The sequence below is a fragment of the Hyperoodon ampullatus genome, assembly GCF_949752795.1.
Source record: "Hyperoodon ampullatus genome assembly, chromosome: 18".
NCBI lineage: Eukaryota > Metazoa > Chordata > Mammalia > Artiodactyla > Ziphiidae > Hyperoodon > Hyperoodon ampullatus.
The window spans coordinates 40233493-40377671 of NC_136931.1; the positions used below are offsets into that span (position 1 = coordinate 40233493).

Below are 144179 nucleotides of genomic sequence, written 5' to 3' on the forward strand. Positions count from 1 at the left end.
TTGGGGCAGGAGCCACTGGTGTAGACTGATTGGCTTAATTTGCCTCCTGGGTTGGTGTGCAGGGTGGGGCGGGTGGGTAAGTCCTGTGGAGCATCCCCCCAGTGTCCTGGGAAGATGCGCCCACCTCTTCTCTCTCTCCGTGTCTGTCTCTGAGACGTTCTCTATGGCATCAGCCCCATCAGCACCTCTGCTCAGTTCTCCCTTCTCTGAGCAGCTTTCTGTGGTGGGGCCCAATTTCACCCCTCCCCCACCTGTGACCTTTCACCTCCTCTCCCATCTGCCCCTGACAGGTTCCCTCTGGGCCCCTGGGCCTTGCTGTCATCCCAGTGGCCGGTCCCCCATTGTGAGCCCTGCCCGATGGTTCCCTGGTCAGCCTGTGATGTGCCCCCCTGCCCACCACGCCCACCCCCAAACCTGGTCACACACCTACTCTGTTCAGAATCAGCTGTGACCACGGAGAAGGGTCCCCCTCTGTCATTCAGTCCATGTTGACACAGAGGGAACAAAAGAGACCGAAACCTGGGCTCACCCGCTCCTCCTTGCAGAGCCAGGCAATAGATAAGAGAAATCAGAGTCACACGTGAGCTAGTAATGGGAGCTTTGAAGTAAAGCAAAGCAGGAGAGGAAGGTGGAAGTGCTGGGTGAGGGGGTGGGGATCACGACTGCCAACAGAGTCAGGTTGAGCCTCACCGATCTGGTGCCAAGGTCCTGAGGCAGGTGTGTGCCTGGTGCATTGGAGGAATGTGGAGCAGCCTGGTGTGGGTGGAGGGGAGTGAAGGAGGGAGAGAGGGTGAGAGGTGAGGGCAGAGGTGGGATGGGGGCGGATGGTCACAGTAAGAACTTGGACTTTGATTCAGAGTGAGGCAGGACCCATGGGAGAGCTCCGAGCAGAGGAGGGCCGTGTGAGCGGACTTGCATTCTAACATGATCCCTTTGGTCACCATGTGGGGATGAGATTGTAGGAGAACCAGGGCAGAATCCGGGGCACAGAGGGGACAGAACCTGGTTGATGTTTGTCACAGCGAAAAACCAACATCACTATGAACCCAACTCCAGAATTGATTCAGATTTCCTTAGTTTCCCCCTAATGTCCTTTTTCTGTTCCAGGACTCCACCCAGCACACCACATTACATTGCGTCGTCATGTCTCCTTAGACCTCTCTTGGCTGTGACAGTTTCTCAGACTTTCCTTACTGCTGATGACCTCGACATTTTGGGGCACAGCTGGCCAGGGATTTTGGAGAATGTGCCTCTCTCGGGATTAGTCTGATGTCTTTCTCGTGATTAGATAAGGGGTTAGGGGTTTGGGAGGAAGACCATAGAGATAAAGTGCCCTTCCCATCTTATCACATCAAAGGTACATACTATGCACTTGACTTATCATGGCTGATGTTGACCTTGATCGCCTGGCGGAGGGCACAATACTTGTGATTCTACACTCGTGGCAGTAAAAATGGTAAGCGTGTGCCTAATGCATATCTATTTACATGCATCCATTCGTTTTAATCCTCACAACCCTCTGAGGTGGGCACTACTTTTAATCCCATTTTATAGAGAAAGAATCTATAGGGAAAGGGAGACTGAAGTGACTCGCCTGAGGTCACACATCAATTAAGTGGCATTTGAACCCAGAAGGTCTGGTTCCAAAGTCCAGGCCTTAACCGTCACCTGTTTTTTATAAACTGTATAGTACATGACTCCACTTTGGTACATTATAAAAAAAACACATAAAAAGTAGATTAAAAACAGGTGAGGAAGATTTTTAAAAATCAAACATTTTACATAGCATTATATTTATCAATAGTCATTACTAATGATAAAACCTAAAGGCTCTATTTTGAATGATGTTCTTGATAATTAAAGTTTCAGTCAGCTTTTTGCCAGTTCTGCTGAAAACATCACTGATTTTACTTTTTTTTTTCTTTTTTCTTTATTTTTGGCTGTGTTGGGTCTTTGTTGCTGCGCAGGCTTTCTCTAGTTGCGGCGAGCGGGGGCTACTCTTCCTTGCAGTGCGCGGGCTTCTCATTGAAGTGGCTTCTCTTGCTGCAGAGCTCGGGCTCTAGGCACACGGGCTTCAGTGGTTGTGGCACGTGGGCTCAGTAGTTGCGGCTCGCAGGCTCTAGAGCGCAGGCTCAGTAGTTGTGGCACACAGGCTTAGTTGCTCCGTGGCATGTGGGATCTTCCCAGACCAGGGCTCAAACCCGAGTCCCCTGCATTGGCAGGCGGATTCTTAACGACTGCGCCACCAGGGAAGTCCCTGACTTTACTTTTTAATGTGGCTTAAAAAGAGCTTACAACAGGAACAGCTTACAATAGGAATGGGACCATCGTCTTTATTTTCTGCTTACGTTAACTGTGTTTTCTTTTTTTGAGATAACATTCACATAGCATAAAAATTAACCATTTTGAGGGGGAAGGGATAAATTAGGAGTTTGGGATTAAGAGATACACACTACTATATATAAAAGAGATAAACAACAAGGACCTACTTTGTAGCACAGGGAACTATACTCAATATTTTGTAATAACCTATAAGGGAAAAAGCAACTGAAAAATTATATGTATATATATATATATCTGAATCACTTTGCTGTACACCTGAAACTAACACAACATTGTAAATCAACTATACTTCAATTTTAAAAAGTTAACCATTTTAAAGTGCACAGTTCAGTGGCTTTTAGTATGCTAATAATGTTATGCAACCATCACCTCTATCTAGTTTCCTGCCAACCCACCTATCTAGGATAATTTCGTTTGCCCAAAAGGAAACCCTATACCCATTAAGCAGTTTCTCTTTGTTTCTCCTCCCCCCAGCCCCTGGCAACCACTAATTTGCTTTCTGTCTCTATGGATTTACCTTTTCTGGACATTTCTTAGAAATGGCATCATACGATATGTGACCTTTTGTGTCTGTAGATTATGATTTGTAACCTTTTGGTTTCTTTGTGAGTACTTTCTTATGCCTTCTGTCTCTTCTTGTGAAGATAGTTTTATTAAAAGTTGATAACGTGATATATAAGTCATGTTACTCGAGAATGTACTGTCAAGCAAAGGGACATCACGGTCTCTGCTTTGGGGACCTTGTACCCTTCTGAGGCACCTTGCTGCCTGGACTATCCATCACCTTCTGCCCAGCATCAATCCATATATTGATTACCCATCCAGCTGAATATGTTTTATCTCCGAGATTAGGGAATAAATAGAAATTGACATTTTACCAATGGAAAAGAACAGAGAGCCCAGGATGAGAGCCAGGCAAGATATGGACATGTGGCCTGAGGCCAAAGTGGCCAGTGGTCACATTGATGGGGAAGGGAGAGACTTACTAAACCAAGCTGGGGACCAAAAACCAGTCATTCATTTGGAAAGAGATGAAATGGGATCCCTACCTTACACCATATAGCCCCAGATGGTTTAAGGATTCAAAGTCAGATGTAAACTGCCAATCTCAGTTTAGACTTTGGGGAAAGGCCAGATTCTGAAACAAGACACACAAAGAGCTGCTGGGTGGGCCTCCCTGGTGGCGCAGTGGTTGAGAGTCCGCCTGCCGATGCAGGGGATACGGGTTCGTGCCCCGGTCTGGGAGGATCCCATATGCCGCGGAGCGGCTGGGCCCGTGAGCCATGGCTGCTGAGCCTGCGCGTCCGGAGCCTGTGCTCCGCAACGGGAGAGGCCACAACAGTGAGAGGCCCGCGTACCACAAAAAAAAAAAAAAAAAAAAAAAAAAAAAAAAAAAAAAAAAAAAGAGCTGCTGGGTGAGGAAGATTTGAAGGCCTTGCATATCTCAGCTATTTTTCTCTGTCTCTGAGGCTCTGAGCAGCAGCCCTCCCTGCTTTGTCCTGGGTGGGAGGCCAACCCCTCTCCTAATAACATAATTAGTAGCTTTGGGACCATCAGAATACCTTAGCAAGAAATGGCCTTAGCTGGAGCAGCTGCTTGATCAACCAGGAGAGCTGGTGTAAGGGTGCGTGTGCACTTCACATCCTGCCTGGCTGCCCACTTTTAGCTGCTCTGCCCTGCTGTCCGGCTCAAATTCCAGCGGGCCCTTGACTCTGCTCTTTCCCCTACACCTCCTACCTCCTGGTCAATCCGTCTGCAGACCCTATTGCTTTGCCATCAAATCCAGACTCCAACCACTTTTCGCCTCTTCCCCTGCCACCATTGCCACCTCTCTGGGCTCCCTGCTCCCATCCTTGCCTCCTGCAATTCTTTCTCCACTCAGCAGCCGGAGGGATCCTGTGAAAACCCAAGTCAGGTCACGTCCCTGGACTCACCCAGAATAAAAGCCCGAGTCCTCACCGCGGCCCACCAGGCCCTCTGTGGCTGACCCTGATCGTCTCCTCAACCCTGCTTCACCTCCTTGCTGTTGCTCAAGCAACCCCAGCATGTTTCTGCCACAGGACCTTTGCATCTGCTGTTCCTTCTTCCTGGACCACCCTTCCCTGGGTGTCTGAATCACTCCTTCCCTTACCTCCTGCACATCAACTCAGACTCCCCTTTCTCTATGAGGCCGCCCCAACCACTTTCACTAAAAATGCACCCGCAGCCCTCCCTGCCCCCTCCCCACAGCACCTTTCTCCCGCCTTGTTGCTTTCCTCCTCTCAGCACCATGTCTTTGTTCTCTGTTTGTCATCGGACTCCTGCCCTAGAATGTCACCAGGAAGAGTAGGGATGTCTGTTGTCCTTGCCGCTGTCTCCCCAGCACTGTTTTGTTGAGTGGGGCAGTGGAGAGTCCTGGGAAGGGGAAACCACGTGACCTCAAATCAAATGGACCTCTTTGGCCCGAGTGGGGAGCTGAGTTTAGAAGGGACCCGAGAGGAAGCTGGAGGCCGGTTAGCCACTCCCCTGCAGCCCTCCAGACGGTGAGCACAGACAGGGTTAGACGGACGTTGCTGCTTGTAAGTAAGCCCTGGAGGAGGGTGGGGGGCATTTGTTAAGAAACAGGATGAAGTGTGACATCTTGAAACCAGGACCACAAACCCATGGCTGGCTCAGGACCTGCCCACCCAGCTCCCTGGCCCTCGTTGGGTAGACCTCAGGCTCCCACTTCTCAGGACTCCCCAGTGGTTCTGCCTCAAGCATCATGTGAGAGAAATCGGGCGATGATTAGGGAAGGCTCCTGACAAGTTCAGGAAGAAAAGAATTTCTGCCGGGGAAGGATAGAGGGAAGGGAGGTCATGCCAGCAGATGCCCAGTTTCCCAGCATTTTCATGGACACTGGAGTTGAGGCAGTGGGGAGTCCTGGAAGGCTGTCCAAGGATTTGGTGTCCCGAAGTCTGGGATCAAATCCCAGTTCTTCCTTTTACCACTGAATAGCTTTTTAGTTTGTGTGCATTCAGCTGCAAGTAACAGTTTACGCTGATGAGTGATGGTGGAAACTGTCCTCTTATTTTTTTTAACACATTTTTTAAAATGTACTTTTTGGGGAATTCCCTGGTGGTCCAGTGGTTAGGACTTGGAGCCTTCACTGCTGTGGCCCGTGTTCAGTCCCTGGTCAGGGAACAAAGATCCCACAAGCCTCGGGGCATGGCCAAAAAAAACCCCAAAACCAAAAAACAAATTATAAAAAACCAAAAGCTATTTTTGAGACATTTGCAACGGAGTGTCTCCGTCCCATCTTTGTCCCATCTGCTGGGTCCCCCTCCTAGTTCATAAGTGGGTTTAGTGCTGTAGAGATCCTTCTGGAAGTTCTTTAGACCTAGAAAGGCATTTAGGATATATAGTCTTTTTTTTTTAAGTAGATGTATAGTTGATTTACTAGAATATATATTCTTGTATCTCCTCCCTACTGTCTTTAAGCAGATGGTAACGTTTTATACACTGTTCTGCATTTTACTTTCGCACAGAACAATAGTCGTGGAGAACTTTCTCTGTCAGTATATGGAGAACATCCTTGTTCCTTTTTAAAAAATAGCATCTTTATTAACATATAATTCACATACCATGAAATTCACCCATCTAAAGTGTACAATTCAGCACTTTCTAGTAGATTCACAGGTTATATATTCAAGATTATATAATGTGCAACCATCACCACTATCTAGTTTCAGAACATTTTTATCACCACCCCCCCAAAAAATTTTGTGCCCAAGAACAGCCACTTCAAATTCCTCCCTCTCCACAGCCTCTGGCAACCACTAATCTTTCTGTCTCTGTGGATTTGTCTATTCTGGACAGTTCATAAAATGGGATCATACAATATATGGTCCTTTGTGTCTGGCTTCTTTCACTCAGCATGATGCTTTCAAGGATCATCCATGTTGTACTGTGGTATATCAGTACCTCATTCCTTTCGATGTCTGAGTAATATCCCACCAAATTGAGAGACCACGTTTTGTGGATCCATGCATCCGTTGGTGGACATTTGGGTTATTTCAACCTTTTGGCTATTATGAATAATGCTGCTATGGACATTTGTATACAGGTTTTTGTGTGAATGCATGTATTCATTTCTCTTGGGTATATATGTAGGAGTGATATTGCTGGGTCACATGGTAACAGTGTTTAACTGTTTGGGGAGTTTCCCAGACTACTTTCCACTGAGGCCCCGCCACTTTCCATTCCCACCAGCAGTGTATGAGTGTTCTGATTTCTACACATCCTCACCAGCACTGATTATTGTCTGTCTTTTTGATTGTAGCCATCCTAGTGGGTGAAGCAGTCTCCACTTGTGGGTTTTTTTTTTTTTTCTTTTTTTTGCGGTACACGGGCCTCTCACTGTTGTGACCTCTCCCATTGCGGACGCACAGTCATGGCGGCCATGGCTCACAGGCCCATCCGCTCCGCGACATGTGGGGTCTTCCCAGACCGGGGCACGAACCCGTGTCCCCTGCATCAGAAGGCGGACTCTCAACCACTGCGCCACCAGGGAAGCCCATCCACTTGTGGTTTTGATTTGCATTTCCCTGGTGGCTAATGATGTTGAGCATCTCTTCATGGGCTTGTTGGCCATTTGTATTCTTTAAAAAAAATTTTGTTTTAAATTTTAAGTTGGAGTATAGTTGATTTACAATGTTGTGTTAATTTCAGGTATACAGCAAAGTGATTCAGTTATATATGTACATATATGTATTGTTTTTCAGATTCTTTTCCCATATAGGTGGCCATTTGTATTCTTCATTCTTTTTTACAGCTGCATAGTATTCCCATTTAGATGGACCCAGTTTATTTAACCTGTTTTCCAGTGATGGCCAGTGGATGACTTCCAATATCTCGCTGGTAGACACACACCTTGCCCTAAAAACCTCCTAAATGTATAATTTTGGATATATCAGGTTGTACCTGTAGGATCAGACCATGAGTGAAATCTCCAGGTAAAGGGTAAATAAATGTGCTATAATCTTGACCAATATTTCCCTGTACAGTTGGTTCTCATTCCCACATGCCATATTTGTGAATTCATCTACCTGCTAAAATTTCTTTGTAACCCGCAGATCAGCACACCGGGTGCTTTCCCAGTCATTTACAGACATGTGCAGAGCAAGTGAAAAATTTGAGTTGTCCTGTGTGCCTGTTCCCAGCTGAGATCAACCGGGGCGACCCTCTGTCTTCTTGTTTCAGCTCTTACTGTAGCCAAGTGGCTTTTTCTTGGTCTGTTTAGTGCCACGTTTTTCACATTTTGGGGCTTTTGGTTGCTGGTTTAGCTGTTTAAAATGCCCCACAAACATTGTGCTGAAGTGTTGGCTAGTGTTCCTAAGTTCCAGAAGGCTGTGATGTGTCTCAGATGAGCTTCGTTCAGGTGTGAGCTTCGTTGCAGCGCCGTTGGTTATGGGTTTACTGCGAATGAATCAGCCGTATATATTAAATCAGGCGTCTTTAAACAGAAACACACGTAAAAACAAGGTTATGTATTGATCAGTTGATGAAAATGTTGGGACCAGAGGCTCATAAGAACCTGTATTTCCCCCAGGAGCAATAGTTCCTTATTCTCTAATTCAGTGTTTGTGGCAACTTTGTCGAACATAACTACCACGAATAGCAAGAATCGATTGTGTAGGGTTTTTTTGTTTTTTGTTTTTTTAAGCTGTGCTTTACTGGGATACAAATGAAGTATAATAAAAGGCACAAACCTTAAGTGCACTGCTTGATGAATTTTGGCAAATATTACCTATGTAACCATCACCCAGATCTAGCTACAGACCGTTTCCATCATCCCAGAAGGTTTCCTCGTGGACCTTCCTAGTCAGTACTTAGCCCTCTCCCCCTCCTGCTGCTCGCTTAAGGCCATCACACCTCCGATGTTTTTCCCCATCACTTTCACCAGAACTTTACTTCAAGGGGATCGCACAGTGAATGGTCTTTTGTGTCTGGCTTCCTTTCCTCAGCATGGTGGATTTGAGATTCATCCATGAGCTTGCGTGTATCAGTAGTTTATTCCCTTTCATTATCAAGCTGTATTCAAGTGCGTGGATATAACATAGTTTGTTTCTCCATCTACCAGTCGATGGACACTGTGCTGTTTCCAATTTGGGGCTTTTGTGAATAATGCTGCTATGAAAATTTCTGTACAAATGTTTTCGTAGACATACTTTTCACATCCATTAAGTCAATTCCTTGAAGTGGAATTTCTGGGTCATAGAGTAGGTGTATGTTGAACCTTAGTTAATTCAGGCTTTTAGTTCTCTTCTGGAACAACACATCTAGTTGAAGGCCATTCCAGGAATATTTGGCAGCTCAGTATTGCCAGGATGCTGGGTCTGTCTCTGATTCACTGGGCCTTCCCCCTCAGGAGTGCAAAATGGCTGCTGTAGCACTGGCCATTGTCACCATGCTTCACATCATTCTCTCAAGCAGGAAAGAGTAGGGGCAAATAATCTTCCCAATGTAAGGTTCTGTCTTTTTTATCCAAATGTAAAAATCTTCCCATGTCCACACTGGGCTGCAAAGGAGGCTGAGAAAGGAAGTCTCTGGCAAAGGGGCAAAAGGCCTATACTCACTGTGAGTCGTCCTCTTAGGAGGGTACATTGCTGAATGGAACCAAATCCAAGTTCTGTTTAAAAGGATATCAGACTGAGACTGGCTGTTGGACCCTCCTGAGCCTCGGAGAGGACCCTGCGAGGCCACATTGTCAGGGGCCTGGACACTGGCTAGGAACTGGTGGCTTGTGTTCTATACAAGAGCAAGAGCCCCAGAAGGAAAACTAAAGAGACAAAAGCTTCTAGAGCAGTGGTCCTTGGACCAGCAGCATCAGCATCACCTGGGAACTTGTTAGAAATGCAAGTTTTCAGCACCCCCCGCCCCTGCCCCCAACCTGCTGATTCTGAAATCCATTCTTTCATTCTTTATTTTAAAAGCCTTCCAGGTGATTCTGGTGCCTGCCCACATTTAGGAACAAGTGGTCTAAAGCATGTGTGGAATGTTGTAGGGGCTTTTCTTTCCCCTTCGCTTCTCTTAACTCCATTTTTTCCTGAACTTGAAGTGTTCTGTTTTGCTTGATGCCCTGGGCAGCCCTGTGTCTGGTCAGTGTAATCGCTGCTTTTGTTCCCTTCACCCCACCCCGTTACCTGTTTCACTCCTCAGAGTTTCCCCCCTGTTTTTTATACACTAGTATTAAGAAAAAATTCAAAAACCTTTTCAGATGCCTGATTTTTTTGGCAAGTCTGTGGCTTTATAGCTTCAGTTAGAACAGCAGTGAATGGCAAAAAGGGAAAGAGAGAACATAGCAAACATTTCTAGTGTGTGACTACCTGTGTAAACAAGGCTTTTAGGAGCTAGACACCAGTTGCTTTATGAGCAATCCAAGTTTTATAGGGCACGCTTTTCTGTTGTTAAACTAATTCAGTGATTTTAGAACTCTAAAGGTCACTGAACATAAAGGTGGTGTCGATTTTAATTGCTCTCCAAATAGCTCTTTCTTTCTCTCTCCCCAAAAGTCTGGGTGGATGGATAGATGACAAGAGAGATGGTGAGGCCTGGATCTGGGCAGGAATAGTGGTCATGGAGAGGAGGAGATAAAGTGGAGAGATTTGGGAGGTGGAATGGGTAAGACTTGGGTGAGGGACTTCCCTGGTGGCACAGTGGTTAAGAATCCACCTGCCAATGCAGGGAACATGGCTTCAATCCCCGGCCCGGGAAGATCCCACATGCTGCGGAGCAGCTAAACCCGTGCGCCACAACTAATGAGCCTGCGCTCTAGAGCCCGTGAGCCACAACTACTGAGCCTGCATGCCACAACTACTGAAGCCCATGCACCTAGAGCCCGTGCCCCGCAACAAGAGAAGCCACCACAGTGAGAAGCACGTGCACCACAACAAAGAATAGCCCCCGTCGCCACAACTAGAGAATGCCTGCACGCAGCAATGAAGACCCAGTGCAGCCAAAAATAAATGAATTAATTAAAAAAAAAAAGAAAGAGTTGGGTGAGTCCGAGGTGTGAGGTCAAAGTTGGTACTTAGTCTCTAGAGAGGGCTGTATCAGCTAGCTGCTGCCACATAACAAATAACCCCCAACTTTAGAGGCTGTTCTGGTTACTGTCGCTGTTTAACAAATTGCCCCAAAATGTAGCAGCTTAATGGAACAACTGTATTATGCTCACAGGTTTTATGGGCCAAGAATTTGACATGGAATTTGACATAGTGGGTCTCTGCTCCATGATGTCTGCAGTCTTGGCTGGGAAGACTCGCAGGCTGGGGGCTGAGGGCTTGTTCATATGCCATGCATGGCACCTGGGCTGGGATGACTTGAAGATAAGACCATCAACCAGAGCATCTACTCATGGTCTCTCCATGTGTCTAGCTTAGGCTTCCCCATAGCATGGTGGCCTCAGAACGGTAAGAATTCTATTAAGGTGGCTTATTAGGGCTTCCAGGGTAAATGTCCTGGTGGACATGGCAGAAACTGAGTTGACTTTTATGACCTAGCTTCAGAAGTCACATAGTGGCACTTCTGTTGCACTGTCCTGGTTGAAGTAGTCACAAAGTTTCCTCAATTCAAGGGGACTGGCAAGATCCCACCTTGGTAGATCATGCGAGGTTGTAGACATTATTTCAGCCATCTTTGGAAAACACGATGCGCCACAGTGGATTAAAACAAAACTGTGGTTCCACTGGTTAGAATTTGGCCTTGGGTACCTCTGGTTACTTCTGTCTTAACCTGGGTGTGGTCAGCTGTAGGTCAGCTAGGCAGCTCTGCTTCTAGGGCTTGGCTGGCTGTGAGCTGGGATGATAGAGGTGATGGGCATGTGTCTCTTGTCCTCCGAAAGGCTAGCCTGGACTTTGTCACATGGCAGCTGGGCAAAGAGTAGGCTCAGAAACGCACACCATCACTTCCACCACATTCTGTTGGCCAAGGCAAGTCAAAAGGCCAGCCCAAGTTCAAGGGTTGGATAATAAATAGGAGGAGCTGTAAACAGTGGGACTAGGGAGAAGAAGAGTTTTTGGCCCCAGTGGTCTTTTTTCCCAGATCCCCTTACCATCAGCCCTCTCCCATTTTGCTGGGCCTGTCTTCTCAATCAGCGGATTCACAGAGTACAGTCCTTGACCCACGGAAGGCTTTGAGAGTCCTTGTGATGGGCTGCAAAGATGTGTAGAAATGCCAACTCGTTTGTGTCAGGTTGTGTTTGACCGCAAATAACGGAAAACCTAACAGTGGCTTAAACTGTAAGGATTAAGAAGTCTGGAGGCAGGCAACCCATGAGGAGTTGTTAAGAACCTAGTTTTTTTCTCTCCTCTCATCAGTTATCCTCCGTAGGTGGGCTTATCAGCGTCAGATTTATTGCCTCATGATTGCAAAATAGCTGCCACAGCTCCAGTCTTCTCAACTGTATTCAAAGCTGGAAGCAGGAAGCAAAAGACTTTCTCCCTAGAGAAGCTCTGTCTTTATATTCTGGAAGAAAACCTTTCCCAAATTCTGTCTTCCCCAAAAGATTCATTGAGCAGAACCCAACTCTGTACACTTTGGCTTTTACTTATTTGCAAAACTATGGCTAGCCTAGCTGCTAGGAAGCCTGGGAAAGTGAATGGCTGATAAAGGGGAGAGCAGTGCCACTGGCCTCGTCCAATTATTTTAAAGCTATTTTGGCCACAACCCACAGTAGGAAATATGTACACACAGAGACACACAAAATTGAAACGAGTATCACAAACTGATCCTTTTGCTTACCCTGTGTGACGCCTTTTAATATTTCCTATTCTATCCCATTCCATTTGACCCCATACTCTTTAACTTAAAACAAAATTCCTTGTCACAACCTGCTAATTTGATTTCACAACCCTCAAAGGCATGACCCATAGTTTGAAAAAGACTGAGTGACTCAGAACAGCGTTTGTTTACATCTTGGAATTGGCAGGGGTTACCCCGAGCAGCATCAGGCTTCTGTGAGCAAGGCGAGGAGGGGTGGGGAAATGGTGTTTGGAAAAGCAACAGCTAGACTTTGCCACATCCTCTTCACCTATCACTTCCCATGAGCAAATGGTAGTGTTCCGTCGACTTTCATTTTTATGACTTGCAAATAACCTGAGGGTTACTAGCATTAAATTAAATCTAAATTAAAATTAGCCTGTTTCTGGAGCTTTGCGGGGACTTTTAATTCTGTATCCTGCTCAGCAGCCTGGCTTCTGCACAACTCCTGATGACAACGCAAAACTCCGATGGCATTCCAAGTGCCGGAGGAATTCCCAGGATTTTCTGGAAGGACACTTTGTCATTGTTGCATCGTGGCTGTTCTCTTGAGCTGGTTGTGGTTTCGCAAGCCCATCTTTTCGTGCTTTTTATAGCCCAGTGGTGGAGAATGAGGTTCTTCAGAATCACAGGGTCTGAGTTCAAATTCTGGCCTCACAGTGTGGTTTGGGGCAAGTGTCCTGACCCCTGGGAGCCTCAGTTTCCTGCGCTGTGGGAAATGTTCCTCCTGCCTCCCCGGGGACTGGGAGGAATCAATAGGTGTGGGGTTAGCACAGGGCCTGATACCAAGGAAGCACTGGGACAGGGTAGGCTCTTCCTAGATGTATCAGCCAGCTTCGGCTGAGTGATTTGCAGTAATGAGTGAACCCTAGATCTCAGCAGCTGACAGCAGCAAAGGCTCCTCTCTCGCTCGTGTGTCCGAGCTTCGTGCATTGGCTGTGGCTCCGTCCACGTATCCATTGTCATGCCAGGACTCGGCAGAACCGTGCGATGGCTTTTAAAGCTTCTGCTCTGAAGGAGCGCAAGGCGTCCACTCCCCTGTGCGTAATTTGGGGCTGCAGCTTTGCATGCTAATTGTGTGTCCCCCACCTCCCCTGGTCACTTTTTCAAAAGCTTTTTGAGTATGTGTGTGTCGAGGAAGGAGAGGGGCGTCTAATGTCACCCCTGGTTGAGAACCACTAGTCCTGATCTTGCCCAAAGTCAAGGACTGGGTCTGCTTTTGTTCGTTACGGTATCCTCAGCTCTCCCCCATGCTGGACACAGGGCGGGCAATTAGTAAATGCCTTTCTCACCAGGCTGCTCTTTGAACGAATGATTGGGTTTGTTTAACCACATGTGCAAATTCATTTGTTCACCCCACAAATATTTAGTGACCCCCTACCATGTGCCATGCTCTGTGCAGGCTCTGGGTGTCCCACAGGGAACAAAACAGACAAAATCCCTGTCCTTGGTGGGGGTTGACATTTTGGTGGGGGAGATAGACGACAAAAATTCAGAGAGACGTATGATTTTTTGATGTTCAAGTATTTTCAAAATAAAAAATTTTCATTTTGGAAAACTGCAAATGTGCTCAAAGTAGAATAGTAAAACATGGACCCCATCAACCAACTCTTTGCCAATTTTCAGTTTTCCGCCACTCTGACAGACCAGCGCTGTCCAAGAGAGCTTTCTGCCACCATGGGAATATTCTAGATCTGCGGTGTCCTGTGGGGTAGCCAGCAGCCACGTGTGGCTGTCAAGCCCACGAAATGTCGCCACCGTGACCGCGAACTAAATGTTTAATTTCCTTTACACTCTTAAGGTAAATCTTTTTTATTTAAAACTTTCACATTCCTCATTGTCCCCTTTTTTTCGCATTTGTTTATTGCAGTAAAATATACATAACACAACCTACCATCTCATCCATTTCGAAGTGTACGATTCAGCGACAGTAAGTGCGTTTGCATAGTTGTGCAACCTTCACCCCCATCCTTCTCCAGAACTTGTAGCATCTTGCAGAACTGAAACTCTGCACCCACTAAACAATAACTCCCGGTTTCTCCTCCCCTGCCCCCAGTCCCTGGCAGCTGCCATTCTACTTCCTGTCTCTCCGTCATAAGTGGCATCAGATGGTATCTTTGTCTTTTTGTCACTGGCTCACTTCACCTAGCTTAAGGTCATCCATGCTGTTGCGTGTATCAGAATTTCCTCCCTGAATACTATTCCATTGTAAATAGACACCACATTTGGCTTATCCATTCATCTGTTGATGGACACTTGGGTTGTTTCTACCTTTTGGCTCTTGTGAATAGTGTTGCTGTGATCGTGGGTGTATAAATCTGTCTTCAAGACCCTGCTTTCAATTCTTTTGTGTATATATCCAGAAGTGGACTTGCTAGGTCATATGCTAATTCTATTTTTAATTTTTTGAGGAACCGCCAAAGTGTTTTTCACAGCAGCTGCAACATTTTACATTTCCACTAACTAACAGGGCACCAGGGTTCCAGTTTCTCCAGGTCCTCGGCAAGACTTGTTAATGTTTGGTTTTTTGATAGTAGCCCTTCTAATGGGGGTGAGGCGGCATCTGTGGTTTTGATTGCATTTCCCTAATGATTGGTGGTGTGGATCATCTTTTCCTGTGCTTATGGCCATTTGTATATCTTCTTTGGACAAATAACTACTCAAGTCATTTGCCCTAATTTCATTTCATTAGCTTGAACTTAAATGCGCGTAGTCACACATGGCTAGTGGCTTCCGTATTGGACAGCGCAGGTCAGTATGCCCCTGACCTCCCAGAACTGGATTATTTTGCAGTAAATCACAGACATTTGATCATTTCACCCCTATGTATTTTAGGATGTATTACTAAAAGGTAAGAACTCTAAAGGAAAAAAAGCAGAAAAACAAAAACACTATGCCATTGTTATACCTAGAATCTTAATCCCAATTTCTTAGTATCATCAGATATCCAGACAGCATTCAAATTCTGTCTTTCCACTCTCAGTGGGTCCATTTGTGTCTTTCAAGGCTCCCTCTGTCTGCCGGGTTGAGAGCTGCAGGCTCCTGGGTAGCCCTGTGCATGAGTGGGTAGCGGGCACGTATCACTGGTTGTGTGTGGCCCATGGTTTCCCATTCACCACTCTATTTAGCCTCGTTTATCTCACCTGAGAAATGGGGTAACAACAGGGGTTTGGAAGGACCGAAGGAGACCTGGTACCTGGCAGTTTAAGTCGGACCACGTGCATAATCAAATGATATGTCAACCCTTCCATATGGTAACTCCATTTTTAGTTTTTGAAGGAGCCTCCATGCTGTTCTCCATATTGGCTGCACCAATTTCCATTCCCACCAACAGTGCAGGAAGGTTCCCCTTTCTCCACACCGTCTCCAGCATTTATTATTTGTAGACTTTTTGATGATGGCATTCTGACTGGTGTGAGGTGATACCTCATTGTAGTTTTGATTTGCATTTCTCTGATAATTAGCAATGTTGAGCATCTTTTCATGTGCCTGTTGACCATTTGTATGTCTTCTTTGGAGAAATGACTCTTCAGGTGTTCTGCCCACTTTTTGATTGGGTTGTTTGTTTTGTTGTTATTGAGTTGTATGAGCCGTTTGTATATTTTGGAAATTAAGCCCTTGTCAGTCACATCATTTGCAAGTATCTTCTCCCAGGCTATAGGTTGTCTTTTCCTTTTGTTTCTGGTTTCCTTTACTGTGCAAAAGCATATAAGTTTGATTAGGTCCCATTTGTTTATTTTTGCTTTCATTTCTGTTGCCTTGGGTGTAAACCCTTCAAAATGTGCTCAAGGGCCAAACGTGACAAAAGGCACCAGGTGGAAAAGCTGGGGCCTGGGGACTTTTGTCCAACCTGACTGTGCTGTGGCCAGAAAGTTTTGCTATTTGCCCCACTAGGTGAGATTCACAATGGCAGCTAAAATGATTGTGTAACAGTATCTATTGCTTACAAAATACTTTACTACACCAGAGGATTAAAGGCCTAAGAGCCTCTCCACTGCCATACGTGAAAATAAGGACTATGATTGTGCCCATTTTACAGATGAGGGCACTGAAGCCTAGAGCGGTGAAGTCACTTGCCCGACTTCAGCCCATGTGTGGGGAAGTGGAGATTTGAACTGCTGACTCCAACCCCAAACTGTAACCCCATGCTGGGCCTCTTGGCATCAACCTGATAGGCGACATAGATGCCAACCCTGGCACCTGAACGAGGGACGCATCTCAGGGGAACCCCGGACCTGCTGATCATTGACAAATGGTTTTCTTTTTATTATGGAAACTTTCGAGAAGGTGTACATTAACTAGAACGGTGTACTGAGCCCCCAGGTAGCCATCATCCAGCTCTAACAGTTACCAACATTTGCCATGTCTGTTAGCTCTCCTCCCCCACTACAACTCTATGCTGATTATTTATTTTGTACAGTTTTTTTTTTTGTTTGTTTGTTTGTTTTGCGGTACGCGGGCCTCTCACTGTTGTGGCCTCTCCCGTTGCGGAGCACAGGCTCCGGACGTGCAGGCTCAGCGGCCATGGCTCACAGGCCTAGGCGCTCCGCGGTATGTGGGATCTTCCCGGACCGGGGCACGAACCTGCGTCCCGTGCATCGACAGGCGGACTCTCAACCACTGCGCCACCAGGGAAGCCCTGTTTTGTACAGTTTTTTAAAGGTAAAATTAACATGGTTGAATTGACATGTGTTGACATACACAAACCTGAGCTGTGAATTTTTAAACCCCCATGTAACGGACACCGCATCACCATGCAGAACCTTGCCCTCTCCCCGGAAAGTCCCCCTCGTCCATTGCTCTGCTGTTACCATCTGAATGAAAACACATGGATAACAGATTCTCACAGGCTGGAGCCTCCCACTGGACATTCACCCGCAGATCCCCTTTGGAGAGCCCTGTTGAGGAGACACCCACCTCCTGGCTCTACTTCTGGTCCGACGTTTACAGAACTTGGGCCACACCCAAAGCTTGGGGCATGGAGGAGGGGGGAACCCACATGGAGCTGGCGGCGCTCACAAAGCCACCTTGGGCGCTTGTGATCACCCTGGTCCAGGGCAGTGCACCTGGAATCTAGATGGGCCAGGATCCCGTGTTCCAGGGTCTTGTGACAGATGCTTTCTAGATCTTTCCAGGGCCTGGGGCTCTCCATACAAAGGAGAAGCAGCTCCCGTTCCTGCTCTCTTCCATCTGCTCGCTTTATCGCTTTTTTGGATCTGAGCTATCCCAGGCATTCACAAAATGCTAACAAAGGCTGTCACCCAGCTTCGTCTTATCTTGACACTGTGGCGTGTTGGCTTCACATTTAAAAGAGAAACAATATGAGGAGAGGACCGTCTGTGGGATAGTGGTTAAGGGCGGGGACTCTGGAGTCAGCCGACCTTGGCTCAGACCCCAGCCTGACCACTGACCACTGGAGGGATATAGAGCGTATGGCTCGCCGTTCTGAGCCTCGCCTTCCTCATCTGTGGAATGGGGCTGCGAAAAGCACCTGCTTCATAGGGATTCAAAGACGGTGAACAGGCTGATACGTGCAGAGTACTTCAAACCAGCAGCCATCATCATCGTCATCACAGCCACCATCATTACTGTCATCAGGTCAATCCTTGTTAGTCGTGGATTCCATATTTGTGAATCTGCCTATTTGCTAACATTGTTAACCCCCAAATCCGTACTCACGGCGCTTTCCTGGTCACTTGCAGACGTGTGCAGAGCCGTGAGTCTATCTTGAGTCTCCCGATGCACGTGCTACCAGCTGAGGTTGAACGCGGTGACCCTCTGCCTCTCTGTTCAGCTCGAGAGCTATAAACAAGCATCCTCTTTAGTGCCCTGTTGTTTTGCACTTTTGTGCTTTTTGTGGGTGGTTTTGCTGTTAAAGACGGCCCCTCCCGTGTAGGGCTGAAGGGCCGCCCACTGTCCATAAGCACAGGAAGGCTGCGATGTGCTCTGGAGAGATCGTGCGTGTGAGGTGACCTGCCCTCAGGCACGAGTTACAGCGCTGTGGGCCTTGAGCTCGGTGTGAGCGAATCAACCATTTATATTAAACAGGGTGTCTTTATTGTTTTTTTTATTATTTTTAAAATAAATTTATTTATTTATTTATTATTTATGGCTGAGTTGGGTCTTCGTTGCTGTGCGCGGGATTTCTCTAGTTGCGACGAGCAGGGGCTACTCTCGTGGTGCGCGGGCTTCTCATTGCGGTGGCTTCTCCTGTTGCGGAGCACGGGCCCTAGGCGCGCAGGCTTAGTAGTTGTAGCGCACGGGCTCTGTTGCTCCACGGCTTGCGGGATCTTCCCGGACCAGGGCTCAAACCCGTGTCCCCTGCATTGGCAGGCAGACTCTCAACCACTGCGCCACCAGGGAAGTCCCAAACAAGGTGTCTTTAAACAGAAACACACATAAACCAAGGGGATGTATTGATGGGTTGATGAGAATGGGACCAGAGGCTGGCAGGAAGCTAACCCTGTCTTTCCCCAGGGGCTGCAGCTCAGCGGCCATAATCGCAAATTCATGGTGACCTTATAGGACATAAGCACCTCAGATGATGAGACCTGACTGTATTTTGCTAGATTGAAGTGCTGATGGATTATATCATATAATGTTATATACTATTGCATGATGTGTGTGTGTGTGAATATATATATATATGTACACACACTGTATGTAGATATAGTGCAGTGTGTCTGCATATATATGTGATAATGTACAGTGTTGTTTCCTGTGTTTCTTTTTTTTTTGTTGTTGTTGTTGTTTTTTGCGGTATGCGGGCCTCCCACTGTTGTGGCCTCTCCCCTTGCAGAGCACAGGCTCCGGACACGCAGGCTCAGCGGCCATGTCTCACGGGCCCAGCCGTTCCACGGCATGTGGGATCTTTCCAGACCGGGGCACGAACCCACGTCCCCTGCATCAGCAGGCGGACTCTCAACCACTGCACCACCAGGGCAGCCACTTTCCTGTGGTTTTAAACTTGTATTTGACCTCTCGTCTCTCTGGCTACATCTTTCTCCTTTTCACTGACTGTCTCACTCACAGCCTCTCTCTCATTCTCTCTCCACAGCTGGCCCCCAAAAGGACCCTCCCCACATCCCCAGCTGGGGGCCCTGCGTAGAGCTGGAGTGGACGCCCCCTCCTTCCCTTCATGATTCGTTTGTAGCGCAGGTAACCAGCCAAGCATCCCGCTCATTCCCGGAGGGGCTGTGGTCTCCTGTCCACCTCCCCGGAAAGGACGTTCCTTCTTGGAAGAGCCTGGCTCAGCCACATCCTTCAGCCCCGCCCTATCCATCCTGGGCCCCCTGGGTCATTCGGGCCATTCCCCCCCAACCTCCATGCCATCTGCAGGCAGGATCTCCCTCCCCCCTTTCCGTCTTCTCCAGATTCTCTGCAGATCCTGCCTTGTCATTCCCTGGCCAGGCCTTGCCCACCTTAGGCTGGTTGGGAAGGGCAGGGGCTCGTAGGCCACAGAGCTGGTGACATGGGAAGACAGTGGGTGTGGGCGGAGATATGAAGCCAGAGAGAGTGTGTTATCTTGCCTCACGGATGCAGCAAGAGCCTTGGAAGGGCCTCTCTGGGGACAGTCCCCGGGGCCAGCTCTAGAGGCGAGCGTGATGGGTGTGTGAGGCTCCGGGGCCATGTATTTCTGTTCTAGACTGGGCTTGTTAACCCAGGGCCCGTGAAGTGTGTACGTGTGTGCATACGTGTGTGTGTGTGTGTCCCATGACACACTTCCCCCTGGGAAAGAACGTGTAACATTTCTGGCCCACATGCATGCTTCTGGCAAGAGGGTCCTTTGTTTTCATCAGACTCTCCAGGGTACTGTTCAGAGAAGCCCCTGAACTAACCATGTGGGGTCCCTCCCTGAGATTCTTTATGTCACAGAGCCGTCGAGGGTAATAGGGGCTGTAGTGGTGATCAGGAAGTTCAGAGAATGCTATTGGGGGTTAGGGGTGGTGACCCAGCTGGGTGGGGGCACGACAGTCACCATGTCCTCAGTGAGTTCGGGACCATCCCCCTCCCCCTACCAAGAAGAAAAAGAGAGGGTAACAACTCCACGGCCCTGGACTGGGATTGTGTGTGATTTCTCATCGTGTTCTGTCTGCGTGGTTGAGAGGGAAGGATGCGTGGGCTGATGGAAGGATGGGCGGATGGGGACTTCCCTGGCGGTCCAGTGGTTAGGACTCAGTGCTTTCCCTGCCCGGGCCCGGGTTCAGTCCCTGATCGGAGAACTGAGATCCCGCAAGCCTCTCAGTGCGGCCCAAAAAAGTAAAAAGGAGGAGCGGATGGAAGGACGGGTCAGTTTGTGTGTTTGGAAGACAAGAAAGATGGGCGGTTGGGTGGAAGTTTGTAAAGATGGGTGCATGGAAGCTTGGTAGGATATCTGGATCGGTGGTGGTTGGCGCGGGGGTGGATGGGCAAACAGAGAACTTGTTTTCTCACTTGTAAAATGGGGCACACGGCATCCCTTTCCCATGGGGGCTGAACAAGCTAACATTTGTGAAACGCTTGGCACAGTGCCTGGCACATGGTAAGCAGGAGCCAAATGTTAGCCGTCCTCATCCTCATCATTCTGACAGGCTCGGCCCGGCTCTGGCGGTTCCTCTGACTCAGAGCGCCTGCCCTCCTGGCCCCTCTCCCTCTCTGTTCCCCGCCTTGAGAACCACGCTGCATGTGTCTTCCAGGGGGACCCAGAGCCTGGGCCCCTTCATGCCGCCTCCCCTCCCTCCCTCCTTCACCCAGTCACGTGTAGGACAGGAGCACAGGCTTGGGGCCAGACTTGTGGGTTCAGGGCTGGCTCTGCCACCTGCTAGCTGGGAGACAGAGAACCATGGTCTCAGCTCTTCCTTTTACTCGTCTGCAAAGCGGGGGTGGCAGGACCCACCTCGAGGGATACTGTGGGGATTAAATGAGATACATGTGTGTGAAGCACTTAGCACGGGGCCTGCATGTGATCAGGACTCAGTCTGGGTTGATGTCATCACCATCGTCATCAGATGCTGGGGAGAGAGAGGGAGGAGGAAAAGGCAGCTGTCTGTCTCTGATCAGGAGGCTCTGGTACGGAGGGCACCTGCCCCACCCCTACCCATGCCCCTAGACTTAAGGGGACAGAAACCCTGACCCCTCCAGGGGTCTTGGCCCCAGGGAATGGTCCTTGCAGGGAGGGTCCTGGCACGCTGCCGACATCTAACTTGTCTCCCTTGCCCTCTTCCCGCCCCGCCCCATCCAGTGGCGATGGATGATGAGGATGGGAGATGCTTACTAGACGTGATTTGGTGAGTAATGGGCTCCCCACCCCACCCCACCCTCCCCCACCCTCTCCCTCCCCTCCCCTGTCCCTCATCTCCTCAAATGTCTCTCCCCTTCTCTCTTTCAGTGACCCTCAGGCCCTCAATGACTTCTTACATGGATCTGAGAAGGTGAGTGCTGGGGCAGGGAGAAGCATCCCCAGGGCAGGGGCCTGTGGAATTGGGAGCTGAGAGACACTCCCCGCTGATTCAGTAGACATCTGCCCCTTGCCTTCCATGAGCCAGGCCCCAGGGTTATGGCAGAGAGTGAAAGAGATGGCAAATCCCTGCCCTCACTCCATACACATTTCCTTGGTAAAGAAAGCAACCGAGAGCTAATAAAGGTGATGGTGGAAAGCACCATGCAGAGCAGCATAAGAAATAATAATGTCACTTGCACAACAAAAGAGGTTTAAAAGAAAATGAATGGGAGGTGGAAGCAGGGGCTTCTCTAGCTGGTGTGAACCTGAAGGATCAAAGGGAGGTGGCCATGGTGCTCTGGGCAGGGGAAGGACAGGTAGGAAGGTTGGAAAGTTTGAGAAAGAAGGCCAGTGGGGCCGGAATGAAGGGGAAACTAGAAGGTGGTAAGACTGGAGTGGACAAAAATCACCAGGTCATGAAGGGCTTGGAGGACTTGATCGAGGAGTTCAGACTTTATTCTGAACGTGACAGGCAGTTCTGACGGGTTATTAAGCAGGAGAATGCCACATTCCATTTGCCCTCCAGAGAGTGGAACAAAGTGGGGGAGAGTGGATGTCTGTTGAGCCGAGGAGCTGTATCAGTCACCTACAGCTGCATAACAAGTTATCCCATCACTTAGTGACTTAAAACAACATTTGTTAGAGCTCTCAGTTTCTGAGGGTCAGGAACTGGGGAGTGCTTAGCTGGGTGTCTAGCTCAGTGTCTCCCCTGAGTAGCAATCAGGATGTTGCCTGGAGCCACTGTCATCTGAGGGCTTGTCTGGGGCTGGAGGATGTGCCTCCACAATGACTCACTGCCGTGGCAGTTGGCTGGAGGCCTCAGCTCCTCACCATGTGGGCCTCCCCCTAGGATTGCTTGAGTGTCCTCACAGCATGGCAGCTGGTTCCCCCAGAGCAAGTGACCCAAGGGAGAGAGGCAGGAGGAAGCTCAGTGTCTTTTATGACCTAGTCTCCAAAGTCGCACACTGTCACTTCCGTCATACTGCATTTACTAGAAGCGAGTCACTAAGCCCGCCCACACTCACAGGGAGGGAACGGGGCTCTGCTCCTTGAAAGGGGATGTATCAAATAATCTGTGGAGCGGAGGCGAGTGCGGAGCAGAAGTTGGTGGCCTGGGCCCCAGGGCAGGCACGGGAGGAGGTACCAGATGCTGGCTCTGGGATCTGTCTGGGAGGCAGAATCACTAGACTTGCTGGTGGCTTAGACGGTGAGGAAGAAAGAGCATCCAGAATGCCTCCTGGACTTGACCTGAGCAGCTGAGTGGGTGGTGGTACCGTTCTCTGAGACTGGGAGTTCAAGGTGGATGCCAGAAGTCCAAGGGCGGCTATTGGATATACCAGTCGGGGGTTCTGGAAAAAGATCAGCTGGACAGAGAAACTGGGGAGGCTTGGCTGTGGACAGCCATTCATTGGGCGCTTAGGGCCTGTTGTAGACATTGCCTATGTCTGCGGGAACGAGACAGGTCCCTGTGCTCCGAGACACGGGAACAGCACGCACGTTAGGCGCCCGGGTGGCAGGGCGTGCCGGGTGCTTGGGCTGGGCAGTGGAAGGAGTGACTTAGTAGGAAGGGACGGACAGTTGTCGGGAGGAGGTGACAAATGTGACAGGCCCTGCCAGATGTGTTACCAAAGACGCTTGAGCAAAGCCACGGAGGCAGGATTCTAGAGTTCAAGGCAGGCATGTCAGGAGAGGCTCGGACTCAGTGCTGGGGTTGCGTCGCGTTTTAATCTTGCAGCCAAGCCCCTTTCTTTGGGGCGACTTTTCTGGAGGCGGAGTTTCCTGTACCCCTCGAATCTCCCCCCGCAACCCCCCCACCTCGTCTTTGTCTTTTTGTCCCATGTAACCCTCAATTGGTTTTTGTTCTAGAGGTGGGCCGGCCCACTGCCCAGCTGACCTTTGACCTTGGGTGGGGGCGGGTCTTGTTGCAGCTTGACAGTGATGAGCTCCTGGATAATCCCGGGGAGGCCCAAAGTGCCTTCTATGAAGGTCCTGGGGTAAGTGGCCCGGGGGCTCGGGGAAGGCCGTGGGCTCCAGGCATCACCCAAGTCGCCTGTGGTGGCAGCCAGTGGGGGAGGGGAGAAGGGGTCACACTCGTCCCCTGAGGCACTTTGCCGGGAGGGGGGCAGGGGGCAGCCACTGAGGGGCAGTGTGGGGTGGAGGTGAGGCCGGAGCTGCTGGACCCCCAGCTGTGCCCTCCGGCCCCTCAGAGAAGGAGGTGTGGTCCTGAGTCCCTGGCCTTGGAGGGCAGCTGCTACAGAGCTGGAACAGAGGCAGAGGCTGGCTCTGGAGTTCACAGTGGGCAGGGCGGGGGCGCTGGGGGGTCCTGTCCCGGCCCAGCCATGGGTGGGGTGTGTGACCTGGGGGAAGGGGATCGACTGCTGTGGACCTCAGTCTCCACCTGGAAGATGAAGGCAGGGGTGATGAGCAAAGCCCAGAGCGGGGAACACAGTGGACTTTTATTGAGCACCTACTGTGTGCCGGGCCCATTACTCAGTGCCAGTCGTCCCTCCCTCTTCTTCCTCTTCTGTGGCCTCTCCCCACCCCGCTTCGCTCCCCATCCCTCCCCCTCGTTTTTCCTCCTCCCCCCTCTTCTCTCTCCCTCCCACTCCCCCCTCCTCCCTCTTCATTAACATAACAGTTAGCAAATACCTCTCATATGCCAGGCCCTTTACAGTAATTTTCATTTAGTCCTCACAACAACCACAGTAACATTCCAAATAATTTATCTGGCATAATATAAATGACTAAATCCAGAACCCAACAAATACACATTATGTTCATGTTATTACATTTACGGACCAGTAACAATGTGCATTATTCTTAGCCGTGCCATCCTCTTAATGCCCATAACGTCCTGGTCAGGTTCTCAGCACCTCCTGTACGTGACGTCAGTGAACGTCACGACTGTCCTAGGAGGCGGGTTTGGTTATGGCCATTTAGCGGTTAGGAACTCAGAACTGCCTGGTCCTTGGTTGGGGGCTGAGCCGGAGCCCCATCCTGCCAGGCACTGCCCTCCACTCAGCAGCAGGATGACCCCTTTCCCCTGTCTGGGAGGCAAGGAGGGAGCAGTGCCCACCTCACTGAGCTGTTATAAATGACAACATGGACAGTAATAATGACGGTAAGAACGATAGATGATGTTTCTCGCGTGCCAGCCAAGAGCCACGTACTGCTCTGAGCCATCCACAAGGATTAACTCAGAATCTTTCAAACTACAGGTGTTGTTATTTTTTTTTAATTTTATTTATTTTATTTATTTATTTTTGGCTGCGCTGGGTCTTCATTGCTGTGCGTGGGCTTTCTCTAGTTCCAGCGAGTGGGGGCTACTCTTCGTTGCAGTGCGCGGGCTTCTCGTTGCAGTGGCTTCTCTTGTTGCAGAGCATGGGCTCTAGGCGTGCAGGCTTCAGTAGTTGTGGCTTGCGGGCGCTAGAGCGCAGGCTCACTAGTGGCGCATGGGCTTAGTTGCTCCGCGGCATGTGGGATATTCCCGGACCAGGGCTCGAACCCGTGTCCCCTGCATTGGCAGGCAATTCTTAACCACTGTGCCACCAGGGAAGCCCCCAAACTACAGGTTTTGATCCATTGCCTGCTCAAGTATCAGTGGGTTTTCCATGCCCTTGGCATAATTATTATTTGTGGAATATTTGCTCTAAAATGCATGTATAGATTACACACTCGTGTCCTGGATTGCCATCCCGGAAAGCATTTAAGAAACATCAGGTTCGGGACTTCCTTGGTGGTGCAGTGGTTGGGAGTCTGCCTGCCAATGCAGAGCCCTGGTCTGGGAAGATCCCACATGTCGCAGAGCAACTAAGCCCCTGAGCCACAACTACTGAGCCTGCGCGTCTGGAGCTTGTGCTCCGCAACGAGAGGCCGTGACGGTGAGAGGCCCGCGCACCGCGATGAAGAGTGGCCCCCGCTTCCCGCAACTAGAGAAAGCCCTCGCACAGAAACGAAGACCCAACGCAGCAAAACAACAACAACAACAAAAAGTTAAAGGGCATTAAAAACAAACAAACCAGATATATATGGGTAGGCATTTTCCATCCCAGTTACAGAATGAGAAAACTGAGACTCAAACAGGGAAAATGACTTGCCCAAGGTGGCAAAGAAGGAAGAAGAGCCAGGCTGTAGATTCTGGTTCATCTGATGCCAGAGTCCTTTCCCCAACCACAGTGCCCGCACCGCTTCCAACTCAACTTCCTCCTCTGCTCCTCCTCCCTCCCCGTCTTTTCAGATGTACTGAGCTGCAACCTGGCCCTTCTGTGAAGCCTCCTGACACCACCGTTTGCCCTGCTCCCCTAGCCAGTCCCTCCGAAGGCAGCACACAGTTACAGACACAATCACACCTTTAAGCCATCAATCCTCTGAGGTGTCCCTCTTCCTCATCTCAGTTAATAGCATCTACTCAGTTGCTCAAACCCCAACCTGCCCTGCCAACCTCCATCTGTCCTTTTCCTTACCAGCTCTCCCTGTGACGTGAGGCCCATCAGCAAGTCTGAATCTACTTCTAACGTGATCCCTAATGCTTGCGCTTCTGGCCTCTTCACTGCTCCTCCAGCCCAGGCCACCATCTCCGCTGAGAGCCTTCCAGCTACTCTCCAGGATTCCCGTCTTGCCGTCCACGGCCCCCACACAGCAGCTAGAGCTTTGCACAGCCTCCCCTGGTTCCCATGGCAGAGTCTGTGCTTTGCCTCACCGGGGCCTGGAAGTGGGTCTCAGCCTCAGCAGCATCCTCAGTGTGGCTTCCCACCCCCGCGCCATCCACCTGCCAGCGTCTGCCACTCCGTCACTCCCTCGGACTTGGCCCCCTGCTGTACTTTCCTCATGTCACTTTGTGGTGGACACAAGGTCTGACTCCCCAGTGGCCATTTCTGCTTGCTCTTCTTTTCCTGGCAAATGGGATTCCAGTTTGGATCGGGTGACAACAAATTTGAGGGAGCACACGGGTTCTCCCCACTCCTGGAACTGGGGGGAACACAACTTATGCTTTTGTCCTGGAGAGAAATCTTGAGGGTCTGGGATAACGGTGGCCACTTCCCTTTCCACTGCCACGGATCAGTTTAGAAAGAGCACGGGCTACAGTTCTGGCCGAGGAGACGTGAGGGGCGTTCTGTGGGGCGCTGCTACAAGCTTTCCTCACTTTTAAAAAGGGGAACAAGGAAGGGAGGGAGCTGCTCTCTGCCCTGCACCCTCCGAAGGTTTGGGTGCTCCGTGTACAAGAGGGGATGCTTGCTGCAGCTGCTGCAGCCGAGTTGCAGATGCTGGCCACTGCTGGCAGGCCTTGACTTCACCGTGGAGCCACTGGCACCACCACGTGTCCTGAGAGCTTAAACCTACGCTGACTCCTCTGTTATTACGGCCAAAAGCATATGCACTATAGATATCTAAACTCACCTTTTTGCTGCTTTATCACTCCTACCTTCCCACTCCTAAAATGTAAGCTCTGTGAGGGGAGGGGCCTGTCCCTCCATCACTATGTCCCCATCACGTGGACTGGGCATTGTCTGGCACAGCTACAGCAGGTGCTTGATAAATGCTGGCTGCATTAATGTATGAGGCTCCTCCAGGGCAGGGACTCAGTCACTGTGGCTTCTGGGAGCGGCAGGGGCTCAAAAGCCTTCGCTGGATCAACAAGCAGGGAAGCCAGAAGACAGCTGCTTAAAAAACCAATTTAATAATATATAAGGAAAAACGTACAAAAACAAACTAACAAAGGAGACGCAACAGGGCTCGAGGTGCCCATCCCAACTAGCTGCCCACGCAGAGGGCCGATGCCAGCCCCTAGCTCGCCCTCCTCCTCCTACAGTTGGGAGGGCTCCACGGGCCACCTTGCCCTGATGGTGGGATCCACGTGGTCCTGAAGGCGGTGCCACTTCATGTGGGCATTCCGACCCTTGATCTTGCCAAACACCCTGAGGAGGCACCAGAGGACACAGGGGTCAGAGCAGGGGGAGGCGGGTAGCCCTGAGGGGGGCACCCAAGAGGGCTGAGGGCAGGCGGTGTGGGAACGTCCAGGGAAAGGGCGGTACCTCTCACACTCCCGGCAGGGAAAGAAGCCCTGGCCCTTGCTGCTCCCCGGCAGCTCAGGGGTCCGCTTCGAGCTGGTGTTTGGGCTGGAGTTGGGGATGGACTCCCTCCTGTAAGTCTCAGTAGTCCTCTGTAATTCGGGGGTGGGACGGTGGCTGCGTTTCCTCCGAGGGCTACGAGTGACCTGCAGAGGGGGCAGAGGTGATGAAAGGGTGCTGACCGCCCCGCCGCCCTTCTAAGGGAGAAGCAGGTGTCCAGAGCGTCCAGACGTCACGGGGTGCACCCCCCCCACCGCCACCCAGCTTGGATGGGCACCGGGCATCCAGATCCCTGCTGAACTCCTGAAGCCCTACCCCGAGACCCTCTACCTTCGCTTCTGTCCTGTCTGCTTCACCCAGCTCTCTCTTGACCCTCTTTTCTGGCACTGGGGCTCGGCCGCGGTCAGAATCGATCATTATTTTCTGAGTGTAGTAGTACTCAACACACTGGGCTACTGTTTTAGTCTGGACCTAGTGGAGGAAGACAGAAGCCGGCTAAGGACAGTGCCTCAGGAGCAGCAGTGAGGATGGCGTTGACGCCCTAAATCCCCTCCCCATGGGGCCAGCTGCCACTTTTTGAAAGCCCTCCTGAAACGTCTCTCCCCTATGGCTTGGTATGCTCCTCTGCTACGGGGGACAGAGAATCACAAAGTCCTCCTGGGGATGAAGGAGTTCAGAGAGAAGCCACCAGAGTCAACACCATCTAAGCTCTGCATGCTCTGAGCAACAAGGCTGGCCCAGGAAGGCTTCTCTCCAGGAAAACGCACACAAAGGTACACACGAGGACGCTCACTGTGACATCATGTGGAGCCACATGTCTACCGACTGGGACTAATTAAAGCAGAGTGTCCTTACGTGGTGGATACCTCATAGCCTTATGCGACAGCTAGGCAGAGCCCTCCAAAAAACTGAAGAGGAAGGAATACTTCCCAACTCAGTCTGTAAGTTCAACATTTCTCTGATACCAAAGCCAGACAAAGATATTACAAGGAAACAAGGCTACAGACCAATGTCCCTCATGAACATAGATGAAAATTTTTAAACAAAACTTTAACGAACAGAATCCAACAATATATATATGTGTATATATATATATATATATATATATATATATAAAGGACAATATACCATGACTAAGTGGAGCTCATCCCAGAAACGTGAGGTTGGTTTAACAATCTAAAATCAATGTAATTCATCATATTAAACTTAAAAAAGAGAAATCATATGAGCATCTTGATAGGTGCAGAAAAAGCATTTGATACAATCCAATGTCCATTCCTGATGTAAACTCTCAGCACAATAGGCATAGAAGGAACTTCTCTTCAACCTGATAAATGATACCTACAAAATCCCTACAGCTAACGGTGGAGTGGTTTCCCCTCAAATATCATGAACAAGGCAAGGATTTCCACTCTCACCACTTCTACTCAATACTGTACTGGTGGTTCTAGAGTGCAAAAAGGCAAGAAAAAAAGTAAAGGCATCCAGGTTGGAAAGGAAGAAATAAAAGTGTCTTTATTTGCAGATGATATGACTGTCTATGTAGAAAATTCAGTGGAATCCACAAAGAAGTTACCAAAACTAGTAAGTTAGTTTGGCAACATTTCAGAACACAAGATCAATATAAAAATCAATTTTATTTCTATACATACTAGCAACAAACCATTGGAAACTGAAATAAAAAAGAACTCTATAACATCATAAAAATCACAAGTACTGGGCTTCGCTGGTGGCGCAGTGGTTCAGAGTCCGCCTGCCGATGCAAGGACACGAGTTCGTGCCCCGGTCCTGGAGGATGCCACGTGTCATGGAGCGGCGGGGCCCGTGAGCCATGGCTGCTGGGCCTGCGCGTCCGGGGCCTGTGCTCCGCGGCGGAAGAGGCCACAATGGTGAGAGGCCCGCGTACCGCAAAAAAAAAAAAACCCAACAAAAACAGAAAAAAAACCAAGCGCTTAGGAATAAATCCGACAAAAAGTATGCAACAACTGTACACTAAAAACTTCAAAACATTGCTGAAAAATTAAAGATTGAAATAGAGCGATATACCCTGTTCACGAGTCAGAAGACTCAATATTGTTAAGGTAACAACTCTCCCCAGTTGACCTATAGAGTCAAAAACAGTACCAATCAAGTTCCTAGCAGGAATTTTTATTTTGAAATTGACAAGTTATTTCTAAAATTCATAGGGAAATAAAAAGGATCTAGAATACAAAAAATAACTTTGAAAAAGAATAACAAAGTTGAAGGACTAACATTTTCTGATTTCAAGACTTAGAATAAAGCTACAGTAAGAAAGACAGTATGGGAATAGCTTAATAAAAGACAAACAGATCAATGGAACAGAATACAGCGTCCAGAAGTAGATGCATATATATATGGCCAACTGATATTTAACAAAGGTACAAAAGCAACTGAGTGGAGAAAGTATGGTCTTTCCAACAAAAGGCATTGCAACAATAAATATCCATATGCAAAAAATGAACTCACCTTGTACCCCATAAAAAAATAAACTTACAATGGATCATAAATCTAGAAATAAAACCTAAAACTAGAAAACCTCCAGAAGAAAACATAGGGGAAAATCTTTGTGACTTTGGGTTAGGCAAAGATTTCTTAGATACAACACGAAAAGCACAGTCTATAAAAGAGAAACTAGTAAGTTAGGCTTAAGCAAAATTAAAAACTTTTCTTCGAAAGACACTGTTAGGAGACTGACAAATTGCATATTGGGAGAAAATATTTCCAAAGCATATATCTGGATAAAGGACTGGTGTTCAGAACAAAATAAGAATTCCTACAGCTCAATAAAAACACAGACACTCCAATAAAATCAGAGGCAAAAGATATGGACAGCTCACCAGAGAAGGTGCACATATAGCAAAAAAACACAAAGATGCTCAGCATCATTAGTCATTAGGAAAATGGAGTCAGATGCTACTGTACACTCATTAGAATGGCTAACATTAAAGAGACTTAGCATACCAAGTGTCGACGAGGGTGTGGAGCAACTGGACCTTTCATAACCTGCTGGTGGGAATGGGAAGTGGTATAGCCACTTTGGAAAACAGTTTGGCAGTTTCTTAAAAAGTTAAACATACATCTATTGTAAGTTGCCCTCATTCCCCTCCTAGGTATTTATAATCCCACCCCCATCTCTGCAAAAAAAAAAAAGAACCCAGTACATGTCCGTACAAAGACTTGTACGTGAATGTTCAGAGCAGCTTTATCTGTAGTCATCAGTAACTGGAAACTGCCAACAGGTGGATGATTAAATGAATAGTGGTCGGTCCACACTGTGGTATACTCCTCAACAATAAAGGGATGAACTATGGGTACACACGACAACATGGATGAATCTCAAAATCATTAGGTTGAGTGTAAGAAGCCAGACAAAGCAGATCACATGCTGTATGATTATTCCATTTATAGAAACCTCTAGAAAATGCAAACTAATTTAGAGTGACAGAAAGTAGACAAGACTTGACTAGGGACCCGGGTGGCAGGAAGGAAGGGTTGCAAAGGGGCAGGAGGGAACTTTGGGGGGTGACAGATATTTTCATCATCTTGATCATGGTGGTGGTCTTACAAGTGTATAAATATGTCAAAAACATTAAATCTTACACTTTGATTATGTGCAGTTTTGCGTACATCAAGTTACAAAAAGAGCAAAATAATCAGCAGGATATTAAGTATATGATGTCATCCTTCTTTGAGAAAGTGCATATAGGTGTGTAAAATCCGTATGGGCAGTAAATACCTGTCAGGTTATCAATCAGAAGTGGGATTGTGGGGAGGGGCCTGGAGGGCTTTATTTTGAACATGGGATTCATTTCTGTACCGTTTGGGGTTGTTCAAAGCAATGGCATTTCAGTTGTCAACTGTTCACAGCATGAGCAGAGTATCGCCCCTGACAGGCCCTGCAGTTCTAGCGCCTCGGCCGTGTGAAGGAGCCTTGTCTACACCAGCCTGCCATGTTCGCCTTACCATCTTGTGTATCAAGTAGAAGTCCTTCTTGTAGGCACAGAACGCCTTCTTAAAGAGCCTCTTCTCCATGGAGGTCCAGATGTCCGAACCTATTGGAGAAACAGCCAAGAGGAGGAAGAATGTTTCTCCTTCTGGGACCACAGCCACGGCTGAAGTGCAGACTCCCCTCTTTTTTTAGGCCACCGAGCGCCCATTATATGCCAAGATTTCTGCTAAGCCCCTTACTTGCTTTATCTCACACAATCCTCACAAAAACCTTAGCAGGTAGGGGCTCTTACCATCCCCACTTGACAGGTGCAGCAACTTGAGGCTTCCTCTGGTTAAGAGACTTGCCAAGGGCAGGCGTGGGCCCCTGGTTGCCTGACTCCAAGGCTGGAGTGCTCAACTGCGGAACGTGAGCCCAACCCAACCTGGCACTCACCTTGTGGCCACGAAGAGCCCACGAGGGAACCAGTGGAAAGGGGAAGGTTGGGTCCAACTAGAGAACAGCACCCACTGAGTCCCCCAGAGACGACGGGCCCTTCTGGGAGGGCAGGTGCAGGCCCCAAGAGAACTCCGGGAGGCACGTGCAGAGCTTGCCATGGAAACTGACTGGCTCGCAGGGGCCTCAGCCAGGCTAAAACCACGTGGGCAGCCACGCTCGTTACCTGTGTAGTGATAGTTGGCTAGAGGGTGAGTCCGTGGCTTCTGGGGTCCTCTCAGTAAGAGGGTCTCCAGGGCAACCTGGAACGAGAGGAGTGGTGGGCAACTCTCTGAGAGAGGGAAGGTGAGGTAGAGGCCCGTCTTCATTCTTTCATTCGTTCAGAAAATATGTGCAGCCCTCCCTAAAGCTACCCCTACCCCAGGGCGACTCAAAGTGTGGTCGGTCTGTGGACTGGCCACCAGCTGTGAACCACTTGGGACACACTGCCTACAGCACTAAGCAGACTGGTGAGTGCAGCTGACGTTACCTTTTTCATAGCAATATTTACTTGATGACAAAACAGTGTGTGGACTTATTCTGGCACAAGCTCCTTATTTCTTCAGGGAGCAGCATTTGGAGTGGCACTGCCCCCGCCCTACCCCATGTTATGTTCCTCATAGCACTAATCATGTTTTTTTTTTTTTTTTTTTTTGCAGTACGGAGGCCTCTCACTGTTGTGGCCTCTCCCATTGCAGAGCACAGGCTCTGGACACACAGGCTCAGCGGCCATGGCTCACGGGCCCAGCCGCTCTGCAGCATGTGGGATCTTCCCGGACCGGGGCACGAACCCGTGTCCCCTGCATCGGCAGGCAGACTCTCAACCACTGCGCCACCAGAGAAGCCCAGCACTAATCATTATCTATCACTTTTAAAAAATGTATTTCATGTGCTCACTCTCCTAAAATGTAAGCCCTGCAAAGAGAGGGCATTTGTCTTGCTCAACAGCGTAACCCCGGTCAGGACTAGCTATGCAGTTTGCAGGACCCAGCGCAAAATGGAAACACGGGGCCCTGTGCTCAGAAACTATTAAGAATTTCAAGATGGTGGCAGCAGAGCATTACACCAAGAATGGGCCCCTGAGCTGGCCCCAGCCTGATACCATGACAGCACCAGGTATCAGGAGGACCCAGTAAATGTGTGCTGATTACTCTGCTGAGCACCCACCACGTGCCAGCCACTGCCTCTCAGCTTGAGAAAAAGCACCATGTAGCCCTGACTCTTGGGTCTCCAACTCGGGTGACGTGACTTCCTCCCCCACTACACACAGTTGGACTTCTTCATTTTCTAAACTTCAGGATTGTGAGGAGGGTCCTTGGAGAAGGCAGAGGCATTTCTGTTGCATCAGAGGTTTTTATACACCATTTTTAATCAAAAAGTTAATGTTCAGTAAATAAACCAGATTAATGCAGGCCCTGAGTTGGTTCTGCTAGGCACCGCCTCCCCAGTGCCGCGCTGAGATGAGGTAATGCTGGAGGAACCCTGGTGCTCTGCTGTCACCCCAGATAAATAACTGATTGAGCCCGTATGTGTGCATTTCCCCTACGTTCAGAAGAACACCACCAGTCCCAAAGCGACCAGGGAGAAGGGTGGGTGGCCAGGCTTTGGTTCTCGTGAGCTGCAAAGCCCCAAGTAGAAGGCACGTGTCTTGCTCCTAGAGGCCCTGGCCTTAAGAGAGCAGGGAGCTACCCACAGCTCCTCTGAGCCCACCCTCGCCTGCACCGCACCTGGATGTTGCCCTGGGCTTCATGCAGACAATGCAGAGCGAGCTCCAGGTTGGTGCCCCCGCCCGGCATCACGCTGGAGCAGGCCACGTTGCAGAGCTCGGTCACTGTTTCCAGCAGGCAGCACGGCAGCGGGAAGGAGAGGAGACACAGAGGGTCAGCAAGTGCCAGAGGGGAAACCTCCCCAACAGCACAGATGGGGCGGGGGGCTCCTGTCACCATCTCCCTCATCTCTCTGCTAAAAGCAGGCTGAGGGAAGGGAGGGACAAGGAGGATGGGCAGAAACCCTGCTCCTGGCACCTGCTCTGGATGGCCTCCCCAGCTACTGGGTGAGAGGAGAGGTGGGGCAAGGGACTGCAGCACAGCAAAGCAGTCCTGCGCTGAAGGCCAGCTCTGCCCACCCCACCCCCGCCTGGGGATCACTGCTTCTTGGTCAAGGTGAGAACTGGGAGGAGAAACCCCTTGGGGATGGAGAAGGGCCCTCGGGAACCTGGCCCCAAAGTCTCAGCCACCTCTATCCTGTGTTTCCGGGTTGGTCATCACATCTCCCCATGGCTTCCAGACCAGAGTAGCTACATGCTCGTCACTTCCAGCCAGTGATCTGTCCCGGAGCTCTGGGATCTCAGCCTGAAACTGGCTTCCTATGTTGATGTGTCTGAAATGAGGCCACACACACGGACATAAAGACATGTGTGTGACCAAGATGGGAAATACAAGAGAGATGTGCGGTGAGCCCTGCTCAGCAGGGCTGTGGAACCCACCTTTTGGCCATCTCTCAGACACAGGGAGTGCTCATCAGCCCAGTAGACACGCGCAGGTATTCCAGAGACCTCTTGAGGGATACTTCCTTCCTTCCTCCAATTGGCTTTATCGCCAGATTTCTGGCTTCAGGCGTTTGGGGTCTAGGACAGGGGAGGTATGTGCTGATACCTGGCATTCTTCTGTATCCAAGGTAACATCCAAGCTACAAAACAGTATCTCACTGCGCCGTCACCAATTCTATGTAGAACCCCAGGGTGCTGGGCATTCTGTCCCCAGAGATCCAACTATGGTATGTCTGGACAGAAGGAATATTGGGGAAACGCCTGGAAAAATCCACCACTTCTCTCCTAGGGAGGCTCTGGATCTAGACCTGACTTTCCCGTGATGAAGGCTCCCTTGGGAAAAACCGACACTGGAATGCAAGGAGGGTAAAAGCATCCCCACATTGCAAGGACTCTCAGGTTCTAAGTCTGTTCCAACTCATGGTTCAGTGCTGATCTTGCTGTTGTCCTTCACCACACTGATGCCAAAAGAGCCGTCCATGTGATCTGGAAAACACCCAAAGAAGAGCCTCAAGAAGACTGGCTACAACTGACCCATGAGGCCCTTTCTGCCTGCCTTTCTAGAGCAGCTAAAAGCAGGCTCTTCAAGATTGCATGGTATACACACACTACTGTATATAAAATAGATCATCAACAAGGACCTACTGTATAGCACAGGGAACTATACTCAATGCTCTGTAATAACCTATATGGGAAAAGAATCTAAAAAAGAATAGATATGTGAATATGTATAACAAAATCACTTTGCTGTATACCTGAAACTAACACATTGTAAATCAACTCTAATCCAATATAAAATTGAAAATTAGAAAAAAAAGATTGCATGGTATGGAGTTTCCTCAAAAATTAAAAGTAGAACTACCATATCATGCAGCAAACCCACTTCTGGGTATTCATCCAAAAGAACTGCAGTCAAGACCTCAAAAAGATATCTGAACTCCCATGTTCACTCCAGCACCATTCATAATAGCCAAGATGTGGAAACAACCTAAATGTCCACTGACAGATGAGCACATAAAGGAAATGTGACATAAACATACAATGAAATACTATTTAGCCTTAAAAGGAAATTCTGCAATATGCAACAACATGGATGACCATTGAGGACATTATCCTAAGTGACATAAGCCAGTCACAGAAAGAGAAATACGGCATGACTCCACTTATATAACGTATCTAAAGTAGTTGAATTCACATTGATAGAATCAAAGAGTGGAATAGGGGTTACCAGGGGTTGGGGGAGTGGGAAATGGGAGGTTACTAATCAATGGGCATAAAGTTTCAATTAATCAAGCTCTAGAAATCTGCTGTATAACATTGTACCTATAGTCAACAATACTGTATTGCACACTTAAATCTTTGTTAAAAGGGCAGATCACAGATTAACTGTTCACATCACAATAAAATAAAATAAAAAGATTGCATGGAAGGGGGATAAGACTTCTGAAAAAGTAGAGTAAGGAACTCGGCAAAACAACAAATTTACTGACAAAAATCATTAAAAAAAAAAAAAACAGTAAGCTAAAGTCTCTGCAAGTTGTCCTAAAGGCATACAGCACTTTAAGAAATACTCATTCAAGAAAATCTACTAAATCTTGGGAAGAACAGTGAGAGTCTGTGGCACTGGAGCCATGGCCCACTCCGTTACCCACCTAGCCCCCAGCTCTTTGTAACGGAAGCTCTACCCAGGTAGGTGCAGCCAAGGAGATGGGGGCTTCTTCTTCCCCTGGCTCCCATGCTTAAAGAATTAAAGTAAGATAAAATAAAAATTTCTCATCAAAGAGAAAATGCCATCAAGAGATGGAAATTATTTTTTAAAAAGAAACAAATGTGGACTTCCCTGGCAGTCCAGTGGTTAAGACTCCACGCTTCCACTGCAGGGGGCACGGGTTTGAGCCCTAGTCGAGGAACTAAGATCCTGCATGCTGTGCGATGCAGCCAAAAAAAAGAAGAACCAAATGGAAATAATTCAGGGGTTACAAAAGTACAATAACCAAAATAAGGCTCAACAGTAGATCTGAGCTGGCAGAAGAAATGATCAGAAAACCTGAAGATAGAACAATGGAGACTATGAAATCTGAAGAACAGAGAGAAAAAAATATAGGAAAGTGAAGAGAGCCTCAGAGAAATGTGAGATGTCATTAAATGCAACAATATATATGTAGTGGGAGTACCAGAAAGAGGGGAGAAAGGGACAGAATATTTAAAGTATTAATGGCTGAAAATTTCCCAACATTGATGAAAAACAATATGTATATCCAGCAAACTCTACAAGCTCCAAGAAAGATTAAACACAAAGAGCTCTACATCCAGACATAACATAGGCAAAATGTGGAAAGCAAAAATAAAGACAAGATCTTGAAAGCAAAAAGGGAAAAACAATTTGTTACATACAAGGGCACTACAGTAAAATTAACAGCTAACTTCTTAACAGAAACGATGTAGGTTACAAGGCAATGGGATAAGATATTCAAATTACTGAAAGTAAAAAAGTGTTAACCAAGTATCTTATATTCAGCAAATTATCTTGCAAAAATGAAGGTAAAATAAAGACATTCCCAGATAAATAAAAACTGAGAATACCTGTTGCTGGCAGACCTGTCTTACAAGAAATAGTAAAGGTGAAATATTATTCAGCCCGCAAAAAGGAACAAAGTGCTGATACATACTGAAACGTGGATGAAACCTAAAAACATCATGCTAACTAAAAGAAGGCATTCATAAAGGACCACATACTGTATGATTCCACTCATAGGAAATATGCAGAATAGCCACATCGATAGAGACAAAGTAGATTAGTCATTACCCGTGGCTGGGGATGGGGAGGATGGAAAGGAGGGACTGCTAATAAGTACAGGGCTTCTTTTGGGGATGATGAAAATTTCTGAAAACTGATGGTAGTGATGGTTGCACAGCTCTGTGAATATACTAAAAACCATTGAATTCTATACTTTAAAGGGATGAATTGTATGGTATGTGAATTATATATCCCTAATAAAAATAGATACTAAAGAAAGTTCTTCAGATTGAAAGCAAATGACATCAGATGGTAACTTGAATCCAAACCAAAAAAAATAGCGAAGCGCTAGTAAATATGGGTAAGTATAAAAATCACTATGATTACATATTTCTTTTCTTTTCTTAATGGCCTTAAAAATAACTGCATAAAACAATATGTATTGTGGGCCTGTAACATACAGAAATATCATATATGTGACAGTAACTGCACAAGGAGCACAGCTGCATTGGAGTAAAGGAATATCACCTCAGGTAGTAGCTCAAATCCACAAAAATAAATGAAGAGATCAGAAATGGTAAATAAGGTTAATATAACAACGTCTATAAATCATGCTTGCTTTCCTTTATTCTCTCAGTGTTTTTACACGAAATAGAATTATATAAAGCAATAAACATGACCAGTTAGGTATTACTGGGTCTCTCACATATAATAGCAAAAGAGTTAGAAGGAATAGAGCTAGATAGGAGCAGTGTTTCTATATTTCACTGTTAATGAGTTATTACACATCCTAACAGATTCTGATAAGACATATATTTTAAGTCCTAGAGCAACCACTAAAAAATGACTAAGAAACAGTGAAAAATTAAAGGAATTAAAATGTCACCCTAGAAAATACTCACTTAATACAAAAGAAAGCAGGAAAGGAGGAACAGAGGGAGAAAAAGACATGTAACGTATAGAAAATAAAAAGCAAAATGGCAGATGTAAATCCAACCATATCAGTATAACATTAAACAAGAATGGATTAAACAAACCAATCAAAAGGCAGAGTTTGTAAGACTGGATAAAAAACACGTGATCCAACTAATGGTGTCTAGAGGTAACATGCTTTATTTTCAAAGACACAAATAGGCTGAAAGTAAAAGAAGAGAAAAATATATACCAAGCAAATAACAACCAAAAAAGAGAATGGAATGGCTACATTAATGTCAGGCACATTAGACTTTAAAACAAAAAATATTACTAGAGATAATGATAAAATTATTGTAATAATGACAAATGATGTCACAATCACATCCTAATGATAAAAGGTCAAGCCGTGAGGAAGATGTGACAATTACAAACATATACACACCTAAAAACAGACCCCCAAAATACACGAAGCAACAAACGACAGAACTAAAGGATGAAATAAACCATTAAAAAATAATAGTTGGAGATTTCAATACTTTCAACAGTGGATAGGGCACCTAGGCAGAAGATCAACAAGGAACTTGAAACTAACTAGACAAAACAGACAAAATACAGCATTCCACCAAACATCAGTAGAATACATTCTTCTCAAATTCACATGGAACATTCTTCAAGACAGACCGGATTCTAGCCCATATAACATGCCTCAATAAATTTTAAATTTTAAAATAAATTTAAGGGAATTCCCTGGCGTTCCAGTCATTAGGACTCCACGCTTCCGCTGCAGGGGGCATGGGTTCGATCCCTGGTGGGGGAACTAAGATCCTGCAAACCGCACAGCACAGCCCCCAAAAATAAATTAATTAATTAAATAAATTAAATTGAAAAAGAAACAAAGTATGTTCTCTGACCACAAGAGAATTAGATTACAAATCAATAAAAGGCAGCAATTTGGAAAATTCACAAATATGTGAAAATTAAGCAACACACTCTTTAATAATCAGTGTATTAAACAAGAAGTGGAATGATTGGGCTTCCCTGGTGGCACAGTGGTTCAGAGTCCGCCTGCCGATGCAGGGGGCGCGGGTTCGTGCCCCGGTCCGGGAGGATCCCACATGCCGCGGAGCGGCTGGGCCCGTGAGCCATGGCCGCTGAGCCTGCGCATCCGGAGCCTGTGCTCTGCAACGGGAGAGGCCGCAGCAGTGAGAGGCCCACGTACCGCAAAAAAAAAAAAAAAAAAAAGAAGTGGAATGATTAATTAGAAAATACTTTAGCTGAATGAATATAAAAACACAACATACTAAAACTTACAAAATGTAGCTAAAGCAATGTTCAGAAGGAAATCTATAGCTGTAAAATGTCTGTATTAAAAAAGAAGAAATATCTCAAATCATTTATGGTCAACTGACTTTCCACAAAGGTAGCAAGACAGGGCTTCCCTGGTGGCGCAGTGGTTGAGAGTCTGCCTGCCAATGCAGGGCACATGGGTTCGTGCCCCGGTCTGGGAAGATCCCACATGCCGCGGAGCGGCTGGGCCCGTGAGCCATGGCCACTGAGCCTGCGCGTCCGGAGCCTGTGCTCCGCAACGGGAGAGGCCACAACAGTGAGAGGCCCGCGTACAGCAAAACAAAACAAAACAAGGTACGAAGACAATTCAATGAGAAAAGAAGAGTATTTTCTAGTGCTAGAAGAACTGATACATACATGCAAAAGAATGAATTTGGACTCCTACCTCATACAGTATATAAAAGTTAACTAAAGATTGATCGCAGGCCTAAGAATAAGTTGGACTGCATCAAAATTAAAAACTTGTGTACTGCAAACCATATCACAAATAAAATGAAAAGACAACCCACAAAATGGGAGAGAATTTGCAAATCATATATCTGATAAGGGGCTTGCATGCAGACTATATAAGGAACTGAGACAACTCAATAATAAAAGGATAAGAATTGAATTTAAAAAATGGGCAAAGGATCCGAATAGACATTTCTCCCGAGAAGATATACAAATGGATAATAAGCACATGGAAAGATGCTCAACATCATTAGCCATCAGGGAAATGTAAATCAAAACCACAATGAGGGGGCTTCCCTGGTGGCGCAGTGGTTGGGAGTCTGCCTGCCGATGCAGGGGACGCAGGTTCGTGCCCCGGTACGGGAGGATCCCGCGTGCCGCGGAGCGGCTGGGCCCGTGAGCCATGGCTGCTGAGCCTGCGTATCCGGAGCCTGTGCTCCGCAACGGGTGAGGCCACAAACAGTGAGAGGCCCACGTACTGCAAAATAAACAAAGAAACACACAAACACCCCACAATGAACTACCACTTTACACCCACTAGGATGGGTGTAATAAAAAAGACAGCTAAGAAGTGTGAGCAAGGTTGTAGAGAAACTGGAACTTTCATACAATGCTGGTGGAAATTTAAAGTGACCTGGCCATTTTGGAAAACAGTCTCGCAGTTCATTAAACGGTTAGACATAGTTACCCTTTGACCCAGCAATTCCACTCTGAGTTTTATACCCAAGAGAAATGAGGACTTATGTCCAACAAAAACTTACACATAAATGTTCTTAACAGCACTATTTGCAATAGCCAAAGGACACAAACAACCCAAATGCTCGTCAACTGATGAATGGATAAATAAAATGTTGTCTATCCAGAGGATGGAATATCATTCATCCATAAAAAGAAATGAAGCGCTGATGCATACTACAACATGAACCTTGACAACATTATTCTAAGTGAACAAACTAGACACAGAATGTCACGTATTTTATGATTCCAATTATATGAAATGTCCAGAATAGGGAGACCCATAGAAAAAGTAGGTTGGTAGACTGGTGGTTGCCCAGGGCTGAGGAGTTGGGGGCTACAGGGCCTGTGTGTAACCGCTCGTGGATATAATCTTCTAGGGTGATGAAAATGCTCTAGAATTAGATTGTGGGATGGGTGTACAATCCTAACAATACACTAAAAAAAACACTGTACACTTTAAATGGGTGATTCATATGGCATGTGAATTATATCTCAATAAAGCTGTTTAAACAATTACTCGAAAGGGCAGGCAGAAGGGTGGTTAGGCTAAATGGCGTCTATTTTCTTTCTGGCTACAAAGTTATAAGCACCTAGAAGGCTGCTGGTCCCAGATGGTCCTGGGATAGTTCTGAACAGCAACGGGACCCCCAGAGCAGACCCAGGCGTAGGCCAGAGAGAATAGCTGGACCAAATTCTACAGGGGGCGGGGGTCTGGCCCCCCGCAGGCCTATCATGGGGTGATCAAGCTCACTCACCAAGCATGGCGCTGATGAGCATGTCGGGACGGGCCCGGGCAGATGTGGAACACAGAGTGTTGAAATACAGCCCAGAGCCCTCCCGGATGGGGCTGAGCCTCGGGGGCGGCGTGTAGGGAGGGCACTGGGACAGTCCCTTCAGGAGCCGGTCCACTAGGAACACGGGTGAGCACAGGTAAATCTGGCGGCATCCTCCCGGGCCCGGCTCCCCAGACATGGAGGTTGGAGGAGGGATGAGCAGTGCCTTGGGCCGGAGGAGCTTCTTCCGCTTCCTGTGTTGGCTGCTCTCCTTGCTGTCTCACTCTTCCCCATCCTTCTTCTGTCCCTGGAGAAGAAGAGACTTCAGAACCACGGGGGTGGGTCTCTGGTGCCCTCGGGGCTCCCACAGCTCACTCTCCCAGCCGGCGCGTTCCGGGTCGTCAGTGTCTGGGGATGGGTCTATCTACTCCGCTGGGCTGGGAGCCCCAGGAAACGGGGGCAGGCCTGTTGTGGTCGCTGCAGTGTCCCCAGCCCTGCCCAGCACAGGGCCAGACACAAGGAAGTTCACTGGAGGTTGAATGGATGAATGAACACGCAAATCAAGCTCTTCTGGAGTCAGGATTTGGGGGCTTTTCTCACAGCTCCCACTGGCATCTGGAAAGCAGCTGGAAGGAAGTGCACCCACCTTGCTCCCGGGGGGATGGTTCGCTGGAGCCACTGGCACCGACACAGGGACAACCAAAGGGGCTGCGGTCATGTTGTCCAAGGACTTCCTGCCTCCCGGGGAACTCTGCCTGTCCCCCTCCGGCCTCAGCACCTGTTTGGTGGCTTGCAAAACTCCATGCCACACACCTACACACAGAGAAGAGCCAGCCCTTTAAGAGACACAGTACGTAGGGAGCAAGGGGCCCCTCCAGAGCAGCACAGCCCTGACTCCCGGCCCCCAGCCAGGCTCCCCGCAGGAGGACGGCTCCATCCTGAGATGAATGGCAGCTTCGCGCCCCTTCACCTGCGGCTCCTGCTTCCCTCGAGGTGACGGCCACTGGTCGCTGTGAAAACACATGTGGCTGCTCAGCCCTCTCTCGGTGTAAAACATCTGGCTGCAATTCTTGCAGACATAAGTGCTCCTTGGCTCTGCCCAGTCTGTGGGACCACCATTGTGCTGGTTACTGTGGGGAAGAAAGGGAGAATGGGACTCCGTCCCCAAACACTGATCCTCTGACAGACAGCTTTGGACGAACCCTAAAGAAATGGAGATGATGCCCCCGATTCTCCGTGGCCTGGTGCTCGCCCCTTCAGGAGTGAAGCATCCAGAGCTCGCTCACCCAGGGCCAGCACATCAAAGCCACCAGAGGACTCCCGAGGGGCTTCTGAACTTACCAGCCCCACGCCATGTTCTCCTCCTTCATTGGGTGGGGGAGCCGGTAGATATTTCCACCCTGAAGATGAAAATACATCTGAGCCAACATATCAGAAATGAGATGCAAGAGTGAAAACTATAAGACTTGGAAGAAAACACAGGTATAATTCTTGGTGACCCTGGAGTAAGCAGTGGTTTCTTGGATGACTCCAAAACCAAACAAAAGACAGACGTATTGGACTTCAGCAAAACTTACAACTTCTGTGCTTCAAAGGACATCATCAAGAAGTGAAAAGACAGAATCAGAGAAAAAAGTTGCAAATCATGTATCTGATAAGGGACTATGTATATTTCTGTATCTGTGATACATAATGAACTCTCACAGCTCAAAAATAAAATCACAACCCAATTTAAAAATGGGCAAAGACTCTGAAGAGACACTTATCCAAAGAGGATATACAAATGGCCAATAAACACATTAAAAGATGCTCAGGATTATTAGCCATCGGGGAAATGCAAATTAAACCATAATAAAATTATCATTTCCCACCCACTAAGGTGGCTGTAATCAAAAGAACCAACTGGACAATAACAAGTGTTGGTGAGGATGCAGAGAAACTGCAGGCCTCATACACTCTGGGTAGGAATATAAAACAGCACAGCTTTTTGGAAAAGTCTGGCACTTCCTCCAATAGAATTACCCTAGAGCCCAGCAATTCCCCTCCTAGGTATTTTACAAGAGAAATGAAAACATATGTCTAAACAATAATCTGTACACAAATGTTCATAGCACCATTATCACAATAGCCAAGAAGGGAAAACAACCCAAATATCTATCAGCTGATGAATGGATAAATAAAATATGGTGTATCCATACAATGGACAAGTTACCAGCGATAAAAAGGAGTGAAGTTCTGACCCGTGCTACAGCACAGAGGAACTCTGAGAACATCATGTGAAGTGAAAGAAGCAAAAGACACAAAAGGCCACGCAGCGTTATGATTCCAATCACATGAAGTGTCCAGAATAGGCAAATCCATGGAGACAGAAGGTAGATGCATGGTTGCCAGGGGCTGGGAGGGATGGAGAGATTGCGGGTGACAACCAATGGTGTGGGGTTTCTTTTTGCGGTGATGAAAGTGTTTTGGCAAAGAGTGGCGATGGGTGCACCACCTCGTAAACAAACTAAAAACTACTGGATGGTGCACTTGAAGATGGCGAATTAGATGGCACGTGAATATTTAAGCTGTGAAAAAAAAAGAGTAGGAGGTAGCTGTGGTGTGACTGGAAGGATGCTGGACCTCGGAACATCATGAAGAGACGTGGCCGAGCTCTCTGCACCCAGGACCTCGTGGGCACGATGTGGGAGGACCCAAGCTGCTCCACAAGGGCGGACCGGCGCCAGGCCTGCAGCAGGGGCCAAGTCGGACTTGTGGACCTGTGATTCACAACCAGAATAGACACAGCATTTCACGTACAAATATCAAGGGCAAAGGAGCTCTGCCTTTCATTCTCTGAAAAAGAGAAGGAGGCAAATCCAAAAGGAAGCGAAAGGCAGAAAGAAAGCAAATAGAAAAAGTTTAGTGAAGAAACATGATGCAAAGTGTCTCTGACAACTCTAAAGCCCTGTTCTGTTTTGTGTGTGTGTGTTGCAGGGCGGAGGGTGATGGAAGGAACCATCACTTCTCTGGACCTTCATTCCCCCCTCTGTAAACAAACTGCATCTGACGATTTGCTGACGTTATATACAGTGCCTGGACAAGTCAGAAACACGGACACAGGTAAGGACGACACTCTGCCTCCCGCATGGTTAGGTCCCATGAGAGGGCCCTGGTACCTGGATCCTGTTGAGTATCATCAGCTTGGACTTGGAGTCCCAGGGGAGATCCGCTGGAGGCCCGGCCAATGACGAGAAGGAGGCCATGGCTACCTGGCTTGGAGAAGCCGCACAGCACATATCCATTTTCACCTTCTCCTTCCGGAAGCCTGGAAAGCGATGGGTCTTGGAGTTGCCAGAGAAGAGCCTGTAGCCTCCACCCCAGGAGCAGGCCGGGCCCTCTCCACCTTTTGTGGCCCCGGAAGCCGTGCCATTCTCAGCCTGGGCCTGCTTCCCTCGGAGGTGGGCTCTGGATGGCTCCTCCCCTCCTAACTGGGTCAGATGCAGGCCCCCGGGGGAGAAGATATCCCCCAGGTCCAAGGTCCCTTTTGAGGATCTCAACTGCTTGGCCAGAGAGGAGATGTCTGGGTTCCCATGAGGGTCCAGGGACGCCGCCATTCGGGCAGGTGGAGCAGCAGCCACATTTGGTCTTCCCTTTGTGTCCTGGCTCACGCTGCTGGGGGAGGCCTCTGTGGGGAAAGCGGGTGTGGATTTTCTCCTGCGGGCTAGGGATCCCTCTGGATCAGGGTTCACGGGGCCAGCATGGAGAGAGTCAACAGTGGGCGCCATAGGCGGGGGCTGCTGCGGCCACGGCCCCTGCAGTGACTTCAGGGCAACTTGCTTGCCGTCGGGTGTGGGAAGCTGGGAGGAGGCGGCAGCCACCTGGGTGTGGGAGAAGATCCGCTGGGACTTGGTGATCATCTGGAACACCTGCATCTGCTCGTGGCTCACCAGAGACTCCTGAGACTTCAGGAACAGCTGCCGGAAGAGCGGCGTGGCATCCGACGGGAGCCCGCTGGACTTCTGGCCGTCCTGGGGGCCAGGCTCACCAGGGTTCTGCCACGAGAAGGAGTCGCAGTCGAACTTGCTCTTCTTGGAAGCCCAGGAGTCGTCTTCCCCGCTGGTGCTGACATATCTGGGGTCGCCCGAGGCCTCCCCCTGGGCCTTCAGGAGCGTGGGAGGGAAAGACGGCGTGTCCTCCAGACCGGTGCCCTGGCTGGGTGAGGGCTCCCCCGCAGGGGAGTCGCTGCTGAGCCCGGGGCCAGGCTCGGAGCCCTCCCGGGACGGCACTGCAGAGGGCTTGTGGACGACAAACATACTGTTTCCTTTGCTCTTGATGCAGCCCTGCTCAATGCACACAAAGGGCTTGGTCTTCTGGTTGGTGAGCATGTGCCCGGTCCTGGCATCACATGAGGAGAAAGTTAGTGGGTGTCTCGGGGTGGGTCACCCACTGCAGGAACCCAGGCGTGTCCCCAGGGGGCAGCAGTATCGCAACTCAGAAACTGTGCTCAGACCCTATGAGGAAAGACCCCTGCTACGGCCAAAGACGTCTGGAAGGGGGAGCTCTTGCCCTCACCCCTAAGCAAACCCCTAATCTGAGATTAAAAAAATCAGTGGGAGCCAAGTCACAGTTCCCCAAAGTGGGTTCCTAAGGAACACCAGTCTCCAGGGTTGCTCCCTGAGGACTTGGGCTCAGCTGGCAAATAAGTTTGGAAAAAACACTGTTTACTTCTTGGAGGTTCATTGTAGCAAACTGAAAAGCCACAGAGCAGATAAAGAGAGATCTGTTGAACTTTGCATGTCTCTCAAACTTATTTACCCACAAAACCATTTTTTTTAAATAGACCCTTTTAGCATCCCCAAGAAGCAGAGAACCAGAGTTCTGAGAACAAACTTAAGGAAACGCTAACTTGGGGATGATCCTTCCTTGAACAAAGGAGTCTTTGCCTTCCCACAGGAGTCCTCTATACAGCTACCTGGGAGCCCCACAGCAACAACAACAAAAAGCCAAATGTGCCTATAATTTCTGCAAATATAAAAGAATGCAAGTATGTATTATATTTACATCATACTTATACCTGCATTAATATATTATAAATATAAACAAATGGGTAAATCACCCTCTGGGTTCCCAACAATCCTACTCCGGATGGTTCTAATCAATGGAACCCAGTAAATAATGAAACCCTTTCCCAAACGTGGACCCTTGGCCTCCATCTGAGGGAAGCAGCAGAGAGGGCATCCGGAGACCCACTTTCTAGCCCTGTTACCAGCTTGTGACAGGAGTAAATCATTTCCCATCCTTAATGGCGAGAGGGGAGAAGACACAATGAACGCGGGATCCATCGAAGCCTCAGTAAAGGCCGGGCGAGCTGTAAACATGCAAGGGATCGTCCTCTCCCACTTACGAGTCTCTCAGTTTGAAAGTCTGTCTCTCCTCCCTCGGCAGCAAGTAAAGCTTATCATTTCTAAGACATGAAGAACAAATGGAATTCTGCTCCTCTTACACTGAGCTTGCTTTTTAAAGTCAAGTTTAAAAAAAAATCGAGTTAATAAAAGGGGGAATTAAAAAAGGAAAAAAGAGAGTGAACACTGCATTGCCATGTTCTAGAAACAGGTATTTCAGAACCCCTCACGCCCTGGTGTTATCCCAACATATATTCCTCATGGAGTGCATATCTGTTCTGCTCAGACACCTGCCAGGGACTCTGAAACTTTCTCTACAGAGTTAGCCCAACTCCCTCCATGACAAAATTGCCTCTGGAGTGTGTTTTTAAAGCACATGGGTCCTGTCTGCAAATCGCAGTGGCGCTCTCCTCACTGGAGTGAATCTGGAGGCTGGGGAGGGCGGGCTGTCCGGGGCAGTGTAGGCCCTGCCCCCCCAAACACTGGCCGTGGGAGGAGCACAGGTCGCACACACCTAGGACACCCGGCGGTGGGGGGCGGTGCAGGTGGATGGGAGGGGATGCAAAAGAACCAGGAACACGCCCAGCCCCCAGCAGCCCCCTGAACAGATGTCCCGACCAGACTCCTACATACAGGTGGTCCTGACGCTTAAAGGCCTTGCTGAAGATTTTGCACACGTGTCTCCTCTCCTGGCTGTGCGTCAGGGAGTGCTTGCTGAGAGAACTGGCGCTGCTGAACACCTTCCCGCAGAGGCTGCAGTCCAGGAGTGGGTTCTGAGGGGACCTGTGCGGCCGCTTTCCTTTCCTTGTGCTCCCAGACGTGGCCCTGCCTCCTTCGTTAGCCTCTTTGGGCACCTTGACCACGCCTAACCCCAGGTCTAGACAGAGGGAGAAAGAACAGGTTATGACATCCGGGGACATCGGAGCCCGGGCCGAAGCACTCTACCACCCTTGGACCAACTTCAGTAGCTGAGTCCAACTCAGGGAGTTGGGCGAGAACCCCAACTTCAGCAGCTTCACTCGCAGAGAAGACCAGGCTTAGCACCAGGTGAGGGGGAGAAGGGACCCTGGTCAGGCCACACCTCCAGGGCGGCACCCAATCTTGAAGCCACACTTGGGGGGTAAGGGAGGGGACAGCAACAGTCTGAGAGCTTCCAGGACAGAGTGACTGGACAGGCAGGACTTCATGACGGTAACATCAACAGCACACTTGCAAGTGCAATCCAGAAATGCACAAGGCAAAATCTTAGAAAAGTTTAAGTCCTTTCTCCCAGCCAATTCCACTCTCGGTTTTTTAATTAAGGAAATTAAGGCAGATCTGTACAAATTAACGGAGATCTTGCAGTGAACTGCAAGCGAGTTAACTGTAGCATTGTTTTTCCTGGTGAAATGTGAGAAACCACCTAATAACTGACACGAGGGCAGGTGGGTGACTGCATTCTGGTCTCAATGGTCTATGGCGCAGGCATTTAAGATAAAACTGTAGGAAAATATCCGTTGACGTGAAAGGATGTTCATGCTGTACCACTAAGTGCTGTGCCACTAACAAGAGGATTGTTGAAAAACGGAATGATCTAGTCTTTAAAAGGGAAAAATAAATTTGAATAGAAACAAACAGAATGGGATTGATTGGTAGGATCATGGATCAACTTAATTTTCCTTTTCCTGTATATCTGAATTTTCCATGTTTCTGTACTCCTTGGGTAAATGAGTAGCAGGGTTTTTTTATAATTTCATTTTTGATTTTTTCCTTTCACCCATGAGTTATTTTAGAACAGTGTTCTTTAGTTTCCAAATACTTGAAGACTTTTTTCTATTTCTTTTATTTATTTATTTATTTTTGGCTGCTTTGGGTCTTCATGGCTGCGCGAGTTTTCTCTAGTTGTGGCAAGTGGGGGCTACTCTTTGTTGCGGTGCGTGGGCTTCTCATTGCAGTGGCTTCTCTTATTGAGGGGCATGGGATCTAGGCTCACGGGCTTCAGGAGTTGTGGCACGTGGGCTCAGTACTTGTGGCTTGCGGGCTCTAGAGCGCAGGCTCAGTAGTTGGGGCGCATGAGCTTAGTTGCTCCGCGGCATGTGGGAGCTTCCTGGACGAGGGCTCGAACCTGTGTCCCCTGCATTGGAAGGCGGATTCTTAATCACTGCGACACCAGAGAAGTCTGCGATAAAGTATTCTTAAATTAAGATATGTACTGTGTGTGTGTGTGTGTGTGTGGTACACGGGCCTCTCACTGTTGTGGCCTCTCCCGTTGTGGAGCACAGGCTCCAGACGCGCAGGCTCAGCGGCCATGGCTCACGGGCCCAGCCGCTCCGCGGCATGTGGGATCTTCCCGGACCAGGGCACGAACCCATGTCCCCTGCATCGGCAGGCAGACTCTCAACTACTTTTCCAACAGGGAAGCCCCACTTTTTTTTTTTTTTAACACATAATGCTACTCCACACTGAATAGACTATAGTATAGTGTAAACATAACTGGGCACTGGGAAAGAAACAAACAAAACTCCTATGATTGGCCTTATTGTGGTGGTCTGGAACCGGACCTGCAGTACCTCTGATGTATGCTGATACTTGAGCGACGGGAGTCAAAACTGAGAGCAGAGGTTCTCTAACTCTGGTTTCATTAAGAAATAGCTGGTGAGACTGTGTGAAAAATTCAGGTTCAAACACACCTAGTGCCCAGATCTTAGTTTTTAATACTGTTCTCCAATAAAAGTAACCAGGGCTCCTTGGATAAACGGCTGGTTCTAAGACTGGGCAGGAATTTATACAGGATGTGCTTAGAGTATCTGGTAGTTCCAGAACAGAAGTCTCTCAGCCTCCATCTCGTTGTCTCTCTCCCTCATAGACACACACACACACATGGGGTATGTCAAAGAGACACAGGAGCCAACTGAATGAGCTCCCAATAGTCAAAGCTGGAACAATCTGAGCAACAAAGTAGCACTGGATAATAACCCAGTCTATAAAATCTCCGTGAGCCCACGCTGACGTAAATGAATGACTGAACAAATAAATAAATGGCCGTGCATGATTCCAAATAATTTGTGTGGCTATTCTGCCCTCAAGAAGTTGAAGCATGACTCTTCACACCTTACGCATGAACTGTGCACAGTGACTTCCTTCCACAGATGACAGTATTGGGGGCGGGGACTAAGTTTACAGCGTAGAAACATGACAAACATTGTCAGCCAGGTGGTGGAGGTTAACGTCAACAGTGACAAGTCACACTGATACTGTGCACCCTGAATACCATGTGAGGACAGTGGCACTTCACTTCTGTGGTCTTCCTCCCCCTCGGATCATAAGAAACATAAGACAAACCCCAGCTGAGGCACATTCTCCAAAATACCTGACCACGACTTCTCATAACTGTCATCAAAAACAAGGAAAGTCTGGGAAACTGTCACAGCCATGAGGAGCCTAAGGAGATGTGACAACTAAATGTAATGTGGTGTCCTGGGAGGATCCTGGCACAGAAGAGGGACATGAGGTAAAAACTAATGAAATCTGAATGAAGCATGGACTTTAGTTAATAATAACATAGCAATATTGGTTCATTAATGGTAACAAAAGTACCATACTCATGTAAGATAAGAATAGGGGAAACTGAGTGTGGGGTATATGGAAATTCTCTATACCATCTTCCCAATTTTTATGCATATCTAAAAACTATTCTTCTAAGAAAGTTTCTTTAAAAAATTTAAGTTCCAGGGCCCTACCTCCAATGATTCAGATTAGGAAAGTCTGTGGTGGGGTACAGGAATTTGCATTTTTCACAGGACCCCTAGATGATTACGATGCAGATAATTTGGGGTTGAGAAAACACTGTTTTCTGGGGGTGGAGTTTGGCTGGGGGGAGGTAATTCATAAGAAACCTTTGCCCAACTCTCTTCTTACATTCAGAAATTCTTCTGGACCACCCACTTGTGCTTGCCACTGTATTCTGACCGCAGATAAGATGGGGGTGAGTTTGGATAACCACAAACAGTTTGGGTTCCCTGCCCCTCTAAGCAGCACTATTGTAAAAGCTTCCAATAGTTTAAAGCTGTTAAGTTTCAGCTTAATTTCGTACACAGCAATAGATAACTAACATACCACCCGGCCATGAAGCCAGAGACTTTCATTTCCAGTGTCATCGGGCTTCACTTGTTATAGAGGGTGGGACCCACACGGTGACAGCAACAGCATGAGTGCTCAGGTCATATGGGGCACCTGCCAATATCCGATTTACATTTTTCTCATCAAGGCTTCCCTGGTGGCGCAGTGGTTGAGAATCTGCCTGCCAATGCAAGGGACACGGGTTCGAGCCCTGGTCTGGGAAGATCCCACATGCCGTGGAGCAACTAGGCCTGTGAGCCACAACTACTGAGCCTGCGCGTCTGGAGCTTGTGCTCCGCAACGAGAGGCCGTGACGCTGAGAGGCCCGCGCACCGCGATGAAGAGTGGCCCCCGCTCGCCGCAACTAGAGAAAGCCCTCGCACAGAAACGAAGACCCAACACAGGAAAAAAAAAAAAAAAAAAAAAAAAAGTTAAAGGGCATTAACAACAAGCCAACCAACCAGATATATGGGGGTAGGCGTTTTCCATCCCAGTTACAGAATGAGAAAACTGAGACTCAAACAGGGAAAATGACTTGCCCAAGGTGGCAAAGAAGGAAGAAGAGCCAGGCTGTAGATTCTGGTTCATCTGATGCCAGAGTCCTTTCCCCAACCACAGTGCCCGCACCGCTTCCAACTCAACTTCCTCCTCTGCTCCTCCTCCCTCCCCGTCTTTTCAGATGTACTGAGCTGCAACCTGGCCCTTCTGTGAAGCCTCCTGACACCACCGTTTGCCCTGCTCCCCTAGCCAGTCCCTCCGAAGGCAGCACACAGTTACAGACACAATCACGCCTTTAAGCCATCAATCCTCTGATGTGTCCCTCTTCCTCATCTCAGTTAACAGAATCTACTCAGTTGCTCAAACCCCAACCTGCCCTGCCAACCTCCATCTGTCCTTTTCCTTTCCAGCTCTCCCTGTGACGTGAGACCCATCAGCAAGTCTGAATCTACTTCTAACGTGATCCCTAATCCTTGCGCTGCTGGCCTCTTCACTGCTCCTCCAGCCCAGGCCACCATCTCGGCTGAGAGCCTTCCAGCTACTCTCCAGGATTCCCGTCTTGCCGCCCACGGCCCCCACACAGCAGCTAGAGCTTTGCACAGCCTCCCCTGGTTCCCGTGGCAGACTCTGTGCTTTGCCTCACCGGGGCCTGGAAGTCGGTCTCAGCCTCAGCAGCATCCTCAGTGTGGCTTCCCACCCCCGCGCCATCCACCTGCCAAAGTCTGCCACTCCGTCACTCCCTCGGACTTGGCCCCCTGCTGTACTTTCCTCATGTCACTTTGTGGTGGACACAAGGTCTGACTCCCCAGTGGCCATTTCTGCTTGCTCTTCTTTTCCTGGCAAATGGGATTCCAGTTTGGATCGGATGACAACAAATTTGAGGGAGCACACGGGTTCTCCCCACTCCTGGAACTGGGGGGAACACAACTTATGCTTTTGTCCTGGAGACAAATCTTGAGGGTCCGGGATAACGGTGGCCACTTCCCTTTCCACTGCCACGGATCAGTTTAGAAAGAGCACGGGCTACAGTTCTGGCCGAGGAGACGTGAGGGGCGTTCTGTTGGGCGCTGCTACAAGCTTTCCTCACTTTTAAAAAGGGGAACAAGGAAGGGAGGGAGCTGCTCTCTGCCCTGCACCCTCCGAAGGTTTGGTTGCTCGGCGTAGAAGAGGGGATTCTTGCTGCTGCTGCTGCTGCAGCCGACTTGCAGATGCTGGCCACTGCTGGCAGGCCTTGACTTCACTGTGGAGCCACTGGCACCACCACGTGTCCTGAGAGCTTAAACCTACGCTGACTCCTCTGTTATTACGGCCAAAAGCATATGCACTATAGATATCTAAACTCACCTTTTTGCTGCTTTATCACTCCTACCTTCCCGCTCCTAAAATGTAAGCTCTGTGAGGGGAGGGGCCTGTCCCTCCATCACTATGTCCCCATCACGTGGACTGGGCATTGTCTGGCACAGCTACAGCAGGTGCTTGATAAATGCTGGCTGCATTCATGTATGAGGCTCCTCCAGGGCAGGGACTCAGTCACTGTGGCTTCTGGGAGCGGCAGGGGCTCAAAAGCCTTCGCTGCATCAACAAGCAGGGAAGCCAGAAGACAGCTGCTTAAAAAACCAATTTAATAATATATAAGGAAAAACGTACAAAAACAAACTAACAAAGGAGACGCAACAGGGCTCGAGGTGCCCATCCCAACTAGCTGCCCACGCAGAGGGCCGATGCCAGCCCCTAGCTCGCCCTCCTCCTCCTACAGTTGGAAGGGCTCCACGGGCCACCTTGCCCTGACGGTGGGATCCACGTGGTCCTGAAGGCGGTGCCACTTCATGTGGGCATTCCGACCCTTGATCTTGCCAAACACCCTGAGGAGGCACCAGAGGACACAGGGGTCAGAGCAGGGGGAGGCGGGTAGCCCTGAGGGGGGCACCCCAGAGGGCTGAGGGCAGGCGGTGTGGGAGCATCCAGGGAAAGGGCGGTACCTCTCACACTCCCGGCAGGGAAAGAAGCCCTGGCTCTTGCTGCTCCCCGGCAGCTCAGGGGTCCGCTTCGAGCTGGTGCTTGGGCTGGAGTTGGGGATGGACTCCCTCCTGTAACTCTCAGTAGTCCTCTGTAATTCGGGGGTTGGACGGTGGCTGCGTTTCCTCCGAGGGCTACGAGTGACCTGCACAGGGGGCAGAGGTGATGAAAGGGTGCTGACGGCCCCGCCACCCTTCTAAGGGAGAAGCAGGTGTCCAGAGCGTCCAGACGTCACGGGGTGCACCCCCCCCACCGCCACCCAGCTTGGATGGGCACCGGGCATCCAGATCCCTGCTGAACTCCTGAAGCCCTACCCCGAGACCCTCTACCTTCGCTTCTGTCCTGTCTGCTTCACCCAGCTCTCTCTTGACCCTCTTTTTTGGCACTGGGGCTCGGCCGCGGTCAGAATCGATCATTATTTTCTGAGTGTAGTAGTACTCGACACACTGGGCTACTGTTTTAGTCTGGACCTAGTGGAGGAAGACAGAAGCCGGCTAAGGACAGTGCCTCAGGAGCAGCAGTGAGGATGGCGTTGACGCCCTAAATCCCCTCCCCATGGGGCCAGCTGCCACTTTTTGAAAGCCCTCCTGAAACGTCTCTCCCCTATGGCTTGGTATGCTCCTCTGCTACGGGGGACAGAGAATCACAAAGTCCTCCTGGGGATGAAGGAGTTCAGAGAGAAGCCACCAGAGTCGACACCATCTAAGCTCTGCACGCTCTGAGCAACAAGGCTGGCCCAGGAAGGCTTCTCTCCAGGAAAACGCACACAAAGGTACACACGAGGACGCTCACTGTGACATTATGTGGAGCCACATGTCTACCGACTGGGACTAATTAAAGCAGAGTGTCCTTACGTGGTGGATACCTCATAGCCTTATGCGACAGCTAGGCAGAGCCCTCCAAAAAACTGAAGAGGAAGGAATACTTCCCAACTCAGTCTGTAAGTTCAACATTTCTCTGATACCAAAGCCAGACAAAGATATTACAAGGAAACAAGGCTACAGACCAATGTCCCTCATGAACATAGATGAAAATTTTGAAACAAAAGTTTAACGAACAGAATCCAACAATATATATATGTGTGTATATATATATATATATATATATATAAAGGACAATATACCATGACTAAGTGGAGCTCATCCCAGAAACGTGAGGTTGGTTTAACAATCTAAAATCAATGTAATTCATCATATTAAACTTAAAAAAGAGAAATCATATGAGCATCTTGATAGGTGCAGAAAAAGCATTTGATACAATCCAATGTCCATTCCTGATGGAAACTCTCAGCACAATAGGCATAGAAGGAACTTCTCTTCAACCTGATAAATGATACCTACAAAATCCCTACAGCTAACGGTGGAGTGGTTTCCCCTCAAATATCATGAACAAGGCAAGGATTTCCACTCTCACCACTTCTACTCAATACTGTACTGGTGGTTCTAGAGTGCAAAAAGGCAAGAAAAAAAGTAAAGGCATCCAGGTTGGAAAGGAAGAAATAAAAGTGTCTTTATTTGCAGATGATATGACTGTCTATGTAGAAAATTCAGTGGAATCCACAAAGAAGTTACCAAAACTAGTAAGTTAGTTTGGCAACATTTCAGAACACAAGATCAATATAAAAATCAATTTTATTTCTATACATACTAGCAACAAACCATTGGAAACTGAAATAAAAAAGAACTCTATAACATCATAAAAAAACACAAGTACTGGGCTTCGCTGGTGGCGCAGTGGTTCAGAGTCCGCCTGCCGATGCAAGGACACGAGTTCGTGCCCCGGTCCTGGAGGATGCCACGTGCCATGGAGCGGCGGGGCCCGTGAGCCATGGCTGCTGGGCCTGCGCGTCCGGGGCCTGTGCTCCGCGGCGGGAGAGGCCACAATGATGAGAGGCCCGCGTACCGCAAAAAAAAAAAAAAAAAACCCAACAAAAACAGAAAAGAAACCAAGCGCTTAGGAATAAATCCGACAAAAAGTATGCAACAACTGTACACTAAAAACTTCAAAACATTGCTGAAAAATTAAAGATTGAAATAGAGCGATATACCCTGTTCACGAGTCAGAAGACTCAATATTGTTAAGGTAACAACTCTCCCCAGTTGACCTATAGAGTCAAAAACAGTACCAATCAAGTTCCTAGCAGGAATTTTTATTTTGAAATTGACAAGTTATTTCTAAAATTCATAGGGAAATAAAAAGGATCTAGAATACAAAAAATAACTTTGAAAAAGAATAACAAAGTTGAAGGACTAACATTTTCTGATTTCAAGACTTAGAATAAAGCTACAGTAAGAAAGACAGTATGGGAATAGCTTAATAAAAGACAAACAGATCAATGGAACAGAATACAGTGTCCAGAAGTAGATGCATATATATATGGCCAACTGATATTTAACAAAGGTACAAAAGCAACTGAGTGGAGAAAGTATGGTCTTTCCAACAAAAGGTATTGGAACAATAAATATCCATATGCAAAAAATGAACTCACCTCGCACCCCATACAAAAATAAACTTACAATGGATCATAAATCTAGAAATAAAACCTAAAACTAGAAAACCTCCAGAAGAAAACATAGGGGAAAATCTTTGTGACTTTGGGTTAGGCAAAGATTTCTTAGATACAACACGAAAAGCACAGTCTATAAAAGAGAAACTAGTAAGTTAGGCTTAAGCAAAATTAAAAACTTTTCTTCGAAAGACACTGTTAGGAGACTGACAAATTGCATATTGGGAGAAAATATTTCCAAAGCATATATCTGGATAAAGGACTGGTGTTCAGAACAAAATAACAACTCCTACAGCTCAATAAAAACACAGACACTCCAATAAAATCAGAGGCAAAAGATATGGACAGCTCACCAGAGAAGGTGCACATATAGCAAAAAAACACAAAGATGCTCAGCATCATTAGTCATTAGGAAAATGGAGTCAGATGCTACTGTACACTCATTAGAATGGCTAACATTAAAGAGACTTAGCATACCAAGTGTCGACGAGGGTGTGGAGCAACTGGACCTTTCATAACCTGCTGGTGGGAATGGGAAGTGGTATAGCCACTTTGGAAAACAGTTTGGCAGTTTCTTAAAAAGTTAAACATACATCTATTATAAGTTACCCTCATTCCCCTCCTAGGTATCTATAATCCCACCCCCATCTCTGCAAAAAAAAAAGAACCCAGTACATGTCCGTACAAAGACTTGTACGTGAATGTTCAGAGCAGCTTTATCTGTAGTCATCAGTAACTGGAAACTGCCAACAGGTGGATGATTAAATGAATGGTGGTCGGTCCACACTGTGGTATACTCCTCAACAATAAAGGGATGAACTATGGGTACACACGACAACATGGATGAATCTCAAAATCATTAGGTTGAGTGTAAGAAGCCAGACAAAGCAGATCACATGCTGTATGATTATTCCATTTATAGAAACCTCTAGAAAATGCAAACTAATTTAGAGTGACAGAAAGTAGACAAGACTTGACTAGGGACCCGGGTGGCAGGAAGGAAGGGTTGCAAAGGGGCAGGAGGGAACTTTGGGGGGTGACAGATATTTTCATCATCTTGATCATGGTGGTGGTCTTACAAGTGTATAAATATGTCAAAAACATTAAATCTTACACTTTGATTATGTGCAATTTTGCGTACATCAAGTTTAAAAAAGAGCAAAATAATCAGCAGGATATTAAGTATATGATGTCATCCTTCTTTGAGAAAGTGCATATAGGTGTGTAAAATCCGTATGGGCAGTAAATACCTGTCAGGTTATCAATCAGAAGTGGGATTGTGGGGAGGGGCCTGGAGGGCTTTATTTTGAACATGGGATTCATTTCTGTACCGTTTGGGGTTGTTCAAAGCAATGGCATTTCAGTTGTCAACTGTTCACAGCATGAGCAGAGTATCGCCCCTGACAGGCCCTGCAGTTCTAGCGCCTCGGCCGTGTGAAGGAGCCTTGTCTACACCAGCCTGCCATGTTCGCCTTACCATCTTGTGTATCAAGTAGAAGTCCTTCTTGTAGGCACAGAACGCCTTCTTAAAGAGCCTCTTCTCCATGGAGGTCCAGATGTCCGAACCTATTGGAGAAACAGCCAAGAGGAGGAAGAATGTTTCTCCTTCTGGGACCACAGCCACGGCTGAAGTGCAGACTCCCCTCTTTTTTTAGGCCACCGAGCGCCCATTATATGCCAAGATTTCTGCTAAGCCCCTTACTTGCTTTATCTCACACAATCCTCACAAAAACCTTAGCAGGTAGGGGCTCTTACCATCCCCACTTGACAGGTGCAGCAACTTGAGGCTTCCTCTGGTTAAGAGACTTGCCAAGGGCAGGCGTGGGCCCCTGGTTGCCTGACTCCAAGGCTGGAGTGCTCAACTGCGGAACGTGAGCCCAACCCAACCTGGCACCCACCTTGTGGCCACGAAGAGCCCACGAGGGAACCAGTGGAAAGGGGAAGGTTGGGTCCAACTAGAGAACAGCACCCACTGAGTCCCCCAGAGACGACGGGCCCTTCTGGGAGGGCAGGTGCAGGCCCCAAGAGAACTCCGGGAGGCACGTGCAGAGCTTGCCATGGAAACTGACTGGCTCGCAGGGGCCTCAGCCAGGCTAAAACCACGTGGGCAGCCACGCTCGTTACCTGTGTAGTGATAGTTGGCTAGAGGGTGAGTCCGTGGCTTCTGGGGTCCTCTCAGTAAGAGGGTCTCCAGGGCAACCTGGAACGAGAGGAGTGGTGGGCAACTCTCTGAGAGAGGGAAGGTGAGGTAGAGGCCCGCCTTCATTCTTTCATTCGTTCAGAAAATATGTGCAGCCCTCCCAAAAGCCACCCCTACCCCAGGGCGACTCAAAGTGTGGTCGGTCTGTGGACTGGCCACCAGCTGTGAACCACTTGGGACACATTGCCTACAGCACTAAGCAGACTGGTGAGTGCAGCTGACGTTACCTTTTTCATAGCAAGATTTACTTGATGACGAAACAGTGTGTGGACTTATTCTGGCACAAGCTCCTTATTTCTTCAGGGAGCAGCATTTGGAGTGGCACCGCCCCCGCCCTACCCCATGTTATGTTCCTCATAGCACTAATCTTTTTTATTTTTTTTATTTTTTTTTTTTGCAGTACGCAGGCCTCTCACTGTTGTGGCCTCTCCCGTTGCAGAGCACAGGCTCCGGACGCACAGGCTCAGCGGCCATGGCTCACGGGCCCAGCCGCTCCGCAGCATGTGGGATCTTCCCGGACCGGTGCATGAACCCGTGTCCCCTGCATCGGCAGGCAGACTCTCAACCACTGCACCACCAGAGAAGCCCAGCACTAATCATTATCTATCACTTTTAAAAAATGTATTTCATGTGCTCACTCTCCTAAAATGTAAGCCCTGCAAAGAGAGGGCATTTGTCTTGCTCAACAGCGTAACCCCGGTCAGGACTAGCTATGCAGTTTGCAGGACCCAGCGCAAAATGGAAACACGGGGCCCTGTGCTCAGAAACTATTAAGAATTTCAAGATGGTGGCAGCAGAGCATTACACCAAGAATGGGCCCCTGAGCTGGCCCCAGCCTGATACCATGACAGCACCAGGTATCAGGAGGACCCAGTAAATGTGTGCTGATTACTCTGCTGAGCACCCACCACGTGCCAGCCACTGCCTCTCAGCTTGAGAAAAAGCACCATGTAGCCCTGACTCTTGGGTCTCCAACTCGGGTGACGTGACTTCCTCCCCCACTACACACAGTTGGACTTCTTCATTTTCTAAACTTCAGGATTGTGAGGAGGGTCCTTGGAGAAGGCAGAGGCATTTCTGTTGCATCAGAGGTTTTCATACACCATTTTTAATCAAAAAGTGAATGTTCAGTAAATAAACCAGATTAATGCAGGCCCTGAGTTGGTTCTGCTAGGCACCGCCTCCCCAGTGCTGCGCTGAGATGAGGTAACGCTGGAGGAACCCTGGTGCTCTGCTGTCACCCCAGATAAATAACTGATTGAGCCCGTATGTGTGCATTTCCCCTACGTTCAAAAGGACACCACCAGTCCCAAAGCGACCAGGGAGAAGGGTGGGTGGCCAGCCTTTGGTTCTCGTGAGCTGCAAAGCCCCAAGTAGAAGGCACGTGTCTTGCGCCTAGAGGCCCTGGCCCTAAGAGAGCAGGGAGCTTCCCACAGCTCCTCTGAGCCCACCCTCGCCTGCACCTCACCTGGATGTTGCCCTGGGCTTCATGCAGGCAGTGCAGAGCGAGCTCCAGGTTGGTGCCCCCGCCCGGCATCACGCTGGAGCAGGCCACGTTGCAGAGATCGGTCACTGTTTCCAGCAGGCAGCCCGGCAGCGGGAAGGAGAGGAGACGCAGAGGGTCAGCAAGTGCCAGAGAGGAAACCTCCCCAACAGCACAGATGGGGCGGGGGGCTCCTGTCACTATCTCCCTCACCTCTCTGCTAAAAGCAGGCTGAGGGAAGGGAGGGACAAGGAGGACGGGCAGAAACCCTGCTCCTGGCACCTGCTCTGGATGGCCTGCCCAGCTACTGGGTGAGAGGAGAGGTGGGGCAAGGGACTGCAGCACAGCAAAGCAGTCCTGCGCTGAAGGCCAGCTCTGCCCACCCCACCCCCACCTGGGGATCACTGCTTCTTGGTCAAGGTGAGAACTGGGAGGAGAAACCCCTTGGGGATGGAGAAGGGCCCTCGGGAACCTGGCCCCAAAGTCTCAGCCACCTCTATCCTGTGTTTTCGGGTTGGTCATCACATCTCCCCATGGCTTCCAGACCAGAGTAGCTACATGCTCGTCACTTCCAGCCAGTGATCTGTCCTGGAGCTCTGGGATCTCAGCCTGAAACTGGCTTCCTATGTTGATGTGTCTGAAATGAGGCCACACACACGGACATAAAGACATATGTGTGTGACCAAGATGGGAAATACAAGAGAGATGTGCGGTGAGCCCTGCTCAGCAGGGCTGTGGAACCCACCTTTTGGCCATCTCTCAGACACAGGGAGTGCTCATCAGCCCAGTAGACACGCGCAGGTATTCCAGAGACCTCTTGAGGGATACTTCCTTCCTTCCTCCAATTGGCTTTATCGCCAGATTTCTGGCTTCAGGCATTTGGGGTCTAGGACAGGGGAGGTATGTGCTGATACCTGGCATTCTTCTGTATCCAAGGTAACATCCAAGCTACAAAACAGTATCTCACTGCGCCGTCACCAATTCTATGTAGAACCCCAGGGTGCTGGGCATTCTGTCCCCAGAGATCCAACTATGGTATGTCTGGACAGAAGGAATATTGGGGAAACGCCTGGAAAAATCCACCACTTCTCTCCTAGGGAGGCTCTGGATCTAGACCTGACTTTCCCGTGATGAAGGCTCCCTTGGGAAAAACCGACACTGGAATGCAAGGAGGGTAAAAGCATCCCCACATTGCAAGGACTCTCAGGTTTTAAGTCTGTTCCAACTCACGGTTCAGTGCTGATCTTGCTGTTGTCCTTCACCACACTGATGCCAAAAGAGCCATCCATGTGACCTGGAAAACACCCAAAGAAGAGCCTCAAGAAGACTGGCTACAACTGACCCATGAGGCCCTTTCTGCCTGCCTTTCTAGAGCAGCTAAAAGCAGGCTCTTCAAGATTGCATGGTATACACACACTACTGTATATAAAATAGATCATCAACAAGGACCTACTGTATAGCACAGGGAACTATACTCAATGCTCTGTAATAACCTATATGGGAAAAGAATCTAAAAAAGAATAGATATGTGAATATGTATAACAAAATCACTTTGCTGTATACCTGAAACTAACACATTGTAAATCAACTCTAATCCAATATAAAATTGAAAATTAGAAAAAAAAGATTGCATGGTATGGAGTTTCCTCAAAAATTAAAAGTAGAACTACCATATCATGCAGCAAACCCACTTCTGGGTATTCATCCAAAAGAACTGCACTCAAGACCTCAAAAAGATATCTGAACTCCCATGTTCACTCCAGCACCATTCATAATAGCCAAGATGTGGAAACAACCTAAATGTCCACTGACAGATGAGCACATAAAGGAAATGTGACATAAACATACAATGAAATACCATTTAGCCTTAAAAGGAAATTCTGCAATATGCAACAACTTAGATGACCATTGAGGACATTATACTAAGTGACATAAGCCAGTCACAGAAAGAGAAATACGGCATGACTCCACTTATATAACGTACCTAAAGTAGTTGAATTCATATTGATAGAATCAAAGAGTGGAATAGGGGTTACCAGGGGTTGGGGGAGTGGGAAAGGGGAGGTTACTAATCAATGGGCATAAAGTTTCAATTAATCAAGCTCTAGAAATCTGCTGTATAACATTGTACCTATAGTCAACAATACTGTAATGCACACTTAAATCTTTGTTAAAAGAACAGATCACAGATCAACTGTTCACATCACAATAAAATAAAATAAAAAGATTGCATGGAATGGAAAAGGAATCTATGAACTTCCGGGTAGTATGGCGGAAGAGTAAGACGCAGAGATCACCTTCCTCCCCACAGATACACCAGAAATACAGCTACACGTGGAACAACTCCTACAGAACACCTACTGAACGCTGGCAGAAGACCCCAGACCTCCCAAAAGGCTCGCCCCGCACTCCGTGCCCCTCCCTCCCGCCCGGCCTCAGTGAGCCAGAGTTCCCGAAGAGGCTGCTCCTTTAACCCTGTCCTGTCCGAGCGAAGAACAGACGCCCTCCGGAGACCTACACGCAGAGGCGGGGCCAAATCCAAAGCTGAGACCCAGGAGCTGTGAGAACAAAGAAGAGAAAGGGAAACCTCTCCCAGCAGCCTCAGAAGCAGCGGATTAAAGCTCCACAATCAATTTGATGTACCCTGCATCTGTGGAATACATGAATAGACAACAAATCATCCCAAATTGAGGAGCCAGGAGTCAGTGCTGTGCCTCTGAGGTGGGAGAGCCAACTTCAGGACACTGGTCCACAAGAGACCTCCCAGCTCCACATAATATCAAACGGCGAAAATCTTCCAGAGATCTCCATCTCAACACCAGCACCCAGCTTCACTCAACGACCAGCAAGCTACAGTGCTGGACACCCTATGCCAAACAACTAGCAAGACAGGAACACAATGCCACCCATTAGCAGAGAGGTGGCCTAGAATCATAAAAAGTCCGCAGATACCCCAAAACACACCACCAGACGTGGACCTGCCCACCAGAAAGACAAGATCCAGCCTCATCCACCAGAACACAGGCACTAGTCCCCTCCACCAGGAAGCCTACACAACCCACTAAACCAACCTTAGCCACTGGGGACAGACACCAAAAACAATGGGAACTACGAACCTGCAGCCTGCAAAAAGGAGACCCCAAACACAGTAACATAAGCAAAATGAGAAGACAGAAAATCACACAGCAGGAGAAGGAGCAAGATAAAAACCCACCAGACCTAACAAATGAAGAGGTAATAGGCAGTCTACCTGAAAAAGAAGTCAGAATAATGATGGTAAAGATGATCCAAGATTCTATTTCCAAGATCCAAAATCTTGGAAATAGAATAGACAAAATGCAAGAAACAGTTAACAAGGACCTAGAAGAACTAAAGATGAATCAAGCATCGATTAAAAACACAATAAATGAAATAAAAAATACTCTAGATGGGATCAATAGCAGAATAACTGAGGCAGAAGAACGGATAAGTGAGGTGGAAGATAAAATAGTGGAAATAACTGCTGCAGAGCAAAATAAAGAAAAAAGAATGAAAAGAACAGAGGACAGTCTCAGAGACCTCTGGGACAACATGAAACGCACCAACATTCGAATTATAGGGGTTCCAGAAGAAGAAAAGAGAAAGAAAGGGACTGAGAAAATATTTGAAGAGATTATAGTTGAAAACTTCCCTAATATGGGAAAGGAAATAGTTAATCAAGTCCAGGAGGCACAGAGAGTCCCATACAGAATAAATCCAAGGAGAAATACGCCAAGACACATATTAATCAAACTGTCAAAAATTAAACACAAAGACATATGAAAAGCAGCAAGGCAAAAACAACAAATAACACACAAGGGAATCCCCATCAGGATAACAGCTGATCTCTCAGCAGAAACTCTACAAGCCAGAAGGGAGTGGCAGGACATAATTAAAGTGATGAAGGAGAGAAACCTGCAACCAAGATTACTCTACCCAGCAAGGATCTCATTCAGATTGGATGGAGAAATTAAAACGTTTACAGACAAGCAAAAGCTGAGAGAGTTCAGCACCACCAAACCAGCTTTACAACAAATGCTAAAGGAGCTTCTCTAGGCAAGAAACACAACAGAAGGAAAAGACCTACAATAACGAACCCAAAACAATTAAGAAAATGGGAATAGGAACATACATATCGATAATTACCTTAATTGTAAATGGACTAAATGCTCCCACCAAAAGACAAAGATTGGCTGAATGGATACAAAAACAAGACCCATATATATGCTGTCTACAAGAGACCCACTTTAGACCTAGAGACACACACAGACTGAAAGTAAGGGGATGGAAAAAGATATTCCATGCAAATAGAAACTAAAAGAAAGCTGGAGTAGCAATTCTCATATCAGACAAAATAGACTTTAAAATAAAGACTATTAGAAGAGACAAAGAAGGACACTACATAATGATCAAGGGATCGATCCAAGAAGAAGATATAACAATTGTAAATATTTATGCACCCAACATAGGAGCACCTCAATACATAAGGCAAATACTAACAGCCATAAAAGGAGAAATCGACAGTAACACAATCATAGTAGGGGACTTTAACACCCCACTTTCACCAATGGACAGATCATCCAAAATGAAAATAAATAAGGAAACACAAGCTTTAAATGATACATTAAACAAGATGGACTTAATTGATATGTATAGGACATTCCATCCAAAAACAACAGAATACACATTTTTCTCAAGTGCTCATGGAACATTCTCCAGGATAGATCATATCTTGGGTCACAAATCAAGCCTTGGTAAATTTAAGAAAATTGAAATTGTATCAAGTATCTTTTCCGACCACAATGCTATGAGACTAGATGTCAATTACAGGAAAAGAGCTGTAAAAAATACAAACACATGGAGGCTAAACAATACACTACTTAATAACGAAGTGATCACTGAAGAAATCAAAGAGGAAATTAAAAAATACCTAGAAACAAATGATAATGGAGACACGACGACCCAAAACCTATGGGATGCAGCAAAAGCAGTTCTAAGAGGGAAGTTTATAGCAATACAATCCCACCTTAAGAAACAGGAAACATCTCGAATAAACAACCTAACCTTGCACCTAAAGCAATTAGAGAAAGAAGAACAAAAACATCCCAAAGTTAGCAGAAGGAAAGAAATGATAAAAATCAGATCAGAAATAAATGAAAAAGAAATGAAGGAAACGATAGCAAAGATCAATAAAACTAAAAGCTGGTTCTTTGAGAAGATAAACAAAATTGATAAACCAGTAGCCAGACTCATCAAGAAAAAAAGGGAGAAGACTCAAATCAATAGAATTAGAAATGAAAAAGGAGAAGGAACAACTGACACTGCAGAAATACAAAAGATCATGAGAGATTACTATAAGCAACTCTATGCCAATAAAATGGACAACCTGGAAGAAATGGACAAATTCTTAGAAATGCACAACCTGCCAAGACTGAATCAGGAAGAAATAGAAAATATGAACACACCAATCACAAGCACTGAAATTGAAACTGTGATAAAAAATCTTCCAACAAACAAAAGCCCAGGACCAGATGGCTTCACAGGCGAATTCTATCAAACATTTAGAGAAGAGCTAACGCCTATCATTCTCAAACTCTTCCAAAATATAGCAGAGGGAGGAACACTCCCAAACTCATTCTACGAGGCCACCATCACCTTGATACCAAAACCAGACAAAGATGTCACAAAGAAAGAAAACTACAGGCCAATATCACTGATGAACATAGATGCAAAAATCCTCAACAAAATACTAGCAAACAGAATCCAACAGCACATTAAAAGGATCATACACCATGATCAAGTGGGGTTTATTCCAGGAATGCAAGGATTCTTCAATATACGCAAATCAATCAACGTGATACACCATATTAACAAATTGAAGGAGAAAAACCATATGATCATCTCAATAGATGCAGAGAAAGCTTTTGACAAAATTCAACACCCATTTATGATAAAAACCCTGCAGAAAGTAGGCATAGAGGGAACTTTCCTCAACATAATAAAGGCCATATATGACAAACCCACAGCCAACATCGTCCTCAATGGTGAAAAACTGAAACCATTTCCACTAAGATCAAGAACAAGACAAGGTTGCCCACTCTCACCACTCTTATTCAACACAGTTTTGGAAGGTTTAGCCACAGCAATCAGAGAAGAAAAGGAAATAAAAGGAATCCAAATTGGAAAAGAAGAAGTAAAGCTGTCACTGTTTGCAGATGACATGATACTATACATAGAGAATCCTAAAGATGTTATGAGAAAACTACTAGAGCTAATCAATGAATTTGGTCAAATTGCAGGCTACAAAATTAATGCACAGAAATCTGTGGCATTCCTATATACTAATGATGAAAAATCTGAAAGTGAAATCAAGGAAACACTCCCATTTACCATTGCAACAAAAAGAATAAAATATCTAGGAATAAACCTACCTAAGGAGACAAAAGACCTGTATGCAGAAAATTATAAGACACTGATGAAAGAAATTAAAGATGATACAAATAGATGGAGAGATGTACCGTGTTCTTGGATTGGAAGAATCAACATTGTGAAAATGACTCTACTACCCAAAGCAATCTACAGAGTCAATGCAATCACTATCAAACTACCACTGGCATTTTTCACAGAACTAGAACAAAAAATTTCACAATTTGTATGGAAACACAAAAGACCCCGAATAGCCAAAGCAATCTTGAGAACGAAAAATGGAGCTGGAGGAATCAGGCTCCCTGACTTCAGACTATACTACAAAGCTACAGTAATCAAGACAGTATGGTACTGGCACAAAAACAGAAAGATAGATCAATGGAACAGGATAGAAAGCCCAGAGATAAACCCACGCACATATGGTCACTTTATCTTTGATAAAGGAGGCAGGAATGTACAGTGGAGAAAGGACAGTCTCTTCAATAAGTGGTGCTGGGAAAACTGGACAGGGACATGTAAAAGTATGAGATTAGATCACTCCCTAACAACATACACAAAAATAAGCTCAAAATGGATTAAAGACCTAAATGTAAGGCCAGACACTATCAAACTCTTAGAGGAAAACATAGGCAGAACACTCTATGACATAAATCACAGCAAGATCCTTTTGGACCCACCTCCTAGAGAAATGGAAATAAAGACAAAAATAAACACATGGGACCTAATGAAACTTCAAAGCTTTTGCACAGCAAAGGAAACCATAAACAAGACCAAAAGACAACCCTCACAATGGGAGAAAATATTTGCAAATGAAGCAACTGACAAAGGATTAATCTCCAAAATTTATAAGCAGCTCATGCAGCTCAATAACAAAAAAACAAACAACCCAATCCAAAAATGGGCAGAAGACCTAAATAGACATTTCTCCACAGAAGATATACAGACTGCCAACAAACACATGAAAGGATGCTCAACATCTTTACTCATTAGAGAAATGCAAATCAAAACTACAATGAGATATCATCTCACACCAGTCAGAATGGCCATCATCAAAAAATCTAGAAACAATAAATGCTGGAGAGGGTGTGGAAAAAAGGGAACACTCTTGCACTGCTGGTGGGAATGTGAATTGGTACAGCCACTATGGAGAACGGTAAGGAGGTTCCTTAAAAAACTACAAATAGAACTACCATATGACCCAGCAATCCCACTACTGGGCATATACCCTGACAAAACCATAATTCAAAAAGAGACATGTACCAAAATGTTCATAGCAGCCCTATTTACAATAGCCCGGAGATGGAAACAACCTAAGTGTCCATCATCGGATGAATGGGTAAAGAAGATGTGGCACATATATACAATGGAATATTACTCAGCCATAAAAAGAAATGAAATTGAGCTATTTGTAATGAGATGGATGGACCTAGAGTCTGTCATACAGAGTGAAGTAAGTCAGAAAGAGAAAGACAAATACTGTATGCTGACACATATATATGGAATTTAAGAAAAAAAAATGTCATGAAGAACATAGGGGTAAGACAGGAATAAAAACACAGACCTACTAGAGAATGGACTTGAGGATATGGCGAGGGGGAAGGGTAAGCTGTGACAAAGTGGAAGAGCGGCATGGACATATATACACTACCAAACGTAAGGTAGATAGCTAGTGGGAAGCAGCCGCATAGCACAGGGAGATCAGCTCGGTGCTTTGTGACCGCCTGGAGGGGTGGGATAGGGAAGGGTGGGAGGGAGATGCAAAAGGGAGGGGATATGGGAACATATGTATATGTATAACTGATTAAATTTGTTATAAAGAAAAAAATACTATACTTTATAGATGTGCAGTTTCTTGTATGCTAATTATATCTCAATAAATCTGTTAAAATATCTGCATAAAAAAAAAGATTGCATGGAAGGGGGATAAGACTTCTGAAAAAGTAGAGTAAGGAACTCGGCAAAACAACAAATTTACTGACAAAAATCATTCAAAAAAAAAAAAAAGAACAGTAAGCCAAAGTCTCTGCAAGTTGTCCTAAAGGCATACAGCATTTTAAGAAATACTCATTCAAGAAAATCTACTAAATCTTGGGAAGAACAGTGAGAGTCTGTGGCACTGGAGCCATGGCCCACTCCCTTACCCACCTAGCCCCCAGCTCTTTGTAACGGAAGCTCTACCCAGGTAGGTGCAGCCAAGGAGATGGGGGCTTCTTCTTCCCCTGGCTCCCATGCATAAGAATTAAAGTAAGATAAAATAAAAATTTCTCATCAAAGAGAAAATGCCATCAAGAGATGGAAATTATTTTTTTAAAAAGAAACAAATGTGGACTTCCCTGGCGCTCCAGTGGTTAAGACTCCGTGCCTCCACTGCAGGGGGCATGGGTTTGATCCCTAGTCGAGGAACTAAGATCCTGCATGCTGTGCGATGTAGTCAAAAAAGAAAAAAAAGAAGAACCAAATGGAAATAATTCAGGGGTTATAAAAGTACAATAACCAAAATAAGGCTCAACAGTAGATCTGAGCTGGCAGAAGAAATGATCAGCAAACCTGAAGATAGAACAATGGAGACTACGAAATCTGAAGAACAGAGAGAAAAAAAATGTAGGAAAGTGAAGAGAGCCTCAGAGAAATGTAAGATGTGAATAAATGCAAGAATACATATGTAGTGGGAGTCCCAGAAAGAGGGGAGAAAGGGACAGAATATTTAAAGTATTAATGGCTGAAAACTTCCCAAAGTTGATGAAAAACAATATGTATATCCAGCAAACTCTATAAACTCCAAGAAAGATTAACACACAGAGATCTACATCCAGACATAACATAGGCAAAATGTGGAAAGCAAAAATAAAGACAAGATCTTGAAAGCAAAAAGGGAAAAACAATTTGTTACATACAAGGGCACTACAGTAAAATTAACAGCTAACTTCTTAACAGAAACGATGTAGGTTACAAGGCAATGGGATAATATATTCAAATTACTGAAAGTAAAAGAGTGTCAACCAAGTATCTTATATTCAGCAAATTATCTTGCAAAAATGAAGGTAAAATAAAGACACTCCCAGATAAATAGAAACTGAGAATACCTGTTGCTGGCAGACCTGTCTTACAAGAAATATTAAAGGTGAAATATTATTCACCCCGCAAAATGGAACAAAGTACTGATACACAGTGCAACGTGGATGAAACCTAAAAACATCATGCTAACTAAAAGAAGGCATTCATAAAGGACCACATACTGTATGATTCCACTCATAGGAAATATGCAGAATAGCCACATCGATAGAGACAAAGTAGATTAGTCGTTACCCATGGCTGGGGATGGGGAGGATGGAAAGGAGGGACTGCTAATAAGTACAGGGCTTCTTTTGGGGATGATGAAAATTTCTGAAAACTGATGGTAGTGATGGTTGCACAGCTCTGTGAATATACTAAAAACCATTGAATTCTATACTTTAAAGGGATGAATTGTATGGTATGTGAATTATATATCCCTAATAAAAATAAATAGTAAAGAAAGTCCTTCAGATTGAAAGCAAATGACATCAGATGGTAACTTGAATCCAAAGCAAAAAAAAAAAAAAAGCGAAGCGCTAGTAAATATGGGTAACTATAAAAATCACTATGATTACACACTTCTTAAGTGCCTTAAAAAATACCTGCATAAAACAATATGTATTGTGGGCCTGTAACATACAGAAATATCATATATGTGACAGTAACTGCACAAGGAGCACAGCTGCATTGGAGTAAAGGGATATCACCTCAGACAGTAACTCAAATCCACAAGAATAAATGAAGAGATCAGAAATGGTAAATAAGAAGGTTAATATAACAACCTCTATAAATCATGCTTGCTTTCCTTTATTCTCTCAGTGTTTTTACACGAAATAAAAGTATATAAAGCAATAAACATGACCAGTAAGGTATTACTGGGTCTCTCACATATAATAGCAAAAGAGTTAGAAGGAAGAGAGCTAGATAGGAGCAGTGTTTCTATATTTCATTGTTAGTGAGTTATTACACATCCTAACAGATTCTGATAAGACATATATTTTAAGTGGTTTAGAGCAACCACTAAGAAATGACTAAGAAAAAGTGAAAAATTAACAGAATTAAAATGTTACACTAGAAAATACTCTCTTAATACAAAAGAAAGCAGGAAAGGAGGAACAGAGGGAGAAAAAGACATGTAACATATCGAAAATAGAAAGCAAAATGGCAGATGTAAATCCAACCATATCAATATAACATTAAACAAGAATAGATTAAACAAACCAAGCCAAAAGGCAGAGTTTCTAAGACTGGATAAAAAAACACATGATCCAACTAATGGTGTCTAGAGGTAACATGCTTTATTTTCAAAGACACAAATAGGCTGAAAGTAAAAGAAGAGAAAAATATATACCAAGAAAACAACAACCAAAAAAGAGAATGGAATGACTATACTAATGTCAGGCACATTAGACTTTAAAACAAGAAAATATTACCAGAAATAATGATAAAATTATTGTAGTAATGACAAATGAAGTCACAATCACATCACAATGATAAAAGGTCAAGCCGTGAGGAAGATGTGACAATTACAAACATATACACACCTAAAAACAGAACCCCAAACTACACCAAGCAACAAACGACAGAACTGAAGGATGAAATAAACCATTAAAAAATAATAGTTGGAGGTTTCACTACTTTCAACAGTGGATAGGGCACCTAGGCAGAAGATCAACAAGGAAATTGAAACTAACTAGACAAAACAGACAAAATACAGCATTCCACTAAACATCAGTAGAATACATTCTTCTCAAATTCACATGGAACATTCTTCAAGACAGACCGGATTCTAGCCCATATAACATGCCTCAATAAATTTTAAATTTTAAAATAAATTTAAGGGAATTCCCTGGCGGTCCAGTCATTAGGACTCCACGCTTCCACTGCAGGGGGGATGGGTTCGATCCCTGGTGGGGAACTAAGATCCTGCAAACCACACAGCACAGCCAAAAAAATTTAAAAAAAAATTAAATAAATTAAATTGAAAAAGAAACAAAGTATGTTCTCTGACCACAAGAGAATTAGATTACAAATCAATAAAAGGCAGCAATTTGGAAAATTCACAAATATGTGAAAATTAAGCAACACACTCTTTAATAGTGTATTAAACAGGAAGTGCAATGATTAATTAGAAAATACTTTAGCTGAATGAATATAAAAACACAACATACTAAAACTTACAAAATGTAGCTAAAGCAATGTTCAGAAGGAAATCTATAGCTGTAAAATGCCTGTATTAAAAAAGAAGAAAAATCTCAAATCATTTATGGTCAACTGATTTTCCACAAAGGCACCAAGACAGGGCTTCCCTGGTGGCGCAGTGGTTGAGAGTCTGCCTGGCGATGCAGGGGACATGGGTTCGTGCCCCGGTCTGGGAAGATCCCACATGCCGCGGAGCAGCTGGGTCCGTGAACCATGGCCACTGAGCCTGCGCGTCCGGAGCCTGTGACCCGCAACGGGAGAGGCCAAAACAGTGAGAGGCCCGTGGGCCGCAAAAGAAAACAAAACAAAACAAAGTACCAAGACAATTCAATGAGAAAAGAACAGTATTTTCAAGTGCTGGAAGAACTGATACATACATGGAAAAGAATAAATTTGGACTCCTACCTCATACAGTATATAAAAGTTAACTACAGATTGATCACAGGCCTAAGAATAAGTTGGACTTCATCAAAATTAAAAACTTGTGTACTGCAAACCATATCATAAATAACAGGAAAGGGCAACCCACAAAATGGGAGAGAATTTGCAAATCATATATCTGATAAGGGGCTTGCATCCAGACTATATAAGGAACTGAGACAACTCAATAATAAAAAGATAAGAATTCAATTTAAAAAATGGGCAAAGGATCTGAGCAGACATTTCTCCCGAGAAGATATACAAATGGATAATACGCACATGGAAAGATGCTCAACATCGTTAGCCATCGGGGAAATGTAAATCAAAACCACAATGAGGGGGCTTCCCTGATGGTGCAGTGGTTGAGAGTCCACCTGCCGATGCAGGGGACGCAGGTTCGTGCCCCGGTCCGGGAGGATCCCGCTTGCTGTGGTGCGGCTGGGCCCGAGAGCCATGGTCACTGAGCCTGCGCATCCGGAGCCTGTGCTCCACAAAGGGCGAGGCCACAAACACTGAGAGGCCCACGTACCGCAAACAAACAAACAAACAAACAAACACCCCACAATGAGCTACCACTTTACACCCACTAGGATGGTTATAATGAAAAAGACAGATAAGAAGTGTTACCAAGGATGTGGAGAAACTGGAACTTTCATACAATGCTGGTGGAAATTTAAAATGACCCGCCCATTTTGGAAAACAGTCCGGCAGTTCCTTAAACGATTAGACATAGTTACCCTTTGACCCAGCAATTCCACTCTGAGCTGTATACCCAAGAGAAATGAGGACTTATGTCCAAAAACAACTTATACATAAATGTTCTTAACAGCACTATTTGCAATAGCCAAAGGAGGAAAACAACCCAAATGCCCCTCAACTGATGAATGGATAAAATGTTGTCTCTCCAGAGAATGGAATATCATTCATCCATAAAAAGAAATGAAGCACTGAGGCATAGTACAACATGGATGAACCTTGACAACATTATTCTAAGTGAACAAACTAGACACAGAATGTCACATATTGTACGATCCCAATTATATGAAATGTCCAGAATAGGGAGACCCATAGAAAAAGTAGGTTGGTAGACTGGTGGTTGCCCAGGGCAGAGGAGCTGGGGGCTACAGGGCCTGTGTGTAACCGCTCGTGGATATAATCATCTGGGGTGATGAAAATGCTCTAGAATTAGATTGTGGGATGGGTGTACAATCCTAAGAATACACTAAAAAATCACTGTACACTTTAAATGGGTGATTCATATGGCATGTGAATTATATCTCAATAAAGCTGTTTAAACAATTACTCGACAGGGCAGGCAGAATGGTGGTTAGGCTAAATTGAGTCTATTTTCTTTCTGGCTACAAAATTATAAGCACCTAGAAGGCTGCTGGTCCCAGATGGTCCTGGGATAGTTCTGAACAGCAACAGGACCCCCAGACCAGACCCAAGCGTAGGCCAGAGGGAATGGCTGGACCAAATTCTACAGGGGGCGGGGGTCTGGCCCCCCGCAGGCCTATCATGGGGTGATCAAGCTCACTCACCAAGCATGGCGCTGATGAGCCTGTCGGGACGGGCCCGGGCAGATGTGGAACACAGAGTGTTGAAATACAGCCCAGAGCCCTCCCGGATGGGGCTGAGCATCGGGGGCGGCGTGTAGGCAGGGCACTGGGACAGTCCCTTCAGGAGGCGGTCCACCAGGAACACGGGCGAGCACAGGCAGCTCTGGCGGCATCCTCCCGGGCCCGGCTCCCCAGACATGGAGGGCGGAGGAGGGATAAGCAGTGCCTTGGGCCGGAGGAGCTTCTTCCGCTTCCTGTGTTGGCTGCTCTCCTTGTTGTCTCTCTCTTCCCCGTCCTTCTCCTGTCCCTGGAGAAAAAGAGACTTCAGAATCACAGGGGTCACCAGAGGCCACCAGCCCCACAGCTCAGTCCTCAAGATGGCCTGAGAGTGGGAAAGGGTACTGAACAGCCAGACGCACACCCAGCATGGCCGTGCAAAGAGTCCTCAGCGCAGGAAGCCAGGCAGGGCCACCACGCCTGAGCCAGATTCCAGACACTAAGCCGGGCAATGTTTGAGGCTGGGGCCTTTTCAGGCACCCACACCTCCCAAGGAGAGGCCTTCACTCAGACCATTTTGGAAACTCATGTCCGTTGTTAAAGTGACTGGCACTTAAAGAGTGGGGGCCAGATGGATGCAACAGCATGACAAAAGGAAAACCTGTTGCCCTCAAAATGACAGCAGCTCCTGCGAGACCAACAGTGGGTTCCATGCACCCCGTCTCCGAGTCCAGCATGAACTTCTCCAAGTGGGGTCTTCCAGCACAGGCTGAAGAGACGACGGCTTGACCTTGCTACACTCTCTCTTACCTCCACGCAATCTCCCCTCCTCTCTGCCCATCTTACCCCTCCTCATCCTCCAGCTCTCAGCTGCAACACCCCCTTCCTCAGGCAGGGTTTCTGGTGCCCCAGGGGCTCCTACAGCTCCCTCTCCCAGCCCGGCCAGTTGTGGGTCATCAGTATCCGGGGATGGGTCTAACTACTCCGCTGGGCTGGGAGCCCCAGGAGACGGGGGCAGGCCTGTTGTGGTCCCTGCAGTGTCCCCAGCCCTGCCCAGCACAGGGCCAGACACAAAGGAATTTCACTGGAGGTTGAATGGATGAAGGAACATGCAAATCAAGCTCTTCTGGAGTCAGGATTTGGGGGCTTTTCTCACAGCTCCCACTGGAAGCTGGAAAGCAGCTGGAAGGAAGTGCACCCACCTTGCTCTCCGGGGGATGGTTCGCTGAAGCCACAGGCACCGACACAGGGACCACCAAAGGGGCTGCGGTCATGTTGTCCAAGGACTTCCTGCCTCCCGGGGAACTCTGCCTGTCCCCCCTCCAGCCTCAGCACCTGTCTTGGTGGCTTGCAAACTCCATGCCACACACCTACACACAGAGAAGAGCCAGCCCTTTAAGAGACACAGTACGTAGGGAGCAAGGGGCCCCTCCAGAGCAGCAGAGCCCTGACTCCCGGACCCCAGCCAGGCTTCCCGCAGGAGGGCGGCTCCATCCTGAGATGAATGGCAGCTTCGAGCCCCTTCACCTGCGGCTCCTGCTTCCCTCGAGGTGACGGCCACTGGTCGCTGTGAAAACACATGTGGCTGCTCAGCCCTCTCTCTGTATAAAACATCTGGCTGCAATTCTTGCAGACGTAAGAGCTCCTTGGCTCTGCCCAGTCTGTGGGACCACCATTGTGCTGGTTACTGTGGGGAAGAAAGGGAGAATGGGACTCGGTCCCCAAACACTGATCCTCTGACAGATTTGGACGAACCCTAAAGAAATGGAGATGATGCCCCCGATTCTCTGTGACCTGGTGCTCGCCCCTTCAGGAGTGAAGCATCCAGAGCTCGCTCACCCAGGGCCAGCATATCAAAGCCACCAGAGGATTCCCGAGGGGCTTCGGAACTTACCAGCCACCCGCCATGTTCTCCTCCTTCATCGGGTGGGGGAGCCTGTAGATATTTCCACCCTGAAGACGAAAATACATCTGAGCCAACATATCAGAAATGAGATGCAAGAGTGAAAACTATAAGACTTGGAAGAAAACACAGGTATAATTCTTGGTGACCCTGGAGTAAGCAGTGGTTTCTTGGATGACTCCAAAACCAAACAAAAGACAGACGTATTGGACTTCAGCAAAACTTACAACTTCTGTGCTTCAAAGGACAGCATCAAGAAGTGAAAACACAGAATAAGAGAAAGAAGTGCAAATCATGTATCTGATAAGGGACTATGTAGATTTCTGTATCTGTGATACATAATGAACTCTCAAAGCTCAAAAATAAAATCACAACCCAATTTAAAAATGGGCAAAGACTCTGAAGAGACACTTATCCAAAGAGGATATACAAATGGCCAATAAAGACATTAAAAGATGCTCAGGATTATTAGCCATCAGGGAAATGCAAATTAAACCATAATAAGATTATCATTTCCCACCCACTAAGGTGGCTGTAATCAAAAGAACCAACTGGACAATAACAAGTGTTGGTGAGGATGCAGAGAAACTGCAGGCCTCATACACTCTGGGTAGGGATATAAAACAGCACAGCTTTTTGGAAAAGTCTGGCACTTCCTACAATAGAATTACCCTATAGCCCAGGAATTCCACTCCTAGGTATTTTCCAAGAGAAATGAAAACATATGTCTAAACAATAATCTGTACACAAATGTTCATAGCAGCGTTATCACAATGGCCAAGAAATGAAAACAACCCATGTATCTATCAGTTGATGAATGGATAAATAAAATAGGGTGTATCCATACAATGAACAACTTACCAGCGATAAAAAGGAGTGAAGTTCTGACTCGTGCTACAGCACTGAGGAACTCGGAGAACATCATATGAAGTGAAAGAAGCGAAAGACACAAAAGGCCACGCAGCATTATGATTCCAATCACATGAAGTGTCCAGAATAGGCAAATCCATGGAGACAGAAGGTAGATGCATGGTTGCCAGGGGCTGGGAGGGATGGAGAGATTGTGGGTGACAACCCAGGGTGTTGGGTTTCTTTTTGCGGTGATGAAAGTGTTTTGGCAAAGAGTGGCGATGGGTGCACAACCTCGTAAACAAACTGGATGGTGCACCTCAGGATGGCGAATTAGAAGGCACGTCAATATTAAACCTGTGGAAAAAAAAAGAGGAGGAGGTAGCTGTGGTGTGACAGGAAGGATGCTGGACCTCGGAACAGCACGAAGAGACGTGGCCAAGCTCTCTGCGCCCAGGACCTCATGGGCACGATGTGGGAGGACCCAAGCTGCTCCACAAGGGCGGACCGGCGCCAGGCCTGCAGCAGGGGCCAAGTCGGACTTGTGGACCTGTGATTCACAACCAGAATAGACACAGCATTTCACGTACAAATATCAAGGGCAAAGGAGCTCTGCCTTTCATTCTCTGAAAAAGTGAAGGAGGCAAATCCAAAAGGAAGCGAAAGGCAGAAAGAAAGCAAATAGAAAAAGTTTAGTGAAGAAACATGACGCAAAGTGTCTCTGACAACTCTAAAGCCCTGTTCTGTCTTGTGCGTGTGTGTTGCAGGGCGGAGGGTGATGGGAGGAACCATCACCCCTCTGGACCTTCAATCCCCCCTCTGTAAACAAACTGCATCTGACGATTTGCTGAGGTTATATACAGTGCCTGGACAAGTCAGAAACACGGACACAGGTAAGGACGACACTCTGCCTCCCGCATGGTTAGGTCCCGTGAGAGGGCCCTGGTACCTGGATCCTGTTGAGTATCATCAGCTTGGACTTGGAGTCCCAGGGAGGATCCGCTGGAGGCCCGGCCAATGACGAGAAGGAGGCCATGGCTACCTGGCTTGGAGAAGCCGCACAGCACATATCCATTTTCTTTGTTTTTTTTTTTTTTTTTTTTTTTTTTGTGGTACACGGGCCTCTCACTGTTGTGGCCTCTCCCGTTGTGGAGCACAGGCTCCGGACGCGCAGGCTCAGCGTCCATGGCCCACGGGGCCAGCCGCTCCGCGGCATGCGGGATCCTCCCGGACCGGAGCACGAACCCGTGTCCCCTGCATCGGCAGGCGGACCCTAAACCACTGCGCCACCAGGGAAGCCCTCACATATCCATTTTCACTTTCTCCTTCCGGAAGCCTGGAAGGCGCTGGGCCCTGGAGTTGCCAGAGAAGAGCCTGTAGCCTCCGCCCCAGGAGCAGGCCGGGCCCTCTTCACCTTTTGTGGCCCCAGAAGCCGTGCCATTCTCAGCCTAGGCCTGCTTCCCTGGGAGGTGGGCTCTGGATGACTCCTCTCCTCCTAACTGGGTCTGACGCAGGGCCCCGGGGGAGAAGATGTCCCACAGGTCCAAGGTCCCTTTCGAGGACCTCAACTGCTTCGCCAGAGAGGAGATGTCTGGGTTCCCAGGAGGGTCCAGGGACGACGCTGTGAGGGCAGGTGGAGCAGCAGCCACTTTTGGTCTTCCCTTTGTGTCCTGGCTCACTCTGCTGGGGGAGGCCTCTGTGGGGAAAGCAGGTTTGGATTTTCTCCTGCGGGTTAGGGATCCCTCTGGATCAGGGTTCACGGGGCCAGCATGGAGAGTCAACAGTGGGCGCCATAGGCGGGGGCTACTGTGGCCACGGCCCCTGCAGTGACTTCAGGGCAATTTGCTTGCCGTCAGGTGTGGGAAGCTGGGAGGAGGCGGCGGCACCTGGGTGTGGGAGGAGATCTGCTGGGACTTGGTGATCATCTGGAACACCTGCATCTGCTCGTGGCGCACCAGAGATTCCTGAGACTTCAGGAACAGCTGCCGGAAGAGCGGCGTGGCATCCGACGGGAGGCCGCTGGACTTTGGGCTGTCCTGGGGGCTAGGCTCACCAGGGTTCTGCCACGAGGAGTCGCAGTCAAATTTGCGCCTCTTGGAAGCCCAGGAGTCGTCTTCCCCACTGGTGCTGACATATCTAGGGTCACCCGAGGCCTCCCCTGGTGCCTTCAGGAGCGTGGGAGGGAAGGGCGGCATGTCCTCCAGACCGGTGCCCCGGCTGGGTGAGGGCTCCGCCGCAGGGGAGTCGCTGCTGAGCCCGGGGCCAGGCTCGGAGCCCTCCCGGGACAGAACTGCAGAGGGCTTGTGGACGACAAACATACTGTTTCCTTTGCTCTTAGGGCAGCCCGACAGGTTTCAGAGCCACTGGAAACTGTGGCTTGATGGCTGGGAACTGGCGGGGACAGTCTGGCAACGGAACAGAGGCAGGAAGGCGGGCAGGGGAGCGCCCTCGGGCCAGCCCTCCAGGGATGATGGGGGCTGGAGCAGCAGCAGCTCCGGCTCGGCTGGGTCGGGGCCGCTGTTCTCCGCTGCATGCGAGTGGATGGCCGTGAACAGGTCCGTGGCAGGCTCCTTCCGTGGGGGCCAGGGCTCCTCGGGAACCTCAGTGCCCAGGGCTCCTGAGGCCGCCGGGGTGCTGGCTGGGCCGCAGAAGGAGGACCCTGACGAGGGCAGGGAGGAACAGGCCGTGCTCCTCCCTTCCCCGCTGTCTGAAGGCCCTCCCGGGGCTGGCCTGGGAGAAGGGATCTTCTGTCAGACGATGCTGCTCACGATACAGTGCAGGAGGTCTCGGTTGGGCAAGAGGGAGCTGGGGGATGGGGCTTCCGGGGGCACCAGGGACCACAGGCTCGCGGGTGCGGGCTGGCTTGCCACCTCGTGCACATGGGGTGAGTTCCCGCAGGGCTCCTCCTCCGGGGGGGGCCTCCTTGAGGATGCACAGGCCGTGCTGGACCTCGGAGTGCCAGTGCAGGGAGCGGTAGTCGCAGTAGCTCTTGCTGCAGCCCTGCGCACTGCACACAAAGGGCTTGGTCTTCTGGTGGGTGAGCATGTGCCTGGTCCTGGAATCACATGAGGAGAAAGTTAGTGGGTGTCTCGGCGTGGGTCACTAACTGCAGGAACCCAGACGTGTCCCCAGGGGGCAGCAGCATCGCAACTCAGAAACTGTGCTCAGACCCTATGAGGAAAGACCCCTGCTAAGGCCAAAGCCGTCTGGAAGGGGGAGCTCTTGCCCTCATCCCTAAGCAAACCCCTAATTTGAGATTAAAAACATCAGTGGGAGCCAAGTCAGAGTTCCCCAAAGTGGGTTCCTAAGGAACACCAGTCTCCAGGGTTGCTCCCTGAGGACTTGGGCCCAGCTGGCAAATAAGTTTGGAAAAAACACTCTTTACTTCTTGGAGGATCCTAGTAGCAAACTGAAAAGCCACAGAGCAGATAAAGAGAGATCTGTTGAACTTTCCATGTCTCTCAAACTTATTTGCCCACAAAACCATTTTTTTAAATAGACACATTTAGCGTCCCCAAGAACCAGAGATGCAGAGTTCTGAGAACGCACTTGAGGAAATGCTAAGTTGGGGATGATCCTTCCTTGAACAAAGGAGTCTTTGCCTTCCCACAGGAGTCCTCTAGACAGTGACCTGGGAGCCACACAGGAAAAAAAAAAAAAAAAAAGAAAAAGAAAAAGCCAAATGTGCCTATAATTTCTGCAAATATAAAAGAATGCAAGTATGTATTATATTTACATCATACTTATACCTGCATTAATATATTATAAACAAATGGGTAAATCACCCTCTGGGTTCCCAACAATCCTACTCCGGATGGTTCTAATCAATGGGACCCAGTAAATAATGAAACCCTTTCCCAAACGTGGACCCTTGGCCTCCATCTGAGGGAAGCAGCAGAGAGGGCATCCGGAGACCCACTTTCTAGCCCTATTACCAGCTTGTGACAGGAGTAAATCATTTCCCATCCTTAATGGCGAGAGGGGAGAGGATACAATGAAAGCGGGATCCATCGAAGCCTCAGTAAAGGCCGGGCGAGCTGTAAACATGCAAGGGATCGTCCTCTCCCACTTACGAGTCTCTCAGTTTGAAAGCCTGTCTCTCCTCCCTCGGCAGCAAGAAAACTTATCATTTCTAAGACATGAAGAACAAATGGAATTCTGCTCCTCTTACACTGAGCTTGCTTTTTAAAGTCAAGTTTAAAAAAAAAATCGAGTTAATAAAAGGGGGAATTAAAAAAGGAAAAAAAGAGAGTGAACACTCCATTGCCATGTTCTAGAAACAGGCATTTCAGAACCCCTCACGCCCTGGTGTTATCCCAACATATATTCCTCATGGAGTGCATACCTGTTCTGCTCAGACAACTACCAGGGACTCTGAAAATTTCTCTACACAGTTAGCCCAACTCCCTCCATGACAAAATTGCCTCTGGAGTGTGTTTTTAAAGCACATGGGTCCTGTCTGCAAATCGCAGTGGCGCTCTCCTCACTGGAGTGAATCTGGAGGCTGGGGAGGGCGGGCTGTCCGGGGCAGTGTAGGCCCTGCCCCCCACAAACACTGGCCGTGGGAGGAGCACAGGTCGCACACACCTGGGACACCCGACGGTGGGGGGCGGTGCAGGTGGATGGGAGGGGATGCAAAAGAACCAGGAACACGCCCAGCCCCCAGCAGCCCCCTGAACAGATGTCCCGACCAGACTCCTACATACAGGTGGTCCTGACGCTTAAAGGCCTTGCTGAAGATTTTGCACACGTGTCTCCTCTCCTGGCAGTGTGTCGGGTAGTGCTTGCTGAGAGAACTGGCGCTGCTGAACACCTTCCCGCAGGGGCTGCAGTCCAGGAGTGGGTTCTGAGGGGACCTGTGCTGCCGCTTTCCTTTCCTTGTGCTCCCAGACGTGGCCCTGCCTCCTTCGTTAGCCTCTTTGGGCACCTTGACCACGCCTAGCCCCAGGTCTAGACAGAGGGAGAAAGAACAGGTTATGACATCCGGGGACATCGGAGCCCGGGCGGAAGCGCTCTACCACCCTCGGAACAACTTCAGCAGCTGAGTCCAACTCAGGGAGATGGCCGAGAACCCCAACTTCAGCAGCTTCACTCGCAGAGAAGACCAGGCTTAGCACCAGGTGAGGGGGAGAAGGGACCCTGGTCAGGCCACACCTCCAGGGCGGCACCCAATCTTGAAGCCACACTTGGGGGGTAAGGGAGGGGACAGCAACAGTCTGAGTGCTTCCAGGACAGAGTGACTGGACAGGCAGGACTTCATGACGGTAACATCAACAGCACACTTGCAAGTGCAATCCAGAAATGCACAAGGCAAAATCTTAGAAAAGTTTAAGTCCTTTCTCCCAGCCAATTCCACTCTGGTTTTTTAATTAAGGAAATTAAGGCAGATCTGTACAAATTAACGGAGACCTTGCAGTGAACTGCAAGTGAGTTAACTGCAGCATTGTTTTTCCTGGTGAAATGTGAGAAACCACCTAATAACTGACACGAGGGCAGGTGGGTGACTGCATTCTAGTCTCAGTGGTCTATGGCGCAGGCATTTAAGATACAACTGTAGGAAAATATCCGATGACGTGAAAGGATGTTCATGCCGTACCACTAAGTGCTGTGCCACTAACAAGATGATTGCTGAAAAACGGAATGATCTAGTCTTTAGAAGGGACAAATAAATTTGAATACAAACAAACAGAATGGGATTGACTGGTAGGATCATGGATCATCTTAATTTTCCTTTTCCTGCCTATCTGAATTTTCCATGTTTATGTACTTTTTGGGTAAATGATAAAAGGTATTTCCACGAATCACCTCATCAGAGGAACAGGTGAAGAGGCTGGGAATGTCCATGTGGGAGAGGGAGATGTCTTCAAGTAGCTGAAGGGCCAGGATGTGGAGGAGGGAGCACACTGCTTCTGTCTTGCTACAAGGGGCAGAGCTAGATTTGATGAATAAAAGGTAAAGAGAGAGGGCTTCCCTGGTGGCGCAGTGGTTAAGAGTCCGCCTGCCGATGCAGGGGACACGGGTTCGTGCCCCGGTCTGGGAAGATCCCACATGCCGCGGAGCGGCTGGGCCCGTGAGCCATGGCTGCTGAGCCTGTGCGTCCGGAGCCTGTGCTCCGCAATGGGAGAGGCCACAACAGTGAGAGGCCCATGTACCGCAAAAAAAAAAAAAAAAAAAAAAAGGTAAAGAGAGGGACTTCCCTGGTGGCGCAGTGATTAAGAATCCGCCTGCCAACGCAAGGGACATGGGGTCGAGCCCTGGTCCAGGAAGATCCCACATGCTGCGGAGCAGCAAAGCCCGTGCGCCACAACTACTGAGCCTGCGCTCTAGAGCCCACGAGCCACAACTACTGAAGCCCACGCGCCCAGAGCACGTGCTCCGCAACAAGAGAAGCCACCTCAATGAGAAGCCCGTGAATCACAACGAAAAGTAGCCCCCGCTTGCTGCAACTAGAGAAAGCCCACATGCAGCAACGAAGACCCAATGCAGCCAAAAATAAATAAATAAATTTATATTAAAAAGATGTGTAAAAAAAAGTATAGGGAAGCTGATTTTAAATCACTAGAAACGTAAGGACAGTGGATACAAGACCTAAGAACTCTGCAGGCTTGCTGCTGTGTTCCTAGCTCCTGGGATTCCCATTCCTGTACTCGTAGGCACACAGTAACTGTTGCATGGATGAATCATGGAAGATTTTTCTACCCCTTAAGATGGATTAGACTGCCTCACGTGATAGCAAGTTTAAAAACTGCCCTTCATCTAGGATGCAGCAGAGGCTGGACCCAAGAATCCAACAGGTCAGGGCGTGCATACTGCACTAAAGGACCCCAAAGGCTAATTCTCTGTGGCTGAGATGTAGCTTGAGAGACACAGCAGAAAGGAACCTCGACTCTCATCCCAACTCTGTCTCTGGCCATTTGTCACTTAACCTGTCTGGTCTACATCTTCTTCATAGGAAAAGCTGCTGTGTTGAGTGGTCGAATGATTCTAACAGTTTAAATGGCGGAAAATAGGACTCCCATGTGGGAAAGTCCTTGCCTTGATAACTTACTTTTAAAATGTTCATTAGAGGGCTTCCCTGGTGGCACAGTGGATAAGACTCCGCGCTCCCAATGCAGGGGGCCCGGGTTCGATCCCTGGTCAGGGAACTAGATACCATATGCATGTGGCAACTAAGAGTTCGCATACCACAGCTAGGGAGCCCACCTGCCACAACTAACACCTGGTGCAACCAAATAAATAAATAATAATATTTTTTTTAAAAAAGATGAGTATTTAAAATAAATAAATAAAAATAAAATAAAATGCTCATTAGGACCTCCCTGGTGGCATAGTGGTTAAGAATCCGCCTGCCAATGCAGGGGAGACGGGTTCGAGCCCTGGTCCGGGAAGATCCCACATGCCGCGGAGCAACTAAGCCCGTGCGCCACAACTACTGAGCCTGCACTCTACAGCCCGCGAGCCACAACTACTGAGCCCACGTGCCACAATTACTGAAGCCCGTGCACCTAGAGCCCGTGCTCTGCAACGAGAAGCCACCGCGATGAAGAGCCCGTACACAGCAAAGAAGAGTAGCCCCCGCTCGCCACAAATAGAGAAAGCCCGCGTGCAGCAACGAAGACCCAACGCAGCAAATAAACAAACAGAAGTTTTTCTCTAAAAATAAATAAATAAATAAAATGCTTATTAAAGCAACTGTTAAACTAGAGAACAAAATGTGGTTTCAAAAAAATTGGCAGGGACACTGAAAAACAGGCACATTGAGTCACTGGCCCGGGAAGCCACTTGCTCTTCCCAGAAAGCATGTGCACAAGCTCTAAAACTGTGTGTGTTCTCCAACCAGCAAGCCTACACGGAGGAATATGTGCGAAGAACTCATCCAAGAGAAAAGTCAATGGAAAAGTTATTCACAGATCCACTGTAACATTCTATCAGGCAAGAATATGGTCCGACAATACAATGGAATAACCATTACAATGACAACCGAATAGTCTACCTTCATATAAGAAAGCAGACTCACTAAGTTTTAGAAACTTCAAATGAATTAGACACTTAATACATCTCTGCAAAACCATGTGTACCCTAGTGGCCTCACCTACGTTTTTTAAAAATCCACGTGTGGGAGCCATGGTGGGGATTTTAATTGTTATTACTTTTCTTTATTTTCTAACTTTTCTATATAAATCTATATCACTTTCTAATTAAAATATATAAGCATATCCATTTGTATGAATCTGAATTTAAGTTAGAGAAGTGTAAAGAGTTAAAATTTAACGTTCAGTGGATTTTTTTTAATAAGGTAACCAAAAAAAAAATCCTCAACTTTAAAACAAATTAGGAAAAATTGAACTAGATTAATGCTTTGTAACATTCACTGGGGGGCACAAACCCATATGAAAATCTGGTGAAATATCACAGTTTCTCTGCCCAGCAAAACGCACACGTACTCACCCTAGCAGCATTTTTAGGTAATTTCTGTGGTTCAGGTTGAGAACCTTAATTACTGTAACCAGGCCTGGCCCAGCACCTGCAATACCAAGGATGGCCTTGGTTTCTAGGATTTCACATTTAGCCATGGTTCCAACACGGGGACAAGGCGAACGGCTTGTCTACATTGTGTGGAGTGCGGGCCTCGGCAGTCTTTCATTCTAGCGAGTACGCAGGACAGTTCTTGAGCTGCTGATCCCAATTAACATTGACATTTGTTCTGCAGGGCTGTTCCAGATGTGGCCTTCCACGCGTGTGGTGTGATTATAAATACGAAGGAGCTCTAAGTCAACTCGTCTAAGCAACTTACCCAAGAACCCATGAAGTGGGTTAAAAACAAAAATCAAATTTATCCTATGGCGGAAGTCTGAAGGTAAACCAAAAGGTGATGTAACCAACGTCTCTGACTGTTCCACTAGTTCTCCCTTTGCTCCTCCGCTGCGGAAGAGAAAGACTTAGAACTGCATCAATGGACTGTGGGAAGGTATTCTAACAGTATTGGTAAAAATCACTACCATCTGTCCAGTGCTTCCCAGCCTGCAAAGTGCTTTTACTTTCATTTCTTCTTTTGCTTCTTACTGCTGGCACTCTGGGGGGAAAGCAGAGTGGGTATTATTGTAAGGCAGTCTGAGATTCTGGATCTGCATACTCCACCAATGGCTTCATGGAGTCACTGTCCTTCCCTGAATACACGGACAGGGCATCCAAGTTGTCCTCCAGCATCTTGCTGGGCGCGTCAGGCATCAGGAGGCTGGGGGCCAGGTCCAAGTGGCTCAGGCCATCGTACAGCAGGTCTCGTGAGCCAGGCCCCAGATCCCGGTTGAGGGTGTCGCTGCATTTGAGCGCCTGGCTCTCGGGAAACGAAGGGAGGTGCATCTCGGATGGAAGGGTGCCCTTGTCCCCCAGGCTGCACTGGTCCATGGCTCTCCACTACCAGGTCTCAGCCAACAGCTACTCTCTAGACAAGCAAGGCTGTGTAAGGAGTCAGGGAGGAGAGAGCTCTTGGTGGTGTTTATTTCCTGAGAATGAACGAGGACGAATCACAATTATGAGATGGCAACACACATGGTGGATAGAGCGTGGACTTGGAATTCAAACAGACCTGTATGGGGGTTTGTTCTCGGCCACTTAACAGCCACATGACCTTGGGCAAGTCACTTAAGGTCCATGAGCCCTAGTTTCCTCATCTGTAAACTGAGCGTAAGAGTACCTCCATCATAAGATGGTTGTAAGGAAAAAGCAACCGAAATGTCCATCAACAGAGGAATGGATAAAGAAGATGTGGTACATATATACAATGCAATATTACTCAGCAATAAAAGAGAACAAACTAATGCCATTTGCAGCAACATGGATGGACCTAGAGATTGTCATACTGAGTGAAGTCAGTCAGACACAGAAAGACAAATATCATAGGATATCACTTATATATGGAATCTAAAAAAAGGGGGATATAAATGAACTTATTTATAAAACGGAAGCAGAGACATGGATGTAGAAAACAAATTTATGTTTACCAGGGGATGGTGGGGGGAAGGGATAAATTGTGAGATTGGGATTGACATACACACTACTATATATAAAACAGATAACTAATAAGAACCTACTGTATAGTACAGGTAACTCTACTCAATACTCTGTAATGGCCTATATGGGAAACGAATCTCAAAAAAGAGTTGATATATGTATATGTATAACTGATTCACTTTGCTGTACACCTGAAACTAACACAACATTGTAAATCAACTATACCCCTATAAAAATTAAAAAAAGAAGAAGAAGAAGAAAAAAAAAGATTGTTGTAAGGAATAAATGAAAGGATTTTGGCAACATGGTGGACTAAACTGACCTCTTTCTCCAACTATAAACACATAGAGATAGGAGAAAAGACCATTTTTAATACAGAGTCAAGCTCAAGAGACAGGTAAGACCCCAAGTGCCAGCAACAATGAGGAAACTCAAAGCCACAGGTGCGAGCACAAGTTGGCCCAAGGGGAAAGTCAGACTCCAATACAGGGCCTGGAACTGTCATCCAATATGGTGGCCACCAGTCACATGTGGTGATGACACACTGGAAATGTGGCCCCGAATTGAGACCTGCTGTGAATGTCAAATACACTGGATTTGGAAGACTTAGTACCCCAAATAATTCATTTTCATATTGATTACATGTTGAAATGATAATATTTCGGATCTACTGGCTTAAATGTAATATGTTATTAAAATTAATTTCATCTACCTCTTTATTTTTTAATGTGGCTATTTGCAAATTTTAAATTATATACATGGCTCATATTATATTTCTCTTAAAGAGCACTACCCTGGAGGCTGGGACCTGAGGTTGTAACAAACACATGGAAAAGGAAACAGGGACTTGAGTTCACAGGCAAGGGAGACCTGGGACCCTGGAAGAGCCAAGCCATCCACAGGAAAACTAAATAAATGAAAGAAAAACACCGCACACAAGCCGTGAAAAGCATCACAAGAACTAGTTAAAAACAGGACGAGAGACAACAAAACCTAGCAGAGAAAAGAAGAAGACACAAGGGGCAAGGACATTTTTTAAAAGAAACAAATGAAACTTCTAGAAATGAAAGACTTGTAAATTTAAAACTCACTGGGAGGGTTAAACAGCAGATAAACAGTGCTGAAGACACAAATAAAGAACGGGCAGAGCAATCTGAAGATAATTCTCCCCCAGAATTCAGTGCAGAGAGAGAAACAAATGGAAAATACAAATGAAGAAGCAAATGCAAAAGTCCAACATATGCCTAAAAGGGGTCCTGAAAGGGAAGAGGAGAGGATGGAGAAGACATGGTACCTCAGGATGGCGGAGGGATTTCCAGAACTGCGGAAACACAGGGCTCCAGACTTAAAGATATGATTCTTGAAGGTATATGGTTAATCATGAACAAGCACTGCAAGGCCAGAGCAGGACAAAAAAAAAATGAATTCACTCCTCGACACACAAGCAGAACTGCAGAACCCTAAAGACCAAGAGAAAACCCTAAAGACTACCAGGAAGACCAGGCAGATCATTTACAACTTCTCAACAGAAACGAGGCTAGAAGACAAGGACTACCACCACCTGCAGACTGAGGAAAGGCAGGAGTCAGCGCAGAACTCAATGCACAGGAAAACCAGGATTCAAGAGTCTACACAGACTTTTCCAGACAAGGCATAAGGCTGTACCTTGTACACTTTGGCTCAAACACTACCACAGGTTTTGAATCATTTAGTAAAAACAAAAAGAAAGATGAAGATTCACTTCATACTTTAAGTATTCACACTCAAAGAATCTAACCGTAACCGCCAGAGAAAAGGAATAAACTATGTAACATGTAAACTAGTAGAATTGATCCTAAAAAGAAAAAGAGAGAAAAGAGTCAAAATATTAAAATCAGAAATTAAAGAAGGGACATCACTCATGATCTTACAAAATTCAAAGGATTGTAAAGGAATACTATGAACAACTGCATGCCAACAAATTAGGCAACTCAGAGAAAAACGGACAGATTTCTAGAAAGATATAAATTACCAAAACTGACTCGAGGAAACAGACTATCTGAAAAGACCTATAAGGGTAAAAAGCTTGAATTACTCATTTAAAAACTTCCCACCCATGCCAGCATAGAAACAGTGAAAACAATCTACCTTGTCTGAACTGTGGAAAATAGTAAGGTTCACAGCAACCAAGCAAACACTTATCAAGAGAAAGGTGAATGAACCACCCCCGCTTCCCCACTCTCCAGCTCAGCAGTGATTCTGAAGACAGCACCCCCCTTCTCTTGTGGGTTCCTGGTGTGGGAGGGAGCAGACAGGACCTTGTTCTCAAAGAACTGAGGCTGTCTGTCCTGACCTGTCAAATAGCTTCTGAAGGTCTAATGAAAAGGTGTTGCCTTTGGGAGTTGCCTTCTGAGTTGTGTCTAACTCAGAATTTGCTCAGAGCAGAGAGTGGCCATGGGGAAGGCATTTGTCAAAAACATTCAAGGCAGTCAACCAGTCACTGCAGCCTGGGGCAAAGGATATTAACTGAGGCCGACAACAGACAGCACTGAAAGCCAGGGAGAAAAGCTGGAGAGTGAGATGCTTTGGGGAACAAGGGCTCTGAAAGGGCTCCACACTGGCAGTTTCTTACAAAGCTAAACATAAACAGGGCCTTACCATACCATCCAGCCATCACACTTCTAGGTATCCACCCCAATAAGCTGAAAACTTATGTCCATACAAATGTTTACAGCAGCTTTATTCATAACTGCCAAAAACTGGAAGCAACCAAGATGTCTCTCAACAGAAGAATGGATAAACGAACTGCGGTACATCATATAATGGGATATTATCCAGCAATAAAAAGCAAAGAGCTATTGGACTTCCCTGGTGGCGCAGTGGTTAGGAGTCCGCCTGCCGATGCAGGGGACACGGGTTCGATCCCTGGTCCGGGAAGATCTCACATGTCACGGAGCAACTAAGCCCGTGCGCCACAACTACTGAGCCCACGTGCCACAACTACTGAAGCCCGCGTGCCTGGAGCCCACGCTCTGCAACAAGAGAAGCCACCGCAATGAGAAGCCCGTGCACCGCAATGAAGAGTAGCCCCCGCCCGCCGCAACTAGAGAAAGCCTGCGCACAGCAATGAAGACCCGATGTAAGCTGTAAGCTGCCTGCTGAATGTTGAAGGCCTGTCCCAACACTCACCCAGATGTCAACTGCAGAGACTGTGAGTTGTTTGATGTGGGGTTTGTTTGTTTTGCTTTGAACATTTAAGGAAATCTCTGTCAAATGTCTCTTTGGACACTTAAGGAAATCTCTGTCAAATCTCAGAAGAGACACTTCACTGACCACGCGTGACAAAAAATACAGTCTTTCTAAAATTAGCCTAAAGTCACTAAACGAACAAACAATTAGAACCCACACTGGACAACAGCAAAGCCTGGGGTGGAGGTGCGGGGGAGAATCTGATTCCCAGAGGTACCATATTATAATATTCAAAATGTCCAGTTTTTCAACAAAAAGTTATGACGTATGCAAAGTATTTCACATAAATGGCATCAAACAATATGCAGCCTTTTCTGTCTGGCTGCTTTCACTAAGCATAGCATTTTCGAGTTTGATCCCCCCCTTGGGGCACATATCATCACTTTATTCCCTTTTATGGATGAACACTATTCCACTGTGTGGATAGAACACATTTTCTTCATCCATTCATCTGCTGATGAGTATTCGGGTTGTTTCCATTCTGGGCTATCACGCGTAATTCTGTCCATAGCGAGACATTTAATAAACGCTTGACGACTCACTGATAAATCGAGTGGATCCTAGAATAACTGGAGTTTGGGCTAGTTTCCTAGGCCATAGGCTTCGACTGTTTTGAAACCTTTCATGTTGCAATGGAATAGACTAGCTGCAAGTGTAACGTCTGAGTGTCACATTATGTGTCCGCCTGTGTGTCTGTGTTAAGTAGCCTACTGAGGGGGCTCAAATTAAAGTTCACTGCAGGTCTGAAATCCTGTACCAGAACTCCGGGACCCAAGTGAGTTTCAGAATTCACAATCTGAGGGATTCAGAAAGGTAAATCAATGCATACGCCACACTGTAAGTAACCGCCAGTGGGTCCAGGGCAGCACCTGGTGACCAAATCATTCTTTCTGCATTGAAACCCTGACAGCTCAGAGTAAACAGAATCCATAAAGACAGGAAAGAGCAATATGTGAGTTCAGGTGTGGCCACAAAGAGGTCTGAGCCACCTCAGCATTTTCAGACCTTCTGGGAATTCTAAATTGCAGACAAGGGAATGTGGATGACAGAAGTTTATATTTTAAGGCAAAGTGAATTTCTCTGCCAATTCCAAAGTTTCTTCTACAGTGCTGCTCTAAAGTGTTCCCAGCACTCCAAGGGGAAAAGAACCCATCTCCTTCACCTCCCGACTATAAAAACAAGCAAATAATATAAAACATAAAGCATTACTTAAAAGTAACATAAAGCAACATCTTATAAAGTAAAACTGTAAGCGTTTTCTCCTTGTCAGGTAGCACATCAAGTGCTCTTCGGGCCTTAATTCACTCACCCCTCACAACGACCCCGAGGTCGGTTCTATCATTACTCCCACTTTGCAGAGAAGAAAAGGGACTCTGGGAGGGTAAATCATTTGTCCACACTCACACAACTAACAGGTAGTTGAACCAGATCTTAAACCCAGATTATTATTTTTTTTTGTATATATTTATTTTTGCGGTACGTGGGCCTCTCACTGTTGTGGCCTCTCCCGTTGCGGAGCACAGGCTCTGGACGCACAGGCTCAGCGGCCATGGCTCACGGGCCCAGCCACTCCACGGCATGTGGGATCTTCCCGGACCGGGGCACGTACCCGTGTCCCCTGCATCGGCAGGCGGACGCTCAACCACTGCGCCACCAGGGAAGCCCAAACCCAGATATCTTGACTTTAGAGCTTGTGTTCTTACCCGTTGCACAATACTGATTCCCTATAAATTAATCTGTAGACTGCACTGCACCAATTATACTAGAAAACACAAAAGGTGCCAATGGGGGCGGGGTGGAAGACAGGATTATGTCTCAGGATTTCCCCAATGCCGAAATTGCCTTCCTTCCAACATACTCCTATAGTCCATAGAACAAACTGGTCCGGTTACAACCTCAGGCAGGCACGCCAGAAGTCCAAAGGCTGGGCTTTGACATTTACATCCTTTTCCAGATAGTAAAGCAACACCCCCCCCCACCCCGCTCAACCAGTACTGAACTTGCTCTTGTTCTGTCAACAGATAAATTCAATTCAACAAGTTTTAGCACCTTCTATGCACAGAGCTCCCCGCTAGTCCCTGTAGGGCAGGGTTTCTGGTCCCCTGGAGACATTCCCAAGCTTCCAACTACTCTTTACAAGACTTTTGTAATTTTGTGCTTTCGTTTTGAGAACAATCTAAACAAGAAAATCTGTATATCTGGATTATTGGATTACCACTTTATAACCCAGTAATACTACCATTTGGTTTCAATGCCCGGGCTTTGTTTAGGATTGCACTAATGCCACTAACGCTGACTAGGACTACTTTAATTGCTGCAGGCTAATGAGAAGAGGACAGAGGTGGATTGAGCTCATGATAATGCTTTTGGCCTCAACTAAAGCCAGTGGACATGATGGTACAAGTGGAGGTTTTGCTGCAGTTCAAACTGAAAAAGGGATGGGAGATCTGAGATACCACAGGGCCTGTTAAACCCAAAAGGGCCCGGTGTGGCAGTCTGCAAAGTATTTGTTTCAAGGAAGCCGTTAAATTCCAGCAAAATAGCAGCCCTCTCATTAAATTAATGTTTGTAATTTGAGTTACATTAGTTCGGTTGCTTTGTTTCTATTTGATTGGCAAATTGACTTTGGCTTTATGGTGGCACGAGAGCTGTAAGCTTTAGGAACTTGTGCCTCATTTTAGCATCATTTAGGCCTTGTTTAATAGTTTAAAAAACAGTTTAAGTCAACACTGGGGATCCAAAGCAATTTTATTTTTTTTTTCTTTTGAAAAAGGCCTATCGGGGCTTCCCTGGTGGCACAGTGGTTGACAGTCCGCCTGCCGATGCAGGGGACACGGGTTCGTGCCCCAGTCCGGGAGGATCCCACATGCCACGGAGCAGCTGGGCACATGAGCCATGGCCGCTGAGCCTGTGCGTCCCGAGCCTGTGCTCCGCAATGGAAGAGGCCACAGCAGTGAGAGGCCTGCGTACTGCAAAGAAATAAAATAAAATAAATAAAAATAAAAATAATAAAAAGGCCTATCATTCCACGACTGGTGGGGTAGGAGGAGAAAGAGATTCTCCTGTGAAATGCTACAACCTCTTGGGAAAGTAACCCACCATAGATTCTAGACCGCAGCCATAAATCCACAATTAGGTAAATAATATTTACTGAGGCCTTGTTTGGAGGGAAGGGAGAGAACAATTTCAATATCTACCTGTTCTATAGAAATGTTTTACTCAGCCTGCAGTAAATTTCAATATTTTTCAATTAGTTACCAAGTTGAAAAATCTGTCAGAGTTTTTTTGGACAGAGTATCACTGTCCAAAAGAACCTTCTGAGCTGCTGGAAATGTTCTAAATCTGCATTGTCCAATGACAGCCACTCAGCACATGCAGTTAATGAGCAGCTAGAAATGCAGCTAGTGCAACTGACAAACTAAGTTCTTTATTTTATTTAATTTTAATTAAGTTAGCTACAAATGGCTTGTGGCTACCACCTGGGACACTGCATTGAAAATAAGCTTATCCAAATTCTATTTAAAAACCTGGGGAAAAATATCTGATGCTCTGTCAACACTGAGTCCACAAAGCAACAACTGGCTGGAGCTGAGAAGCCACAGCTGCCTTTAGACACAGCATGCACTCTCCAGTTTGTCACAGTCCTCACCACTCCCTAACCTCTTACACCTGGCCATACCGCTCATCTATATGCCCTGCCCAGCCCCTCGAGACATCTGAATTTATGACACTGATTTGTGCCGTTGCCCTTGACCACCTTCTCTTCACTCGGCTTTACCAAATGAAACGCTTCCAAAGAAGACCGAAACGCCCCCTCTACTGCAGAGAATACTCCCAACATAACTAAGTCTGAGATTATTTCCCCCTCCTCTCAACTCTGATAAGCACTTGTCTGAAAATCCATGTAACACTCATCCTGAATGGCTTCAAAATTTAATTATCTTTCAGGTTCTTCTATTTCCCCCCGGACTATAAGCTCTAGGATGACTTTGACTCTACCTTATGTGTCTCTACTTCTGATAGCATCTTGCTGGTCACAGAACTCTGATCAAAGAAGGCTCTCAGCATCCCTTTCCTTATGAGTGACAGGATTCCATTGGGCCACCTCTCTTCCTCTTTGAGCAGCCCTAACCTGTTGGTGTGTCAGCTTTGCCACCTCCCCCTCCCCACCAAGAGCCACCTTCTCTTCCTCTCTGTGCATCAGTGTTACCAGGGAGACAGTGATCATGTCTCAGTAACATCAGGTTGTTGGAGCAGGGAGGTAGGAGAGACTTGCAGCTTTTACCCCGCCGATGCCAATTCTTTCCTTATTTTCCCACTCCAAACATTGTTGTAAACTACAGGCTTCTTTTGTTTAACCTACACAGTGTTTTTAAAAATTGGATCAAAAAAAAAAAAAAAAGAAAAGAAAAAAAAATTGGATCAGATTGCCTGAATACCCCAAAAATAAAAAATAAATAAAAATTGGATCAGCCACCAACATTTTTTTTAATGGGGAGATTACACCTAGAGATATGACTTTCTGCCTTCTTTTTAAAATGATTAGATTTGATATTCCCGGATAGGTAATAATAGGATAGAGTGAGGGACAACGGCCATCTCTGGATGGGGCAATGGCCTCCAGGTCCCACAGTCCCCACTTACCTTCCGGCCTGGCCCCCATAATAACCACCATCATAATACTAAGAATAGCAGCAAACATTTACTAAAGCGTTATCATGTTTCAAGCATCACTGCAATCACTTATATATCACTTCATTTAATTCCCACAACATCCCTTTGAGGCATAAACTATATTATTGACCCTATTTTATGGATGAGGTGAATAAAGTCCACACAAGTTAAGTAACTTGTCCCAAATCAAGGTTAGCATTCAACCCTGGGAAGTCTGACTTCAAAGCCCTCACCCTTAACCACTCACTGTGCTGTGATTCCACGCTTGACGCTGGGATTCCTGCCCTATACTCTGCACTTACATTCTTCACTTGAACAACCAAGGAAAACTCCTCCTCTAGCCATGGAACCAATATAGAATTTTCACCGTAAGTTTCACTCATTTCCTCTGATCGCTCATTTAAAAAGCAGATATAAAGCTTATGCTGGAAAACAGAACGACACAGAGGAATCAGAAGGCTATGATTGCACTTGCCAGAGAGACTTCTTACATAGAATTAACTAAACGAGGAAAAGAGACATCAAAGTTTCTCACTCCACAAGCTCTTCCTACCAGAAAATGCAGACAATCGTTAAAACCTAGAATAGACATTTTCGTAGTGAGGACAATGAGAGGACCCCCGGGGTCCTCGAGAGTCTTTCACGGAGTCTCTGAGGTCAAAATTATTTTCATAACAATATTTAGACGTTATCTGCCCTTCCTATTCAGTGAAACTTTCCAGGGGCTACAGGACTTATCTCAAAAGGCTGAATGCAGAAGCAGATATAAGACTCCAGATGACTCTAAAAATGTAAAACGGGACTTCCCTGCTGGCACAGTGGTTAAGAATCCGCCTAACAATGCAGGGGACACGGGTTCCAGCCCTGGTACGGGAAGATCTCACATGCCGCAGAGCAACTAAACCCGTGAACCACAACTACTGAAGCCCATGTGCCTAGAGCCCGTGCTCTGCAACAAGAGAAGCCACTGCAATGAGAAGCCTGTTCACTGCAATGAAGAGCAGCCCCCGCTCACCAGAACTAGAGAAAAGCCTGCGCACAGCAACAAAGACCGAACGCAGCACTCCCAAAACGATGCCACTATTCTTGCTAAATTTTTTATCTTCTGAAATATAGTTTTTTAATTAAAATGTCAATTATGTTAATACATAATGGGTTTACTATTGATATTTTTAAATGAATTAATTTTTTACAATTTATGTTTTAACTTTTAATACAGCAAATATCAGCAGATACAGTTCACATGCACAAAAAGACCCTGAGGTCTTCAATAATTTTTAAGTGTAAAGGGGTCCTAAGATAAAAAAGTCTGAGAACTGCTGCTCTCAAGAGAAAAAGTCCAGCATGGACGCATGGGCCCAAATAGGTGTGTATATGTGTCTAACCTAAACCCAAAATTCCAAACTGGTGGCCAGTAACATGTTTTGCAAGCTCCCACACCTTGGTGTGGTCTTTAATAAGGTCTTTAAGTACTTATATTTAAATACTTTAATAATTTAAAATTTAATAATTTTAATAAATATATTAAATATTTAAATAAAGGTCTTTAAATACTTACTAAATTGGTTGTCAACATTTAAAGATCAAAAAGCTTCACATAAAGACAGTGTTCTGGTTTCTTCTGGGAAAAAAAAAAAAGAAAGTAAAAGTTCTGGCAACACTGCCCCGACATTTCCACTTGGCCATTTCCACTGGCTGGCATCGCTTAGATGGGGAACACAATCTTAGGTTTGCCAGTCTGGGCCTTTACCTGCCCATCCCCTGCAGGTATCTAAGTTGCTGAGCTAGAGAAAAAAAAAAAGGGTTTCTTTGCAATAAATGATAAAACATACACCAATCTAATAAATGTCTGCATTCCTACAGAGCAGTCAACATGTACAATAAATAACCCTTTTCCTCATCTGACCTCCCAAAGCAGCAACTTCTAATGGTTTCACCATTGGTACAGAGACCCTTGCATTGATGAGAAACCCTTCTGAGAAAGAAAGGAATCCATCTGACAAAGTGGATGTCCTCAGACAAATGCAAAGGGAGGAAACTCACCAGGAGAAGTGCGAGTGAATGAAAGAACCTCCAGGAACAGGAGGGCCCAGTTTAGGTCGCACAGTGAAGGGGGTTCAGGTGACAGACCATTAGATATTTCCTCCTGGAATGCTGGATAATAAATTCGGGACACTCATCCAACTTCTTTTGCCCTGAAAGCAGGTGGTGGAAAGGCAGGGGCAATCAGAACTTGGGTCGCCAAAGCAAGGGCACAGGTGTAAAACTGGGGGAGATTGGCCATTTTGGGAAGAAAGAAGAAAGCAACACTGAACTGGGGAGATCTAGGTAGGAAAAGGGATTTTGTTGTTAGAGGAGTTATCTTCTTTCTTTCCGTATTTTTCCTCCCTTGGGAAGGAACCTGGAGAGCTTTGCTGGGAGAAGCCTAATAGGGGTGGAACTGGTGAGGAAAAGGGGTTTTCGATGGAGAGTTGGGGAAGGCGGTTGGAACAATAAATATTAGACGAGAGAGAAAGTGGAAGGACTGAGCTGGTTTGTTATCAGTGGAAAGATCTTCCAAACAGGGGGACTCTTGGTGGGAAGAAAGAATTTTTACTGGAAAGTGATCCTCAATGGAGGAGAAATCTGGGAAAGAAAAAATAATTTCTTTGCTAGAGGAAGCTCCTAAAAGGAGCGGGAGGGGCGTAATCAAGGAGTCTGGGAGGGCTTTTTGGTTTTGCTGGAAGATCCTAAAAGGAAACAAATCTGGGTCCCCTAAAGGGAGGGGGTCTCTTCAGAAGGAAAGGAGATTTTAGCACCAGGGGCCTAGAAAGCAGAGGGCGAATGCAAGGCCGACATGCAGAAAGTGCGGAGGTCGGGTAGGGCCCGCGGCGCGAGCTGGGGAGCTGTGAGGGGGCAGTTGGGGCCTCACGGGGGACGGGATAGGAAAGAAAAGTCGGCCCGGGCCTCTAAGGAGAGCCTTCTCCAAGGGGGAAGGGGCTGCGGGGATGCAGAAGGTGCGTGACGCGGTGCGAGGGGCACCCGCCGCGCCTGCTGCGCCCCTCGAAAGGGAGATTGGGCACCCCTGAAGAAGAAATATAAACGAATTCGATTTTAAAAGGGGGGAGGGGTTGAAGAATGAGGAAGGGGCGGGAAAGGACGGGGTAGGGAGGAAGGGGAGGGGGCCAGGGGCAGCAGCAACCGGGTTTTACCCGACCCTGGGGTCTCGCACGCCGGGCCTCGTGCCTTGCGGGCCTGCCGGCAGCCGCCGCCTCCCCTTCGCCGCCCGCCGGCCGGCCGGGCGCGCACTCGCACCCGGGCCCGCTCCTGGGGCTGCCCGCTCACCGGCAGGGCAGGCGCGCGTGCGTGGCCGCTGGCCGCCTCCCACCGCCAGAGAGGCCTCGGGCGCGCGCCACGCGCCGCCCGGGCTTCCGGCGCCCCGCACCGCCCGGGCTTCCGGCGCCTCGCACCGCCCGAGCTTCCGGCGCGTGGCTCCCGGCCGCGCATGCTCTGAGGCTCTTAGGCCGCCGCCGAGGGGCGGGGCCACGCGGGGGGCGGGTCTTGGCGTGCTCAGGTGACCAGTGGCGGGCGGGAAAGGAGGCGGTTGGTCGCCATTTGGTAAGGAGGGTGGTTGAAGGCGGGAGAGTGTGAAGGGGCAGCGGGAAAGGAGCTTTGGGGGGAGGGGCCGGCCCCCCACGACCCACACACCGAGGCCGAGAGTCGGGCAGCTCCGGCCATTGTTCCTTGAGAGCATCGTTCGGACGCAGCATGGGGAGCTGCGGCTCCCCGCGGGCCGCTGTGAGCTGCAGCCTCCCGCGATGCAGGCGAGGGGGTTGAGAGTAGGGGCCGCCCTCGCGTTGTCGTGGGGCCTAGCGAGGCAGTCGCCCGTGCTCCCGAGGGGCCACCGAGGCCTTCCTGGCAGTGGGTTGGGAAGATGTGGGGCTGCAGAAGCACAAAGCGGGACGCGATCTGCTCCGCCTTTCTTTAAGCAAACCCTGAACCACGTGTGGGTCAGGCTATGTCCTGAGCTGTGCTGCCGGACAGAAGGAAACCGGGAAGAGCAATGGGCCGGGGTGGAAGGTGGGGGCGTGCTGATCGGCCAAGAAGGCTGAACCGTGGAACGACTTAGAAGGGGAATTCATTCCTTAGAAATTGCGCACTGAAAACCTATGGAGACAGCAGATTTGTGGTTGCCTGGGGGCGGGAATGGGTATCGACTAGTAAACAAACTCGAGGGGATCTGCTTGGGGTGGTGGAAATATTCTGAAAGTGGGTTGTAGCAATGGCCGCACAACGTGGTGACTTTACTAAAAATCCTTGTATTTTACACTTCAAATGGGTGACTTTCATGTAACTTCTATCCCAATAAAGTTTTGATGTTTTAAAAAATTGATCCCTGGGGTAGGTAGAGCAGAGAGGAGAGGAAAAGGACTGGCATTCCACTTTTGGATTCCTTCATTCAACAAATATTGTTTATGGAGTTTCCGTTTCGTTCTGAAATACCGCAGTATATGAGTCAAACACCCCTGCCCTGGTTTATGTTCTAGAGCAACGCTGTCTGGTAGAAATAGAATACAAGCCCCAAGTGCCAGTCACAAAGTTTTACATTTCCTAGTAGGCATATTTTTTAAAGATTAAAAAAAAGTGAAATTAATAATACAATTTAACCCTAAATGTTATTTCAACAGGTAATCAATACAAAAATTTTTAATGAGATAATTTACTTTGGGGGAGACTTTAAAATCTGGTGTATATTTTACATTTACAGGACATGTCAGTTCAGACCAGCCACATTCCAAAGGCTCCATAGCCCAATGCAGCTAACGGCTTTGGTACTGAACAGCAAGCATACCTTTAGTGGGGGACAGGCAAATACATTTAGAATGCAATGTGGTTATCCTTTTTGAAAAATGTAAGGAAAGAAGGTAGAGACTGTCCGAGGATTCTATTTTCTATAGGTCAATAAAAGCCTCTCTGGCAAAGTTACACTGAGCAGAGACTGGAAAGCCATGAGGAAGGGAGCTATAAAAATATCTGGGGGAGGAGCAAGTGCAAAGGCCCTGAGGCAGGAAGAGGTGGGATCCGTTTGAACAGCAGTGACCAGTGTGGTTAGAACGATGTGAGTAAAGGAAAGCGTAAACTAGGGGCATATTATGTAGGGCCTTGTAGGTTATGCAAAGACAGGGATTAAAAACCTGCCTTCGTTTTAGGAGGGATTCTTCATTTATATAGCAAACACTAAAAAATGCTGAGTTTCAGCAGTGTGATCTCTTGGTGGAAGAAATGAGGACCCTGGCCAATGGGTAGATGAGAGTTTAAAGAACAGGACTTAAGCTCCTGAAGGAAACTGACATTTTCCTGTCCTTTGACAAACATTGATCACTTTATGGACAGAGACAAGATCCTTGCAACACATAACACAAAGAAGTAGCATTCAGAAATTATTTTAGAAGACTACAAGTTAATGCGACAGCCCAATGAACAAATAAAAGATATGAAGAGGCGCTTCATACAAGAGGAAACATAGGAAAAGGGGCCTAATTGTAGCAAGATTTTAATGCAAATTAAAACCACAGATATTAGGTCACACCCACCAGTTTGGCAAATTGTTACATTTTTTCTATCACGCAGAGCAAGGGGAACTCACAGTACTGGTCATGGGTAAACTTGGTACAATCACAGTGGAGTACAAATTGAAGATATTGAATAAAATAAAAGATGTGATGTGTCCCATGCCCCAGCAATCCAGGGATTGACGGTAGAGAAACTTGCTCATATGCACTAGGAGATGTGCACAAGAATAGTCATAAGCAGCAAGGTTTGTAATAAAAACAAACAAAAAAACGCACTTGGATTGGATGATTCAGGAACAGAAAAAGGACATTAGTGGAAAAACTAGTGAAATCTTAAAGACTGAAATTCAATGCAGGGGACACGGGTTTGAGCCCTGGTCTGGGAGGATCCCACATGCCGCGGAGCAACTAAGCCCGTGTGCCACAACTACTGAGCCTGCGCTCTAGAGCCCGCGAGCCACAACTACTGAGCCCACGTGCCACAACTACTGAAGCCCACGAACCTAGAGACTGTGCTCTGCAACAAGAGAAGCCACCGCAATGAGAAGCCTGTGCGCCGCAACCAAGAGTAGCCCCCGCTCGCTACAGCTAGAGAAAAGTCCGCGTGCAGCGACGAAGACTCAACGCAGGCAAAAAAGAAAAAAAAATTAAATTATTGATGAAAGTTCAACTAAAATTCGGTAGTCACATTAAACTTAAATGTTGCGCCGCAACCAAGAGTAGCCCCCGCTCGCTACAGCTAGAGAAAAGTCCGCGTGCAGCGACGAAGACTCAACGCAGGCAAAAAAGAAAAAAAAATTAAATTATTGATGAAAGTTCAACTAAAATTCGGTAGTCACATTAAACTTAAATGTTAGTGATTAGATTATACTTTTTTACTAAATTTTGATTAAAATGGAGTCAATAAAAGTAAACAGTGAATTAAAATTAAATTTTCAATTATAAAATTACATTTTCTGCAGATGATGTTTTACAATTTTAATTCTACAATGAAAGGAATTCATGCAACATGTGTGTGAAGGTAGCAAACGCAGGGCCTGGTGCATGGGAGATGCTCTGATGGGTGAGTTTCGAGGTAGGACGTGAGCTCAGGCTTAGAAGCTGGGGATGCTAACCTCTTGCCAGAGACCACATGCCATGGTGGAAGGAGCATGAGCTCTGAATCAAATATTTATCAGAAGCAGCAGCATCCCTGCCATGTGCCAGGCACTGTTTGAAGCCCTTTACATATATGAACTCACTTGAATCCTTATAAGCACCCTATGAGGCAGATAGTATTCTTATCCCCGTTTTCCAGATGAGTAAACTGAGGCACAGAGACACTCATCGAATCAATGGAGGAGTCAGGATCCAAAGACCTGGATTTGAACCCAGCCTAACCCACAAGCTATATGGCCTCAGTCGAACCTCAGTTTCTGCCCCGCAGATTGAGGACAGCGACCCACTGTGTTGGAGGTCACAAAGAGAAAATGGGAATACTTGGAAGAAAGCCCTCACTGAATCCTAACATATGCTGAACATATGTGAATGATTAAAGAGCCAGGAGGGAGGCTGGCAGTCCTGTCAGGGAAAAAGACAGGAGCAAAGGTACTGAGGCCTCACCTTGAAGGCCGGGCCAGTATGGCTGTGTGGAAGTTGCTACAGGAGATGGGGAGTGAGGTGTGTTTGTGCCTGAATCCTGGATGCCTCCTGGAGCAGCCTTCTTCCTTCTGGTGCTTAGTGAATGTGCCACTTGGTGGCCACAGGGCAGGGCACTCTTCTGGTAATGCTGGTTCCCATGGGTGGGGTCAGTGTGACTCTGAGGGGGGTCAGCTCCTTGGGTCAGGGCCTCGCACCCTGAAGACATGTCCCATTATCTCCGGTGGAGTCTCAGAATTCCCCCCAAACCCCCAGAGAAAACTCACCTCAATTTAGGAAAGCAAAATAGGTTGTAGAACTGGAAAGGACCAGAGATGTCATCTGGTCCAACCCTTTCAATATACGCAGATCAGGAGATTGAGGCCCAGAGAGGGCAAGGGACTTGCCTAAAGTTACACAGCAAGTCAATGGCAGAAACAGGGCCAGGTGCAGCTATCTTGACTCCTGGACCTGTGCTTTTTCCTCTCCCCCAGGTTTGTGTATGGGAGTATCTGGGTATTCACATGAATTGAACAGATGGGAGCAGGGGAGGGGAGCTGCCAGCCATATTGCACTAAAGGAGAATTGGGTGGTGCTTGCCTTGACAGTAAACAACAACCGCCATGCTATTAAATTTTTTTTAAGTTTGACATTCAGCCATTTTACTGAATCAATGATTCAACCAAGTATTTCCTAAGTCTCTACTATATCTCCAGTAAGCGAAGCACCAAAGGAGATTATAGACAAAGACCCAAGAAATTGTCCCACCTTGTTAGGTCTTAATGTTTTTGTCCCCCCCTAAATTCATATGCTGAAACCTAACTCCCAATGTGATGGTATTAGGAGGTGGGCCTTTGAGATATGATTAGATCATGGGGGTAGAGCCCTCATGAATGGGATTAGTGCCCTTTTAATTGATTTTTTATTAAAATTTTTTTATTGAAGTATAGTTGATTTACAATGTTGTGTTAGTTTCAGGTGTACAACAAAATGATTCATATATATATATATATATATATATATATATATATATATATATATATATATAAAATGTTCTTCTTCAGATTCTCTTCCCTTGTAGGTTACTACAAAATATTGAGTATAGCTCCCTGTGCTATACAGTAGGTCCTTGTTCATTATCTATTTTATATATAGTAGTGTGTACATGTTAATCCCAAACTCCTGATTTATCCCTCTCCTTTCCCCTTTGGTAACCATAAGTTTGTTTTCTATGTCTGTGGGTCTCTTTCTGTTTTGTATGTAAGTTCATTTGTATCTTTTTATTGACTCCACATATAAGCAGTATCGTATATTTGTCTTTCTCTGTCTGGCTTACTTCACTTAGTATGATAATCTCTAGGCTCATCCATGTTTGGACGCGATTAGATCATGGGGGTGGAGCCCTCATGAATGGGATTAGTACCCTTTTAAAAGAGACCCTAGAGAGCTCCCTCACCCCTTCCGCCATGCGATGTTATAGCAAAAAAAAACCCCAGCTGTCTATGAGGAAGCAATATCACCAGACATTGAATCTGCCGGCACCATGATCTTGGACTTCCCAGCCTCTAGAACTATGAGAAATACATGTTTATTGTTTATAAGCCACCAGTTTGTAGCATATTTGCTATAGCAGCCTGAATGGACTAAGACACACCCTTTCCAACTTCACAATTGTTGTCAGATAAGTTTGGAGAAGTAAAAAGAGACACATACAATAATAAAGAACAATTATCAAGGTTAGGATTGGCCATCATTAAAAATAACACGGGCTTCCCTGGTGGCGCAGTGGTTGAGAATCTGCCTGCCAATGCAGGGGACACAGGTTCGAGCCCTGGTCTGGGAAGATCCCGTATGCCGTGGAGCAGCTGGGCCCGTGATCCACATCTACTGAGCCTGCACGTCTGGAGCCTGTGCTCCGCAACAAGAGAGGCCGCGACAGTGAGAGGCCTGTGCTCCGCGATGAGGAGTGGTCCCCACTTGCCACAACTAGAGAAAGCCCTCGCACAGAAACGAAGACCCAACACAGCTAAAAATAAATAAAAAATAAAAATTAAAAAAAAAATAACACTAGGCAAGTCTTTGCTGTACTCTGCCACACCTCCATCATCTTATAAGTGCATTTGCCCTTCAGTATCTTCTAGATGGACACCATCTCTTTTTATCTTTGAGTCTCCTGCAGTCAAACATTTAACAATTATTGAACACCTGCTCTGTGCCAGAATACCACAGTAAACAATCAGACAATCTCCCTGGTCTCATGGAATTTATGTTCTTGTGCAGAAGACAAGCAATAAACAAGGAAACAGATAACAAGTTAACTCCAAAATGAGATGAGAGCTATGAAAGAAATGAACACGACGGTGTGATAGAGAGGGTCTGGGTGCTTTAGAACCTGGCTGTTCAAAGCACGGTACCCAGACCAGCAGCATCAACAGCTTGTTAGAAATGCAGAAGCTCAGGCCCTATCCCAGACCTCCTAAGGCAGGAATTGTTGCATTTTAGCAACATTCCCATGGGATTCATATGTACCTTGAATTTTGAAAAGAACTGCCTTAGACGCATGATCCACGAAGACTTTTCAGAGGAGGTGGCATTTGAATGGAGACCTGAAGGTTAAGAGTCAGGCTGTCAAGCAGAGGTCTGGAGCAAGAATTCCAGGCAAAGGGAACTTCAAGTACAAAGGTCATTATACCAAGTAGAGGTCTGAGGAGCTCAGGGAGGACCCGTGTGGCTATGGCAAGGAAGTTGAGGATACTGATGTGGTTAAAGAAGTGGCTGAGGGCCAACCAGAGCCTGGTGGGCCCTGGGAAGGAGTCTGGATAGCATGTGAAATCAACAGAATCCACTGAAGAGCTATATGCGAAGAGAGGCACAATCTGATGGGCATTTACAAAAATGTCCCTCTGGGCCTGAGGGACTTCATACTGTGGAAACTTAGCTAAGCTGGAACCACATTTCTCAGAATTCCCTTCCATATATGGCCTGGGTTAGGCTTGGCCAGAGGAGAAATCCACACAACATTAAGATTCATTCAGTGATTTTTTATTTTTATTTTTTTTCGGTACGCGGGCCTCTCACTGTTGTGGCCTCTCCCGTTGCGGAGCACAGGCTCCGGACGCGCAGGCTCAACAGCCATGGCTCACGGGCCCAGCTGCTCCGCGGCATGTGGGATCTTCCCGGACCGGGGCACGAACCCGTGTCCCCTGCATCGGCAGGTGGATTCTCAACCACTGCGCCACCAGGGAAGCCCCTCATTCAGTGACTTTTATCTAATGTTAATCCATGTTCAGATTTCCCAATCATCGTCCAAATATCTCACCTTAATAATATTAATATGAATAATATTCCACGTGACAATTAGAGCTGTCCTAAGGTTGATCATACATAATTGCAAAAACAAAAAAAAATTTGTTAGGGGTGGCAAACAGCATCTTCCAATGGTTTCTCCCCTTGGAGTGACTAAATTTTACACAACCAGCCCTAAACGGAATGGTGTGATGGGAAATGCACATCTCATGCCTGGAGATTGTGAATGAATTGACAAGCCCATGACAAGGGCATTGTTTGGTTTGAAAGCTTCCCCAGGTGGTCCCAGCGTGCATCCTGGTTTGGGAATCACTGCTGTGGCTGCAGGAAAACCTGCCTGTCTCAGAAGTCAAATCCTCACCATGCTCTCCCTGGCATGTTGGTGGATAAAGCTGCCCCTGGGGTCCTCTCCGCCTCCCACCACTGCCTGACCTGCATGCAGACCACCTGCTTTTTTCAACAGGTCATGACAGTGCTTCTGATACTGGGATCAGGAAGGTTATCTGGTCACCGAAACTTTGGAAGGCGTGAGAATGCTTAGGAAGCCCAGGCAGAAAAGGAGAGTCAAGGGGTGGGGGGTGGGGGATGAGGGTGGGGTGCCCGGATTTGCACTCGGAAAAGTGCAGGCATTTGAGGAGAAGTCAATCAGTGAGGACACTGAAAAAGAAGAACCAGAGAAGTGGAAGGAAAACCATGAAAAGTTAAGCCCTGGTGAAACGAAGGAAAAAGATGCTCTCCAGAAGGAATGAGGGGTCCACCCTGGCCACCGGTTTCTGCTCTCCACCCTGCTTTCCTTTCCTCACATTCATCCCTTGAGTCACTTCCTTCAAGCATCCTCAAAGCCCATGCCCCTCACAATCTGCAGTAGGCACGTTGCCAAACTCTGCCATCTGCCCCCCAAGCCAGCTGAACACAGCGAAAGGAAACCACCCAGCCAGCCTGGCATGTTTTACCTGAATCACAGAAATCACAGACCTCAAGGGGGCACAGGGCACTCTCTCTGTGTCTCTGGGGAGCTTGCTTTCGCTGTATCACAATAGGACTGTTTCCTTCCAGGCCTCCCACCCACCCACCCCTGCCATCCAGCTGATGGCCATGTCCCGTGCTTCTCTGTGCAAACTGAACCCGACAGTAGGGAACCCCCTCATTGCCTAGCCCGAGAGCCCAAGCCCCCTCATTTTCCCGTTGGTTACCAGTCCCGCAACCCTTGGGTTCCATCCTGTTTCTCAAGGACTGAGGTTATTTCCTTTCTTCTTTCCCTTCTTTCCTTCCTTCCCCATTTCCTCTTCTGCTGCTGCTTCTACTTCTCCTCCTTCTAACTCTCCTCCTCCTCCCCGCTTCCTGTACAATCTGGCCCCATGCCAGCTGCTGCAATCCTTTCTAAAAGGCAGATGGGGACCCTCCACCTCTTGGCGGGAAGAAGGGTCACAGTACTGCGGACAGATTTAGCTGCTACTGTCCTGTCTAAATGTGTTTAGGTGGTGACTGTTAGCTCCCTCCGTAGTAAAGGAATCTCTTCTCCTTGGCGAACAGCAATCTGAGACGTGATGCTTTGAGACCGTGTGAGCATCCTGCACCCCACCAACCTTTCCCCAGGGATGTTGGCATCTCATTCTGCCTTTCGCCTGGAACAACGTTTCCCAGCAGTTGACCACGTCAGAGATGATAGCAGCCTGAAGTCAAGTAGTCAGAATGGAGATGGACAAAGATGATGACTCTCGGTTTAATTGCAATGAAATCAATCCCTCACTGTGTAACTAATGACTAAGTATGCATCTCTTTTGCTCATTCCATGAGGATGGGGGCCATGCAGGTCTTGGTCACTGTGTCTCCAGTACCTAAGAGGACCTTCCAGTAACAATAATATAAAAGCACCAGGTAGTGTTCTAGCACTTCACATCCACTCTCTCATTGAGCAAGGAGGGTTGCTGCTATGCCCATTGACAGGTGAGGAAACTGAGGCACAGAGAGGAGACTAACTTGCTCAAGGCACAGAGCCAGTAGGTGGCAGAGCTGGGATATGAACCTGGAAGCCTCATTCCAGAGCCTGCACTCTTCGATATCATACTCTCTGGCTTCAGAATGAAGCTGCAGGGCTTCCCTGGTGGCGCAGTGGTTAAGAATCTGCCTGCCAATGCAGAGGACACGGGTTCGAGCCCTGGTCTGGGAAGATCCCACATACCACAGGGCAACTAAGCCCGTGCGCCACAACTGCGGGGCCTGCGCTCTAGAGCCCACGAGCCACAACTACTGAAGAGCCCGTGCTCTGCAACAAGAGAAGCCACCACAGGGAGAAGCCTGTTCACCACAACGAGGAGTAGCCCCTGCTCGCTGCAACTAGAGAAAGCCCGCGCACAGCAACAAAGACCCAATGCAACCAAAAAAATATAAATAAAATAAATAAATTCAAAAAGAAAGAAAGAAAGAAGCTGCAGTGCCACTATGGAAAACAGTATGGAGGTTCCTCAGAAAACTAAAAATAGAATTGCCATATGTTCCTGCAATCTCTTTCCTGGGCATATATTTGGAGAAAACCATAATCGAGAAGATACATGCACCCCAATGTTGCAGCACTATTTATAATAGCCAAGACATGGAAGCAACCTAAATGTCCATCGACAGGTGAATGGATAAAGAAGAGGTGGTATCAATACATATACACGATGGAATACTACTCAGCCATAAAAAGAATGAAATAATGCCATTTGCAGCAACATGGATGGACCTAAAAGTGATCATACCAAATGAAGTCAGACAGAGAAAGGCAAATACCATAAGATATCACTTATATGTGGAATCTAAAATATGACACAAATGAACCTATCAACAAAACAGAAACAGCTGCACAGACATAGAGAACAGACTTGTGGTCACCAAAGGGGAGGGGGAGTGGGGGACGGAAGGATTGGGAGTTTGGAATTAGCAGATGCAAACTATTATATAGGGGATGGATAAACAACAAGGCCCTACTGTAGAGCACAGGGAGCTATAGTCAATACCCTGTGATAAACCATGAGAGTTTATCACAAAAGAATGTGCAAAAGAATGTATATATGACTGAATCACTTTGCTGTACAGCAGAAATTAACACAACATTGTAAATCAACTACACTTCAATAAAAAAAAGAAATCCTTTGAGACTATAATAATAAAGATATTCTCCTTAAACAAAACAAAGCAAATAACAGAAGAAACTGCAGTAAAAATTTATTGAATGAGTTAACGCTGCAGGGTGTGGAGAGGATGGGGGGTGGGGAGTTTGGGAAATGTGTTCCAGGTCATTTCAGCTCCCTCTACTTCAAATCCTTTAAAGGGGGACTTTTGTCTCCTTTGCTGGGTTTTTTTCAATGATGGGAAACGTCCAGCCTTCACAGAATGCGTTTTCTGAGCACGAGTAGCACTGGGCCAGCCTGGCAGATGGGTCCCTGCTCTGCCATGCCAGGTCCTTTAGGGCACAAGGCTCCAAGATTCCAAAGTGCAGCTCCTTCTATGAAGAAAAAAATTCAAGTGTGTCCTATGTCTGAGGCCACCCAGGATATTCATTTTCCTAACAGAAAACTCCAGATTCACAGATACTGTCCCTTCCTTACCAAAGTCGTTGAAGTTTCCCTGTGTGGGGTCCAGAAAAGAGGAAAGGGTGTAACAAAGGCAATTTGGCCAAAGCCATCTTTGCGCAGGTGACGTGGGTGGCTGAGGAGGAACTGTGCTTCTCTCCCTTCCACTAGTACCTCTCACCTTATTTCCTGAGATTCAGCAAGATCATCAACTGCTCTGAAATCAAGACCATTGTTCCTTGATTTCAATGATAATAATAGCTCTCACCAAAACATGGTCCAAGTTTCAAAGCTGTTATTCTTTGGCCATGCCATTCTCTCTTGAAATGTTAATCCAGCATCCCTGGAAGGGACATATTTTGTATTATTAGCAGCAAGCTACAAGCTGAATATCAGAATAAGAGTTTCAAGAGGAAGTTGTTGAGGGAAAGGTGAGAGATAATTTTGGATTTCTTTTGTCATTCAATAAATGCTAAAATACTGGGTGTTGGGGATGCCCACACGTTCATCCTAGTGCTTAGCCTCTCCTTTGTATCAGTTAGCTACAGCTGTGTAAGAAACCATCTTGAAATTTAGTAGCTTAAAACAACAACTTTTTCTTTTTCTCTCACGTGTATTTGGGTCGTCTAGACAGTTCTGCTAATCTGGGCCAGGCTTGGCTGACCTTGGCTGGTTTCACTCGTGAATCTGCCATCATCCTCTGGCAGGTTAACTAGAGGCTGGCTGGTTTCGAATTACTTCAGCTGGGATGACTCAGTTCTTCTTTACCTCTGCCCCACATCCCTCCAGCAAGCTAGCCCAGGCATGTTCTCATGGCAAAGGTGGAGAAGAAGAGAGAGAAGAGAAATACTCTGAGCCTCTTAAGGCTTAGCCTTGGAATTTGTGCACTCCTGCTGTTTTCTACCGGCTAAAGCAAGTTGTAAATTTCAGTTCAGGGGATGGGGAAAGAGACTCCATCTCTCTTTTTTTTAATTTTTTTTTTTTTTTTTTTTTTTTTTTTTTGCTGTATGTGGGCCTCTCACTGTTGTGGCCTCTCCCGTTGCGGAGCACAGGCTCCGGACATGCAGGCTCAATGGCCATGGCTCACGGGCCAAGCCGCTCCGCGGCATGTGGGATCCTCCCAGACCGGGGCACGAACCCGTGTCCCCTGCATCGGCAGGCGGACTCTCAACCACTGCGCCACCAGGGAAGCCCTTTTTTTTAATTTTTAAAAAATATTTATTTATTTGTTTTGGCCCTGCTGGGTCTTAATTGCGGCAAGCAGGATCTTCGCTGCAGCATGCGGGATCTTTAGTTGCAGCATGCATTTGGGATCTAGTTCCCCCATCAGGGATCGGACCTGGGCTCCCTGCATTGGGAGCGCGAAGTCCTGCCCACTGGACCACAAGGGGAGTCCCAAGAGACTCCATGTCTTGATGGGAGGAGCTGCGAAAGCACACCGCAAAGCGCCCGGATAAAGGGAGGGGTGGAGAAGGGCAGCCTCAAGGCAGGGAAGAGTGGTCCTTCTTATTTCTGCTTCTCCCATGAGCCAATGACAGTCTGATTCCCATTGTCCACAGTTGCCTCATCTGCCCCACAGTCCTGTTATCTGACTTTAACCTTCACTTCTTTCTGTGAGTCCCTTAGTTCTCTTTTGGGGCAGCTCTATCCCATTCCTTACTCTCCAAGCCCCCAACCCCACCTCCACCCATCATTGGAGGCTGATGAATCCCTCTCCTACTTCAGGATAAGGCCAATTCCAGCTTCCCTGCCTTTTGTTTATTTCTTCCATCTCCTGTGGGAGGTGTTTGTTCTTGAATGCTAATGAGGGAGGGGTTCAAACTGGACTCCTCCCACTTTCTCAGATCCACCTGCCCACAGCCCCAAGTTAGTCACCCTTCTACCTCCCTGTGGGTCAGTCCTCTTGTTTCCATCCCCACGTATCCATCCCGGTCCAGGCCCCACCATTATCTCTTGCCCTAGACTAACATCACTGTTGCGGCTTCTCCCGTTGCGGAGCACAGGCTCCGGATGCGCAGGCTCAGCGGCCATGGCTCAAGGGCCCAGCCGCTCTGCAGCATGTGGGATCTTCCCGGACCCGGGCACGAACCCGTGTCCCCTGCATCGGCAGGCGGACTCGCAACCACTGCACCACCAGGGAAGCCCGGTGTCTGGTTTTTAATCCTGGTTCTGCTGTTGATCTGCTGGGTGACCTCAGGGACCTGACTTTGCCTCTCTGTGCTTCAGTTTCCTCCTGCTGGAGACTGAATGTTTATTTCCCCCCCAGCCCTCAAACTCTGTAGGTTGAAACCTAATCCCCAATGTGATGGTATTTGTAGATGGGGCCTTTAGGAGGTGATTAGGTCATGAGGGTGGCATTCTCATGTATGAGATTAGTTCCCTTAGAAAAGAGACCCCAGAGAGCTCCCTCACCCTTTCTGCCACACGAGGACGTGCAAGAAGATGGCTGTCTGTGAACCAGGAAGCACCTTGATCTTGGACTTCCCAGTCTCTAGAACCTTAAGAAATAAATTTCTGTTGTTTACAAGCCACCCAGTCTATGGTATTGTGTTCCAGCAGCCTGAACAGACTAAAATACCTCTTCTATAAGACACCTCACTTCTACAGATTAGTGATGATAATAGTATCTGCTTATAAGGTTGTTTGCTGTAAGGATCCGAAAAGCAACCTCATCTGAAGATCTGAAGCACTTGGGACTGTTCTGGTCCTGGAAATTGACAGGGATAAATGGCGATGATAGGATGGGGGTGGGGGGATTAATTCCATCCGATGTACTAGGTCTGTGCTCAGTATGTCACTGTTCCTCCCAGTGAGCCTAGTGGTCAGTTCCATTTTCCCGACGAGACAACTGAGGCGCAGAGAGGCTCAAGGTCACGGTTGCCCAAGGTGACGGTTACTGAATAACTGGGCCACGATTTGAACTGAGATCCATCTGATTCCTAAGTTTCTCTTTCTGACTGTGAGCACCGGCTTCTCCCTTGTCTCCCCGCTTCCCCTCTGACCCCCCAGTCTCTGCTCCCCAGTCCGCCAAAGGGAGGCAAAGAAGGGGTCAAGCTAATCAAGTCTCCCGCTTCCTAAGATTTTTCAGCAACATGACTCAGTCCAATGCATGATCCAAGATTGGATCCTATACTGGCGAAAACATGGCTATAAAGGACATTACTGAAGGGAAGCAAGAGATTTGAATTTGTGGATTAAACAACAGTATTACTGTATCAGTGTTACAGTTCCTGATTTTGATATCTGTCCTGGGGTTTTTGAAGAGAATGTCTTTGTTCTGTAGCTCCATGCTGAAGTATTTATAGGGATCAAGGGACAGGATGTCTGCCGCTGCCTCTCAAATGTTCCGAAAAGAGTGAGATAACACATGTGGTTAAGTATTATTGACTGATGAACCTAGGAGGATGGGGTTCTTTTTACTCTTCTTGTTTGAGAAGAGTAAACTGTAAAAGAGTTCTGTAGTTTGATCTTATTTCAGGTGAAAAACAAATCAGCAAAAACACACTCTTCATTCTGCTCCTCAGTAGGTACCCATGAGAAAGGAAACTCTATGTCCACACAGACACTTGTACCCGAAGGTTCAAAGCAGCAGTATTCACAGCAACCAAAAAGCAGAAACAACCCAAATGTCTATCAACTGATGACTGGATAAACCAAATGTGGTGTATCCCAACAGTAGAAATATTGTTTTATTGAAGTATAGTTGATTTACAATGTTGTGTCAGTTCCAGGTGCACAGCAAAGTGATTCAGTTTTTTATAGATATATATATATAAATATATATATATATATATATATATATATATTTATATATATATATATCCTTTTCCATCATAGGTTATTACAAGATATTGACTATAGTTCCCTGTGCTATACAGTAGGACCTTGTTGTTTATCTATTTTATGTTTAAAAATTTTTATTGCCGTCTAGTTGATTTACAATGTTATGTTACTTTCTGCTGTACAGCAAAGTGAACCAGTTATACATATACATATACCACTCTTTTTAAGATTCTTTTCCCATATAGGTCATTAAAGATTACTGAGTAGAGTTCCCTGTGCTATACAGTAGGCCTTTATTAGTTATCTATTTTATATATAGTAGTGTGTATATATCAATCCCGATCTCCCGTTTTATACCTCCCCCCTTGTAACCATAAGACTGTTTTCTACATCTGCGACCCTATTTGTGTTTTGTGAATAAGTACATTTGTACCATTTTTTTAGATTCCACGTATAAGCAATATCATACGATATTTGTCCTTCTCTGTCTGACTTACTTCACTCAGTATGACAATCTCTAGGTCCATCCACGTTGCTGCAAATGGCATTATTTCATTCTTTTTTATGGCTGAGTAATATTCCATTGTATATATGTACCACATCTTCTTTATTCATTCCTCTGTCAATGGACATTTAGGTTGCTTCCATGTCCTGGCCATTGTAAACAGCACTGCAATGAACATTGGGGTGTATGTATCTTTTGGAATTACAGTTTTCTCTGGATATATGCCCAGGAGTGGGATTGCTGGATCATATGGTAGCTCTATGTTTAGTTTTTTATGGAACTGCCATACTGTTCTCCATAGTGCTTGTACCAATTTACATTCCCACCAAGAGTGTAGAAGGATTCCCTTTTCTCCACACCCTCTCCAACACTTATTATTTGTAGACTTTTTAATGTCGGCCATTCTGACCAGTGTGAAGTGATAACTCATCGTAGTTGTTCTTTTTTTTTTTTTTTTTTTTTTTTGGCTGCACCATGTGGCATGTGGGATCTTAGTTCCCCAACCAGGGATCGAACCTACGCCCCCTGCATTGGAAGTGTGGAGTCTTAACTACTGGACTGCCAGGAAAGTCCCCTACCTCACTGTAGTTTTGATTTGTATTTCACTAATAATGAGCAATGTTGAGCATCATTTCATGTGCCTATTGGCCATATGTATGTCTTCTTTGGAGAAATGTCTATTTAGGCCTTCTGTCCATTTTTTGATTGGGTTGTTTGTTTTTTTGTTATCAGGTTGTATGAGCTATTTGTATATTTTGGAAATTAAGCCCTTGTCAGTTGCATCATTTACAAATATTTTCTCCCAATCCATAGGTTGTCTTTTTGTTTTGTTTATGGTTTCCTTTGCTGTGCAAAAGCTCATAAGTTTGATTAGGTTCCATCTGTTTCTTTTTGCTTTTATCTCTATTGCCTTGGGAGACCCAACAGGGGAATATTATTCAGCCATAAAAAGGAATGAAGTTCTGATTCATGCTACAGCATGGGTGAACTTTGAAAACATTGTGCTGGGAATTCCCTGGCAGTCCAATAGTTAGGACTCTGCGCTTTCACTGCCAAGGGCCTGGGATCAATCCCTGGTTGGGGAACTAAGATCCCACAAGCCATGAGGGCTGGCCAAAAGGAAAACATCATGCTAAGTGAAAGAAGCCAGACACAGAGGCCATATATTGTAGGATTCCATTTATATGAAACGTCTGGAATAGACAAATCCATAGAGATAGAAAGCAGATGCGTGGTTGCCTAGGGTTGGTGGGGAGGGGGACATAGGAAGGACTGCTAATGTTACAGGATTTCTTCTTGGGGTGATGAAAATGTTCTGGAACTAGATAGTGGTGATGGTTGCACAGCCTTGTGAATATACAATAAACCATGGAATGGTCCACTTTACATGAAGAAGTTTTATGGTATGTGAATTGCATAGCAGTTAAAAGTAATAACGACAGTGAAAACAAACCCTTCAATGACTGTGTATGGCTTTTGGGATCAAACCCCAAATCCCCGGTGTAAGGTCACCCAGTCCCTAAGCCTCTCTCAGCCAAGCTCTCAAGACTCCAGCAGCCCAACCTGCCTTCTTTCCCTGCCGCTGCCGCCTCTGGGGCTTTGCACCTGCCCTTCCCCTCCAACCTTGTCTGACTAACTCTATTTATCTTGCAAGTCTTAGCTTACAACTGACTTCCTTCACGATGTTGTCCCTTAATCCCCAGAGTCTAAGTCACCGGATTCCCAAAGTAGCATTTGGGATGATTTCCAGGTGACTTTTTTTTTTTTTTTTTTTTTTTTGCTGTACACGGGCCTCTCACTGTTGTGGCCTCTCCCGCTGCGGAGCACAGGCTCCGGACGTGCAGGCTCAGCGGCCATGGCTCATGGGCCCAGCCGCTCCGTGGCATGTGGGATCTTCCCAGACCGAGGCACGAACCCATGTCCCCTGCATCGGCAGGCGGACTCTCAACCACTGTGCCACCAGGGAAGCCCTCCAGGTGACATTTTAATCGTTATGCATTTATTTTAAAGCACGTTGGGGAAAAAAGGAACTGGCCCTTCACACCTGTGACTTCATGACTATTGTTCCCTGGGATCAGCCTAAGGTAGCCCCAGGGGAACCCATCAAAGGAAGAAAAGAAGTTGGTTGAAGGAACAAATTTTATTTGATTTTATTGAAGTATAGTTGATTTACAATGTTGTGTTGATTTCTACTGTACAGCAAAGTGATTTGGTGATACATATATATTTTTTCATATTCTTTTCCATTATGGTTTATCACAGGATACTGAATATAGTTCCCTGTGCTATACAGGAGGACCTTGTTGTTTATGAGAGAACACATTTTCAAGGTACAGACAGTAGAGGCAGTACTCCGCAAAAGTTGTGAAATAGACCTTTAGGAATAATAGAAGTGGGGAAACCCCGGGGGGCTGAGTTAACTCCACCTGACCTCCCATAGCAGCCGTCAGGCTAATATGTGTCACACCGCGAAATGATTTGTTTTATGTCTGTCTCCCGCACTGGGGTGGGAGTCCCATGAAGGCAGGGCTGGGCCTGGCTCTTCCCCGCTGTTTCCCTAGCACTGCCCGCGCAGGGCGGGGCATGGAGCAGGTGCTCAGACAGGGTGTGCTGAATAAACTGAGGCCAAGCTGTTCCGGACTGTGGACTACCCCCAAGGGCACTAGGGAGCCTTAGGAGGGTTTCAATCAGGGGAGTGTCAAGGTTGATCTGTGCTTTACAAATTCCAGGCCCCCTTTCTACTTTGCACCCGGAAAATCCACATTCCTCCCCATCTGACCTTTCCTATCAGACTCCTCTTTACCCTTCTCCTCCTCCAGGATGCCTTCCTGAACTGCAGGCTGGGTCAGGTGCCTGCTCTGGGCTTCCACAATCCCCCACCTTCCCCCATCACAGCCCTGTCTACCCTGGGGGTGGGTCTGTATCCTCCAGAGACTTGTGAGATCTCCACAAGTTCTGCCCTAGGCTCTCAGGAACCACTCCAGAGCAGGTGCATTGACTGGACCCCTCTCCACTGCCATGTCCCCAGATCTCCCTCCATTATTTTCCTCCACCAGTCCCTCCCTAGCTGTATTTGGATCCTCTCCTCGTATACACTGCCATGTGTATTATTTTTAAAATCGTGTGCTTAACACCACTGCTTTCTCACCATTTAAAATTTAAAAACAATTTTTGTGTCCTGAAATTGACTGTTGTCACCATTTAAAAGGTAAAATTCAGTGGCATTAAGCACATTCACAGTGTTGTACCACCATCACCACTATCTAATTCTCGAAATTTCCCATCACCCCCAAAGGAAACCCTATGCCCATGTAGCAGTTACTAGCCACTCCCCCTCCCCCCAGGCCCTGGCCACCTCTGCTTTCTGTCTCTATGGATTTGCCTCTTCTGGACAGTTCATATAATGGACTCACCCAATATGTGGCCTTTTGGATCTAGTTTCTTACACTTAGCATCATGTTTTCGAGGTTCCATGTCATAGCATGGATCCGTTCCTTTTTGTGGCTGAATAATATTCCATTGTGTGGATAGACCACATTTTGTTGATTCATTCATCTGCTGGTGGACATCTGGGTTGTTTCCACCTTCTGGTTATTGTGAATAATGCTGCTGGGAACATTCATGTACAAGTTATTGTTTGAACACCTGTTTTCAACTATTCTGGGTATACACATAGGTGTGGCCATGTAGTAATTCCAGGTGCAACTTATGGAGGAAACAGCAAACTGTTGTCCATATTGGTGGCCCCTTTACCCACCAGCAGTGTGTGAGGATTCTGATTTCCCCACATCCTTCCTAACACTTGGTATTGTCCCTTTTTTGGATTATGTCCATTCTAGCAAGGGCGAAGTGGCCTCTCATGGTTTTGACTTGCATTTCCCTAATAACTAATAACCTTGAACATCTTTTTATGTGCTTCTTGGTCATTTTCTCACTACCTTTTGCAAACTGACCTCAGCTCCTACCACCTTGCTAAAGCCATTTTCCCCATATTCACCAGTCCACTGGCTTCCCTTTTTAAAAAATTGTTTTAAAATTTATTTTATTGAAGAATAGTTGATTTACAATGTTGTATTAATTTCTGCTGTACAGCAAAGTGATAAAGTGATTCATATATATATATATATATATATATATATATATATATATACTCTTTTTCATACTTGTTTCCGTTATGGCTTATTACACAATATTGAATATAGTTCCTTCGGCTATACAGTAGGACCTTGTTGTTTATCCACTGGCTTATCTTAATTCCCATTTTTTCCTGTCTCTCAGCAACTCTGGAGGCCTTCCTCTCTCTCCCACCATGACCTACCCATTCTTGGTCTTCCTCTTCTTTTTCTGGAGAGAGATGTGGGACCTTGGGCCAGTTATTTAACTTCTCTGTGCCTCGGTTTTTTCATCTGTGAAATGAGACCGCTAACTATTTCGACTTCTTGGTTGCTGTAACAATTCAATGAGCTTAGAAGTGTGCCTGATGATTACATAGTAACGATCAGGGAATTATTTAATGGTGAGAGGAGTAGGAGGGCTGAGGGCAGAACATTTCCTCGTGAAAGGTACTGAAAAAAATTAAAAAGCTGGAGGGTGAAAAAATAAAATAAAATTTAAAAGCTTGCCCTGATACAGAATTTGAGGAAACACCATCAGAAATTCTTTTATTAAAAAAAAAACCCACAAGAATATTACTCAGCCATAAAAAAGAATGAAATAATGCCATTTGCAGCAACATGGATGGACCAGGAGATTATCATACTAAGTGAAGTAAGTCAGACAAAGACAAATATCGTATGATATCGCTTATATGTGGAATCTAAAAAGAAAAAAAGAAATACAAATGAACTTATTTACAAAACAGAAAGAGATTCACGGACATAGAAAACAAACTTATGGTTACCAAAGGAGAAAGGGGAGGGGCGTAGGGATGAATTAGTGGTCTGGGATGAACACATACACACCACTATATATAAAGTAGAGAACTAACAAGAACCTGCTGTATACAAAAATAAATAAAATGCAAAGATTCAAAAAAAATCTGCATTAAGCTTCTTATAGCTTTTAAAACAATGCATCAAAAGTTTTTAGGGGCAAGTGTCATATGGTGGTTAAAAGTATGAACTTTGGGGCTTCCCTGGTGGCGCAGTGGTTGAGAGTCCGCCTGCCCGATGCAGGGGACACGGGTTCGTGCCCCGGTCTCGGAAGATCCCACATGCCTCGGAGCGGTTAGGCCCGTGAGCCATGGCAGCTGAGCCTGCGCGTCCGGAGCCTGTGATCCGCGGCGGGAGAGGCCACAACAGTGAGAGGCCCACGTACCGCAAAAAAAAAAAAAAAAAAAAAAAGTATGAACTTTGGAGAAGGGCTGCCTGGGTCCGAATCCCTGTGACGCCTGATGTGGGCAATTCTATAACTCTCTGTGCCTCAGTTTCCACAGGCGTAAAACGGGAGGCTGGTAGAAGCTGCCAGGATCTTTCTGGGCATTCACCGAGTTTATCTATGTACCTGGGCCGGCAGCTCCAGCTCTGGTAGGCGATAACTTAGAACATCTCGTAGCCGGTCAAGTTTTCACTCCAGGCCTGGGGGACTTTCCCAGCCATCTAAAAACAATGTTTCACAAACCCTGTAGCGAACTTATACGCAGGAAGTCTTAACAAGTAAGATCCATAACAGGTCAAATCTCAGCTGCAGGAAGTCGTTCTCATTCTCTGCTCCAGATCTCCCGGAACAGAGAGGAATAATAAAAGTCAAAACCCGGACAACTCTCCCTTCTGCACGTCAATTCCGCCAGCGTCGTTGTCCGGAGGAGGCAGGCTTCCCTTCTTAAAGGGGCCTCTCCTAGTTTTGACTTTCTCTTCTCTCTCCTAAGAGGGCCTGGCTGGTTTTTCCTTCTCATCCCCCACTTAGCATCTCTCAGGAAGCGGCCCCTCCCTCTCCGTTGGGATGTTAAATCCTTCAGTGATTACTAATAAATAAAGCCACTCTTCATTGAATCTGGATTTCTGTTGGTCCTGAGTACGTGAAGCAGCTCAATTCCCCAAATACCATTGTGGGTTGTAGGGGGCGCAGGTCGGGGGTCCATGGCCTCTATAGCCAAGTCAAGAATTTTCCTAGGGGCCGTTGCTTCGAGGTACGTGGATGAAAAGGGAGAGTTCTCAGAACTTAGTATTTGTTTACAAGTTTCTAACTTTACAAAGGTCCAAATAGATCCACCCTCCACGCACCCCGGTCTCCCTCCCCACAGACGCTGCAGTTACCAGTTTGTTTCTGCTTTCGAAGATATTCTGTGCATTTAACAAGCAGCAGCTTAGATTTTCTCACCTCCCCCTTAAATTATTATACACTCTTCTTCCTTCATTGCCTTTTCCCCTTAACTGAATTCATAGCTTATTCCGCGTCGGTTCATGTATTACTTCCTCATTTTACGGTTAGTTCATGTCCCCCTGTGAGCCAGACCACAGCTTATATAATGAGTCCCCTATCCATGGACAGCTAGGTTGTTTTCGGCTTTGTTTATCCTTACCACTTTTTTATGAAAACAGAAACAATGTTCCCTACCCCCTTGGTTAGCATTTATCAAGAAACCTGCGGAAGCCTCAACCTGCCCGCCCCCACTGCCAGCCTCCACTTAGAGTATCCCCATCTCCAGGGTTCCAGTGCTTTGGCGGCGCGTCTTATGTGGGCTGCCTAGCTGAAGCTGTCAGGCGCAGGCCGGGGCCCTCTGGCGCCCCGCCCCGCGGCCGGCCCGCAGTCGGGCCGATTCAAATCCAGCCAATGGCAGCGTGGAAACAAACCCAGGCCCGCCCCACGAGGAATAATTCCACGGGCCGGCGCGAAGCCTATTTAACTACGCGAGGGATGGGGGCGGGACGGAGATGTGGCCCCGCCCCCCGGCGTGGGCCACCGGGCGACTAGGCCCCGTCCCCCGCACTTGCCGCTCTGAGGACCCAAGGTCGGGGTGGGCTTGTAGCTGCCTGATTTGCTGCCGCTCGCAGTCTTGGCGCTGAAGCGAGCCAGCGTAGCTGCGTGCTGGAGTAGCACTGTCCCGCTGTACGAGCCATATTTAAAGGGCGCGGTCAGAGGGCGCAGGTCGCTCCGGAGGCAGTGCTCTCCTAGTCCTCCTATTTTTCCTCTCCTGGCGGCTAGAATTCGGATCCTGGAGAGGTCTTTGATGAAAACTTTCCCCTGAAGTCGGATTGAACGAGAAGTGGACGGACCAGCGGGGGTGTTTTGGGCAAGGCTTTTTCTTGCTTTGTTCCTTCTTGTTATTGAAGTGTTACCTGCCTCCAGAAAAGTGCACGGATCCTAAGCGTGCTGCTCAACTGAAAACGAAAAACACCCGTGGAAACATCTTGCCAGATCAAGAAACAGAACTTGGGTTGGCCAAGTTTTAGACTTTGCAGTTGCGGGTGCGAGGGAGGAGCCGCGATGGCCGTTCTTTTGACTTTCAGAGGCACAAACAACTTGTTAAGAAAGAAAGGGAGGGAGGGAGCAGAAGGAAAACCACGCCTCTGTAGAGAAAGGGGAATCAGGCCAGGCTCTGGTCAGGCTCCCTCAGGGTAGGAACTGGGCTGTTGGACGGGTAGGAGGTGTAGGAGTCAGAGATAAAGGGTATTAGGATCTGGTTGGGAGAGCTGAGGGTGGGGTGGGGAAGGACTAGAAATTGGAGGGGACTAGAAAGTTGAGGGGTTAGAAAATGCGCTGGTACTGGGGGTGGGAGAGGGGAGGTTTCTGGGCTGGAGGGTTGGGAGGACCAGGGGGACTTGGAGCCGGTGGGCTAAAAGTGGAACAAGGCATCACAGCCCCTGGGAGAGGGCAGGTTAATTCTCCAGTGTCCTGGACTTTCCACAGCAAATGGGTTTCCTGCTGTTCCTTTTCAGCTGCACGGTTATGATTAAAACAGTCCATTAAACGTTGAGATGAGGGGTCCAGAAATCCAAGCTCATTCAGCAAATATTTGTGAGGTGTCTGTCTCCTGCCCAGACCTATGTTAGGAGAGAGAAAATATCATGACCTGTATGGGATTCAGTTCCATATTGGCAGGCAAGGACCCTGTGTCCAGAGCCCAGCTGACACAGAGGTGTAGCGTATTTGGTAGATGAGAAAAGGTGGGTGCATCTTCTCCCGTCCTAATTTCTCACATCTGGATGCTGCTCTGTCCCTGTCCCATAAGAGCTTCTATGTGCCTCGTCCCATTTCATCCTTTCCATGGCCTTCATAACGTCTGGACTCGGGACAAACAGAGCTGGGTTTGACTCCCCGGCTGTGTGACATTGATCCGGTTTCTTACCCTCCCCGTACCGGTTTCTCCACACAAAAAAAGTTAGAATTGAGGTTTAAATGAGAGTCAGCGGCTGGCCCAGGGGTTGGTATTAACAGTTGTCAGAGTGTTTATCAAAGCGAAGAGTTAGTTAGGATTACCAGCTTAATGATGTGTTCGGGGGAGATAAACAGATGGCTGCAATGCATCAAAAACTGAGATGGATTTGATGGATGGATAGATGCACAGATGTGTGATTAAGCTAGTAGAGTAGGATGCTGATGGTTGAATCTAGGTGGTGGGTATTTATCCTATTTCTTCCACTTTTCCGTATTTGAAAATGTTCAGAATAAAATGTTCGGGGGCGATGGATTTTGGTGTCTGACTATACGGTCCCATTTTACAGATGAGAAAATGGAGGAGCTGGAGAAGTGACTTGCCCCAGGTTCATGTGGTGACTCGTAACAGAACATCTGGGATTAGTCCCTCCCCTGGCTGGGTATCCCTGGGGCAAGTTGCTGAACCTATCTGGGTCTCACTGCCAACCCGATTCTGAACCTGGAACTTACAACTTACATCTGATTTTCAAAGGGCAGGGGTGTGTCACCCCCTAAAGAATAGCAGGTCTCTTCCCATTTGGGCCCATATAGACCCCTCCTCTGGCCTTGGACATTTGACCTCCCAGGCCTTTGCCAGCCATGGCTAGATTGGGGGCTTCTTTCACACCCATGCCCATTCCAGGCCGCCTGGCCTCAAGACCATCTCCTAAGAGGTCAGGTATGCCTGTGGAAAGGTGGGTGTTATCTCATTGCTCAGCAGATCTTTCTTGAGCCCTTATTAAGTGCCAAGCACTGTTCTGGGGTGTGTGTTGGGGGGGTTTGGGGGGGGGTAGATACCATAATGCACCTAAGAAGCCTGGAACCTGCTACAGAGGGCAGGGGAAACTGATTTGCTTACTTGCTCATTGTCTGTGTCCTCTAATCGACTGTGAGCTGCGGAATGGGGGTGGGGGGTAGCGATGGGGCAGGAACCAGGGTGTTCTTGGTCACTGCTATATTCCTGGCACACACTAGATACCCATAAACAATACTTCCTGTATGAATGAATAAACTTGGACAGTCACCCCCCCCGCAATGCCTCAGGTCTGCTACCTTTGAACCCCAGGCAGTTCCCTAGTTCCGAGTCCCCCAGGGTTGGCAGCTATAACAAAGAGACATCAGTGCCACCCAGCTCAGATCAGGTCCCACTTCCCAGTTGTGTGACCTTGGGCAAAACGCTTCCCCTCTCTGAGCCAATTTAGTTTTCTACACTGCAAGGTGGGAATAACTAAAGGTCTCTAGATGGGAGTTCCTGGAGGTCTCTTCTTGGTGAAGACTGGAAAAATGGCATCCAGGTAAATGAATACCCAAGGTGTAGCCCAGTGGCTCAATCTTAGCAAATGGAAGGGCAAGCTGCACAAAAATAATGTCCTTGTATGTTGCTGTTCCTGGAAGGGTCACATACCTCAGTGGGCCATGGATGACTCCTATAACTCTATGAGTTATAGACTGACCACTGTCTTATGTTTGGGGCACCACGTGTTCACTTCTGGAATTGATCAAGTTTCCTTTTTCTATAATAGTCAATAATAACAGCACTTATCTGGCACTTCCTGTCAGATGCTGCTCTCCATGAGAACATTTACTCCTAATGACCTTATGAAATGAGGCCTATTAATTATTTCCTCTTGGAAATGGAGGCACGGAGAGGTGAAGTAATTTGTCCAAGGTCACACAGCAAAGAAAGTGGCAGGATGTGAAGCACAGGCTCACTGGTTTGAGTCAGCACGCTTAACCTCCGTGGTCTCTTAAATAACAGGCGTAGTGCCACCAAGATGCCAGGATCAATTATAAAGCTTAAGACACATAGATCTCAATCACTCATTTATTCAACACACATTTATTGAGCTGCTTCGGTATACACATGGCTTTTCCAGGGCACCGGGGAAACAGAAGGTAAGAAGAGACCAGAATATAAGTACCCTTGGCCTGTGCGCCCCGGCAGGGTAGCTCCCAGCTGTCTGGGTGCTCGATGGGCCCCGAGCAAGGCGCAGGGCACACAGCAGGCGCTCAGCAAGCGTTCCCTGAACGAAAGCGCTCATCGAAGTGTCACGCCCGCAAGGCGTACACGGCCCCGCGGGGCGGAAACAGACCCAACACCACCGAGGCGTCCCGGGGCTTCTGGGAGTCCCATCTGCGCGGCCCGAGAGGCCTCGAGGAGGCTCTAAGGTCGGACCCACGTCCCCGGCGCCCTCCCCGGGGCCTAGCAGCTCAAAAGACCGATTGAGGTGAGTGAGCGAGCCGCGTTCGGAGTCCCGGCCAGTAGCCCCAAAGCACCCCCCGCCCCCGCGCCTTCCACCCTTTTGGCTCCGACTCCCGGCTCCTTCGCGATTCCACCTGCGGGGCCTCCCCTCTCCTCCAGCCGCGACTCTCGCTACCTTTTCGAACCTTCGGCGCTCCCCCTGGTCGCGTCCTCCCGCCCGGCGACCAGCCCCCGCGTCGGGGCGCGCCCAGGGCGCACCGCGCCCGCTCCCCAGACGGGCTGGGCGCCCGGGATACGGGAGGGCGAATCCCTTTAGCCTTTCCCCCTAATCCGGAGCATCGCTCGACGCAGTCGGCTGACTCCACAGTAGCCTGGGAAGGCACGCCCCTGAACCCCCGGGACTAGGGCTGGGGAGGGGGCGGCGCCGGTGCGGAGGTCACCCTCCCGGGGCGTTCGCAGCCTCCCATTCGTTCGCGGGCCCGCAGCTCGAAGCCCAGAGCCGAAGCTGGTTTGCTGAGTCGCGGGGCGGGGCCTCCCCCAAGCCCGTCCCTCGGCGAGGGCGGAGGGAGGAGGAGGAAAGGGGGGGAGGAACACAAAAGCTGCAAGGTTTTTTTTTTCTTTTGCACGTAATTAAAAGAAAAAAAAAAAAAAATATATATATATATATATATATTTTGCAAAACCGAGGGGTCCCGCCCGTAGCGGTCGTCTGTCCGGGGCGCCCGGTTCGCGGCGCGGGGCGGCGGCAGGGGCCTGGCGGAGGCTGCCGGGCGGCCGCCATGCGATCAGGCAGTGCGCTGACTGGCCCGGCCGTTCGGCCCCTTCTGGGTCCTCCCTTTGCAGCCCGTGCGGGGCCGTCTCGGAGAGCCCGCGTCGACGGCTGCTCAAACATCAGGGTGAGTTTCTCACAATGTAGCAATTTCTCTTTAAATCTCTTAACTCTGTCTGCGAGTCGGGGCTGTGACAGGGCGCAAAAGCGAGGGGGGAGTGGGGGTTGGCGGCGAGGAGCCGGAGCCGGGGCCGAACCCACTCCCCCGACACTCACACACTTAGCCCCCCAACCGGGGCGCATCGCCCGCTGCCTCCTTTTCTGTTCGGCGCCCACCACCCCCGGCAGCGCCCCCTCACCCCCCGCGTCTCTCCATCACCGCCGCCCCGATTCTGCGGGGATCCCCCCACCCACCCACCCCGGGCTCCCCTGCCCAAACCCGGCGCCCGGTGCCTCCCCGGCCCTCCCGCCGGCTGCCGGGGATACAATGGAGCGGCGGAAAAACGAGACCTAACGTCCCACGGGGGGAGGGGTGGGGAGACCCCCTCCCCCGGGCGGGGGGCCCCCCTCCCCTCCCCTCCCCTCCCCTCCCCTCCCCTCCCCTCCCCTCGCCCTGCTCCCTGCCTTTTGGGGAAGAAGAGGGCAATGGGGCAGCGGATGGTGGTTTCCCGGCCGGAGCTGGCGAGCCTTCCTCTCCCCCTCTCGCCCGTCCCCTGCGCTCCCTTCTCAGATCCCTCCGGGGGTGCCGGAGAGAAACAGGGCCTCCGGCCTGCTGGGGAGGGATGGATGCGGAAGGAAGCCACTGGGTCTCCTCCTCCCCACCGCCCCGAAACAATGAAAGGAGTTGACTTGGTCCCCCACCCCCCAGCAATGAAAGGAGTTGACCCCCGCCCCCGCTAGCTGGTTGTTCCCGGAAGGGGCCGCTACGGGGGGTGGGGGGAGAGGGAGGTGAGCCTTACCCCTGTCACCTGCGAGATTTGGGGCGGCCCCCCATCTGCACCCCCTCGGCCTAGCAATGGGAGGCACCAGGCCCAGCCCGGGCACCGCGCTCGGGTGGTGACCTTTAGCCAAAGGCAGCCCTTTCCCTGTGGTGAGCCCGGACGAGACGGGCCTGAGGCCTCCCCGGGCCCCTGCGGAGGGCGGCCGGGCCGCGGGCACCCGGAGGGAGGGATGGAGCAGGAGGGCGGAGGGATGGAGCCATCTGGTTTTCCCATGCCTCGCTGCCCCTCGGCTGCTTCTCCGGCTCTTGTCACGGGCGGCCGCGGGGAGACCAGGGACCGCGGGCTGCCCAGGCCTTGGTCCGAGGCCAGCGGCGAGCGGGGCGAGCAGCCGCGGGCGGGCTCGGGAGGCAGCGGTGATTGGAAGGCACGGCGGCTCCTTGCTCTCCGCACCCCTTTGTTTTGCTTTGTGGTTCTGAGCAGCTGAATTTGCCGGGAGGTGGAGTCAGAGGCCGCTGTGTCAGCTCTCCCCGGAGGCCAGGGTGACAGGTCCCAGCCCTCTGGTGTACCCGGACCGGGGCTCCCGCCCGTGCTCGGCCTTCTGCCCGGACAGGCAGCCCCTTTTGTCCCACAGCCCTCCGATAGTCTAGATCTGGGGATGTATTGAGGGTTTGCTTTTCCCTCACACCTCCTTTCCCAGGGCGCTTGTCAGGGAAACAGTTTTTAGAAACACCCCCAGACTTGACGGCCTGAGATTTCTGAGAAGTGCTCTGTGCTTTCACACCTCTCCCCTCACCTGGGGTGGGGATGGGGGCCTGAGTCAACGCCGACCTGCTAGGGTGGTGGGAGAACAGGGGAGGAGGACAGCTGAGGAGTCACCCCCTTCCCATGTGCCAGCGTCCAGTGAGACTTAAGGGGTGTGCTTAGCTACACCCCCCTCCCCCAGAGCTCCCCCACTCCTGGAAGGTGGAAATAACATCTCCTACCCAGAGAGCATTAGGGATTGGCTACTGTGAGGTGCGCTACCCACTGGCCACCACCCGAGGAGGAAGTTGGGTCAGTTATGTGATTCCCATTTTGCAGACAAGCTAATGGAGGCTCAGAGAAGCTAAGTGACTTGCCCGGGGTCACACAGCCCCATTCTGTAACCGTCTCAAGTTTTTCCAACTCAGCTCAAAACTCTTAGGTTCTCCTGTACCCCTCTTTGGCAATTTGTCCCTTTGACTTCAGTTGAGTCTCAAATGTAGATAATACCAGGAAGGAGCCGCCGAATCCCCCCCACCCCCCAGCCCCCCGAGTGATCGTTTGGGGAAGGAGTAAGGAGCATCTGGAAGCTGGGCTGAGGGCAGGATGCTTTCACCTGTGGCTGGAGCAGAGCGTTTGCCTGCAGGAGCTGAGGATTGGAGGTGTGGAGTCAGGAGAAGGGGGGCCTCAGGCCTCGCTGGCTGGGGTTTGGGGGGCACTTGGTCGGTGGCCCCTCTGTCATCCTCTTCCTCTTCCATCTGAGCTGGGACTCAGCCCCGCTGGGAGGGAATCTGAGCTGCCAGGGACCTTCGTGGTCGCTCTGCCCTGTGACCCTCCGTGGCGCCGTGATGTAGCTGGCAGAGAACTCCCCTATGTGTTCTCCCCTCGGCCTGGGTGGCAGACTCCCTGTCCCACTCTGTAACCTCAGGCACTAGATTCAACTCACTAGTCCTCAGTTTCCTCATCTGCAGGTGGGGATCAGTAGAGCTTCCTTAACTGACCTTGCGGTGACTGAAAGTTTTACCCAAGCGTGTTATTTTTATTTCTCCTTCAGCATACGGGGATATGGCAGGCCTGTAGGGGTGGGGAGGAAAGTTGGGTGCTGGGTATTTTAGGGTGAATGTCAAAAGGCATCTACCTTGGAGGCATTCCCTGTGGTGGTGGGTGAGGGCAGGCAGTAAGTAAGGAGTTCCGCTTTGGTGACCCTCCGTCTCCAGCTCTCTGGGACCCCACCCCTTCAGCAGCCTCCAGCTCTCTGGGACCCCGCCCCTTCAGCACTTACTGGTGCCGAATACACATTTGGTGGCGGGGGTGGGGGGTGGGGGAGGAGGAAGGGCTGGGAAGGGCCCAGCTTACCCAGTGAGGGGGGCAATACGGGCGATCTTGCCATTTTACAGATGAGGAAACTGAGTCCAGCGGAAACCTGTTCCATGGCTGAGAGGGGACTCCAGCCCAGACTTCAGGGACGGGGGTGTGATTGGAGAGGGGCTAACACTTTGAGGGACACCCTGCAAATACCTTCCTGAGGTGACAGGCATCATAAGTAATCCTAATTCCTGTGGGGTGGGGGCAGGAGGGGAGGGGCTGTAGGTCTCTCTAGGGTGAGTGCTTCCTGAAAGTTGGAACTGATTTTGGGGGGGCAGGGTGGCAGTGGAAAAGGGGGGAGGTGTGAGGCCCAAGAGTGACAGGCCTATGCCCCGCCCCCTTTTTTGCCCGCTTCCTTCCCAGAGGCCTCAGGGGCCTTCCCCAACCTTCCCTGGGGATGTGGGGTCTTCCCCCTCTCCCCTCTGAGAGGCTGTGAAAGGGTCCAGGGTTCAGCAGCAAGCCCAGGGGTCCTGGCAGGAGGGTCCTGGGGTGTGGTGTGGGTACCCCGGGGTCCTGGGGGGGTCACCTTTGAGCCCCAGGCCCAGCCACCATCAGAGTTCCTGCCCGCTCTCCCAGCTCTCCCCCGTGGCTGTCTTGACTCCTGGTCTCAAGAATGCGGAGGGCTGCTGGTGGGGGGAAGTTAATTGGAAACAGGAAAACATGGCATTCCTTTCTAGCTGGCCTGGGCCTGGAAAGCAGTGAGGGGCTGCCTTTCTCCCTCTCCCGCCCTGCAGGGGAGAGGTGGTGGGGGAGCATGGTTCTCTCACCTCTGTCTCTTCGGGGTCTTTCCCCCACCAGGCTCCCTGACTGTTAGTGGAAACAGCAAGTTGCCTGTTTTACGTCCATGATGTAAAATGCTCTCCCACCAATCAGAATGACTTGCCCCCCTTTTTCACCAGGTCATATCCAAGTTTGTCCCCGCTCTCTGAGGGTGGAGGGCCTGTCTCAGTTGGCTCCCCAGCGTAGGCTGTGTCACACTAGAGACACATGGGAAATGTTTGGTTGACTGGTCCCCAAGGATTCCCTCCTCCTTCCTTCCCTAGACTTCTCCCCTGCCTGGGGTACCACCAATAGAGTTTTATCCCCATTGACTGAAGGCTTTGTGTCTCAGTGGCATGCAAGATCCCCCAACGGGAAAAGAGAAGGTTTTCTAAGACATTTCTCGTTTGGCGACAGTTTTGTGTCCTGAGTTTGCAGGTATTCATGGTGGCGGGGGATCTGTTGGCAGGAGAAGCTGGAGAGAGGGCCTGTCTGTCTGTAATTGTTCCCGATTAAACTTCCTGAGGGCCTACTGTGTGCCACGGACCTGGGGCCCAGTTATGATACTGGGACCCGATCCGGGAGAAGGCTAGAGAGAAGTGTTGTCTTCAAGGCTGCTGGGGGACTTTGATGCCTTCTGTCTGGGTGGTTTGCAAAGGCTCCAAGGGGGAAGCAGCTTCTTTCTCTCTTTCTCTTTTTTTCTAAGTGATACATCCACATGGGACAAATTCAAAACCTCAAACATAGTAAGTCTCCCCCTTTACCCTCCGGGGCATCCCTGGTCCCCCAACTCGCCTCCCCAGCGCACCGCCTCAATCCTGATGTTCTGTGCGCACACATTTATATACCTGTGTATGTCTTAAAAGATATGTATTTTGCACAGATGGTAGCACCCTCTTCCCGTCGTTGTGCACGTTGCTTTTTTCACTTCATCTCCCTGGGAGACGTGCACAATACATGGAGGCGTTTCTTTGGCTTTTTCTCAGCTGCATTGTATTCCTCAGTGTGGGCAAATCCTCCTTGACTCAACACGGATATGGAGGTGTTTCCTAAAGTTTCAGCGTGCAGAGCCAGAGGGCATGCATCCATTTGTCTTCCTGGGAAGTGGGTATGTCAGCGGGGTAAACTCCTGGAGGCGGGATTGCTGGGTCAAGAGCCTGCGGTTTGTCATTCGGTCACTCTTGGGAGGCACCTGTGGAGCTGTATCTTGAAGGAAATCGTTTCCCCTCCTGTTCAAGTCATCCCACCCATCCATCCATTGTCTTTGCCTCTTGTGACCTCCTTGCCCCTTCCTTCCTGCCTGTGGCCTGCACCCTGTGCTTGCCACTTGGTGTAGAGGTCAAGGGTGGGGGCGCTGTTGATTCGAATCCCGGCTCTGCCGCTTGCTGGCTGAATGGATGCAGGCAGGGGGCTTGCTGGCTCTGGGCCTCAGTTGTCCCCTCTGTTAAATGGGTTCACCTCAGTACCTACTTTTGGAAAGGTTGTCGTGAGGATTAAATAATACCCATCAAGGTGCATGGGTAGCCTAGCTGAGTCATTCAGTGGAGGTGTCATCTGTCATTCTATGGCAGTTCTGTCTCCTGGGGTGAGGAACCCCTTAATTCTGGGCTGTGAGCCCCCTTACTGGCAGGCAGGGGAGGGAATGCTGGCTTTTGCACTTACCTGCAGCGTGACCTTGGGCAAGCGATCCTTTTCTGGGTCTCGATTTCCTTGTCTGTAAAATGGGCCCATGATGGCTCCCTGGCAGGTGGGCTGTGAGGGCCGAAGGAGGCACTGCCCTCCCCAGCCGGGCATGCAGTAGCTGTTCGGGAAGGAGCATCTGATGTTGCTGTGATGTTCACTATGGTTACTGTTCTCCTGTGGGCCCCACGCTGACTTCGCCACTCTGAAAGCTCTCCATTGTCTTCCTGAAAGGCACATAGGGAACATTGTTGGCATTCTAAAGCGCACAGCAGCGGAGGGCACAGGGCAGGCTGCTGCGGCGGCATGGCCCTGGGGACAGACAGGGCTGTCCTGCTCTGGGTCTCGCTTTCCTCATCTGGAAGAACGGCTGTGATGGGAGACCTACCTGTGTGCTCACGGATGTTCAGTGCTTAACACAGTGCCTGACATATCACAAGTGCTCAGAAAATGTCAGTGGCTGTGATGGTGGTGGTGGTGGTGATGGTGATGGTGTTGGTGGTGATGATGGTCATGATGGTGGTGATGATGATGATGATGATGATGATGGAGAGAAATCTCCTGTGGAATTAGATACCTGCGTCCTTGCCTCCTTCCCCTAAAACCCCGGGCAGTCAATGTTGGCATTTTAATCAGAGGGAAGGTTCCAAGGCAATCAAATACCCTTTGGGCCTCAGTTTCCTCATCTGTAACAGAACCCATGGGGTCTTTGTGAAGCTTAAATGAGTGAAGATGTAGAAAGCTTTTAAGACAGGCCCCGGCTTGCAGGAGTGCGGTGAAAATGCACTTTGCTTGTTATTATTTAAATTTTTTATCATGGAAATTTTAAAGTACCTACCAAGAGTTGAGAGAATACAATAATCAACCCCTGTGTACCCATTGCCAGCTTCACCAATTTTCCGCTGATCCCTCCTCCCGCCCCCCCCGCCACCGCCCGCGCCACCCTGCACTTTCTTTTCCCTTTTCTGCTGGAGTACATCTAAGCAAATTCCAGATAGCATATCAGTTCAATTGTATCATTATCGTTACTAATGGTGTTATTATTTTTGGTATCCAGAATCTGTTTCATCACCTCCGGGTTCTATCCTGTTCTGTGCTGGAAGAGACATTAGGCCCATTTCATAGATTGGGGAAATCGAGGCTGCAGGCAGTAAACTTTGGTCAGGTTGTCCTTGATCTGTGTTCCCATCCTGTCTTGGCCAGCCCAGGCTTTGCACCTTGGTGGCTGTTTCTGATCACACGGGCTTGGGGATTTATGCCTGGATGTGGGTTCTGATATTCTGTGCAGAAATCACAGTCAGAGAAGGTGGGCCAGTGGCAGGGGGATGGACAGATGACCCCAGCAGTGAGGGGTTACTGGGTCAGTCGCCCGGGTTCGAGTCCTCTTTCTGCCCCTTCTAACCTTGTGACTTGGGGGCAAGTTACTTCCTTTCTCTAATTCCAGATTAGAGAACCAGAAGTACAGGAATAATAAATCGATGCTTCTTTCAAGAGCTTTTGCATCAGTTAAATCAGGTCCTGAGTGGAAAAGTGTTTTGCAAGTGCCTGGCTCACAGTAAGCGTGCAGAAGGTAGCAGTCACCATTGTCACTGTAGTTAGTTATCACTTCCGTGGAGGCTGTAACCAAACGCTCCTTCCAGGGGTAAGAGGGTCAGAGGAAGGGTTATATCCCTGGAGCCCCTGACCAGGCCTGGCTGCCTTAATTCCCCGCTTTTGCTCACTCCATCCTCTATAATTCTCCTTCAAAGTGTTTCTTGTCCTTCGAGGGGCTGGAGGGGGCTGTTGACTTCTAGGTAACCACCCCCCCCCAGCCTCCTGTGTCCCCTATGTCCCATCCTGGCAGCCTTGGGTGCAGAGTGAGGGAGGACCATCTCTATGGCTGTGGGACCCTCGTTAATGACCCCTGGGGCCCTGGAGGGAGCCCCAGTGGCCCCCGCAGCTTGGAGGTGAAGGGCGGTCCATTCCTCCAGGACACCTGCAGATCGAAGGTGCCTGGAGCCCCCTTTCCAGAGGATGGATGCCGCCCTGCCTCTCGTCCACTATGTGGTACTGGGCAGGCTGTTGCTCGCAGATGCTCACGGGATGATTGTGGCAGTTGGCTAGATTGTAACCTCCCTCCTGCCGTTCAAGGCACCTCACCCATCTTCGAACACCAAGCCCTCCAGGCTAGGTGACGGGGGCCCCCGGAAGAGTTCTCAGCTCTTTACCCTCTCAGGCCAGGCTCCCCTCGGCCTAGCAGGCTCTGGCCACGGTGGCCTCACTTCTCTCCCCAGAACATGCCCAGTGCCCTCCCGCTTTTGTGGGCATGCATCCCCCGTTTTTTTTTTTTTTTTTTTTTTTTTTGGCGGTACATGGGCCTCTCACTGCTGCGGCCTCTCCCGTTGCGGAGCACAGGCTCCGGACGCGCAGGCTCAGCGGCCATGGCTCACAGGCCCAGCCGCTCCGTGGCACATGGGATCATCCCGGACCGGGGCGCGAACCCGCATCCCCTGCATCGGCAGGCAGACTCTCAACCACTGCGCCACCAGGGAAGCCCCCATGCATCCCCTTTCACAGAAAGTTTTGTGTGTGTGTGTGTATGTGTGTATGTATTTCTCCCCCATCCTCTCATTGAGTGTAATTGGCATACAATGAAATACGCAGATTAAGGGTGCTTCTCCATGAGTCTTGCCAAACCATAGCAGCGTGTGTAATCCACACCCCATCGAGATCCAGAGCGTTCGCATCGCAGCCAAACAGTTCCTTTGTGCCCCTTCACCGTCAACACCCCCTCCCAGAGCAGCGGGTCACTGGCCCGCTGCTCGTTTATCCTGTTGTGGATCTGCCTTGCCTCTTCTTGAATCTCGCCGACCTGTGTGGTCCTTTGGGTTGAGCACCTCAGCTCAGCATCACTGTTTTGAGATTTAGCCTTTTTATCCCTGAGCAGGAGTCCTTGGGAAGGCTTTACCTCCTTTCTCTCGGGAGAGAGCCATCTGCCCCCCCGCCCCCCCTTGAAGTCTCATCATCCCATTTGTCCCTCCCCTGGGTGCCCTTCCCAGCCTCAGCCTCCGGCCTAGGGACGCTCTCCCATTTCACTGCTCCACTCCTCGTAGCCCCATTGGGATGTAGGTGTCCCGTGAGCTTTTCTTCAGGCCTGGCTTTCTCACTAGATTCTATAAACTACAGAAGGAGGGAAATGATGTGCCCCGTGTTCTCAGCTCCTGGTGTGCAGTAGGAATCCTGTAATGTTTGTTGCCTGACTCACTGACTGACTGAAGGATGGACATGTCACAGGCATGGAGAAAGGGAGCAGAGAGCCTGTGCTTGCGGTCGCTATTCTGTTTCTTAAAAAGTGTGACCCACCTGCTTCCAAAGCACCAAAAATGCCAATCTCGGGGTGCCACGCATCTCCTGGGAGTCCTGGTGGGTAGGGCCCGAGAGGCCCCCAGCCAGGCTCAGCTGCGTTCATTGCCCGCCCCCCCCGGGCCCATCCCCCCACCACTTTTATCAAGCCCGACCCCTGAGTGGTTCCTTGGCTCAGGAAGCCCAGCCCTCAAAGCTGCAGGGCTCTGCCTGCAGTGGCAAAGCTCCACCGGCAGGCCCTTCACCCAGGACAGGCAGCCATGGGTCTCCCAACTGCACTTGACACTTGGTCCATGGACATTGCCCATCCTGCCCTAGCCACCTCCCCACTGCCCAGTACTCGCTCCCTCAGTGTCTTCAGAGACGGAGTGAATCAGGGCCCATGGGACAGGTCAGGACTGCCCACTGCTCAGCAGGGAGACTGAGGCTGGAGGGGGGCGCTCAGGTGCTGCCCTCCTCAGTTCAGCCAGGACTGGAAGCCACACATGCTGTGTTCACACAAGCCATTTGCTGTAAGTTACGCCTCCTTTTACAGAGATGCTAAAATGGGCAAAGACTCAGGTCTCGAAGTTGATAAAAATGTCCGGGAAACTTCTGCTCCGTCTTTGCCTCTGGTTTCTGCGGCCCTTCCGGGCTGCCTGTGCTTTACCACCTAAAGTCTCAAAGCTGTTCCGTGAGGAGCTGTTTTCCTTTGTCAGATTTCTGTCTCCTTAGCTGGACCAGCAGAATTCCCTGACATCTGCCCAGCCCTTGCCCGTCCCCGAGCCCGTCCCCCTTCCACAGTCCTATTTTTTCTTTGCGACCTTTAAGGGGCAGGGAGTCGTGTGTGCATTGGTCACAGGGGACACTGAGCCAACTTCTGGGCCTGAAGAGCCCCCGGCCAGACTCTGTAGCAGAATCGGGAGATTTATTTAAGGGAGTTCCTAACAGAAGTCTGCTTTAAGCAAATGAACAGTAAAATATATATACCCACACACATATATTAATATATGTTACATATTATTATACTTTATGTAATAATTTAGTGGTAAATTTAAACTTAGCAGTATAATAGGCATGTAGTAAATGTATATATTATATACACATATATGCAAGTGCAAATGTATATATGTATATATATATATATATATATATATATATATATATCTGTATAAGATTCCCTTGTATTCTCATTTCCTTTCCTGGCCCAGTGCCCTGGCAAATTGTTCTGTGCCCTGGCAAATTGTTTGCTTTGTGTGGTGGATTTTTGCTTTCTACAGAGGATCCTGCTGTATTTCTCTTTCTGAGTCTTTTTCGCCCAACACCCACTCTCAGGCCTCCTGTGTTGCTACTTGTGCATCTTGTCTGTTGCTTCTCCTGGCTGTGGGACTCCGTGCGGTGCAGTTTTCATGGTTTGCTTAGAATTTTCCCAAGGGCCAGACCCCTGGGTTGCCTTCCTTTCCCAGTTACAGTGAGAGGTGAAGTGCCTTGTCCAAGGTTACACAGCTAGCTGCTGGCAGAGCAGGGATGTGAATCCAGGCGCATTGTACTGGTTAATTGAGACCCACATAGCAGGCCTCCCTTGTGCCGGGCCTCAGAGCTCTGCACTCGGGACAGGGGAGGGGGGTAAACCCAAAACACACCCATCCTCCCTGCAAGGTGAGATCAGTGTCTCAGGAGTGTCAGCTGGGCTGGTGAAGGCCAGGAGGAGGCATTGCTTGTGGGGTATGTTGGTGCATCAGGGCAGGCTTCCTGGAGGAGAGGGCTTCTGGGGGCAGGCTTTGGGCTCCATGCCATTTCTAGCAGAGAGAAACCTGGGATGCTTTGCACAAAGGCCAGTTGAAGCTTCACGGGGAAAGAGGACCCAGGACACTGGGGCTGAGATCTGGGGTGCTTTGGTTTTGTTGACGGGAGGTAAGGGAAGGAGGGAGTCCAGGATGATCCAAAGTCACTGGCCTGAGCAACTGAGTGGATGCAGGTGCCCTTTCTTGAGATCCTGTAGTGGTGTCTATAGTTTGGGGAACACAAACCCCAGAGAGTAAAGCTCCAGCACCCTCTCGGCTGGTGGTGAGGTGCAGATGGAATGAATGAATGAACTGGAGGCATCATGAGTGAGAGACGGTGACATGGAGTGATCACTGAAGTCCCAGGGATGGGGATGATTCCCCAGGGAGAGGACAGGAGAGGGTGGAGAGTCAACTTAGGCTGCCACCCACGTGTAGGGAGGGGTGGGAGCTTCTTTGGCCAAAACAGAGAAAGGGAGGAGGAGCAGGATAAGGCAGGATGAGCTTCTCAGGAACAAAGGGGGAGAGTTTTTAGAAAGGTTTAACTTCCATGGACCTGAGGACAGGCTTCCTGGGTTGGATGAGGCTGTTGTGGAAGCAAAGGTTTCCTGGGTTTGATGGGTATGTAGGGGTGGAAGCCAGACTAGAATATGGTGAGGAGTCATGAGAGAAGGATGGCTTCGTGGATGGATGGACGGATGGACAGACCGAAGGCAGGCAGATGGAGCTCTTGGCAGCCAGAGATTGGAAAAAAAAATCCTGCTACCCTTTATGGCTCCCTAGTGCCCTCAGGTGAAAGTCTAATCTCACCTCCCCCCACAGAGCCCCATTAGTCTGGCCTGGGCTTATCTCCCTGACCTCATCTCCTGCCCTTTCACCTTGCTTTCTTCCCACACCCAGCTTGTTCCTGCCTCCCCACCTTTGCCCTTGCCTCTACTTGCCATGATCTTCTCCCATTGCTTCCTGTCTCTGGGCTCCTCGTCCTGTCCTGCAGGCCTCTGCTTAAATACCGCCTCCTCTGGGAAGCCTTCCTTGACGACCCTGTCCAACTTTCTCCATGTCACGCGGTTTGCTTCTGTGTGAGGATTCATCCCCCGGACCTGACTGGGAATGCGTCCAGACTCAGTATTCACTGCATGAGTGAGGGACCAGGCTTAGAGAGTTTTAGGATCTGAGCAGGCTTAGAGAAAAGGAAAGGAGCAAAGGAAGATTCTAGAAGAAGAGGGAGGAGGGGGGTTGGTGGGTTGGGCTCAAGAGTGAAGCTTCCTTACAGGTCAGGAGGTGAGGAAGAGAGGGGTGTGAAGGCAGAAGAAAGATGTTTGTGCAGTTGGGAAGGAGTTCAGGAGGCCAGTGCAAAGCTGCTTGGAGACAGGAGGGGGTGGCAGGAGGTGGGGGGCGGGAGCGGGGGAGGCCGGTGGTATTGCCAGCTGTTGGGAGGGCGAGAGCTTTGGCCGTCCTGCCCCAGCTGGGAGAGGCAGCCGCCTTTTATCTTTTCCAGGACAAGGTCTTAAGAGCACGAGGTGGTCCTTAGTGTGGGGGAAGGAGGGCTCAGGTCCTTTGGGGAACCTGCTCGGAGGCCTCCGACCTTTCCCCCAGAGAAACGCATGCTTGACTCTACATGGCAACCTTTGGCGGAGGATTTCAGGGGTGTTGTGGATCCAGTTAGGAGCTTTCCACAGCTCATGACCGTAGCAACAATAATAATAACAGCCCACACGGCCATGGGCACCAGTCTAGGGCCCTCACAAGTCCTGACTCAGTTACTCAGGTTAGGACCTTAGGAGGTAGGTGCAGTGAGCATCCCCATTTTACAGATGAGGAAACTGAGGCACTGGGCGGTTAAGTGACTTGCCCAGAGTCACACATCTGCTAAAGGGTATACTGGGGATCCCCCACCCCACCCTGGGGGTCGCAGTCTGGCCCCAAAGCCCAGGCTTTTAGCCATAAAGCCTCACTGTTTGCTTGTTACAGGGACCAGGACTGAAAGGCCACAGTCAGGAAGTTGCCTTTGCCCCGCCCCCCTCCACTCCGCTTTTTGCCCTGGGATCCAGCTTGGGTCTCAGCTCAGCCAGTGGAGGCCCCGGCTCAGCAGGGTGCCGTCCCAGCCTCCTCTTTCCCTTTTTACCCTCCGTGGTGTCTTCATTAACATAACTGTGGCGCCCCCAGCTTCCTCGGATGTGTTTGTGAGTTTGTGAGGGAACCCCGGTGGGTGACTGACAGGGAGACCTGCAAGGAAGGGGTCAGGACCCCGGAGGCAGATCTGGCCTGGAGGCAGCTGTGGGACTTGGAGCAGGGGCCCACCACCTCTCGCAGCCTCAGTTTCCCCATCAGCGGGGAGGGGGGGGGTGGCCTGATGCCTCCTCTCGGAGGTTTCATAGATGACGTCACATGTCAACAGATGTGCTGCAAATTTATGGCAGTAAGCAGCTTCCCAGGTGTGTCAACATTCAGAATATTTCAGACCACAGCGCAGGCTGCAATGAGGTGGAACAGCCCTCAGCCAGGCAGGGCAGCTCCCCTTCCCCAAATGGGCTAAAGATTTCTGCAGCAAATACTATTCCTGCTGCTAATATATCTGTGGCTGTTCTACACTAAGAAGGATACATAAGAATAGTCATTGCAGGTCAGCTTTTGCCCCACAATGAGTAAAGGGGAAAACAAAGGGATGGTTTTTAGAGATTTTTGGAGGTTGGAATTGCAGATATGGGGTTGTAGATCGAGATGATCTGGGACATGGTGGGATGTCTGTGGCGTTTCATTGAGATAAGGTACCACCTGGCACTTAATAAGCCCGTTGTAAGTGCTGGCTGCTATTATTATCACTGACCAGCCTTTAGTCTGTACCTACTAAGTCTGTGCAGACAGATTGGGCTGTGTTGCAGAGCAACAGTTTCTCAAACTTGAATGTGCACACGAATCCCTTGGGGAGCCTGTTCGAATGCGGGGTCTGATTCAGCGGGTCTGTGGCAGGCGTGAGACTCTGCATTTCTAGCAGGCTCCCAGGGGACACTGAGGCCGCTCCTTTGAGTAGCAAGGGGTAGAGTGGTTTCCGGACGATTTCCGAGTTGCTTCAAGGGCCCTGCACTGGATGCGGAGGCTAAGATCAGATTCCTTAACTCTTTGGGGTTTGCCAGTTTGAGGGCAGATCTGTATGAATTAATTCAACACGGAAAAAAGTCATATATAACACTATGAAAGTCTTTTCACTGTCCCCTTGTCCTGCCCTCTCCAGAGGAGCCCTATGTGAGGAGTTTGGGTGCATTCTTTCTACCCCTCTCTTCTGTGCATACATTTTTTTCCTCTTGCTCACACGTACCATATGAATTATTCTACAGCTTGCTTTTTAACTTGAACAAATGTCTTAGAATTATTTCCATGGCAGCAATCTAGAGCTCCACTCTTTTTTTTTTAATTGAAGTATAGTTGATTTACAATGTTGTGTTAATTTCTGCTGTACAGCAAAGTGATTCAGTTATACATATATATTTACATTCTTTTTCATAGTCTTTTCCATTGTGGTTTATTACAGAATATTGAATACAGTTCCTTGTGCTATACAGTAGGACCTTGTTTTTTTTTTAATATTTATTTAATTTATTTATTTATTTATTTTTGGCTTTGTCGGGTCTTAGTTGTGGCACATGAGCTCTTCACTGTGGTGCATGGGCCTCTCTCTCCAGTTGTGGCACGTGGGCTCCAGAGCACGTGGGCTCAGTAGTTGCCGCACACGCGGGCTTAGGTGTGGTGTGCGGGCTTAGTTGCCCCAAGGCATGTGGGATCCTAGCTCCCTGACCAGGGATCGAACCCACGTCCTCTGCACTGGACAGCAGATTCTTAACCACTGGACCACTAGGGAAGTCCCCAAGAGCTTGTTTTTTTTTGTTGTTGTTGTTTTTGTTTGTTTGTTCATTTGTTTTTTAAGTTTTTTGTGTGTGTGTGGCTGCACTGTGCCGCACGTGGGATCTTAGTTCCCCAACCCGGGACCAAACCCACATCCCCTGCATTGGAAGCACAGAGTGTTAACCACTGGACCGCTGGGGAAGTCCCAGGACCTTGTTGTTTATCCATTCTGTATATAATAGTTTGCATCTGCTAATCCCAAACTCCCAATTTGTCCGTCCCCCACCCCTCCCCCCAGAACCCGTTCTTTTAGCAAACTAAAGGAGGAGTAGTATTCCATAATTTATTTAACCTCTACTCTATGGATTTTTTTTTTTTGGTTCCAGTTTTTTCTGTGAGCCTATATATGTCTTTATATTTAAAGTGTGCTTACATTTAAAGTGTGTCTCTTGCAGACAGCAAATAGTCTATGTCCTTTTGATGATTGGAATGTCGAGACCAGTGCTGTCCAGTAAGAAAATCCTAGCCACTTATATGTTACTTAAAATTTTCTAGTAGCCACAGGAGAAAGAAATAGGGAAAATTAATGTGAATGTATTTTATGCAACCTGTTATATACAGAATACTATTATTTCAACACGTAATCAGTCTAGAAGTCACTAATGAGATATTTTACAGTCTTTTTTATCATGGTAAAATGCACGTGACCTAAAATTTCCCATTTTCACCATTCTTAAGTGCACAATTCAGTGGCATTATGTATATTTGCAATGTTGTGTAACCGCCACCGCTCTCCGTTTCCAGAACTTGTTCATCCTTCCAGACAGGAACTCTGGGCCCCGTGAACAATCATCCCCATCCCCTCTCCCACCACCTACTGGTAACCTCCGTTCTACTTTCTTTCTCTATGAGTTTGACCACTTCTTCCTCATATAAGTGGAATCATACAGTATTTATCCTTCTGTGCCTGGCTTATTTCACTTACCATAATGTCTTCAAGGACAGTCATCACATTCGTAGCATCTATCAGAATTTCCTTCCTTTTTAAGGCCGAATACTATTCCATTGTCTGAATAGACCACACTGTGTTTATCCATTCAATAATAGACACATGGGTTATTTCCACCTTTTGGATATTGTGAATAGCGCTGCTATAAACATTGGCATACAAGAATCTGAGTCTGCCTTCAGTGCTTTTGGATATACACCTAGGAATGGAGTCGCTTGGTCATCTGGTAATTCTCTTTTTAACTTTTTGAGGAATCACCGTTGTCCACGGTGGCTGCACCATTTCACATTGCCACGAGTAATGCACAAGGGTTCCGATTTCTCCACATCGTCGCCAGCACGTGTTGTACAGTGTGTTCCGCCTTCCACCCCGCACTGAGTTTTTGAAATCCAGTGTGTATTTTCCACTCAGAACATCTTATTGGACTAGCTCCGTTCCCAGGGCTGGGCAGTCACATGAGGCCTCTCTGAGTGGACGGTGCAGGGTTAGACCGTTCGTATTTGCCCTCATTACTGATGTGGCTGCATTGAAATCTTCTATCTTACTATTCATTTTTGGTTTATCTCTGGTGTTCTTTGTTCCTTATTCTCTCGTTTCCTGCCTCCTTTAGATTAATTGAATAATTTGGCCTTCCATCTTATCTCCATTAGGAGCTGATTCATGCTACGTCTTTATTACTCTAGAGTTTCCATTCTGCGTCTTTGACCAGGACCTGGGCTCTGCTCCTGAGTGAGATGGGAGCCATGGCAGGCTTTTGAGCAGGGGAGTGGCCCGACCTGGCATTTTTGTATCCACATGTGCAGTTGCTTGTGCAGGAGCGTTTCTACTGGCCAGATTCCTGGAAGAGGACTTGCTAAGGCAAAGGGAAGCGTGTGCTGAGGTTTGAGGAGGCCCTGGCAAATGGCATTCCAGAAAGGCCTCACTGTTCTCATCCCTTGCAAAGAGCAGCCAGAATTTACCGAGTGACTGCTTGGTGCCAGGCCGTAGAGATGCTGGCGAGAATCAGCCCAAGTCCTGCTACTTAAATAACTCTTGGTCCTGGAAACGCAGGGCAGTCTCTGGAGTGGCCTCTGAGCTGAAAGGAAGGTGAAGCTTTCGGAGGAACCAAAAAAGGAGAGGCCAGAGGCTATTCTAGGTGGCAGAAGGAGGCCTGGCACAGCCCTGGTGTGAGCTCTGGCTGGACCAAGAAGTGGAGTGTATTGTCCTGGAGACTGCGTGTGTGGGCCCCCCATCCATGTGGGACATATCGAGGTACAGCTAAGGAGTAAAATAATAGCACCTCCCCCTTGGGGCTTGTCTGGGAGGGTTCAGCAGGAAGCAGACAGCACACGGTTGTTGTTTGGCTAACTTATCCCCCCTGGGAGGGGATCAGTATCAGGGACGGGGCGGCCTGACCTAGGGACAGGCATGATCCATGCTTTGGACATGTTTAGGCCCTGTGGCAGACAGACTTGGACTTGGAGCCCCAGCTGTCTCCTTCTTCAGGCCAGCTGCGCCAGGCCTCTGTTAAAAGAGGATACATAACAGTAGAAGCTGCTTCTCAGGAGAGTGATGAGGGTCAGGCAATGAGACGGTCACCACATGGAGCGCAGGGGCCTCCTGGACCAGAGTAGGGTTCCATGAAGGTTAGCCACTATTATTATTATTGCTGCTGCTGTTGTTGTCATTGTTGTTGATTTAAGGCTTATAGGCAACAGCCAGGTCCTTCCAGACCTGCTCCCCCAGGACTGAGACCCCTGGAGAAATGAGGTCAGTTGCTCAGGGTCAGGAAATCGCAGAGCAGGGATTTGAAGCCAGGTGTGTCTGACCTGAGCTCAGGGGCTCCCTGCTTCCAGGCCTTGGGGGAGCCTTGGGCTTAGCACAAAGACTCTTCCCTTCTTAGATCAACCAGGGAGCAAGGCGTGCAATCACAGTGACACCACCTCCATCAGTGATGACAAGGGCAGCTCGCCCGCTGTGACTCAACAGGCAGCAGGACCTGACCCGAAGCCAAGCTATTCGTAGTCTGTCTTTGCTCTCCATGTGAATATTCATACATTTGGCTGCAGAAATATTAGTGTTTGATTCCTGGGTGGCGTCTCAGAGCTGGTTGTGGGTGTTCCGCCATAGACAGGTGCGCATCCCAGCACCTGGCAAAGTCTGGAAAAGAATCTGCTTTTCGGAAAGCATCTCCCCTCAAAGGTTTCGAATAAAGGCTCTTGGACCCCTTAGAATATATATTCTGTCTCGCGCTTGCCCACCCCCCAGGGTGCGTGTTGCCTGTACTGTTTGGCGACGTTGGATGGTGTTTACTATTCAGATTCCGCGCTCCTTGCTAGACGATGCGGAACGAGCAGCCGCATCGGGCCTTCATGGGCTCCAAAGGCGAGGAAGCCGGGTGGGTGGTAGGAGTGGGCAGGGAGGCTTCTGGAAGCCTGTTCCCTGAAAGCTGGGAGCCTGGAGGCTGTGTTGCGCTGTGACTGGTGATGAGGGAGGAAGGGGGAACGTGATGATGGGCCAGACTGGGGCCTGCCCTGTGACAGGATGCTCCTGCGCAGCTGGACACTGTGTCAAGGGAACCAAGAGAGAAGCCAGGCCCTGGAAATGGGCAGGAGAGGAATTAAGGGCAGATTTTATTCACTTTTGTCTCCAGCCCGTCCCGCTCTGCCGAGCCCTCCACTGGGTTGTCTCAGAGGCACCTCAAACTTAACACATCGAACCCCTCACCCCCACCCCCCAAGCAAACAAACAAAAGTAAAGCCTGCCCCCTCCAGTTTGTCACCATCTCGGTTCATCCTCCCAGTGGCCTGGGTCAGGTACTTTGGCATCATCCTTGACTCTTTTTTTTCTCTCTCTTTTTAAATTTTATTTATTTATTTATTTATTTATGGCTGCTGCTCAGCTTGCGGGATCTTAGTTCCCCAACCTGGGATCAGACCCAGGCTGCAGCAGTGAAAACGCCGAGTCCTAACCACTGGACCGCCAGGGAACTCCCGATTTTAATTTTTCTTATTGTGATAAACAACGCATGACAGAAAACTTACCATCTTAAGCCCTTTTTTTTTTTTTTTTTTTTTGCGGTACGCGGGCCTCTCACCGTTGTGGCCTCTCCCGTTGCAGAGCACAGGCTCCGGACGCGCAGGCTCAGCGGCCATGGCTCACGGGCCCAGCCGCTCCGCGGCATGTGGGATCTTCGCGGACCGGGGCTCGAACCCGTGTCCCCTGCATCGGCAGGCGGACTCTCAAACACTGCGCCACCAGGGAAGCCCTTAAGCCCTTTTTAGTCACATTGCTGTGTGGATGCCCCTTATCCTTCTGTCTTCTGCACCCCGTCAGTCCAGCAGTGTAGCCTGTGAGCTCTGCTTGTGGAAGATCTCCACCATCTGGCCTGTCTCCCCACCCCCGCTGCGCCCACCCCGGTCCAGCCACCATCACCTCCCGCCTGGACCATCTCAGTCTCCTCCTCCTGGGGCTCCCTCCATCCCCTGCCCCCCACCGGCTATTTCCCTCACTCAGCCAACCAGACCCTGTTGTAACCTGAGTCAGCTCACGGCCCTTCTCTGCTCAGAGCCCTCCCGTGCTCGCCCAAGAACTCCGCTCACCAATGCACTAACCACTGGGTGAGTGTAAGTCTTAAAAAAAAAAAAAAAAAAAAAAAACACACTGGATTTCAAAGACTTCGAAGGAAGGGGGAAAAAGTCAGTTCCCCATTAATACTATTTTTATGTTGATGACACGTTGAAATGATCGTGTTTGTATATATCATATTACATAAAATGTATTCTTGAAATTAACATACGTTAAATTCACCTCTTCTTTCCACTAGAAAATTTAGAATGACATATGTGGCTTGCATTGCCTCTCTGGGGGGCAGCACTGGTTTAGAAGGCAACTCCCCTATTGGGTTGTCGGAGGGGTGAATGAATGAACATACGTAAAGCTTTGAGGACAGTGCCTGATACGTCTAATGCAACATGTTAGCTGTTGCTTTTTTTAAAAAATAGATATTTAACTGCTAGGATATTTATTTATTATTTTTTTATTTTATTCATTTATTTTTGGCTGTGTTGGGTCTTTGTTGCTGCATGTGGGCTTTCTCTAGTTGCAGCGAGTGGGGGCCACTCTTTGTTGCGGTGCACAGCCTTCTCATTGCGGTGGCTTCTGTTGTGGAGCACGGGCTCTAGGCGCACGGGTTTCAGTAGTTGCGGCACGTGGCCTCAGTAGTTGTGGCTTACGGGCTCTAGAGCACAGGCTCAGTAGTTGTGGCACATGGGCTTAGTTGCTCCGCGGCATGTGGGATCTTGCTGGACCAGGGCTCAAACCCGTGTCCCCTGCATTGGCAGGAGGATTCTTAACCACTGCGCCACCAGGGAAGTCCTGTTATTGCTTTTTTTTTTTTTTTTTTTTTTTTTGCGTTACGCGGGCTTCTCACTGCTGTGGCCTCTCCCATTGCGGAGCACAGGCTCCTGGATGCGCAGGCTCAGCGGCCATGGCGCACGGACCCAGCCGCTCCGCGGCATGTGGGATCTTCCCAGACCGGGGCACGAACCCGCATCCCCTGCATCGGCAGGCGGACTCTCAACCACTGCGCCACCAGGGAAGCCCTGTTATTGCTTTTTAATTGTGGGAAAATGTGCATACCATAACATTTACCATTTTCACCATTTTTAAGTGTCCAGTTAAGTGGCACTAAGTACGTTTATGGTGTTGTGCAGCCATCATCTGTATCCATTTCCAGAACTTTTTCTTCATTCCAAACAGAAACTCAGTACCCATGAAACAATAACTCCCTGTTCTCCCCTCCCACCAGCCCCTCGTAACCTCTCATCTACTTTCTGTTTCCATGAATTTGCCTATTTTATGCACCTCATTTAAAAGTTTTTAGAATTTTTTTAATCTTTTGGCTGCACCCTGCGGCATGTGGGATCTTAGCTCCCCGGCCAGGGATGGAACCCGTGCCCCCTGCAGTGGA

General features: G+C 48.1%; 1 pseudogene across 1 annotated transcript; it reads right to left on the reverse strand.

The window, feature by feature from the left end:
- Positions 1–53203: 53203 nt before the first annotated feature.
- On the reverse strand, positions 53204–86066 carry LOC307066832 (zinc finger protein 541-like; annotated as a pseudogene). Its single transcript has 16 exons — positions 85330–86066; positions 80938–81181; positions 77551–79286; positions 77181–77486; positions 75374–75432; positions 75007–75166; positions 74682–74849; positions 73465–73789; positions 61034–61097; positions 60298–60440; positions 59789–59892; positions 58245–58320; positions 57598–57686; positions 53944–54084; positions 53578–53759; positions 53204–53460 (listed from the first exon to the last, which is right to left on the reverse strand). The product of its transcript is annotated as a zinc finger protein 541-like (transcript).
- Between the last annotated feature and the right edge of the window lie 58113 nt (positions 86067–144179).